The sequence below is a fragment of the Thunnus maccoyii genome, chromosome 6 (genome assembly GCF_910596095.1).
Source record: "Thunnus maccoyii chromosome 6, fThuMac1.1, whole genome shotgun sequence".
Lineage (NCBI taxonomy): Eukaryota > Metazoa > Chordata > Actinopteri > Scombriformes > Scombridae > Thunnus > Thunnus maccoyii.
Genome location: NC_056538.1, coordinates 6,514,951 through 6,659,129, shown reverse-complemented (window position 1 = coordinate 6,659,129; position 144,179 = coordinate 6,514,951). Strand labels below are relative to the sequence as shown.

The 144,179-nt window shown below is 41.7% G+C and overlaps 1 protein-coding gene and 2 long non-coding RNA genes across 5 annotated transcripts; 2 read left to right on the top strand and 1 right to left on the bottom strand.

Annotated features, from left to right (window-relative positions):
• The first annotated feature begins 36,905 nt into the window (after positions 1-36,905).
• LOC121899486 lies at positions 36,906-43,419 on the top strand. Its single transcript, XR_006096727.1, has 2 exons — positions 36,906-36,992; positions 40,950-43,419. It is a non-coding gene; the product is annotated as an uncharacterized LOC121899486 (long non-coding RNA).
• A 29,029-nt stretch (positions 43,420-72,448) lies between these two features.
• Positions 72,449-128,782, bottom strand: epha4l (eph receptor A4, like). Of its 3 annotated transcripts, none has more exons than XM_042413899.1 (18): positions 128,447-128,782; positions 126,588-126,655; positions 123,385-124,048; positions 104,429-104,584; positions 97,886-98,221; positions 91,966-92,090; positions 91,662-91,821; positions 90,170-90,281; positions 87,523-87,581; positions 86,919-87,032; positions 86,084-86,269; positions 82,517-82,578; positions 81,299-81,508; positions 81,038-81,187; positions 80,407-80,603; positions 78,213-78,371; positions 75,854-77,082; positions 72,449-74,054 (listed from the first exon to the last, which is right to left on the bottom strand). In XM_042413899.1, the coding sequence occupies exons 1-17, from the start codon at positions 128,541-128,543 to the stop codon at positions 76,968-76,970; spliced, it is 2,970 nt and encodes a 989-aa protein (XP_042269833.1). In that variant the 5' UTR covers positions 128,544-128,782; the 3' UTR covers positions 72,449-74,054; positions 75,854-76,967. The 3 variants fall into 3 exon arrangements, with proteins under 3 accessions (XP_042269833.1, XP_042269834.1, XP_042269835.1); XM_042413900.1 differs by having other exon boundaries at positions 87,523-87,578; XM_042413901.1 differs by lacking the exons at positions 72,449-74,054; positions 75,854-77,082; positions 78,213-78,371; ... (10 more) ...; positions 97,886-98,221; positions 104,429-104,584 and adding an exon at positions 118,290-118,359.
• A 79-nt stretch (positions 128,783-128,861) lies between these two features.
• LOC121899290 lies at positions 128,862-130,873 on the top strand. The gene is made up of 4 exons (XR_006096672.1): positions 128,862-128,951; positions 129,230-129,400; positions 129,744-130,112; positions 130,557-130,873. It is a non-coding gene; the product is annotated as an uncharacterized LOC121899290 (long non-coding RNA).
• Positions 130,874-144,179: the final 13,306 nt, after the last annotated feature.

Genomic DNA, 144,179 nt, shown 5'->3' with positions numbered 1-144,179 from the left:
GAGAGGTATGCGCGTTTTAAAAAACATCAGCACTGTTTTGCTTTTGCTGCATTAAGACCTGCTGCTTTGGCACAGCACACACACACTCACATAGACACACATGCTCAAACCTACTCACCCTGGTGTCTCCGCACTACGTATGGTTTGCATTGGTTCTGCTGCTGGCTTTTGTAAACAGCGCTAACTGGTTGTGTATGTCTGAGTCCTGCGTGTTCTCAGACTTCTGAATGAAAGGCCACCTCTATCTCACTCTCTGTCTCCCACTGTCTATGTCTCTCTCTGTCTCTTTGTTGCCCTTTGACCTTCTTTTTACTGCCGCAAGCGTGTGTTCTTGTCACACGTGTTTAGGTAAGTCTATGACATGTGATCCCAGCAGGCCAAGGGTTATACACATTCACTGTCGTCCACTACTGGTGACAGTAAGTCGGTTGAGGACAAAGCTTGGTTGTGTGTGAGCCCATTAAGTTTATTGACTTGGTAAACCAGGCAAATGACCAGGAATGTAAAAAGCCAAGGTTTACTCCATATCATTTGGGTTTCTGTCATTTGATTAATTGAAAAATTGTACCACTGAAGTACAATATCAATTATGACTTATGTCATCCATCTCCTATCTTGTGGTCCTGGTCTTTAAGAGGGACTCTGCATCAAAATCTATTTCTAAGACTTTAATTGTTTTAGTTTAAGTTGAGCTCATTTGTTGTCAAGTTGCGTTTTATCAAATTGCACACTAAACTACCAGGGCAAGGTAATATTATTCCATCATAGGATTACTGTAAGCTGCAACCAACAATTATTTTCATTATTAAAAGGACTGAGAATGATTTTCTTTAATAAGCAATTGATCATTCAGTGTAGAAGTAATAATGAAAAATGCAGATCATTATTCCCTGAAGCCTAAGTTAACATATTCAAATTACTTGTTTTGTCTGACTAACAGTCAAACCCCCAAAGATGTTGAGTTTATCATCAGGAACACTGTTAAAATGTGTAAAGTTCACATTTTCACAGGGGCTAGTTCCAGTGAATTTCTGGCATTTTGCTTAAAAATGACTTCTAAATTGTTGCAAATTGTTGGGTCAATAGGGACCCAACAACAAAGTTTTGCTCCATAGGAGGTTAATGTGGTCATGATAGTGTCCCTACCCTGAATGCATTACTTTGTGGAATTTTGTGACAAAAAGCTAAATCTTGGTCTTAAATTCAATCTACATAAAATCGGACTTTCTTTAGATTAATGATCATGTGAGCTGCAATTATTGTAAAATGTAAATTCCTGATTCCAGCCTGGGTCTTATTCTCATATATTTGTCCATTGCAACTTTTAGTTAAAGTAACAATTTACTCACCGTCTTAGTTGAATATACTTGGAAATGTACAGTAGACTCCAGCAGGAAGACCGATGATCAGGGCAAAGAGTGCGAGCTTCCCACAAACCCCCCCCCCCCCCCCACCAAAAAACTTCATTTCAACAGAAATAATCCCAAACATGGTCTTACTTTCAGAGTCCAGCCAACAGTAAATGCAGAAAGAAGTATCCTAAAAGCACAGCGCAGCCCAGTATCCCTTTGAATTATGTTCTGGACAATTCAAAAAGCCAACATTCGGTGCCAGTGCAGAAAGTAGTGTGCCCTTTGTATAGCAAGGTGGAAAATAAGGCTGCATAGCAGGAGACTGAAGTATGAGTCTGGTTTTAGTTGCCTAACCCTAACCACAACTTAACCATGATTTATTTGCTGTTTCCCTAACCTTAACAATATCATAGCTGCTTTGTGCAAACATTGCAGAAAGAATGAATTTTATAAACATTGCCTCTGAATGTTAAAAGTGTTGGCACTGAGTGTGGTCCAGGGTTTTGCAGAATTACACAGTACATACTGTATTAATATGGCGTTAGGGTTGCATGGTAGATACACTTTATGGTGGCGCCACAGCCTTACTTACAGCAAACGCAAGTGCATTGTTCAGGTCTGCAAGCTTCCAAACTACAAAAACAAAATGACAATTAGTTCTTCAGTGGCTACCATTATATGATAGAGAGAGACTGCAGTTGTTGCTTGACAAATTGTCAAGTATGAAGCAACTCCATCTGGCAGACTTTCATGTACGTAGCGAGCATTTGGTTGGATCAAGTGGGATCAAAAATACCAAAACACTTCTATCTGAGACGATGCAGTAGCTACAGTTAAAGGGATTTCCACTTTTTCTCTATGTTTAAGTGCAGCTGCATTTTCCTTTGTCCTCCTGCAAATGAGCGACAGAGCAGAACAACATTCACGTCATATTTGTTGCTTCTAAACAAATACTAAACACTTCCAGCTTGACTATTAATACTCAGTATGTGGTTGGAGTTGGGAAGGGAGGCAGTTCATGAACTTTAAGGAGTTTAAGTATTTTTATTCTTTTCTTTTTTTCTCCCTATAATTTGTTTTTTCATTTTTTTGTTTTGATAAATGTTGCTGTCACCCAAGTTTTCCTCATGGGGCAATAAAGACAGAATAACTGGAAGACGATGTGAATACGCTGGAAGCCAAATCGACACAAACACACACACACACACACACACACACACACACACACACACACACACACACACACACACACACACACCCAAAGGGAAAACAGATCCATGAAATGCTGATCATTTGTTCCAAATACTTTGACAGTGCTGTTCTTAATTCCGATAATTGAATGATCTGAACTGAAATTAATCGAATTGAACATAAATTTAAAATGCTATGCAAGACTTAACTGTGACTTACACACCCACACACACACACAAACACACCAACACGCAGATACACAAACACACACATCTTGTCCACATTAAGACAGTAACCCTACCCATGTCTACCCTTCGTCCCCAGTCACAGGAAGTGAGGTCAGCAGAGAGACAGTGTTTGTGTGTGTCTGTTTTGATGTGTCGCCCCCCCCCCCTCCCCTCGTGTTTCCTTTCTCTGGGAGATTAGGTTTCAGCCGTCACTGAGGCCTGCTAATTAATGTCACAACCTGCTAACCGTGTCAGCACCAATTTACTACACACACACACACATGCACACGGACACTCAGACCTATACACACCTTTGCACCTATAGACTCACATAGGGTGATTCACAAACACACAATAAAAGCACACACACACTTTCTCTCCTCACCTGTCACAATTAATGTTGCATTTTTGCTTCTGACTTTTCTTGCCTTTTCCTGCCTTCCTTCCCTCCGTGTCACTCTATCCGCACAGTCCGCTTCCTCTCCTCCACCATCTTTCTTTCTCTTTCTGCAGTCTCTACACCTCTGTCCTTTTTCACCTCGCTGTCACTACCAATTCTCCACCTCTTTCTTTCCCTCCTTATTCCTCGTCCCCTCTCTCCTTATCTCGCCCTGTCAGCGCCCCCTTCTCCCTCTGTTCTCTTTCTTTACATGTCTTTCTCCATATCCTGCTGGAAATAACGCACTCCATCTCCCTCTCATTCCTATTTCACTCATCACCACGTCTCTGTGCGTCCGTTTTTTCTGCAAATCTTAAGCTGATCCACTTGTAACTCCACACATAAAAAAAAGGGAAACAGAAGCCATATAACTGAGCAACCACCATAAAATGAAATCAGATTAACATATTCTAACTTTGATTGCTTTGTTTTATGAATTACATGAAATGCTTAGACTTTATTTTTTAGAGTTACACAGATGAAGTTCCCCCACGAGTAAACTGAAGCATTGCAGCTGCAAAAGCTTGTAAAGATTGTACAAAGAAAAACAGTTATAGAGCATAAAACAAGAAGAAAATTAAATGTTACTGATCATAATAAACTAGATAAAACAAACACATAAGTATACAATGTTAAAGTTTATGAGTGTAGTGACAAAAAACAAAATTTATTATTATTAGAGCTTTCAAGTTAAGGAACAGTCTTCCTAAGCGGATGGAGATAACTCAGTTGTCATCACATGAGCCAAGTAAAGGCTGGTAATTAAATCTTGGGTTATTTGTCAAGCTACTGTTTCTAAAGGTCAGAACACAAAACTCACGCTCAACTATTATAATGAAAAATATTTTCACATTTTTCAGTCCATACTAACAGAAATATGAAAACATACAGTATAATGAACTGCTTAGAAATATTAAAATACTAAACTATATATGATATATAGATATAAAGTATAGAATGTGAAGAGATATGACAAAAAAAAGTGAATTCACAGTATAGAAGATATGGGAAAAGCTGCTGTAGGTCTATATTCACATTGGTGAACTGACAGTAAGGCAATATACATATTTCTGTATTTCTTTTTATTTTCAGTTAAAGTTGTGATACAGGACTAACATAACCCACCACAACAATCACCACTGAGTAATAATATGTTCTTGACAGCTTTTTCCTATTTTTATCAGAGACATTTATCTTCTTTGACAGATGATTCAATCATTCAGTTCAACCCAAGTCATGTAAAAGGTGTTAGTTGAGATTTTTAACTCATAAACATTTGCATAATTTGACATTGCTTGCCAGTCGATGGAAACGTACTGTAGCTTGTGTCAGCTCCATGACCTCCCTAACGCAGGGTGCCCCCCGTGTGTCTGTCATGTTTATACGTGACCTCGTGTTTAACCACATCATTCCCTCCCGCCAGCAATCAATAAGTCCTCATTTGTCCAGCCAGTCGGACAGCCTCGCTCAACCTCTGATTATGTGTGGGTTATGTCTGCGTGCGTGTGTGTGTGTGTGTGTGTACATGCCGCTGTGTGCAAGTATGTTGATGTGTGCCTGTGTGTGCCCCTATCATTAACCCTAATGATTGACAATGTCCTCCCATTTCCACCTCCCCCTCCCTCCTCCCCTTCCTTCCCTTATTGACCCTCCTGTCAGCGGCCTGTCACTGTGACTTCCTCATGTCACCAATAGCAGGACTTTATCTAGATGGACAGTCACCCCCACTCATGTACCTAATGGCTTATCTGTGATACTGTATCTGGCAGGGAGGGAAATTGACTGCATCTGTATGAGTGCCTTCTTGTATTTCTCTCTTTAAAAGGTCAAAACGTCCTCACAGGTGCAAAAAAGGTGAAGAAAAAACATTTTGCTCCTCACTTCAAGGGGTTGGATTTCAGGCAGGGCTTTGGTTTTAAGTTTCAGAGAATAGTTCTTCCCAAAGTCAAAAGATTCAAATATTTACCAGATTTGTTAGATATTCAAAGCTGTAGTCCTACAGCAGTGATTGTTTGTCAGGATCTCTGAGGGTTCACAAGATTATTTAACCAGTGAGTAAGAAAATGTATTTTTCTATCACACAAAATTTCTGAATTTTCTCATTTTCTCTTTTCATTTGGAACACTCTCACCTCCTCAGGTCTCTAAAAGTTAAAAAAACAATCTGAGAAGGAAATGCAATTCACAACTCCTGTTTTGAGAAGACGGTAACCTGTGATGAGGACACTGCTTCCTAATATCCAACATCTGTTGTTAAAGGCACACTATGCAGGATTTGTTGATTGACATTTGTAAACACACAGCATTCAAAGTTGGCCCCTCTTCCCCGGCATGACACCAGAGGAAGCAAGAGAGGGAGAGAGAGCGGTGGTCGAGCGAGCTAGATAGTGAATGAAGAGAACGAGCAGTGCTGAAGAGAACAAAGCCGTGAATCAGATAAATAAAACCTCTTCTGATTGTTTCATGGCGGGTACATTCTACAGCACAAATAAACATGTCCACACAACCATGCGGTTGAGTTATTCGGAATACTGTAAATGGAGCTTTGTTTATGATACTCAATGGTTTAAAAAATTACATTTGAAAAAAAAAAATTCTAAATACAAAACCAGTATACTCTGTGTAATATATAGAAAACACTGGTTTTCATATGGGCTATTTCTTCAGTAGAAAGTAGTTCCACTGAAAACTGTTCACAGTCACAATCATGGGTATTGTTAGTTGAATTTTGTTTTTCTACTTACTTTTACAAATCATGGTAGAAAACCACAGATAAAGCCAGATCTTTATAGCTTTTCAAACTCATGTTTTGAAAAGCAAACGAAAGTCTGGTCTCATCGACAAAAGGCTGGAGGACCACAGCATCTCACTGTTGACCGTACTTTAATGACATCTTATGACATGCAGTGCAAAATCAAAGGGTGGATTACAGAGTTATAGGGAAAAATGCAGTTATTTCCTCACAAGCACAGTAATCCCAGTTCGTGTGTATGAGAGAGTCTGCGTGTCTGATGTCAAGAGTGTCAGATTTTGGGGTACTTTTCCGACAGTAGTTCTAAATTTCAGTGTTTGACATGAGCTCTGAGACTCTCTATCAACTCCCTTCCTCCCTCTTATCCCTTCATGTCTCTTTTATCTGGGTTTGGTTTCTTACCTCAGTGAAAAGAGAGTAAGAAAAGAGACGACGGTGGAGAAAGAGAGGAAAGGAATAGAAAGAGGGATGTAGGAAAGGTTAAGATGCATTACAAGGAGAAGGAGGGAGGAACGGAGGGAGAGAAAGTGAGAAAGGAGAGATAGGGGAGAATGACAGATGGGCCCAAAGAAGAGAGGGCTGCTGGGTTCAGCACTGCGGCAGAGCGGAGCATATGACAGCTTTACAGTGGGCTCTGTGTGTGCATGTGCGTGTGTGTGTGTGTTTGTGTGTGCTCATATGCGTGCATCCTGGCTCTACCTTTTGCACAAGTGTCTTTGTGTATATTGCGATGTGTGTGTGTGTGTGCATGTGTGTTTTTGTTCATGCACGTGCTCATGGTCGTGCCTTGGCATAGTGCCAGTGTTTACCTAGAGCATTTTCTGTGTGTTCAACGTAGCCAGACGGACCGCTCCTCCACCTGTCATCCTTCCATTCTTCTCTCTTTTCTCACCCGCTCCTGTCATCCATCTCTATATTGACTCAACAACCCTTGATTGTGTGTGTGTGTGTGTGCGTGTGCGTGTGTGTTGGAGTTACATGTTTGCTTTAGCTGTGGCACGTGTTAGTTTAGCGCTCAGGGAGGATTTCTCACCAATCTTAAATGCATTGAAATTTGTTTACATGTGTTGGCGCGCTCATTTGCTCTTCGCAGCTTGTTTTCCGATACATCACCCCTCTTGGTATGTGCAGGCTTTCCATGCTTTGACAAACATTGTACAATAAAATAGAGTGTGTGGGAGGGGGGGGGGATATGGTCGACGTAATTTGCACTATTTTTCTTCTTTATACTCTTCTTAGCTCCAGATGAAACCCTGTTCTGCCGCTCCCTCCTTCCCAGCAGTCGGTCGTTCCAGCTCCCTCTGATCGTCCTCCTCCTGCCAGTCGTAATTTCTGCACATCCTGTTTCTCTGGCTTTGGCTAGGATGTCTGGAGCCGAGGTGAGAGGTTGCAAGGACCAGGTGTGCTAGAGCTGGCTCTGACTGGTCCGTCTGCTCCACTACCTTTGTCTCTCCTGCTGTTAATCTGGCACGGTGTGAGCACATTTTGTGCTATTGTTCTCCCCATGAATTAGGTGTTATGCTAAGCTGCCTGGTCTGGCAGCCACAATTTTATGACATGATTTGGAGCAGGTTAGCAGTGTTTTGTGGTTCATAGACAGCACTTTATTGAGCTGAGGCCGTTTCAGATATAAAGCAAAGTTGGTAACACTTTCTAATACAGTAATTCACTCTTTATAAAGGGTTTATACATTTGCAGGTTGCTTTTTCCCTCCTCATTAATAAGGATTAATGGATGAAATGTTTTAATAAAAAGTTTTAATAGTATTTGTAGGGGGCAGATATTATGTTAGGGATTATTCTGTATATGGAGCAGACATTTCCCAAGTATTTTACACTCATTTTAGTTATGAGTTATTTTAGATGAGAATTAAAATTGTAAGACTGACAACTTTCTCCAACTCTAAGGAGACCTCTGTCCCCCTGTTCAGAATACTTAACATTGTTTCAGTATATGACATAAATATTCATTAGATATTTGTGTTTGTATTTAAATATACTGTTTGTTCTTGCCACTTTCTCTCCCATCATCTTTTAGTAACTTCAATTTAATTTCAATGTAATTATAGCTGTTTTTGAGAAGTTCAAAAATCAAATGATCTGTTAGGCTTCCTCTCGATGAATTAAAAAGCCAAAAAGAAAAAAAAATATATATAATGCTGTAGAAAGATAAACACCAGTCCTGCCAAAGAAAATTTTCACAACCTGGCAACCCCCAAACTTGGTCTTATTAATGACTTATGGTTTGTCTATAAAACATTAACAAATCAATTAGTTTCCATGCATAAACTAGTTTATAAAGCATGCCTTATTGCTGCAAAATTAATAAGTGTTTTTTTTATTTCACATCTCTGCTGTCTTTTAAATTCAGTACATCTGATAAGATCACAGGGCTGGTCCACTTTGAATACACATCACACATTCTTGTTGACTTAGCTAATCAACTTCAAACATTAAGTGAGAGTCAGAAAAGTATTTTAAACAAACATTTTCTATGCAACTCACTATATACAGTATCTTATAATGCAGGATGTTCCTGTTGTAGTACAACTGTTTTATAGCAGAAGCCTGGAATTAACATGTATCACACATTTTATGAATGCTTCCTGCCTAAATAAAGAATAGAAGATTATACACCGTGATAATTTAGTCAGTAAAGGAATAGGCATCATTTTAAGACTCCGTGGTGAGATATACTATCCCATCCTTTGTCCACATCCACTCAGTGCTGGCTACAGTCTTTTGTACCTGAACCTTGCCACATAAAACTTCCGTAACAGAGCCATGGGCTCGGTGTAACAGATGTCAGCGATTGTTTTTATTGCTGTAAGGTCAGGACTGTGCCTCTACTTTGGGATGAACCAGGGAGGGGAGACAGAGGCCAGCAGAGGAGCTGAGGCGATGCGGTACATCTAAATATGGAAGACCTGCGATCGTGACTGTCACACACCATTGATCATGAGTCAAGGGTGACGTTTACTTTCAAAAGCATGCACTGCGCAGTAGGGGTTAGCTCATGTGCATGCAGGACACACACATTCATAAACACATGCATCCTTTGTTTGCAACCTTGTTTCCAGTGTAGTAATCTCAAAACACAGCATTAATCCACAGCTGATTTAGCTGTGAAAAAGGACCAGAGCATTTAGGGTCTCTCGCTACTCTTTAAACTGCTGAGGTGGATCACAGTTAGAGTCGGGGGTGTAATGAGAGGCCAAGCAGAAGGGCCCCGTAAAGCCAGCCAGGGATTTAACAAGGGCTGTGGGAACTCTGGGGAAACATTGGATCAATGTCAGAGCAAAGTTGATTTAACGTTGCATGTGAGCTAGGGACACGTTGTTGATGTGTGGAAGGTTTTACAGGGTTTAGGGAGGGTCAGACACTCTGGTGGGAGGAGGTGGATGAAGATCAGGGAGGGAGGTGGAGGAGACAGGAAAAAAAAACAGAACCAGATATGGATGAACACAGACATAAAGATGAGAGGAAGAGAAAGAAATTTAAAAAAAAGATAGAGAGATGCTTCATATGAGACATTTGGGACTGGGACAGGAAGTCTGTCTGTGCTTGTGGCCTATGACATACCATTTGTCATAAATCTAGAATGACAGAGGGGGAGCAACAGTGAAAACCACAATGTGATCTCTTTTCTCCTTCATTTACTCTGGGCTGTCATCCTGTTTCTCTTCCCTCTGGTTCTAGTTTGTCTGTTTAGACGTTTTACGTGTGCATGATATGTGTGTGCGTGTTTGTGCATGTCAGCAGATGTGTTGGGGCTTACTGCATTTCCCTAGAGGTATCTATGGTGGCATACTTGAATGTGTGTGTGCTGTAACAAATGTGGAAGCTTTTATTTCCCTTGAGAAATATATAGTGGCACGTTTGCATGGGTGTGTAGGTGTGTTTTATAGTATGTGTGTGTGCATCTGTGTATTTCTGTACCTAGGACTGTGCCCCAGAGCACGTGCTGAACAGTATGTAAATGCCAGGCCATGCTGAGCCTAAGGGCAAACAGGCCACATAGGGGAGAGGAGAGTTTAGGAATGAGTTTTCTGCACGCTATTTCAGAACAAACTCCCCTAGTGTGCTGATGTCTAGGCCATCTCTCTAGGTAAACACACACAATACACACAATTTATTTTACCACCTTATTTGCAGTCTTAGTCTTTTGATGAAAATGCATATTAGATTTAATCAAATTTGGGTAATTTGATTTTAAAGTGGTCACGTCAATCTGCTCTGCACTGACAAAGCAAACTGAGTCTCCTTAGTAAATCCAGTCGTCATTTCCAGACTCTGACTGTGTGTTGAGACACAATGCAAAACAAATTTTAGACACGGCACAATTTCATGTGAAATCTATGCAAAGACGCGAGTAAACGTAAATTTGCCCGGGTACGCGTCCGCACGAGTTGAAAATGTTTCAATTTGAGTGAAAAATTTGTAACGTAACGCAGGGCTTTATGAATGTACTTCATAAACATACAGAGTTAGAGAGGAAAGAACAGAAACTGGAGGGAAATAACAGAGTTTAGACAGAGGCTGAACTAAACACAAAGACATAGAAACACTACCACAGACACAGTCAGTGCGTCCATTGCAAGCAATCGTACAGCTCACGTACACTGATATTTTGGCTGTTTCGGGCGAATAAACACAAACGGTCCAGCGCTCAAACTTGCGTGAGTGATGCAAGGTAAACATTTGCTTCGTGTTATGTGTGAACACACCTTGACTGTTTGAACAGGAGCGCTTGTCGTCTGTCGTTCCTGCTCACCTAGCTTTATCATTGCCACCTGTGCTCTCCACTGCAGGGCAATTGATCATTCATTCACCTGTTCACTAAAATACTGTTGGTCTTGGTTTCACTTAAGGAAAAGCTAACACATCAGATAACCTAGTGATATTTCTTTAGTGAATACCTAGAGGAAGATTTAGATGGTTGTTAATCCATAGTTTTAATTCATTATTCTGATAGCAATAGTGAGGATAGCTGACTGAAAGTCACATTGACATTACATTCACATCCACAGAACTTGATAATGTTACATTAGCCTACCTTTTTATACATGTTTTCGTAGTTTGTCCAGCTGTTTTGTTGCTTTGATTCATCTACATCCATACAGTCCTGACTGACATTTTTGACTATTTAACTCTTAATAAAATAATACTTGTTCAAAACAAGTGACTTTAACTGTCAATAGAAATACTTAAGATTTGAAACCACGTTTTCAGGAGCCTCAAGATAGACGAATATACTTTTTCTAGACTGTCCTAAAAATGTAAATATCCTTAATGTATGTAGAGATAATATAGTGAGAGTGAAACCTTTGAACAGTTATTTTAATCAATATTCTCAACAGAATGCAATAAAACAATGAACAAATAAATTAAACATCAAAATAATACAAAAGTCAACTTTTTCTTGTCTTGAAACCATTTCAAGAACGCCTCTTTAGGTACTGTTGAAATCTGACGTCTCATTCCCTCTACATTAACCACACACTATCAGCACCACCCTCTAACTCTGCAATCTTTAACTGCCTACGATGTTTCGCTCCCCTCTTCTACTTAACCCATCTCAATTAATCCAGGAAGTCCCACTGAGATAAAGGATCTGCCCTGTCTCGGCAGCCAATTGTCTCCCTCCTGACGAATCCACTCACCTGGTTGGCTAGATTGCAATCAGTGGGGGCTGATTGAAAGGCAAGGACACAAAAGGACACAGACAAAATCACTTAGGCAGCCTATTAGGCCTAGAATGGGGTGCCCATTCGCAACAATACAGTAGGCACTGATAATCAGCTGCTGATAAGGAGGAGGAAAAAAGTTTACAGGCCTCAGGGGGGCTGTCAAGTGATATGTGTGTGTGTGTGTGAGAGAGAGAGAGACAGAGAGAGAGAGAGAAAAAGAGTAGCATTATGCCATAGATAAGATGCATGTGTGCATGAATTTGCAAATTCTCCTGTATCTGTGTGTGTGTACAATGATTGCGTGCCTACACTCTCCTTGTCTAACTGTGGTGTTGGCCATTGTTTCATAGTCAGTGTGGCACTTGGATTACAGTAATACACTTCCTACCACCAGATTCCCATAGAGTACAATACAGTTTAGCCAAAACCTCAGTGAGCTTAAAGCTTAGAAGGCCTGAGTAGAAACCCTATAGAGGATTACAGTCCAGCCCTGAGGACCCTTATTTTAGAATAGAGGCCAGGAATGTTCTACATCACTAACACCCCTCTAATCCTACACTATACCGATCTACAGTATGTGTGTATGTGTATGTGTGTGTGTGTGTGTGTGTGTGAGGAGGAAAAAGAGGGCACAGTCGGTGGCTTGAGAATCTGTGGGCTTGTGTATGCATCAACAGTCAGGTGGAGGTCAACAGGGTCTGTTAACAGATGGATTGACGCAGGGATCAAAGGGTCACTCTGTGCATATGTGTCTGAGGGTGTGTGTGCATGGAGGAGGGGATATGTGTGTTTGGGGTGTCCACTGGCCTTTAACAAATGTTTTGCAAGTGATTTCTGGGTGAAGGTTAGAAAAATATGGGGAATAATGGATCTGTTCCAGCAGCTTCACAGCGCTTTGATGAAGAGAATCTGCCGTTAAGAAACACTCAAAATGCGATTTGCTTCCAAGCTATTGCAGTGAATTAGATTTTAAACCCAGTTTAAACACTCAGCATATGAGTTTATCCAATTTCCCCATGCAGATTGTTGATGTTTCACGGTGACGCTAGGAGACAGTATGTGAGTCATCTTTTTCATTACCAAAGATACAATATGTGTGGCATTCACATCTGCTGGCATTGATTTGTGTTCGAGGATATGCCTTTTGTGAAAGGTTAAATCCACGGCTGTCTAATGATGCTTTCATGCTGTCTGTCTCTTCATCTCCCTCAGTGTCTCTGCCTTTATTCTTGTCTCCCCTAATAAAGAGAATGGGGCAATATGCATCAGACATCAAACGACATCAAAGCCCACATACTGTTTAGCTCCGATGCTTCCTCTCCTTCATGCTCTCTCTCTCTCCTTTTTAGTGTTTTCTGCACACACATTACCTGTCTGCAGACACTGTTTGATGTGGAGCATCAGCAAACACTGTATGTGTTTGTGTCTATACACTAAGGCATTGTCCCTGTCTAATAGGCAAATCAATTCACAAGTCACCATTGCAAATGCATTTTCCACACTTGCGTTGCACATACAGTATATTATAATATCATAATATATATATTATAATATGTCTTTTTAATGTTACAATGATGAGAATGTTGTAGAGGTATTTCAGAGAGCAACATGCTCTACTTGGCCAGCTGACCACGATATATTTTAGGGGGATTCTTATGCTAGGTCTTTGCTATCGGCCACCATCAGGGTTACCACCAAACAGTCACAGAGACTTTTCCCTGTGTATCAGTCCACTTGTAGGCAAGCTAAACCAAATTTAAAAGATAAAGGTGGTTCATGTTGTTTGATCTTGCATTAGACTGGTCAGCCAGCTTCAAACATGTGTGTCTGGCAAGCAGGGTTATAAATGTATCACCTGTGATGTATCCATCTTTCTACCCTCTGCCAGATTTGCCCTGGGATATTCTGAATTTGTAACATGGCGCACAGAGATAGACTTATTATATTGTGCTTAAATGGTGTCAATCAACCAAATAATTGAATAATGCCTTCAGGTGCCATTTGGAAATACCAGAAACACCCACAAACAAGACTAACATGATGAGAGCTAGGATTTTCTACAACATATTCTAAAAAAGACAGCATCTCTATTATGCTGTTAGAAAAAGGCAGAGTATCTAGGGTCACTTTTAAAGTCCTAATTCACTACTGATACCAAGCTCTGTGAGGCTGAACTCAAGGGATCACCAAAGTCATTAGGATTCATCCTCTGGGAACCATGAATGTGTGTATGAAAATTTTAGCCGAACAATGGAATAGATGTTGAGATGTATTTCACATGGTGAGGTAACTTTGACCTGCTGATGAGACTGGAAAACTCAGATATCACTAAAATCATTAGCATTCATATTGGGACTATGAATGTGTGCACCAAATTTGATAGCAATTCATCCAGTGGTTGTTGAGGTATTTCATTCTGGACCAAAGTGGTGGACTGACCAACAACCAACAGACAGACCAACATTGCCATCCTTGGAACCACGTTGTTAGCTTAGGAAAAAAAAGAGAGCTTGAGAGAGGAGTTCAAATCCTGATACATTCTCACCTCCACACAACTGGCAAAAAACTGAGTAAGGCAAGTATGCTTGTCAGATTGTTGGTTTTGGAATGGTACAAAATGTGTCTGACATCAAAAAGCTGTGTGGGGGGGGGGGGGGGGGTTCAGATGTTCGACAATCTGAAAAGCATTTTAGTTGCAGCATACTGATGCATCTGCTCTGAATATTAGGTGTTGGTGTGTGGTGGGGTAAGGACATTTGGTAAATTTGGGTATCCCTGTGCATTTTCACAAAAGCAGGTGAATGGCATTTATGTGGTAATTGCATTTATATAGTGCTTTTATCCAAAACACTTTACAGTCTGCCTCACATTCACATACACACACTCACACACCGATGCCAGCGAGCTACCATGCAAGGCACTGGCCTGTCAGTTGGGAGCATTTGGGGTTCAGTATCTGGCCCAAGGACGCTTCCACATGTAGTCAGGAGGCGGCCAGGATCAAAGGAAATTTAATTGCTTCAAAGATTATGTTCACTGGCAACGTTTTCCCATCCACACTGTGTTATGTTCTTGCTCAGAGGTTGGAGGTAGGGTGTTGCGGTGGAGTCACTGTTGAGTTTTACAATATTTAACTAAGATGACAAACTTTCCCTAACCTTGAAGTTATTTTAGTTGCCTAAAGAGAGCCATATAAATGTTAATCTTTCTGTTGTTGCCATGAAAGAATACTACAAATGAAATAGATTTTCAGTTCAATTCAGTTGATACATTTTGTATAGTTATAGTTATAGTTATCATCCATTTCTTTCTTTTTTTCTTGCCAGGTAAACACAAACAGAAATTCACCTAATCCACTTAATACAATGTATCAATGCAGAAGTAGTGGGGTATGCTAGTGCATCATAGAAGACCTGAAAGACGTAGAACTATGGACTGAACACAGCTGTTCAAACCTGTAAATACATGTCTCCCTCCAGAGTCCGGAAAGCTCTTCTCCCACACTCAGAGGAACTAAAACCCCGAGTGTTGGGGGAAGTTTGAACAAAAAAACAAAAAAAGACCATGAAAGATTTGGTCAGCAGAGTGGCCATTAGCCTCCATGAGAAGGTAAAGACAATCATAGTTCTGGCTACGTGTTATCAAATAAACAAGTTTTTGTTGCAATTAATCAGAAGTATGTCAGATTATTTGTGGTTGTATGTGATTATATGCTAAACTGTAAAGACATACAGTACGTTGTATGATGAATTTCATTTATCTACATTCTATACTGTGTTGTCACCATGATTTATGCTAAAACAACGATATAACTAATATAAACACATAACATTTTCAACAACTTAGGGTCATTTAATCATCTCATACAGTCTATAACACGATAACAAGCACAGACTAAACAGAACTGTGGTATGTTTTTGCTGCAGTAAAGATCTCCACACTTGAGGTCACACATTCACTTGGTTCTTTATTCTTTTGCTCAATAAAAGCAGTAATAGTGAGTCTACCTTAACTTTTCTTCCATTTCTCTTAAACATCGGTTAAAGCACTTTTAGTGAGAAAATGACCGGAATCTAATGAATAAATGGACCAGAATCATTTATAACATTATAACATTATGATTAGCTTTACTTATATGCAATTTAGTGTTAAGTAGTCCTATAACAAAAGAGACACCCCTTGCTGCTTTTGTTTTGACTTACTAAGAGGAAGAGAAAGGCCGCTCTGCATGGAGGTCTTTCCATGAGAACTGTCCACCATTAACAATGATCTGCTCCACGGTGACATCCACTACCACAGGGTTTGTGTCAGCAACAGTCTTCACTGAAGTAGATATTTTGCTGCAGAGACCAGAGGCCCAGCTAAAGTCTCTGCCATCATGCCCAGTGAGAGGAAGAACAGACTCGCTGGGCGCAGCAAGATTCACCTCCCTAAACTTGATTTAGGAGAGGCTGCAAAGAGGAAAAATATGGAAGAGCAGACAAAGAAATGTGAAAATGAAAAAGACACTAAGAAAATGCAAAAATTAACAATGTTGCACAAGAGAAAATGTGAGCACAGATGCCACCAGAGGTGGAGCCCGAGCAGTATGGCAAAAAGAAATCCAGGATAAAAAACTTGAAGACCTTAAGGGTATCACAGTTCTGGTGGGTGAGGGAGTAGAAGAACCCAGGCTGCAGGAAAAAGATGAGAGCACTCAGAGAAGGACTGAACCAGAGCAAACAGGTGAATATCTGAAGGAACTTGACAGTCTACACCAAACATGGCAAAAGGCAACCCAGAGTGAAAAACTAGAAGGCTTCAAAGACAACGCATGTCTTGCCGATGACATAATAGAGGAAGCCCAGATACCGATAAAAGACGAGCATTCGTCAGAGAATTCTGAATTGACTCAATAAAGTAGTTCATGATCACTACTCAAAGTAGATCATCAAACAATACATCACAGAGATGGAGGAAGGAGATCAGTTTTATGAGAACACACACTATACAGTCTTCATCACTTTATTTCTTCAATTCCTTTTCAAAATGATTCAACTATGATGTAACCTTGTGATACACTGATACTGTGTTGTTCTAACTTCTTGTCTGGCCTATTTACTTGTGAAGATACCTTTTACTTTTGTCACTTAATGACCAGAGCTGAGAGAGAGCAGCAAAAGAGGGAGGATCTGCTCTGCCGTGACCACTACAGGTCTTTAAGACACTGACACTTTTTGGGAAGAGAGGAGATAGAAAAAAGAGGTACTGTGAGTAAAAGAAATGGAGCAACATGAAAAACAGCTGCTGAACACAACATGAGTGTTCCTGACTCTTCTCCAGGCCAGCCCTAGAAGAAAATGAGCATATGGGAGAAGAGATACTTAGGGTGAGTCAGTATAATACAAGTGTATGTGTATCTATTTGATACATGTCTAGATACATAGATCTAGATACTCAAAATGTTTATGAAGATTGTGTGTAAAACATTTTCATGACCAATATATAAATGATCTTAAAAAACAACTTCATAAATCTCCTCTGCTTTTCAGAATGAAAGAATTCTTCTACTTAAAGCAGGTGCCTCAAACAATGCTGTCCCCACCTGCCTGGTCCTGCGGAAAACTGGAATTACATGCATCATATCTCGACTTGAAACTGTGTGAACCTTAATCCTACAGAGACCCCAGACTCCAGAGGTATACTTGTGGTCATATCTGACAGGTGCTTTATTCTATCATTCCAGATGTTCATGACTTTGTTAATCAATTTGTTCCTCATGACTTCATACCATTGTCTTCTGTTTCTGTTATAATTAGTGCTTTTTAAAAAAATACCAATGTATTGATGTCCTGGGAGCAGCACCCAGTTCTAAGTGAACATTTTGCTATCATGGTTGTTTCTTACAGTAGTTTGTTATTGGGGTCCACAGGGACCCTCGTCGGTAGTCCTTGTATGTCAAATATTTTGGGAGGATGAGGGTTAAATATTCCTGTGTTGTCTCCACTGTATTACTCTATCCTCTCCTAGCATCTGCTGCCTCTTCCCACTATGTGAGTACTGTTTTTAAGTTTGGCCTCTTGATTTTTAAGTTTTTGTTAGTTTTATCCAAGGCGAGGGTGTAAAGATAGAGGGTTTTGTATATTGTATTTTGCATTAAGATTCATCCTCTTGGGACCATGAATGTACAATATCTGTGCTAAAAGCAGGGTCTGACCTTCTCTCGCAAGCTCTTTTTTCATTCTTAACACAACTATTTTTTCACTGCTCATATGTACAAACTAATACAGGACTACGAATGCTTTCCAGGAGAGACTCCTGAAAGTGTGTACCATTATCTCTATATTTAAACAATTAATTACATCTTTCCCCTTTCTATGACGGCTGGCTTTTCACCCTGCTTTTGAGTTTGGGTGTTTGGAACAACAATTTGACAATGGAACTGTTTAATCAAAACTACAAAGTTGACCAAAAAGTTTTACCAATTTTTACCATGACCAAAAAGTTTTACCAATACCTTTCTGTCATGGAGGCTATGGACAGGGGTTAGTCCAAGGTCAGTCAGTGGATAGAGATGTATTGATATGGATGTCCTAGGCCGACTGATGAGTGATTTTTGAGGTGTGCGTGGGATCAAAGAGTGTCAAGGGTGTTCTCAGGAGTTCAGCATTGACAAAGACGGTGTGTGCGTGTGACTGTGATGAAGTGAGGTGTCCTGTCCTCCTCCAAGGACCTGTAACTCAGGGTTTTCATCAATCACTCCCTCCCCTTTCTCCCTTTGCTGTCCTCTCACTCCTTTAATTCTCTCTCACCATGCTTCTGCCACATTCCTCAATCAAACTAGCTGTCTGTTGTTTTTTTGTACTTGTCTCTTCTCCCTCTATGCCCTCTAACGCTGTATCCTTATAAACTTTTTCATGTTTCTGACTGTCCTCCTTTGTCCTCGTCTTCCTTTTATCTTTGCCTCTGCATTTATATTTTTTCTCTCTTTATCTTTCCCTCCCTGTCTCTGCCATCACACTTGTCCTCATCACCCTATATACTTTAGCTCTAGGTGAGTCCCATTGTGCAGTTTAAACACTGTACACTGCCAAGGCATCTCCCCGTAGCTGTGATTTATGAGTGCTGTTACAGCAGGTATGTTTGCCTAACAGTCACCTATCAAGGAAAAATCCCTCATCCCAGCTCTTCATTTCCTTATGGACTTTTTACAGACCCCGACTGTCAACTCCAATGACCCCCTTTTACAGTCCAAATAACAGCTTGTAATACACCACTCACACTATTCATCCACTTGTGTTCCAAGCATCTCACAAATTCATTTATGTGACTGATTTGGGACACAAAACTTTGGGGTTTTTTTTGTGTGTTGCCCTGTTTGGAAAATTCCTGTCAACCTTGTTGTAAAGTTCTTGTTTTGTTCACCAGGGTGCTGATATTGCCCTCATATGCACATACATATGCTGTGTGATTTATGAGTAATAGGTAGACACAGGCGCCTGTTTTCTTATATACAGCTGAGAGGATGGCTGCCTGTTGTTTGTTATAGCTCCATGAAGCTTACATAGGGGGGCATTCAAACATAAATTCTGGCTTGTGTGTGTATGTGTATGCGAATAGATGCCATATCATCAGTCCTCCCTAGTATGTTCTTATTCATATTTGCATCTCTACCTCCGTTTGAACTGTTCACAAACACATATTCCGCCCATTACACTTAGCGAAAAACATATTGGTTTTCCCAAAAGCCTCAGCATGAGCTAACTACTGAGCATTAGTAAGGAAAGTTGTCCTGCTGAGTTCCCTTGCAAGCCTGGAACAAAATGCCGGCAGGGGGGGTTGAAAGAACCTCAGTGTAACGTTAGAACCGCCGAACAGGCTAGAACTGTTTTTCATTTGCATCCCTGTGTGAAGTACGAGGAGAGAGGGTGGACAGGAAAGGGAAGGATAAGGATGAGGAGTTGTTTTGAAGGATGTTGTTTGGAGGGAAAGAGATGTAAGGATATAGAGTTATCCTCCAGAGGGATGTTTGCTAGCTTTGAGGTATCCTTGGCTCTTGAAGAGCTGACAGACATGTGCTTCATAGCACATTTAGCAGTATGTTGATATAAGTCCAATCGCATGCACAGACTTCCAAACAGGTGGGGAGAGAAGGTGTTGTTTTTCAAAAAATGTAAGATTTGTTTGGATATAAGGTTTCAAACTGTCTTGCTATTTGCATTTGCAAATGTATGTTATGTCTAGGTGCATTCTGTCGGTGAATCCTTAGCATGTGTACTGAAATGTGCAGGCTGTATTCACACTGCAGGCCTTCATGTTCATTTCCACATGCTTCTTGTATCAGATTCTGATAACTGTTTATATCTATTTAGTTGTAACTTGTATCCCATTTCAGGACAAACTGACAGCAGTATGGAAAAGACATGCTTTAGCAACAATAACAAACGATATCACATCTGTTCTTACACATTTACATCTCCTGCACATTTCCAACATATTTCACTTGTGGTACAAGTATTTAAAATTCAACTAATCTACTTGGCATTCTTCCATTCTTCCAGGAAAAAAAACCAAGCTGCAGCCATGCTAGCAGCTTTGTGAGGCTTTCATCTCACCATTTTAGTTTTGAATGTTAGCATGCTAACATTTGCTAATTAGCACTAAACACAAAGCATAGCTGAGGCTGATGACAATGTCATTAGTTTTGCATGTATTTAGTCATAAATGCAAATATAATTAATTGGATAAATAACAATTTTCACCTAATTATGGTCCTAGAGGAAAGGTCGGGGAATCACCAAAGTTTTTACAATTCATCCTGAGGGGTGATGACAGTCTATCTCATAGTTACCAGGGAATTTCATTCAAAACCACAAATATGAACCTCATGTTAGCATTAGATGAAAAGTCAGGGGATCACTTCAAGTCATTAGGATACATCGTATAGGTACCATAAATGTCTGTACAGCATTTCATGGCAATCCATTTAATAGTTGTTGAGTAATTTCAGTCTAGAACAAAGTGGTGGACTGACAGACCGACCAACTGACATTGCCAACCCTAAAGCCACATTGCTAGCATTAAATACTAAGTCCAATAACTTGTTTGCTGTTAACACAGATTCTTAAACATCAGCTCTGTGTCACATCTGAATTTGGCTAGATTGATATGCACCATGACCAGTGTGTGTTCGTGGGTGGGGTGTGTTTATATGTGTACATGCATGAGTACACTGGGGTGTGGGTGAGCATTCGTGACCCCTTGTGTGTGGTCAGTATCTATGGGACTTATATCATGGTTGAAATCTTTCCCTTCCACCTTGCGGTGTCACCTGATATGCTCTTGTCCCTGCCCACTTGCCCCGAGGCTTCAAGTGTATGGGGCCATTTATTACCTGCCAATCACTGTGTCAATAGCTGTCAATCACATCACCCCGCCCCTTGACTATCTCTACCTTTCCTCTCCTTTCTTTGCCTTTTGACAGGCCCCCTTTTGTTTCAGCTTTTATGTTCTCTGATTACTGTTGTTTTTCAATTTCATGGCCATTTCTTCCCCATAATCAATTTGCACAACATGCCCATTACTTATTACTGTTTGCCTCAGTTGCAATTGTCTTGGAATTCAATAATCATTTTCGTTCTTTTCTGCTTGGTAATTGAGGCAGTGGAGTGTGTGAGTGTGTTTCTCCTCACAGTCTAGTCAACTCTATCTGTATGTCTCAAATTCTTCCTTCGCATTGTGTATGTGTGTGTGTGTGTGTGTGTGTGTGTGTGTATTTATTGTGTGACCACAGTGGTAAAACTGCACAGGAAGAGCATGGTAGCTAATGGAAGACCACATTAACTTGATAAAAGCATGACAAAGAGCCTCCACACATGCACACTCGTACATGGTAATATTCACATATACAGTACAGCCACACACACATACAAAAAAGGAAACACACACACAAGGACACATTCTCTCTGTCTCCCTCTCCAGCATTTTAATTAAAAGCCAGAACTCCCAAATGTTGTGAAAATAACACACACAGGCAGGGTGCCATGCCACTGGTCCGATGGCCAATTATTCCGAAACCCCAATAATTCAAAAAACTTCCCATTGGATCGAAAGCCCATTAGTCCTACGGCCCGTTATCCCGAAAACAAAAGCCCACAGCTCCGAACGCCCTTTGCTCTGAAAATACACACTCTCCCTGGAGTTTTTTGCCCTTAAAGTGGATATGAAGCCATCAATCAAGTTAACATGATTTACTTAATAGATTTCCACTCTAATCAACAATTATATGATAAACATGACGAATGTAAACATATAAAAGACAAAAGAAGCCCTGTTATATCTTTCATGGCAAGGGCGCCACCACCTTGCCGTTCCATAACCTGTAAGGTCACAGGGTTGGTTGGTTTGGCTGAGTTCGACAGATACAACAGTAGAGACAGCGAAAAATAGAGATAGTGAGAAGTGAAAGATGGAGACTGATGAGCCACAGGACTGAAGACAAAAGGGAGGCCACTACTGTATTGCTCTTGATTTTTACAGGGTTAAAGTCAAGGACAAAACAGTTTGATAAACTGCTGCTGAAACGGAGAACAGTACTGCTGCGCTGGCTAGTGGCACTGAAGAGAGAGAGCCCTCTGATGGGCACTGACTCCAGGGTTTGCAGTGAACATTTTTTGGAGGAGCTGTTCACTGATGTTAATATGCTATCATACACTGAACATTAGTGCAAGTCAGGTGGATATTGCTAATGTAGTAAGGTGCATGATTGTCCATGGATGTTAGAATTAACTACACATTGATACTTTTAATAGTCACAAAAGAATAATACATAGTACAACTCTATCATTCACCAGAGGAAAAAAAAGGCATTAGTGAGAAAAGAACAGACGTCGGGTCAGTGAGGAAAAAACTAGTGACATCTGCAGATATGATTCTGGCTGCTACATTCTGTACCCTGGCTTCTACAAGAAATGTGATATTAACATCATAATTTTGTTAATTTTGTTCGATGTTCCTCAGAAGCACAACAAACATCCCCAGTGTTTACACATATTAAGTGACTAACTGATGAAATCATTCACTCAAGGTTCCTATACATTCTCAAAAATTAAATTCCATGATTAGATATCAGAATTAATTTTGAGAAAAAAAAGGTTTGAATTCAGAGTTCTGTGGATTTCCATGACTGTAGGAACCCTGCAGCCCTTTTTTTTGATTTAACATACTATTATTATTGTTGGGATCATTTGGATTTTAGGATTCTGTTTAGAGATTCTAATCCAGCCTCTATCCTCTGTTTACTGTTCAAATCACCTATGTATGTATGTGATATATTATGTAGTTCAGTTTCTCGATCCCACCTGGAATAGGTCTTCCTTGGAGAAAGTATTGATGAGTGTGAATTTCCCCTAATTTAATCAGTTACAATATTTGCGTAAGTCTGAGCTCAGTTCAGTGTCAGAGAAGCTCTTTTCATTAAACCACTATGCTTAAAAATATGATAGTAAACTTTCAAATGTGTATTAGGGAGGGAAAAACAGCCCTGATGGAGTTGACAACACAGGCTGGAATCAGGATCCAGTTTTTCTTCCCCAAATGCCCCCTGGCCCAAAGGGTGAACTGCCTGTATGCAGTCAACCTAAAGAGACTGATGAAAAAGACATTTATTGGTTAGATTTATCACAACCACATGTATTCCTACATTTCCTCTCCGGAACTGTTTGCTGTTCATGCAGTCTCAAATGATTAAATTCATAAACTAGTTGTTTGTCTCTGGTAGTACATGACTCGTTTAATGTATTGTATTATTCTATATCTCCTGTAAATTCTAAAAGTGTGAATCATTTCTGTCAGATTCCAGAATACGCCTGTGTATCAGGGCCGTGCAGAGACCTTTAGAGGGGCAGGTGCTCAGAGTTAAAAAGGGGCAGATGGAAGATTTTTAAACACCATACAACAACATAATTTACAGCATAAACTGTTGAATTATAGCAACCCATATTCAAACAGAATGTAACATGGAATCTTACAACAAACCACATCATACTATATCATTGTCCCCCACCCAATGAAATGGGGGACTATAATTCGCTTTCTATTGTGTGGTTGTGTGTGTATGTGCTCTGTTGGCACCTATTAAACATCACACAGCCAAAGGCAACATTCTCTGCAGGCTGGATGAGGCAAACTGAGAGCTGAGAACCATAATGGCCACAGTATAGACCATAAACCGTGAGGACCGAGATTTTGTTATTGTAAGGATAAATGAATGGCAGGATTAGCCCAAGGCTTCAAGTATTTTTGTCTGAAGATGTCAGTTTATAATGTTTGACTGAATGGCATATAAAACAATTTGCTTTCAAAAACAAAAACCCCATGAGTGGTGAAACGGCTGCTCCTTTAAAGACATTTAACAAAAGATTATGCTTTTGATATGGTGACAATCTCTGAACCAGAGCATAACATGTAGCTCTTCAAATCCCATAATAACAAAGACATTTCAAAAACTACAAGGCATACAAAGACTGGGATGGAAATGGAGAATGTTTAAAGACTATAAAATACGGCTAAAAATAATGGAGAGGCAGAGTTCAAAAGTAGTGCAAGAGACAAGTTAGGCGCAAGCAGTACATGGCTGCCATATCATAATTTATTTTAATTTAGATCTTTTTTTTCTGCAAAAGAATGAAAACATTCTGAGATCTATACTTAACAGCTCCAAGCAACACAGTGGAAAAATATTTTTAAATCCTTGGACACCATTTGCTGAATTTCACAACATGTTTTGCCCGAAATACCTCATTGGATGTTGGATTTTGTCACTGAATAAAGACTCAGCTTTGTAGGATTCTTTAATATACATTTTCCCCAATCAAAATGAGAACAAAATGAATTGTGATTATTTGCCACTGGATTTTTTTCTGATATATGCAGTATTTTTCTGCTACTTCTACTTCTAGTCAGCATATCTTCAAGGTTTAAAACAATAAGAAACATCCACTGGAATGGGGAATGGGAAAAATATTCTCCAAAGTATTTAAATATTTACAGAGATTTAGTTTTAGTTTTTTTTTGTTTCAGGTTTTTTTTCCCAGCGTCTCACCTACAAACATCATGTCATGTGTGAGTTGTGTGTTAGTATCTGTATTAAAAGATCTGTAAATCCTTTTATAGAAGGTTTCAGTGTTGTGCTTTGACTTTTGTTAGTAGAGATGCCCTTTAGTTTACATTTGGATCATAGATTGTGCTTTTACAAATGTTTAAAGAACAGTAAATCATCTAGATACAGGTGTGAGTTTCTTACCAGTTTTCCTGCTTTGAATATTTTCATGTCCATCACCTGACACCTGGGCTGCTTCTGTGTGTTTCTCTTTCCTCCTTAAACTTTTTCTCTCAATCTTGAATCAGTTCCATCTTACTTTCTCCCTGTTTTCCATTCAACAGCATTACATCCTGCAATTCTTCCTCACTTCTGTCTCCTGTCTCCTGATTCCTTCACTCACTCTGGAAATGTAAAAAAACCTTCCTTTTAAAAATCTGACAGAGCACGAAACAGAACTTTAACTTGTATGGTGTTAATTACAGTAATTGTGGACAAACGACACAGTGGGAATGCATCAGCAGTCAAGCTATCCAAACTATCAAGCTACATTAACATTACTGTCATATAAAGCAGCAGCACTAGATAAACTGGATGGTTAAAACAACATAATTGTCAATTTAACAAACTTTGGCTTTATGGAAGTGTTTTTGCTAGCCACTTACTTTGTTGTCTTTCATCTAACAGATTATTATTTGATGGCACATGTCAGTTAATGTCATATATCATCCTCTGAACACTGATTCATTCATCTGTCCCATGAAAATTTCTCCAATCTGCCTGTTAGTTTCAGTGCAGAGGGTTTGTTTGTTTTAAACATCCATGTAGCAGGAGTGGGTGGTGATTTGCTGGTCGCTCCTTGTTAACAGTAACAGCTGTCTCCACGTCTCATACAAGGATACAGTGTTCAAACGGAAAACAAAACAAGCACTCCTAGAAACTGTGATGGACAGTCTGTGTAAAGCTAAACATAAAATACGCCTTGAGAAAAGGGTACTTTGGACATCAAGGGGCAAAGGGACAGGTGCTCGGGCACCCTCAGCCCCTCCTGACGTGCCAGCTGTGTATTGATGATCTCACTCAGAAGTTATTGAGGATGACCCTGGCTGAATGTCTGAATATCTAACATCAAAGTGTCTACACCAGGGTGTTTTGACCGCAGTATCCCAAACGTTGGCTTCATAATGTGATGTGCAACGCCTCATGTGGCGTCATGTCAGACCTCTCAGATATGTTTTGCATTACACTGGCTCTTTCACCAGAAGCATGTAACCTAGTTGGCTATGTGAACCAGCAAACAACCATCATTGGGTACCGTCATTGTCAGCTAACAGCTGTTAGCATCAACTAGCTAACGCTAGGCTGTAGCTAGTAATTAGTACCTATGGAGCGATATAAACAAAAATGTGTCGGTCAGAAAACAACTATATGTAAACAAAATGCACATGAAAACACTGTTCACACTGTATGCCATCATATTCCTGTCTCTGGCCAACACCAGTAGTGTGTATTTGTTTTATTTACTGCATTAGGTTAATGTTATTTCATCATTCATCGGTTATAGCCAGCTTGACTTACCTGCTATTGACAGGACGCTCCAGTGTTTCAGCTTGGACATTTTTCAGTGAAGCATTGCCACCTCCAACACATCCAACTCCTGGCATAGTATGCTGAATGTGCGCACCATGGTGATGCAGGAGTGACCAGCCTCCTGACAGCAGGTGGACTGACATGGAGGGCATCGCTTTACAACAGCCACACACTGACACCAGGTAACGTTGCCAACCTGCTCTTCACCCCAAACCACCGGCTCCACAACTTCTTCCACCTGTACGATTGCCCAGTTCCCACGATGTATCAACTTGAATGCATACACAATGGGACTTATCACAGGCTCAACAAGTCTTTCAAGTTAATTCTCCTCCGTTTCAACACATAGGCAATGACATCACTCCAAAATGGCGGCTCGCTAGCTAGATAGCTAGGTGGATATTACGAAAATAAATTTGTCATATCTGTGGTTTTGACAACTTTTTAAAATCAGATTTTAGGCAAGGTGGTATATATGTATGGGCTCTACCAGTGCCAAAACATGCACGTTTCATGTCCCCTTTATTATGTTAGGGAGGCTTTTTTGATGTGCAAGTGATAATTTTTACCCAAACCATGATCTTTCCCTGACCCTAACCAAGTGGTTTTTGTGCCTAAACCTAACCAGACCTTACACCACAGTGTTGTCACATAATTATTTTTTAACAAGCACATCAAAATATACTAAGATATTAAAGGCAAAAAATGACAGAGAAGTAGCCTAATCAGAACACCTAACCATAAATAATGGCAGTGCGTCATTATTGGTTATCAGACACTGAAAATGTTTATTATCTGGCAAAACAGACTTTTTATATATTACTGAAGTCTTCTGCTAAATTCAGCTTCATGTGGATTAGCAGTTATAAAAATGTGTAAACTGCATCATTAAGACAGATGAGCATTATCTGGGAAACATCACGTTTTAAAAATTGCTTGGACATGCTGACTGGCATCATTTCAGAATGTCAAACAGTAACATTACATATCTTACTTTAGTTTATCTAACTTAGCTCACAGAAGAGCTGTTAGTCTTTTGTTAGGACTCACACAAAGTCATATGTTATAATTTAGGAGTAGGCTATCTGTGTAACGGGGAGCCTAGATCCATTAAATTAAGCAATATGTTAACCGAGTCTTAAAATTAGTAACACCGGCAGTTACTGAACTCCAACAACCCCAATGTGTAATTTCGTAGCAACAGGCCTTCGGAGCAATGGGCGTTTGTTTTCAGGATAAGGGGCCATTGGACTAATGGGCTTTTGGTCCAATGAGACATTTTTTGAACTATTGAGGTTTCGGGAATAATGGGCTTTCGGATCAATGGGCAGTTCCCACAGGCAGCCCCTGTATTTACAATCCGATGAATTACATTTTCATACTGAAAAAACAACACTAATAAATCATACTTTTCACATTTAATGCAAGATCCGGTGACAAAATATGACAAATTTTTATGCTGGGTTTTCATTTCCTAATGGTTTCGGCCTTACCTCTCGCATTCATTCTTTTTTTTCCCTTTCTTGTCAGCTTCCATCACTGTCCTCATCTATCCTGTGCTCCTTTCTCCTGCCTGCACCTCCTGAATTTCCTGCCAACCTTACTTCTTCTACCTCTTTTTCTTCTTTCTTTCTTTCTCCTGCACCCCCACACACTCTCCTCATTGGGAATAGGAGGTAATTTAGAGCGATGTAGGTTAATGACAGTGGAGACTTGCATCGGCCACAGTGGCCTGGTGTCTGGAAACACGCCTGGAATCCAGACTAGGACATCTGACATCCTCTTCCTCTTACTGTATACACTGATGAGCTCTGAGCAACTCCAACCTCATAATATCCTTTTTTAAGTGAGATAAACCTGGAGCAAATGCTTCTAAGTGCCCTATTTTCTCAGCAGCTAGGAAATGCTGTGGTTAAAAAAGCTGCATGAAGGCTTACAAGTTCACATACCTTCTCCTGCTGCCCACCTGATACCAAAACAGAGCATGTCAAGCCCTCAAGCCTAAAATATTCAGACTTTTTCTATAGGTGACTCCAGCCCAAACCCCTCTCAGCAGGCCTGTCGAGACTACCCAGCCCATCTGTTGGTACAGTGTATGAGAAGGCATTAATCAGACAGCTCTTGACCATAACAGACCCCCTCTCAGCCACCTCAAACATCCCTAAGTTCCCACACAGTTGTTTGTCAATGTCCAGCCCGCTCTGCAGAGACGGCACAAAACCCTCCTTTGTCTAATTGGCTCTTTAAGACGCCCCGACGATTAAAAATCTCCCTGGTGGCAGTAGAGGAGGCAATGGCTATAGGATCTCCCGCTGAGCTGTGACAGGCTACTGTTTACCAAAACTCTCCCTCTGTTCTCCCCCCTCCGACATCTTTGTTTTCTTTCCCTGTGATTCTCCTACACAAAGGGAGGCTGCTCGGAGTGAGGGGGAAGCCCTAAGGCTAACAGGCCCAGACAGCAGGACAGAGGGCCATTGATGGCTAGCATATTGACAGAGATGCTGAAAGACACCTCCAATGGACAGAAAGAAACAGAAAGAGATAGATAAAGGAAATGCTGCACAGGCATCAATTCACTAAATCCTGACAGAAGGTGAAGTGCCCGTAGTTACTATTTTGATGCCACCAAAACTTGCAGCACATTTACATACAGACTAATTTTCTGGGAACAAAGTGATCATCAGTTTAGGGAGAACATTAGTGCTAAATTTAGCCTTGCAGAACCAGCCTAAATCTCACAAGCTCAGTTTCCTCTATAAGATATTAGTCTGGAAGAAACAAACATCCACTGTGAACGGATTGAGCCCAGAAGCTGGAAAGCAACCAATCAGCAAAGTATGGGGAGTAGTTTACTGACTATAGATACAGAATAAAGAATTGGGATGTATTCTCACCTCAAATTTATTGAAAGGGCTAGGCCCTATTCAGACCAAAAGTAGTGGTACATTAAAAAATTATGTTGGACTTGTTCCTACAGGCACCTGTGAGAAGATGGAGTTTGAATAATACATCTGTGAGTTTGAAGGCTTATCAGAGGGCAAACGCCATACAGCAGTTTGTAATACGGTGTGGCAGGTTTTCTCCAACAGACAGCAATAGTTTTTTTCCTCCATTTAGACATTTGGAAGGTAAACAGTGGAATACACCTACATACTAAAGGTATTCTACCTGGAATGACAGGTACATTTGCAATACAGTTCTGAATGAAGTTACATTGCATTGTGACAAAGTTGAGCCATGTTCAACTTTTTTGTTAACAACTCAGCCTTTTTTACCAAGTAGTTGTTGCTTCTTGTTGCTTCTGCACCAGATAACAAGGTGCCGAAGTAACAATGAAGAGCAGACTCTTCCAGTGAGACAGCTAAGTTTTTTCATTTCACTGAGATCCCTGCTGGGCCAACGTATTACTGTCATTGAAATGAATGAAGGCTGAAGCTGCTTCAGTTTCGGGATCCTTGTATTGGACATGTTGGCCAAGTGTCACATTGTCACAGCTTTCTGGGACTCTTGAATAGAACAGAGTGTTATTCATGTTATGAGTAACACCTATGCTTTTCCTACTGTGACAAGTAAAGATGTTTACTGTGAAAAAGCCAATCAGGTGTAGGAGAGGCTTTTGTTAGTATTACAGTAAAAAAGACTTATTCTAAATACAGTATAACAGGCATGAAATAATGCCTGCTCCAAGCAAAATACATCTTGAACTTTGCTGAGTACAATCAGTACAGTAAAAATTGTAGGCCAGTGCTTAATGCTTCCTGATGTGAACGATCTATGGAAATGTTTCACACAAATATCTTCCAATTTTTTTCGTTGTAAACTTGTAACTTGTAGGTTGTAACTTCGTTGTAATGCTTAAATTTGTGACTCGCTTCGGTTGAGCTGTGACAGGTGCCAACACCAGTAAATGTCCATGTTGAACTGGGTGGTTGGAAGGTTGGAAGGCAGAGGGGTAATTTATAGCAAATATCAAGGCACCATTTCCTGTAGTTTGATGGTTTTCACAAAGTGCATATCTGCTATTTCACTGTTTTTGCCTGAGGCAAATTTGAGACTTATTATCTGTTCAGCGATTAGCAGGCAATCTGCTCATTATCAAGCCAATTATCCTGCACTAATAGCATGCTTAATCAATCTCATTTTATCAATTATTACTGTTTAAGGAGGTGAGTGCCAGATAATGACGCAGTAATTTGAAGTCAGAAAGAGTTGAAGAGATAAGAACTAAGTTGTTTAGACCGTGAAGATGGTGTGTGTTCTGTGATTGAGAGCACGTGTGTGTGTTTATGGGCTGTGTGTTCTCATGGTACTTTGTGCGAATGTGTGTGCACATTTCCGTGAATGTAGAAACCTGTGTGTGTCTGCATGTCTGTGTGAAGTTGAGCGTGTGGAGACGAATGGGAGCCTGTGAAGCGGCAGGAGTGTGTGTGTGAGGTGGTGTGTGTTGGGCTTGTGGCGGCAGCTGCTCTGAGTGCAACATTGTCCTCTGGAGATAAGAGGACGGGGCCGCGGTCACAACAGTAAGACTTATCAAAAGGGACCACGCACCATTACACAGCTATTCTGACAGCCTAAAACCCACCATTACACACTCCACACACACACACACACACACACATACACACACACACACACACAAAGCATATAGACTCTCACATAGCCCATATGGATGCATGCTTCAATAGATTTGCTTTGGAATATACAAAGACAAATTCTGTACGCATACACAACCCATATGGACATAAGCATGAACAGACACATTTGCACATACATGAACACACACTCTCACAAGAATACACTCAGTAATAGCAGACACCCTGTTCTCCTTTCCAAGCCATTTCTACAATAACCCCCTCATGCAAGTAATATTTGTGTTTTCCCAGGAACACACACTCACATGGTTTCCTTGCCATTGCCCATGGATGCCCAGGTGGGATGCCCTGAAGGGGGCACAGAGGACAGGGTATCATTTTCAGAGGGGACTCATTGGCCCGTGTAGCCCTCGCCCCACAGGGCAGGGTATGTGTGTGTGTCATGATGAGGAGGAGAGGGTGGGGTCTGGGGGGCATTAATTACCTGTGTGCTTCTCCTGCTGTGGGAGGCACAAAGGTCGCCCCCGCCGAGGGGCTAATTATTAGGAAAAGAGCTTTTTAATTTACCGCTGTCTGCTGCCATTCCAGAGAGGAAGAGAACCATGTCATTCAGCACCGCTGCATGTGGGTGTGCATGTGTGTGTTGGGGCTAAGCACTAAAATGGCACACCCAGCCCGCACAGGTGGCCGTCGATCTGACCCCGTGACCCCAGAGGACATACACACTTCATCTGGAGCCCTATTGTTTCCTCAATGCCCACAGCTGTCAATCACCTGTGGTGGACTGAAGGTAGATGGAGTAACTGAGGCCTGCTGTCAGGTCAGATGATGCTGAAAGACCTTGTATCACATTGATACAGCTGCAACATTAGATTGATGTACACATTATTGCATAAATAATTATAATCCAATAATATAATAATCTTATTCTGAAAAGGGGCATTCTGCATAATGAGTACTTTTAGTTTTGGTAGTTTAAGTATATTTTGATGCTAATACTTACGTACTTTTAAGTAACATTTTGAATGCATGACTTACTTGTACACAGCATTTCACTGTGGTTTTGTTACTTTTTCTGAAGTAAAGATCTGAGCACTTCTTCCACCACTAATTAAGAAAGCAGTTAATATGTCGACTCATAGATATTTGGGATCTACATAATTATACCTTTCTAATGTAATATCTGGATATATGTGGAAGTCTGTTCACAAGTAACATATATTACTGTATCTACATTTAGAGATATTTAGAAACACTTTATTAGTGATTCATTAAGTTGGTGGTGATGAGCAAATCAGTTAGTTCTGATTTGTTCAACACTCTTTCCTTGGTTTCCTTGGTAACTACTCAACTTTGGTATACTGTGTATATATATATGTATGTGTGTGTGTGTTAGATGTTAGATGATTGTGGAGACTTCGAAATACAGTGAAAGAACCTCAGGGCAATACTGTAAGCTGGAGCACTGCCATGTAGTGCTTTGTAGGTAATACAAAGTATCCTGAAAACAGTTTTAAAACATACTGAGAGTGTAAAGAGATTTATATAGGAGTGATATGAGCAGATATGCAGTCTGGCTCCCGAATTTTGAGCAAGCTGAAGATGGTTCAAAGAAGACTGGGTCACAAACGCATAAGAGGAGAACTTCAGTTATATAAATGAGAAACTTCCTCAGTATTCTGAAAACAGAGGACAGATTTTTGTTATATTTCTAAGATTAGATGGAATCAAATCAAAAATTCTTTGGGCACTACACAATAACATAAATAACCCAACGAGCAATATAGTCAATGGTAAGTTATAAATTATGTTTGTCATGTTGTTGTTTCCTCTCCTGAGAATGATTGTGAAAAATAAATTGATGTCCAATGTTCTTTTTCTTTTTGCTTAATAAATAGAATGGAGTGGTTTTTTACCAAAAGAGAGCGAAGTCTTCTGAGCACAATGCAAGAGAAAAGAGATGAGCAGTAGAGGTTATAGGTTTTGGACCACTTAGCTCTAGCTTGATATTAGAGGCAATGTAAACCAAGGCCACAACTCATTTTTATTTTTTGAAACTAGTAGTTAGTAAACTGAGTTAAATGTATTTTCTGAGATTGAGTACTTTCTTTAAGTGAAGAAAGTTCTGCTATTACTGATACTGAGTCCGTTACCATCCAACACTGGTGCTGTGAGCTCATGTAGGCACACGCAGACCATACACACACACGCACACACACAAACACACACCTCACATTCCACCTAAACTCACCCCATCCCAGCCCAATTCTTCGCCAGTCTTTTAACATGCGCCGCCACAGCTGCACCCACACAGCAGGGGTTTGGGGGGGAATCTGTGGATTTTTCAATCAGCGCTGGCTCAATGAGCTTCTCCTCTGTTTTAGATATTCTGTCAGGTTGCTCCCTCCCAGCGCTGCCTTCCTGCAGTCTGTCAGATCCTGCTTCGTCTGTCTCCCTGCTTCGTCTGCAAATCAGTGAGCCCAACCACTCACCCACACCCCTACCCTCAATGCACCCCCTGGCTGGAAAGACAGCATGGGGTCCCAGTTTCCTGACACACAATGATCTCTCAATTTGAGGGGAAGTAATCCATTTAGCTTGTGCACGCGGCCTCCATTTTGGTGCCTTTATCACACAGCAATCCCCCCCCTCATCCGCTCCCCCTCCTGCCTGCCCTCATTGCAGTGTCTCATGATTTTGCAGCCATGGGTTTAAGAGGCGTCAGGGCTGAACTGATCAGTGCACGCCTGGTTTAGTCTTTTCAGTCAGGCTCTTGAATAAGCCAGGTCAATTTCTGTTACATGCTCCAACATCTGCTGGATTGGACTGTTATTCTTAGGGTGTGTGTATAATATCCAAATATGATATTCAAATTAGGTATTGTTGTTGCATGATCACAGTACTGATTTTTCATTTGCCTTCTACTCCACATGCCTCTGTTCCGATATCTGTGTGACTCGTTTTAAATATGTCTTCTTCATTGTTTGTCATTAGATGAATAACACACAACATTGCCTTCCAAAATGCGTATGAGTAGTACAGAAATGACTCTTATGACTATAGTTAAGCTTTGGTTAGACTTGCACAAAAAACTACTTGCTTAAGGTTAGGGAAAGATTGTGGTGATGGTTAAAAGAAACCAATGTTGACTGTAGGAAATGAACTGCGCAACCAGTGCTGTCAGTTTTATTGTGAAGACATTTTGTGAACACTGTATAAAACTATTATTTATTTCCAACTAAGGTAATGAGAGATTTGGTCTACAGCCAATGTATTAAAGCTTTTACACTTACTAATCAAAACGCTTGGTGTTTACTGGATATTTGAGTCATAAAATAATTGGTGCACAGCAAGTGATGACTTTACCATTTTTCCTTTGTTTGAAAAAAACAAAACAAAAGAACTGATTGGTTGGCATGAGCAGTGATATTCCACCACAACACAACAAATTACACGTTTTTACTAATATTTTTGCATTGAAATGTATCACAAATGTTCAATATCCCAACATTTTCACACATGATCCTTTTGTGAATGTATTGTGTGTTATTGGCATGTGAATTTCATGTAGGTGATAAATTAGTCATACTGCAACTGTTCATCTATCCATTCTTCCATCCATCGGTCGATCCATGCAGTCATGCATTTATAGTATATATTCAGTATATACGATATCTTTTTTCACTATCTATATAGCTTGTAGTCATGCTTGTCAGGTCTAATACATGATCCGATGCCAGTCCATACCTTTTGATCTCAGATATCTGACAGGTATAATTAAAAGTGATAGTTGTAAGTCCTGGTAGTAAGTACAAAGTATTTCAGAGTAGACATCAGAGTTCAGCAGTGTGGAAGCAAGTGGAAGTAATGTTTAACGTCGAAGAAGAGAACAACAGCAAAATCTCCTCTGAAATGAGAGCGACTGGTCGGCCCCAGCCTCTGCAGCGAAACTAACCGGCTAAAGGTGTCAAGCTAAGAGGTCACGACTCATACACACACACACACACAGTACAATAAGACATCCCCACACGCACATGCACACAATCCAGAGATGGGCCACTGTTGCCATCGAAACAACCTGCCAAATCCTGCGAGTGAGACGTATTTAAATGGAAATCTATCTGCCAAACCTCCCCCCCGTCCTCCGCAGAAATCCAGATTAATTTCAGACACCCCCGTTAGTCTCTCCTCGCCCCATTCTCCCTTGTCTTCGTGCGTTTGGCCATGGTTGGTCGCACTGCAAAGACAGCAGAACCCAGAGGTTTTTAAGCAGATTATCGAACCCGCAGCGAAACTGGTGGGGCTGGGGTGTGCAGAAACTAATAAACACAAAGAGAACACCCAACAAAGACATTAGAAGAACAGGAGGGAAAATGGGAGGAGGCCTGGTGATGATTTAATTCAAATTGTCATGTTCCTGCTTGAAATGGAGACAGACTAATTCTAGCTTTAATATGGATTTACAAAATGATACTGAGCCATTTGGGGAGGGAGCTGGGCGTGAACAACGGTGCAAGGGGAAAAAGTTGAGGCTTGAGGATTTGGCTGAGGATATGTGACACAGCCTAAGTGGCAAATTAAGGTTGAAGTTTTTCCTCTTCATTTCTTCTGTTGAAGTCAGTGTGCCATAAAGATTTAGGCCTGGTGTTCAGGGAATAACCTTAGGAAGAAAACTGCACACAACACTATGTTCCTCCTTGCTGAAAAAAAAGCAACATTTGGCCTAAACTAAAACTTTCACCTGCTGTTGATCCAGCTGTGTGGATGTAAGAGGGTGTGCATTTCATACATTTGTTTAAGTTTGTTCTCCACCTGTACTATCCCACCTGGCCAGGGCTGAATTACCAACAAAGAAAAGTAGTCAAATGGCCTGTTCAGTGTGTGGCAATTTGTTTGGCACTGTGTGGGTGTGATTTGATCACATTTGATTGACAGTGGCCTGGCAACATATGCAACCACCCCACAAATATTGTGAATTTGTAATTCAAGTGTTGCCAAATCCTGATTATAGCATGGAAGTATGTGACATCGCCTTTGTCCAAATCAGCCCTACCCAATTCAAACCAGTGAGCAGAAGAAGAAGAAGAAGAAGAAGAAATCAAAACTACAGAAACTCTTTTTTGTGATCATGTTGGGTCTTATTACTTGTAGAAAGAAACTGATTGAGAAATTTGTTTTTGGTTTTTATATCCTCCATTATTATTACCAAACCTTTATATCCTGTTTAGTAGAGGGTAAGTTTTAAGAACTTCATTATTATTATAATATAATGGTGCCTTCCTAAATATGTTTGTGTTAATAACTGAAAAAGTGCATCTGGGCACAGTAGATGTCCCACCACAGGAGTATTGATTGGTTTCTGAGTCCCTGGGCAAAATATATTGAAAGTCCATGTGTAGTCTGCAGTCTGCATTGTACCTGATGGGTGCTTAAACACAACAGGATACATGACGGGATGTTAATGCAATATGTAAATATTTGCAAAAAAGAATTGTGTCAGAATGAGACCTGATCAGTCAGACCATATATGGAGGTAGCCTAGTTTGCTCTGTGATTGAATAACAACAAAGTGTAAATGCAACCTGCACAGTTTCGCTATGTGTGAAAGAAATCCACCTAACAAGTTGAATGGCCACCTATTTATTGCTCTGCTTCCTGCTATCTCAAGCAAGCCTGGCAAAACAGCGATGTCTTCTTTAGCAGCATTGCTTCTCTTGAACTAGGACACACCATGTTCATTGATACATCTGCCAGTTTTGACTCCCCAATTTACATACTGAGATCCAATCACAATGTGGTTAGAAATGAGATACCAAAAATGTGTATTAATACCAGGTGTACATATAAATGAAGTGTTCAGTTGTCATCATCCATATAATGCATCCACATACAGGTTGCATGTCAGTACCAGGTGTAGGTGGGGTCAGAGAGCAGACCAAGGGGTGAGGAGATGGCTCATGTTTTCCCTGAGGCCTCACTAGTCCGTTAATCTAGCCCTGCACCTGGTCCAGGGATTTGTGCCAACAATGTTCCAGCCCCCTATCTAATCTCAAAGCTCCTGCTGCCCCAGACGTGTGTCACTGGTATGTTGCTAAGTGTGGTGTGTGTGTGTGAATATGTATTTACTACATATGTACAGAACATTATTGCATGCCTCTTAATACCCTCAGTAGTAGTGTTAGCCTTGAGTAGACACTGATAAGTTGGCCCATTAACGTTAGCCTCGACCGGGTTCCTCAGGGAGTACACAGTGTGGAGGATGATTCTTCTTGTTCTAAAAGTGCTGCCGCCCACAGCCTCACTCTTTAGTGTTTACCTATATATTTTACTCTGACAGAAGGAACAAATTAATCAGCAAGTCCTCTCTTTAGCACAGTGCAAATGTGCTGTTTGTAACTAATGATAGTTTGAGGTTAATTTGTACACCTCCAAATGTGTCTCCTGTGTGTGTATGTGTTGATGTGGGTGCGCATACACACACTTGCTTATGTTACATTTACTGCACTCCCCTGGGCTAAGAAAGTGCCATTCCTATGGTCATATTAATGAATCACTTAGCTAGCAGTTACAGCTGCTTTAACCCATATAAATAGATACTCAAGCCTGTTTTACATTTTAATATATCATTTAGCCTTCTTTTACCTACCACACACATGAAAGCACATAAGGGCCCTTATCCCTCTGTGTTAGGTGTTAAGTCTTAAGGATAAAGCATCTTTTTAGATATAAGATTCAACATGTGTGTATATAGTGTGTTTAGTGTTTCAGAAAAAGTGCCTTGCATGTTGATTAAATGACTATGTGGAAATGTCACTCAATTTATTTCACACATTTCAGACAGTCAAAGGATAAAAGACAAGACGGGAAAATATATATAAAAAATACATATTTACAGATAATGATATATAGACAGAGATTTACAAACTTAAAAAAACTGTGATTAGTTTGACAGTGATATATGCTCATACACTTTCTTGCCAAGAGTTAGAGTTAGTATCTCATGTAAGGACAATCCACAGTTTTATGAGGGCTTTTGTCCAGGACTATTTCTTGGCTGGGACTAGTTGGCTATCAACATAAAAAGTTACTGCTTCTGGCCAAGAAATAGTCCAGCACATAACACAAGTCCTGATTTTGCCAAGTAGTTGTTGTCCTGAGACCATTTTGTATGATATAGCCCTGGGACAACTTCCTTGGCTAATCAAAAAAATGCCTGTGCAAAGAGGTGCAAATTACAAGGTGAGACCAACATGAAAGTTTTCAAATGTACTTATTAGTTTACACAAGACCTCTACTACAGCTTTATCATTATTAGGATATTAAAATGCATATTTGCTTTTTAGATTAGCATTTTGCCCACATGAAAGTAAGCTAACATTAGCTTGCAAAGGTGAGCTAACAGTTAGCCAGGTTGCTACCAGCCAAAACTGATGAGCATTGCTATCTTTCTGGCTCAAATTGAAACAATCTGAAAGTAATATTGAGATGTTGATGTTTTTATAGTATGCCCAGCTAAAAAAGCTAAAACTTGCAAACATGAGCAAGTTAGCAAGCCACAAAGCCAATGCTAACTAAACTTTTAAAGTGTACTGAAAATATTAATAGTATTTGACTCAAAAAGACATTTGATTTATTTTCATATTTAAAGGGCACTAGCAAAATATCTAGCTTTAGCTAACAAAGCATAAACTTCCCTCCATTATTGATGTTGGTGGGGCTTAGGGTAGTGATACATTCAGAAGTGTTATGGTCAGTGCTGCAGGCAACAAGCAACAATGAGAGCTAGGGTCAAAAATCTATCCAATATGCTCAGACAACTCCTAGGTTACTGTTTAACATCAGAAATTGCCCATAGTATTGCTTTGTCAATCACTATTTTTGGGCAAAAATTGTTAAGGTAACATTACCTTACTTCCATGGTGGAAAAATGCTAATCTAAAAGAAAATATGCGTTTTAATATCATAATAATAATAAAGCTGTAATAGCAGACTAGTGTAAACTAATAAGTTCATTTTTCAAACTTTCATGTTGGACATAGCACCTTGTAATTTGCGCCTCTTTGCACAGCCATTTTATCCTCCTTTATTTTTGTAGGCATATGGGCAGCGAGGCTCTCTGTGATGACATCACAAACTTTGATTGGCTGAGGCAGTTGTAGTCCCAGGCTGAGCTAAGCTAACAGACTGGCTGAAGCTACATATTTACTATGTACACATTAGAGTGGTGTCAGTTGTCTCATCTAATGCTCAACAAGAAAGCACATGTCCATATTTCCAAAAATGTCACACTGTTCCTTTAAAACTGCATTCTTATTTACTGTTAATGTATGTATGAGTTTTTGTATTTTAATATGCAGGGTGGGGTTGAAAGCACCAGCATTACATCACTCTTCTTGAAAGAGATGTGGCACTGTGGTTTGCAGTTGAGACTAGATTTATGATGGCAGATACTGGCACCAAGTGTGACACACCGCTGAGCTCATTATGTAGGCGAACCCCCATTTAATAAGCATAAATCTGCATATGAGTTAAAGGAACTTTAGCTTGTATGACCTCATTGTATATTACCTTTCCTGGAGCGTCTGACTAGATTTAGTCAGCTGAATGACATGTGTGCCTTTGTAATTGTCAGTGTAAAACGCTCATCATTATGTCATTTGATCTTGAATGGTACCATGGGACAGTGTTAAAAGTTCTTAGGTGTCTTAGTGCAGGCCATTGACGTAGTGCTACTGTACCAAAAAGTAATGCTGAGTGCATCTGTTGCAGAATTTAAGTAGATCAAGGGGAATGGCAGAGAGAGACAGAATGACAGACAAGTAAACATCTAAGCCACTTATTTTCACAGACAAAGGAAAGACATTCAAGAAATGATACTTGAATGATTTTATTTTCCCCCTGAACAATTCCAACCCAGCTTCCTGAAACTAACCAGAAGAAAATAAAGTGGTCTCGCAGTTGTCTCAGATACATTTCCCACAGCTTTGTTGTCTTTCCAGACGTTTTCCCCCAAAATGATTTTCCCCATTATAACGCACCCCTGGGTTCTGCTGTGGATTCAGTGCGTAAGATGTTTTCATGTGTCCCCTGCCAAACGCTGCGTAAGATGTTTTCATGTGTCCCTTGCCAAACGCTTGCTCTCCATGGAGCATGTTAACGACCACCCCAGATGGACTGCGTCACTTCCTCTGAGAGCAGCCTGTGACTGCTCAAAGTGAGAGAAAAAGACGGGGAGACAGACAGACAGAGAGAGAGCAGTGCTTGCCAAGGAAAGGAAGAGAAAAGGGGAAGAGAAGAGCGCTGGATAGTTTTCCATTTAACATCACAACCCTGTAGGCTTTTGACAAATAGTGATATGTGGGAGGTGGCCAAGTTAAACATCAGTCCCCCAAAAAAGTTTCACAACATTATGGAATTAACACATATAGCCAAACACTAAAACTAAAAGTGGAAACTGATGTCTTAAAGTATAATTCTGGTTTAACAAAACTTATTTATGTAGTTTTGGTGATCACAGTGTTACAAAGTGATAGTTAATTGCTGAGATCTGGGAATGAGGTGATTGTGTTAAAAAAAAAAAAGTCCAACACTGGGTAAAAGACCCGAGCCTTCAGGCAGTGAGACTGAGGTTTTTATCATTGCCCTGTGTTAGTCAAACTTATTTGGAAGAGAAAATCGATGCAAACGAAGGGAGAATCTTGATGGACCACTACGACCTACAAGGCAGAGGTCATGTTGGCAAAGCTATCACTACCACTGGCAAGATATTTTGCTAGCATGTTTACTGCCCGCTGACCTCTAAAGTGGTTCAGATCATCTACAGCTAGTGTGTTGGATTGTTTACTTCATGATCTCAGCAATTAGTTTTCCCAACTATTGGAATGATGGCTAAAACTATGAAAATAAGTTCTAAAAGTTGTCATTTTTCTACTATATATACAGTATATAGAACCTTAAAAAATTGATATGAAAGCATCCAAATACAAGTGTCACATACCTTATATATACACACACACTTGCCAACTGTTCTCCCTCTACAGAATCCCTGGCACTGAAAGGCAACAGCGTGGGACACGGGCCTTCTTCGAACTTTCGTCACTTCACCTCCACCTCCACCTCCAGAAAACCCCCACTGTTCCCAGCTGTTAGGCCCAAAGGGACACACCCGACATTGGCCATGTGTACTCAGGAAACCTTCAGGCCCGAGTCCTGGCCTTTGGGCTTCCAACCTTACTTTTCACTCTGAACTCCAAGCCAAGATGCAGTTGGATAGATTTCAAGGTGGAGGAAGGCCAGCCTCCAACTCCCTGTTCCTCTCCTGTCCAAGGAACTTGCTGGATGGATATCAGCTCCCAAACAACTCCCTCCCTCATCCTCCCTTTCTCTACCTCCTTCACCGTATCCTCATATTTCACCACTCACATGTGGGAAATCCCTCCACCTCTCCACCTCTCACTCAGAACACACATCTCTCTACGACTTGCTCTCTCCTGTTAGTGCTGTGGTGTTTGTGGTCCATTTTGTCTAAATCAATATGTGCAAAATGGAGAATAGATTGGATCATTTTGACATTTGGATCTCAATGTATTTGTGCTTTTTCAGATGGCTCAGAAGGTCAGAGGCAGATGTGGTTTCATATTTAGTTTGGATCCACTCTGACAGTGATTTGCTCGGCTTCTGCTAAATCTCACATTGTTGTAGTGTAATGGGATGTGAGCCGCAAGGTCAGTTTGTTAGCGTGTGTGTGTGTTTTTATTTTGCGTATTTCCTATATTGTGTATTTTTTTTAGTCTGCCTATACTTTTTATGCGTTTATGTGCATCTTTTCATTGCTTTCTCACTTTGTCTCCCTATCCCTGTGTGCTTGTTTGTGTGTTTACGCACTTTTGTTTGTGTGTGGTTAGTTGAGGTTGATGAGAAGCCCAGAGTTTGGCAGGGGAGTCATTGTGGCCAGTGCTCTGTTTATACAAGTTTCTGGCATGGTCTTTGTGAAAAGTATTCTGTCCTCCTCTGGCCTTACAAACAGGAGCATAAACACACACACACAGTCACTCCTCTGTAGCTTTCATCTTCACATCATTCACTATTGTAAAAATCTGCTTTAAAACTGAGTTAAAAGCCAGTCGGATCAGGGTGAAGGAATTAGAATTAATCAATCTTGTAAAACCGCTTATGCTTCACACAGCCGCAGGCCTTAGTCAGCGAATGAGTCACTCTGTTGCTTGTTTGATTCCACACAAGCTGTACTGATGGAGTGGAGCAGAAAAACTATTTAACATCTGCTACATAATAAATTATAGTATTGTACCTAACTAATTAAGTAATGGTCAAGTTTGAGTTTCTTAAGAATCAGCGTGACTCACAAGTCAAGATTTTACAGACCCAGTCTGACTTATAGAAGAGGGCGTAGGTTTGTTTTTCAGAAATTGTCATGGGTTTGCAAAAGAAACAAAAAAAATCCTGAAAGATGCTACGCTAACCAATAACATATGAAATAGGATGTTATGCTTTTCATAAAAATGATCGCTGTGTTTTACATAATAATGTTAGTCCAAAAAAAAGAAAGAAAAAATTGTTTTAATGCACTAACCTTAAGCAAAATTATTTTTTGTTTCATTGATAGAGGAGTGGTAGGAGAGGTTTGAGATTTTGGGAAGCACACTTAAGAACAATGTCCCCTACTGCCAATTGTCCATCTATTGATCATATTATAATTACATGTGGTCAACTGTAAACAATGTTCCAGAAAAACATGAAAAGGAGGTTGACAAAGTTTTTTCAGGCCTAGGTAGCATCTACAATTGTTCCTCTCCACCAATCAGAGTCCTGCATGTAGCCTGAAAGGTGAATCCCAGGAAGGGTGATGATGAACCTCTGGATTATAACGACTAGACAGTAAGAAAACACTATTTACTATAGGGACTACATTAAACTGCATTGTTCTTTCTCTGTATTGTAGATATTAAACTGTAATATGCTACTTTCATACTGTATGTCTGTATTGACTGAACTCTTGCTCCTGATTCAGAACACTTGAGGTTTCTTCTTGAGAATTGGCCTCTCTATCTGTTATGAACATATGTCTTGTACTGTGCCTGGACAATGTCTTGTTAGGCTGAGTAACACTTCACTTGACATTCAAATCTGCCTCCAACATAGTCAAACTGGATTTTTTACTTCCGTTGCCAAAAACTAGATTGCTGTTTATGTCTTTTTCTCTCCTAATATTTACATGCTGTAAAAGCGCCAGTAAACACCTTGTCTTGATTGTGGCATTATCCCAACAATCCGTTACTGACTAAGATGTTAGTTATACTTAGTAAGATGTCTGTCACCTGGCTGGATCCACACAATAAAGCTTATTTCCATTTCCATGACACCAAATGCGCTAATGTCCTCTTTGACGCCTGATTTTATTGATGAGACGTTACCCATCTTGAGTGTAGTTACATCTGGATTTCATGTCGTGTTTGTCTTTTCTGAATGCAAAATAAACAGTTTTTCCTTTCATCGGCAGTAAATGACTAATTTCCATGCTGGGGTTGCCAAGAGAAACACACTATACATCTTATTGGCAATTTGGCCACCACAGCTCATTTTCTAGATTAAACAGAGCTAGTGCTAGTTTGGAACAGTTGCATTAGACATTTGAAAGCACTGATGTAAAAAAAAAAAAGAAATGTAATTGATTTGTACAATTCCTGACGTCTCTGTGCAGTGAGCTGTTCACTGACTTAAATCTTGACAGTAACCAGCAACAGCCAATGAGACTTCACCCTATGGAAAAAGAGAAGAAGTGAAGAATGAGAGATGCTTTTTTGTCTATTATACCAACATAAAGACTGGTGTTTTCACTTTTCCTCATCGATACTTGTAGAGAATGCTCTTCCAGAGTTGTTTAAAGAGGATAAATTTGTCTTGAGCAAAAAAACAGGGAAGATATCTTCACTGCACGGATTGTAAATCCATGTATTATTTTGAGCCATTTTTTAGATGTAATGAATCATTCTTGGGGGGCCCTGACTCTCACTTAATCAAACAGCCAACATGTGTTTTGTTTTTTGATGATTTGTAGTTTGAAACTCTTGGCTCTACTTTACATCACAGCAGAGGTTAGGCTTACACTAATGTAATGTGCAGGATTTGTTCAAATGGAAGGGTCTGTTGTGATTGAGCTATAAGTAACAGTGCCTATTCTCCTGTATGTCAGTGTCTGTCAGTGTTAGTTTAGGTTCATGTGTTTAAATGTATTTTAGTTTTAGTCTTTAACAAAAATGTGTAATTATTGTTCTTTTTAGTCTGGTTTTAGGAAAAAACAAGAAAGGCATATCAGTGAGGTTTTCATCATGTCATTTTTGTTATGTATCTTCTAAGCACTAACGTAAGAATGCAGCTGTTAGCGTCTTTGTTGTGTACACTCACTGTGGTGGTCCTTTCTATGTTCTGTCGCAAGATTAGTTTATTCAGCAGACTCATGTGAAACAGATTATTATGTGAATGTAGAATATGTACAGTGTTAGTGTTTGGCTTCTAGGTTCTGACCTCATCACACCCCCACATGAGAACACCAAGCTCAGCACAGCAGTAACCTCAGAGCCTAGAGGCGGATGCTGGGGTGGTGGTACTGTAGGGCTTTTGAAATGCTGTATGTACAGCAGCAGCAAATGACAACATAGTTTTCAGGTGAGCAGTGTGGCAGCAGACATGCAGCAAAACTCAGACACATATGTTGCAGTAAGAGTTGCCAAGTGAGTTTAGCAGCGGACTTGAGTTGAATGCCTGGACAAACAGAAAGCAGACTTTGCTTTATCTACGGGAAAAGGCCTTGCTCTCTGTTTTTTTTTTTTTTTTTTTGTTGTTGTTGTTGTTGCTTTTTACATCTGGTATAATTCTCTGTGGGTTTTTAGATTTGTTCAAAAATGTTACGTTTTCTTCCAAGAACTGCTAAAGATGAGTAATGTTACTGGAAAAAGACAAAACAAGACAAAACCTTACTCAAATGCAAAATGCCCCTCATCATTAGTACAACAGGTTGGTAGTCATGTAAGTAGGTAACTAACTTGTTAGCACTGGTGTCTATTAATATTTTTCAAATGTCACCAACCCAAAAAGAAACAAAAGACAGAAATAAAGACAGAATATGAAGCTTCACCAGTCTGAGTTAATCAAGTAAAGTGGCTATCTTCCAAAGTTAAAGTCTGTTTTAGTAGGAAATTTCATCTTTTTGTTATTATCCCTCCACTGCAGCTCAGCACGGAAACACTGGGCAAAAACACAAAAAGAGAATGTTTTTTACAAGGAAAAGACTAACTTTGGAAGACACCCTCTTGATTTGATGAACTCCTGCTGAAGCCTCATATTAACTTCAGATAAACCTTGGAATGTATTTTTGCACAGAACAAAGACCGTACATTTTGCCCTCCATCACTTACACCGTAAGCATGTTAGGAAGGGATCTTTTGAGGGCCAGTATAAAGACAAGAAATTATTACAGCAAGCTAAAACTGTTGAAAAAAATGTAAACCTGTCCTTTAAATTAGGCCTTTATCACACTTGAATGAAAGCAGAAGTTACTGCTGTAGCTGGACTGGCGTACGTCCAAGCTGGCTTTGTAAAAAAGAAATAAGCAGAACTTATTAAAATGACTCAGTTCACTTCATGAAACCCCCTCGTGTGTTCAGTCATGTAACAACTCCCCAGCCTCAGAAGCTCCTGCTCCCTTTTTAGAAAGTCACCTTTCCTGCCTGCGCTGCTGACACACCTGTTTGTAATTGACTCTGATTAGGGGAGTAATGTTTTGCACCTGTGCCGCTCGGCAACACTCAGTCATTCGGCCAATCAGGAGCAAAAGTTGTAAAAGTCAGCCTATGAGGGACAAGGCTTGTAAAAGTCGATTAGACATGAAAGAGGAGCTGGGATTGATCCCGGCCCTTCAGGGAAGGATTTTGGTTAAAGTCTCACAGCACAGAACAGCTTGGATTTATTCCAGCGGTGAAAAAGATCTGCAAGATGGGACTGATAAGTGTTTTGTCAGATGGATGTTGCTGAAAACACGATACTTAGCTGATATAATATTTCATATCAGATAGTTCATGTTTATTTCTTTCTTTCTCTGCAAGTAACTTTGAAATACTGGAGGCTTCTGTGTCTGTTCTCCTTTCTTCTACTGTCACTTTTGAGTGTGTGTGTGTGCGTGTGTGTGTTCAATAAGGGATTAGCAGGTCTGAAGGAATGACAACTCAGTGACAAGACACAGTTTGACTCATTTAACTAGCTCTGTGGGCATTACAGTATTACACACATACACACACACACACCGTACTGATACTTTATCGTCATACTTCAATGGACTTTCATCCACACAGATAAAAAAGGGAATGTCCCACACACACACACACTCTGTCTCTCCAGCAGATATAGGCAAAACGATCTGACCGTGCAGAGTTCTGACTCTTTCCCCTCCTCTCCTTCTGACTTTTCTCGTCTCTCCTCCGTCTTTCATTTCTCCTCCCTCTTTCCCTATCTTCCCCCACAAGACAGGTTCAGGGTAAGGGCAGCTGAGACAGGGAGAGGATGGAAAGATGGAGGACATGAAGGTGTAGAAGGAGGTGCAGCAGCAGCAGCAGCAGAAGCAGCTGTCCACTAATGAGGTGCCTGGCTCCCACTGTAAACCACAACCGACAGATATAGCTAGAGGACGGCCACGCTGTGTGTGTGTTACTGTGTATGCTTTCATTGATGTGTGTATGGCCACATGGATGGATAAATCAATGGACCGATAGAGCAGTAAAAATGTAGCAACAAGATGGCCAAATTGTATGAGTTAAAGGGACACATGTGTTGCCATTTAAGTATTTTTGCCCAAATGATGTTGAGTGTGAAAGTTTTTCCTGACTGTGGAAATAATACTCAGGTTCACTTATTAACTTTTGACAGAGCTTTCAACCACATCTCACTGTCTTGATCGACAGACAGTTTGTCACTGAATATACGAAATTAGAAAACCTTAGTAGACCAAAAGACATGCTTGAGGTTAGAAATATTTTAATTTATTTTACATTTGTAGAATGTAGAAGAAATTACAGGATACACAGCTTTGGGAGCACATTAAAAAGTGGAAAAATGTATTTAACTCAGGGCCACTACTATTACTTCTAACCCTGACCCTAACCCTAAACCCACTCACTGAAAAAGGAATTATGTCTAATATACCCTCACATACATACTTATAGTTGTTAAAGCAAACATCATGGTTGTGCAATTTTTAATTGAATTGAATTGGTCATCCTTTTTTTTTATCAGTGCAGAACAAACTAATATAAAAAAAAGAAAAAAAAGATGAAATCTAAAATAAAAACTTTTGTGAAAGTTGAGTTTGAGTATGACTTACTGTAGTGTTCTGATGTATGTATGAAATCATAAAATGTGGCCAGTATTTATTGAGACTGGAAAACTGCATTTTGCTAACTGATAGATTGAAAGACTGAATATTTATGTGGATGTGTTGTTTATTTGCATTAAACCTGCTGGTGGGATCTTAAAATTTCCCAGACAGTTCGATAGCAAAACGTTGGCCAAGAATTACCCTGTGAACAGCGGTGTACTGGCCATCAGGCATACGAGGACAAATCCCGGTGGGCCATCGCATCGTTGGCCAGTGGACCGTCAAAAAATCCATAAAGTTTTTACCGGCCTTGTCTGTCTCTGTACCAGCCCTCTCTGTGTGCCTGTCATTCGGGGTGCACATGAGAGCGTGGTCCCTGAAGCATACCGTCAGGGCTTTCGGTCCTGAGAACAGGGAGATAAGCAAAGTGCTGTTAAATTTGCTCAGAACTTGTCTCCTTTCAATCATTGGTGTTCTGCTTCAGAAGTGACCTCTCTTAAAGGTCTTTGTGATCTGATCATTGTGTAACAATTTAAGAATTCCACCCCCTTGCACATTGCTACATATTTGAATGAGCATATAGTTACTAATGTTTTGGAAGCAGCAGCTTTGGCTGACAATTACGTCTTGACATATAAAGGCGATTTTGGAGATGCGCACCCCTTTGATGACAGGGGGAATTCTGATGAGTGCCAGTGTCGGCATCAAAAGTCCCAGTCCAATCCCAAGTCCAGGGCTGAATAGCTTTCCCAGTACACCCCCGCCTGTAAAGCAGAGGGGAGTGTACTGAAATCATTATCTAACTAACAGTGAACAGATGCAGAGACAGAAGATACAAGGGCAGAGTGCAGAGGCACTGTTCCTACATCTATGATTTCAGTTCTTATCATATTCTGGCAAAATTGTAGGCTAATAGAATACGGCTTGAAACAAAACATTTGGACCACTTGAAGTGCGTTTGATGTGACTTGCCAGATGCCTCAACGGGCCTCCAAAGTGGACCCATGATTTGAAAGATATAGATAGATAAGATTTGTTCTTCTTGTGTGTTCAAGAATTAAATAGATTCATTTTCCCAGGCCTGTTCCTGATCAGGGGAATAGGGGAAAAAAGTCTCAACGGAGACAAAAAATGAAGAACTAAATTTAATTTCAAGTTTTTACACAATTGATGTTTTTAAAACTGCTCCAATGAGGGAAAGGTCAGATTTTCCTGACTGCATAGCTATGAAGAAATCCCTATTTCCCTCCAAAGAGTAGAAAAAATAATAAAAAGATTATCTGCTCCTGTGTAAATAAAGAGAAACACAGGAGCTGATTCTACACATTTCTCCCTCAAAAAGTGAAGAAAAGGACCCAGAAGGGAGGTGATGGAAGGCGGAGATGGCGAGCGGGGCAGACTGAGTCACAGACTGAAGTCACAGAGCAATGGAGGGGTGTATCTCACAGTGCTAGGTGCATTTGAAATTTACGGCATGTGGTCCTTTGCTCTAAACGCAGATATTAAAATCATTACCGCTGTGTGTTAGCATAAGCTTTCCTCCACCAGAGCCAAAGGGCTGTGTTTTATGGCTCTTTTATTTAGTAATCCACAGTGGTTTCTATGAGGCACAGTTTCCCCTCTCAGCCTCCCACTCTGACTGCACTCCTCTTATCAAAGAAGGCCATTGTGTACTTATTATTGAGCCTATAATCCAGTTATCAATCCTGGCAGCAGAAAAAAAGTACATACAGTTAGTTCTGAAGGTCGACTCACAGGCGAATTGATTTAGAGACAATAGCATACCAAAAGACAAAAAATAAAGATTGAGGAAAATATTTTCAGTAACGGGAGCAAAGTCGCAGTTATAAACTGTATATACAGTGCAAAAATATACCCATACACATACACACACACACACGCCCAAGACACCTTGTCCTCAGTTTAACAGCCTTGTAAAGATTATAAATAAAATGTGATGAATTTAAAAGCTCTTATTGGTATGTGTGTGTGTGTGTTGGTGTGAGATGGCGGTCATCCGATATAAGCAGCAGCGCAGCCTTGGGGAGAGAGCGGCTCCATGTATCTGGCATTCCACTGCAGAGTAAACACTGAGTCAATGCTATGTTTTATGTCAGGCCAGAGAAATTCATTACATCTTATCACACATTCAGGTTTCGGGGTCAGTAACAGAGCATAAACCCACACATGTACTCAATGTTTATTATTGTGCACTTACATATTATTACACTCCTACATTTTCATAACTCGCGTTTAGGGCAAAGGCCCGGACTGAAATTCAGTGTTTATTAAATGGGTTGCTATGCAGGAGTCTGCATGGAAAACTCATTGCCGACATTCTTGGTGCATAAATAGAAGTAAAGTCACAGAGCAGAGAGAGAAGAACCAAAAGTAGTAAAAATTTAAAGGGTTGTTTAACTCAAGTTCAACAAAAACAAATCTTACATGTAGCAGTATCTAGCCATGCAGACAGGTTTGGTTTAATTTTCCTGGCTACTTTCTACTGTTAAATAGCAAAGCATTCTGTGGGTTTTCCAGATTAAGAAGAACTAGAATTCTGCACAGGCCTACAACCCAAACCTGGCCCGTCATTTAGACCCTGACCTGGCTGAACCTGACAGGTACAAGTCTTCCAAATTAAACGACAAATTTTGTTGATTGTAATTGCCCTCCAGAACAACACCTATAAGCATTTTCTGATCTAACGACCCTATCAGCAGGACAGCATAATTTGTCACTGCCTTCCAATCACTGTTGCAAAAATAAATCTGATCTGACACCACTGTAATTAAAGGTGCCCTGCTGAATATTTTTCTGAACAAAGTTATGTTACATTCAGTGTTAAATACCAAAACGCATTTGTGTATCCTTGAGACCTGACAAAAGCCTGATGAATGCTTTTCCTTCCCCATGAAACAGCTGAAGAAGTGATTTTTTTACACATTCTAAATCCTGCATTGTTTACATCCGTATTTGCTAGTTTGGCAATCTTCTCCTTCATTGACTTTGTTAGCACATTGCTGTTTCTTGTAGCGTGCTACCGCTGCCAACCATTCATCAGTGGAATTGTGTAAAAGCAGCAGCAGGAGGCACAATACAAACAAATTAAACAGGCACCCATTCATTATAACATTGCTCTATGGCAATGCTACCGGTGGTCAAACAAGGTTACGTTTAAGGTTTGGTTTGGTTTAGACACAAAAACAGGATTGTGGTTTGGGTTGAAAAAACCCCCCAGCTTGGATAAGGTGGTCAACCATCCAACCACCCTGACTTGCTGGCTAGACAACATCCCATTACTTCCTCCTATGCTCCCTGACAATAGGAGTCACAGTTCCTTTGGTCACTAGAGGGTTTTGTCACGTGAACGTAAACATATATCAGTTTTGACCTGATGCTTTGTCGGGACCTTTCAGGTTTGAATCAGATAGCAGATCTCTAACAGGCACACTAAGGGTTAAAGTGATGTTGCTGCTGAATTCTTAAATGTAAGATTACATCATATTTCATTTCATTTTTTTTAATTCTGTAAGCCGCAAAAATGAAGCTGCATTCACCTCCACTGCATTGCAGTAGAGACACATGGATATCTTAAAACCTGAGATAAGTGAGAAAATGTAATGTAATGTGATTTTGTTATTTGGGTGAACTGACCCTTTAAGGGTTAAAGAATAGGGATGAGAGATGATGAGAAATAGAAGGAGGTAGTCTGCTGCCTGTAAATGGTATGCTTTTGATAGAGAAACATCCAAGGTTACGGCAAATAAAACAAAACACAAACTACTTTTCCTCCTTCCTCTTGGCCTTAGCTTTTTTTATTTACCTTGATGATCAAAGGATGCTTCGAAGTTTCCTGGCCAGCTGGTTTAGCGCAACCTTGTTTTTTGTGGGTCGGGATACATTTGAGATATTTTGCATTGGTGTAATAGATTCAGGCCTTGGAGTTTGAAGGCCAAAGACAAGTCTCGTAGATTCAGATATACTACATTATTTGTTTTGACTGGCTGTTGCATGAGCTAATTACCCCTCAAACCACACATAACAAGACCTCTCCACCATCACACAAACTCACCCTTTATTGATTTAAACCCCTGTACATGTCTCATAATCTTAACTCTATTATGTCTACCTGCTCACATGCTAACCCTCTCTGAGTCTCTTTCAGTTGCACACATCGATAACTTTCTTGGCCTAGAAATTAGTTTGCTCTTCTGTGGATAGAGACTCCCTTGTGTACTGGATGGCTTTTCATCTGACTGTAGCAGATACCCTTGGCCCAGTTCATCCGCAGCTCATCACATGCACGCCAAAATGTTCATGTGCTGTTGAGCATTACAGGCTACATCATTCACCGGGTAGCAAGAAAAAAGCCCTACGTGTCAGACTGTTAGATCAGCCAGTAGTGTTTAAAGAAAAGGGTTACAACCTGTATGTGTCGTCTACCGCTGCTAAGTTCCTTGATGTATTTGTTAGCTGCTAATTAGCCATTATGTGTTTTACTCTGCAGTGCATCAGTTACTGGAAGAGCTGAGTGTTAGGGGGAGTAGAGTTGGCAGAGATCTGAAGCTGCAGATGAAGAGAGGGAAAGAGGGAGAGGGAGTATTTGTGTGAGTGTGCATGAATGCGCTGTGTTAAAGCTGCATTCTGCGGTTTGCAGCTCCAGTGACTGATGTCCCGTCCTTCCTGTCTGCCGGTGTGGATTGATGTGCCCGAATGCACCGCACTCAAGGCCAACAGCACTCTCCCCAACCCCTCACTCAGCCTGGCTCAGGTCTCATTAACCCAAGCTGACCCTCCCCGGCCCTGGTTGGCCCTCAACAGCCTGGCTTGGCTCTCCTCAGCCAAACCCATCGCTCCTGTGCCCAGCGTGACCCAGCACAGTACAGCAGCTTGCCTGGACCCAGCGGCTCCAATAGGAAGGGAGAGGAGAGGGCTGAACCTTGGGGCCAGCAGATATATGAGCCCTAACTGCTTTTTCATTAAGCTGACTGTCATTATGAAAAAGCCCTTTCTTCTACCTTGTTTTCCTTCTCCTGCTCTGTCCTCCTCCTCCTCCTCCTCTTCCTCCTCCTCCTCCTTCTCCTCCTACGCCTCGTCTGTCTCTCTAATACTTTTGCGTTCAAGGACGGAGCAATCGTTTGGTGCTTTACGGTGGAGAGGAGCCAGGCTGAAATGAAGGTTTGTTCTACTTTGTGTGTGTGTGTGTGTGTGTGTGTGTTTGCGTGAGAAGGTTCGCTTCAGGGGGGTGGGAGTCACAAAGCTTGAGGAGATAGATGACGAGAGAGGGATGGCCGTTGTGAGGTGATGACCTCAGTAGTGTGGAGATTTAGTGGAGCGTATAAGGGCAACTTGCTCTTTTGACAAATGGAATGGTGTGTATTTCAAGTCATTAGACAGCACCCGTTCCACCACTACAGAGGCAAACAGAGTGTGTATTGTGTTGGAAAGGGAGTCCTCGTTTCAAACTTTGCTGTTTTTGCAAGTTTGCACAAGCAAAGCCTCACTTCAGTTTCAGTAACTCCATCTCCTGCATTTCCCCCTCCAATGAAGTTGTTGATCATTTTCAGCACAGATATTTGATTTGTGCGTATGCCTCGCATTTGCTTGATTTATTCAGAGGTTTAATTGGACGTAATGACGGTTTGATGAAAACCGCACACGTGTAGCAAACACACATGTGCTCACACACACTTGTGTACCTCTTCCCCGGTCAGCCCCCTCTAAATTCACCACACATGCGAGGCAGACAATCCGCCTTGACATCTCTGACATGGCGCGGCTGTATAGCATTTTTATTTTTCTTCTGTCCCAAACAAAGCACATAACTCAGGCACCCTTTCCACTCCAGATCGTAAAGGCGGGGTGGAAGGAATGAAAGGCAAGTGGCTGTTTTACGGCGAGGAGTGGGATGTAAATCCTCAGGGTCGTCAAAGCAGGGGCGGCTGGGCTGAAGAAGGCCTCCGCCACTCTGGGGTATAACTCCAAACAAAAGCCTTCTCCAGGAGCCATGAAGGACCCCCTCTGCAGCTCTAGCGTCATTAAAGTGCAGATCACACTTGCTTATGGCGCATGATCACACATCTGCACTGAATGTGAATGTATACAACCTAATGGAGACTGAGCCGGAACATTATATCATTCTAATTCTTGCTTCAAGTGCATCTGCTCTTCCTCTTCATCCCCGCGTTTCCCACTTCCTCTGCTAACTAGCCGTGTTGGGTGACCATAAGTGCTGAGAGTGTGCTGTGCTGACGAGCGGAGTGACTGTATTTATGGCTCTTTCATAGGTCCTGCATGAATTATGCATGAGGTCTCATTGTGGCGACGCAGAGGAGTGCTGGATGTAAATCGATAGGTGTTCACTTCGACTGACACAAATGATATCTCCCCTAAGCAGCTCCCTCATCTCTCTCTCTCTCTTTCTTGCTGTCATTTTACACCTCGTCCTGGGATAATGATGTTTACCAATGCAACATCACTCGCGCTTACAAAAACACATGTGAGCAAAACACAGGATTAGGCTGGCTTTGATGAATGTATTCATGTGTCGGCTCTGAACGGATAAACAGATGAATAAGTAAATTCTATTCATTGCCTGAAAGGAAAAGAAGGGAACATGCATTGACTGGAGCTCTTTTTTTTTTATCTTTCTCTATGAAAGTGGAGAGTCTCCTCTGAAAGGGGAGAAACTGATGTAATAGCATGTAACAGCGGCACAATCTCAGGACTACAACAAAGGCTAAAAGGTGTAATTTAGACACTAATGACTTTTTTCGGCCTCTTCGCATTCATGTGATGGTTGTCAGTGTTGAGATAGAGACAGGAGAAAAGGGGAGAGAGAGAGAGATGAATGACATGCAACAAGGGTCCCCAGCTGGAAATGAACTGAGCGTGTTCCAGTTGGTATGTGTTACACTTTAAGCATTAGGCTACCACAGCACCACAGCACCCCAACTCTAATTACTGTTAATCAAACACCCACCATTTTTAAAAACATTTTTGAAGTATTCGTCTTTTATTTGTTTATTTCTATTATTCTTGAAAAGTCATAGCAGCTCTTACCAGAACCTGAGAGTTGCTGGACGTCCTCTCTTTCATCCATAGTCCCTCATGAACTTTTACTCTTACATTTTTACAGAAGAATAGAAATTTGAATGATGTGATGCCATCAAAAGCTCCAGCACAGGATCTTGTGGTGAGATTGTTTTGTCAACTTTTACACTTGCTTGAAATCTTTTGACTTATAACAATATCATCTTTCATTCTTTCATTGTTCCGGTGGTGTAATAGTGTTATTCTACCAGCTTTGTAAGGATGCTGCTCTTAGTTATTTTCTGTTTTCTGCAGTATTTTGTAGCATTGCCAATTTGTAGTTCTTGGCTTTTTGACATACTGTAATGCTGCCTGTTACTTCTTTTCTACTCTGTAAGTGCTACATTCTGCACATCCTGGAAGAGGAATCCCTATTCTGTTGTTCTTCCTCCCATTTTTATCCTTATAATCTGAATTTCGGTGTCATGTGTTGTACAGATTGTAAAACCTGGAGAGACAAACTGGTGATTTTAGTCTAGTCTGTGTGTCTGCATGCATATCTTTGGTTGCGGTGTTCCGTTTCCTTCCTGTGGCGTGTTTTTTTTTTTTTTGCCATAGTGATTTATGTTTGTTATGCATGTGTTGCTTTTTATGTCTGTGCATTGTATGCCTGTGTGTTTCAATTTAATAATGTGACACAATGATGTCTGTTGTTTAGTACATATTTCTATGAACATTAGTATTTTTCCTAATTTTATCCCTGTGCATGCTTTCTATTGTGTGCTTCTGTGTGGCATGTTTTAATTAATACCTGACAATGTAGCATAATGATGTCCTACATGATATCATTATGAACTTTAATAATATGTTTTTATTATTGCCCAGCATGCTTATTAAGTATTTAAAAAGCAGTTTGAATTTTAATGTCTTTTTTAAATTTTATTTTATTTAGCTTGACTATGTAATATGTCTAGGACTACAGGTACAGATGAAAATGAACAGTTTGAATGACTCTGGCACATTGAATACAGTGTTTATTAATGTGCAATGTGACAGTTAAATAAACCAATAAAAGAAGTATGAATACAACTGACTGGATCCCTGATTGTTGTTTTGATCCTTGACATGTTGCTGTTTATTCATTATACTGTTAATGAGCAAGGACTTTGGTATTTTATCACTCTGAATAAAGAATGTACAAATCGCTGGTTGGAATATACTGAAAATGTATTTTTTTCAATTTCACAATTGTTTGCCACAAAGAGGCATAATCATGTCAGCATTTTTCCCAGCATCTTTATTTGATGATGGAAGCAAGAGGAAATGTTCACTAAGCATTCTACATTATATCCTGTTTTTTGTTTTTGGAGGTCAGAAAGGTCATGAACTATGAGGGGGCAGAGGATGTTTGTATCTTTGAGCTTAGTGCTTCAAACCAACCCTCAGCCCCAACAGTTTAGTGTTTTTTGGGTTTACTTTTTCCCTGTATAAATGGACACATTTTATTTTTTACACATTTTATATCCCGTACAGTGCCGGTGGTTTGCTTTCTTTATTTTGCTTTCTTCAGTTTAAGGTGGCATTTTATGCCTTTGCTTTTGTGGTGTATTTCTGTTCTCTTAAAAACACACACACACACTCACACACAGAATTGCATTGTTACACATGTGAGGATCTTCTTTTATTCCCTATCACCCTCTCTATTATGCTGAGGCCTTAAACCAATTCAAACCAGTTCTAATGTGAAACCCACGTCCTAAACCCAAGTCCTTGTGAGAGCATTTTGGTCCTCATAAGTACAGAGATGCAAGAACATGCACAGACACACACACACAGACACACACTCACACATGCTTTCTTAAGCCCACTTTGAGCATTCTCACAGAGGCGAGTTGTCCTAATCCACCTGGCTTTGGCTCTCAACTTCCCAAATGCCGACATGAGAGCTGGTCATAATTCATCACACACACACACTTTCTCACACACACACACATGCCCACAGCTCACACACATACCCAGAGTCACACAGCGGCCGCTACTCCAGAGGCTTTCTTCAGTGAGCTATTGGCGCCGTATTACATTAAAGGTCAGTTACTGAGTTTCCATCTTAGCTTCGCCTTCCGCCGGTAGCACGCTGTGAGCCAAATAAATTGGAGGATTGTCTGTCAGGCCGACTGTTTGATTTCCTCGGATGGCTGGAAGTGTGTGGCTTGGAGGTAACCACCTCTTATTGAAGTAACATTTTAGCGCCTGGCATGGGGAAAGTGTCATTATGTACGGCAGCTTAGCTCTTAAGTGTGATCGTGTCAATGAGTCAATGAGAATGTGAGGAGTGAACTAGACCATTAGACGCAGTGCTGGTTACAAATAAGACATCACTGAGTTAGCACTGTCTACGTCTTATATGATGGATACTGTGAACTTATTGAAAATTCAGCATTAACTTGAATTTACTGTATTTCAACAGCATATTTTATGGGATTAGACTTTAAACAAGAGCTAGCAGTTCTGCAATGCTGTACTTGAGTACAGTTGTGCTTTGAACTTGTGAGCTTGTCAGTATACTAACATGCTCACAATGACAATGCTAACATGCTGATGTTTAGCATATGTAATGTTTCCATGTTCATAATCTTAGATAATTAGCGCTAAACACAAAGTACAGTCGATGCAAATGTCATTAGCTCTGCTGTAATGTTTTGAAAGAGCATGTTATCTTTTTATTAGACAGCAGATAGTAGAGATTACAGGAAACAAGGAGAGAGATGTTGAACAGCATGCAACAAACAACACTTTGCAGTTTGGTGCCTAACCTCTAAGCAACCAGGATGCCCAGATTTACAGGTATTTGAACACATTAAAATTATGACCCAATGATGGCACTAGAGGAAATTTAAGGAATCACTAAAGTTGTCCTCCTGAGGGTGGTATTAATGTCCCTGCCCAATTTCATGGCAATACATCCACTGCTCTGCTTGTTGAGACATTTCACTTAAAACCACAAATGACAACCCCATGGCAGTGCTAGTGCGAGAGGTAAAGTCAGTGGATCACCAAATGAATGACTGAAGTCATTAGGATTCATCCTCTGGGGACTGTGCATGTCTTCAACAAATTTAATGGCAATCCATCCAATAGTTGTTATAGATATTTCAGTCTGGACCAAAGTGATGGACTGACACGTACACATACGTTCACAGAGGCACTCTCTGCTATGACTTGAGTGGCTAAGATTAGTCTGAAAATATAAAAAAAGAAAAAAAAGACAGAAAAAAGAAAAGTTAATATTCTAACAAAACAATTAGTCAATCTACAGAAAAGTGTATACTGATAATCAACTGCTTAATTTTTTAGTAATATTTAAAGCAATGGTCAAACCATGAGGATTTACTGCTTTCTAGTTTGGGACTTTTTGTTGGACAAAATAAGCTATTTTAAAACATCACTTTGGACTCATAGAATAACCAATTAATTGATTAATCAAAAAAATAATAATTGAATAATCTACAATGACAATAATCTTTAGCTGCAGTCCTAAACAAAATTTAAGCGTCAGTTTGCAGTTTTGCTGTTAGGATACTATTCTTTAACTACAGGGCCGTTGTGCCCCTCAACTAAAAATGCTGAGAGAAAAGCCAGGGGTCTATTTTTAAGTGAACTAAATTCCACACAGTGAGCACACTTTCTTCTTCTCTTTCTCCCCAATGGACACCGTTAATCTCCTCTGTTTCAGGGGCTGAGTTACCCCTGCAGACACTTTATTTAGACTAGAGAGAGAGAGAAGTTGGAGAGGGGAGAATATGGGTGAGGGGAGTGAAAGGAAATATGACATGTAAAAAAAAAAAAAAAAGACTTAAGACTGACCTCAAATGGTAGCTTGAAATTCATCACACTGTTAAAAAAATGTTAACATGCCAGGTTTTCAACAACTTCAGAAAAACATGCTTGTTTTAGACAAGTGTATCCAATGTGGGGTTTGAAAGTGTTTCATCAGCTCAAGGGTCATGGACTGTTCTTGACCCACAGAGGAGCCACGTAATCCTTCAAATGAAGTGAAAACCTGAAAATCACCAGAACCTCACTTACAAGGTTTTCCCAGGACAACAGAAATATACATGAACTCACTTGGTGGTGAAACAGCCTGCAGAGTGCTGAGTGTGTGTTTGTGTGTGTGTGCATTTGAGTGTGCTTCTGTTTGAGGTAAGACAGCAGCTGAGTATCTATAGTGGCTTCCAACAATTCCCACATTCAGTGAGTGGGGTTGATGACATGCAATCCAAGCAATACGCTGTGAATCCAAAGTCAACAAAGGTGTTTTATTAAGAAAAAGATTTCAACAAAGATATTCTTCAACTGACTTTCAGAAATAACAAAACTTAATCAATAATTCAGTGGTATACTTTCTATAATTTGCGCTTGAAAAACTGTTCCGCTCCTCCGTCTCACCAGGTGTTGTCTTTTCCAGGTGTCATTAATCCCTTAAATAATTAAATAAACAATGCACATGCAGTAGCAGTACTGACCCAAGGGAAGAGCAAGGCATAAGCACACAGAAATCATTCAACATTAATATTTAACCATACTGTATTTAACATAGCATGTTTGTATACCGCTTTATATAAATCATTTTACTTTCATACATTTAACTCCCTTCTTCCCAAGTTTTAACCATGACTTAACTCATAGTTCATTATGGCTCCAACACACGGGCGCCTAATTGTCGTCGCCATAGCAAAACAATAACCTAGTTACACTTCAATGGAGCCAAAAAAACAAACGCAACTACACAAGATTTACATGACTCATTGATATAAAAACATTTTCATAGGCCATCTAGTCCATGTTATCCTTTGAATATAGGATTGTAAGTTCAGAGTTCCGAAGTATGTGTGAGGCATGTATGTATGATGTATGAGTTCAGTAGTCATGGGGAATGTGTGCAGGTGTGTATGTGATTCTGGGAGTCAGAGTCAACCAGAACATGACTCCCTTATGTTCAATCCACTGCTTCCGAGAGCAGGCAGAGCTTGTCAATGGGTCACTGTAAGATGCTACTTTTAATTTTGACCAAGACACTCCAGACAAGTCCTTTGGGCCCTGGCAGTGTCTTTACCACATGGCCCATGAGCCAAGAGTTCCTTGGGCAAGATCGTTGGGGCAAGGGTTCTGGTTTGGATTGTGCCATTTACTCCATTGCTGCATGATTGGGAGATATTCGCTATCCATGTCTGCCAGAAGAGATCTGCAAGGTATTGTGCCTGTCTCCATCTCCTCCGAGAGTACAGGTTTTCCTTTTGGAAGAGTCCTGGTGCTAAGACCAGTTTGGTCTCAGTTGAAGGAGGTGGTTTTGGGTGAGGGGTTCAAGATCATTAGGAACACTTGACACTGTAGTTACTGGTCTGTCGTTCATGATGGCCACAACTTCACATAATGCTGTCTGTAAAGTCTCATCATCCAATATTTGTTCTTTTAGGACAGAATACAGAATTTACAGAATTTAAAGTCTGATCAGCCGTGCCCAGTTCTCAGGTTTCATCAGGTTCCAGCTCTGCCATTGCTTGTAAAATTCTTCTGAGATAATTTCATCCCATCCACACTTTACTTTGCAAAGTCCTTGGAGGATTCGCTTGGCTTTCAGGATGAATGGGGAAAGGAATCCTAATGGATTGTAGATTGAGCTAACTGTAGAGAGGATACTTCTTCTGGTAGGGGCTCTGTTCTTGATAGTGACTTTGAAGGTGAAAGAGTAACTTTCAGTATTCTGTTGGATCCCAAGTACCCTTTTGTTGATGGTAAACACCGTGGTGAGGTATGTAACATACCTGTCTGTCTTTCCAATGAAGTTGCTCTGGTGGCACTTTCTCTGCCTAACCTTTTTTGAGCACATCATCCATAAAGTCTTTATATTCTACAATATATCCTGCATCCCTCTTAAACTTCTTAAGAAAATTTAGAGTACATTGTTCCTTCATTGTATTGTTGTCAGGCATAACTCCGTCTTTATTGTGAAAAGACAAGGGTAGTTGGTAGTGTCCATCTTTGAGAACTACGGAGATTGATGCTATCTCCATCTTTGTCTTCATCTGACATTTCCCTCTTCTCTTCATACTCCTTTTCAGAGAAGTCCTGATTATATTGCATGATGAGGAGATCTTTCAGATTAGCAACTGATCCGATTGACCATTGCCACCACAGGTCCAGATACCACAGCAGTACAAGAATAGAGTGGACCATTTACCACCCATCCAAACAATATCTTGACTGCATGTGGTCCATTTCCTTGGCTGTTAATTATGTCCCAGGGCTCCATTGCCTTAGGGACATCAATTCCTATCAGAAGTTCAATGTCAGCATCAATTTCATTCAACTGTATTACATAAGGCTAGATCCTTTTGGGCAGGTATGTTTTCTTGAGACAGGAGTCGTACTTTGTCTAAACACCGTTGGTAGGTCAAAGTATGTGGTGCCCTCTAAGTTGCCTATCTCCAATCCTGTGAATTCATAATTCTTTACAGGTCTTTCCTGACCCATTGTTTGTAGGAGAACTGTTGTTTTACATGCTTTAGGATTCAGCTGCTTCATTAGATTCACCATGCAAAATGACACTGAGCAGGTGGGATCAAGGAATACATAGGTCGAGGTGAACTTATTTCCTTTATTAACTTTTACTTGGACTGGCACTATGGCCTGTGCACATGTGTCATATGGTCACTTCACCTGATGAAATGAGTGCACTGCTGACTGATATTTCTTTAGTTTCAGTGGGGCTAGGCTTTTGTTGAAGTTCTTGGTTTGTGGTTTCCATATTCTCTATGTGTAGTATGGTTGGGTGACTCCTTTGACACTTTTGAGATGTCAGCTTATTTTTGCAGTTCTTGCTCAGATTACCCTTAATTGAATATCCAAAACAATGACCATTTATTTTCAGAAAATCAACCTTTTTCTAGTGTGGATGGGTTTCAAACTGTGTGCAATCAGTTAGCACATGCTTCCCTTTACAGAAACTGTATGAAGAGGCAGGGCCACTACCTATTGGCTGTTGTTTGAATGTGCAATGTTGTGCCGTATTTGAAAGTGCAGTGTTGCCTTCTCCATCATTTGCTAATGCCACTATAGTGGTGAAGCTCCTGCCTTTACTCTTTGGTGTTCTAAAATTCACTGTTTGGTTCTTTGTGACCATCCTTTTGATTGAGAAGTGATGGTCTTGTATATCCACTAACAATGGGTCCAGGAGTATTTTGGCTTGCTTTTCCATGAATTATTTTGGTAACATGTCATAGGCTGCCTTTCACCATTTTTCCTGCAGCTTGTAAGGAAGTTTAGATGCCACTGACATCAAATTGGAGGGAATATCAAGTTCATCCATGTACAGTAAATCCTGCATAGCATTACAGAATCCTCCTAAGTACATTGCATAAGCATGAAGTGCTTTTCCATCGTCAGCTTTAATGTCTGTCCAGTTCAATGCCTTTTCCAAATAATGAGTTACTTTGATTTTGTCCCCAAAGTGCTCCTTTAATAGTTGCTTGGCTTCTGCAGAACCTCTGTGTGCATCCATGTGTGGACAGCTGCAGACAAGGTTTCTGGGTTGGCTGGAGGTGTACTGCTCAAGAAAGTAGAGCCTGTCCTTACTGTTCTTGGATTTATCCTCAATTAGGTGTTTAAATGCCTGCATAAAAGATTGATATGTCAGTGGATCACCATCAAATACTGTAATCTCCCTAGCCAGTAGTAAGGCTAGTTTTCGCTGCATGACGATAAGGTCAGCAATGTCTCTCTGTCTTTGTACAACAGTGCTGAGGTTATCATGAGTATCATGGCTGTGGGCTGAATTATCCATACAGTGCATTCTGGAAGGCTTAGACTGTTTTATTGGTTGCTAAGGGCTGCATTGGTCCAGAACAGTTTTCTGAAGTGGTGTTTTGGGCACCGCACTCATTTGCATAAACTCCACAATTGAGACCAAAACATCTATGTTCTTTTGTCTGCTGGCCTCCAAATAAGCATTCATTCCATCTTCTTGAGTTTGATCATCCATTTCAAGGCTTTGGAGAACTTTTATTTTAGCAGCCGATGCTGCAACTTCTGTGTCCAGCTCCATTCATTCTAATTTTGTTTTTAGTTTCACTTCTTGAAGTTGCAGTGCATGTTTATCCTTTAATGCAGCAGCTCGGGCTAGCAGGACAGCATTTCCAGCAGCTGCTTTTTTTACATGCTGAAGAGATTGAGGAGGAGGCCTCTGATCCTTTTGATTTTCGTGACACATTAGAAATGGTATCCTGGGGGTCAATCCTTGACTGTGCAATTTGTTCTCTTTTCTATACTTCAACCTCTTTCACAAAATATTTGAAATTAAGTATTCTTGGCTCATACAAGTCCACATGATCCTCCTCTCTCTCCTCCTCTGATAAGAGCTTTTGCACAAACTGATTAACATTATTGAAATCATTGACAGTTTGATTAAATGCTTCCCCCCCTTCACTGACATGATCAACATTTCCACCATCTACCAGCAAAGCTTTTATTTCATTCATTTTTCTAGTGCATAGTTTTCCCCTGCCGGTTGCTTTGACTGATTTTAACAACACTTCTGCCTCAGCAGAGGTCTCAGTGTTGTCAGTCATGTTTATAATCTTTATAATGACCGTATGTTTTTAAGCTGTGTGTTTCAGACGTTTTTGTGCTCCACTCCTTTAATGTGTTTCTTACAGCACAGTCAAAAATATCCTTAATCACTGTCAACTTTGCTGCACAAAGACGTTCATTTTCGCAGCCTGGCTCAGATCGCCAGATATTTAAATTCCATTCTCCAGTTTTCCAACCACTGTTGTAATTTTACAAGTTCATGTTCATCAAACATCCCAACATTCCATTAATAGCATAGTATGCAGATTCATTCATTTACTCACGACTGGCCCAATCTGTCTGCTCTGGTGTGTCCCTTTTTTCCAATGCAAACAGTGTGTGTTTCTTTCCAGTCCCGGCAGAGTTTTTTGACTTAATATAGTGGCTTCCAACAATTCCCACATTCAGTAAGCCACTGTTTGAGCAAGGTTGACAACATGCAATCCAAACAATAAGCCACTATGGATTCTTGGCATTTTATTCACAAAAATTTTTAACAAAGATCATTTTCAACTGACTTTCAAAAATAACAAAACTTAATCAATAATTCAGCGGTATACTTTGTATGATGAGAGCAGACCCAAGGGCAGAGCAAGGCATAAGCACACAGAAATCATCCAACATTCATATTGAACCATACTGTATTTAACATAGCATGTTTGTATACCGCTTCATATAGATCATTTTAGTTTCATATATTTAACTCCCCTTTTCCCAAGTTTTAACTATAATCATAACTCATAATTCATTATGGCTCCAACAGTATCAGACAGGCTGTATGAAGTGAAGGTCCTCCGGACTGGATCGATGCTGTTTCTGACTCCCATTATGAACAGCATGCTCTAGTTAATCTCTGTTCAGTAATAAGGAATGAAACACACAGCTTTTCTATTTTTCAACTACTCATTGAAACCCAAACCTTGTCCTCTCATTTCACTGCAGAGCTGCACTTATTAACTTGGCTGTTCTTTTTAATAATATTACAAATACACATGAGACCGAATAAGGGAATTTAAGTTATAGAACCTCCATGATTAGTTAAGAAAGGTTTCTTGACCCAGTGTAATTGCCAATTCATAAGCGGTAAGACTTTAGTTTCCATGGTGATAGTCTAGCCATAAGTTTCCTTGATAGGTACATTGACCTGCAGTAATGATGGTGAATATACAGCATTGATAGTTATTAATAGGTGCAGACTCTCTGGGTTAACAAGGACGGAATACAGAGCTTAAAATAAAGGTTACCCTCCTGATAACCAAACTTTTGAATCTTAAGGGAATTTCATTGTATTTCATATTTGTGCTTTTATATTTCCAGGTAAATCTCTTTTTGTATCTCTTGTTGCCCCATGCTCTTGTTGACCCATGCCTTGTTTGCTATTGGCACTTTATAGCTACTTAATGGACTGTACGATTAGTGTCATGGGTTCAAAAAGCACTAGCAGGCTAACCAGTGAACCAAAGCACGAACCACTTCATTCAATTAGCCTAACTGTAACCTTATTATGACCGAGCCCTGACTCCATCAGTATGAGCTGTGTGGTCCCACAGAATTTAAGTCAACCACTCAAATTTATAAGTAGAAACACACACGCGCACATATTCCCACACCAAAGAGCCCATGTAATGTACATGTACTGTCGGGATTTGAGGGCAAACATGAAAGTGAAAAAAGCAATGCTGTGTTAAGCCTTACAAAAACACACACTCAAAAGAAACACCCACTCCCCCCAAACACAGCACACACCTTAACTACTAAAAAGGCTGCCATTTTAAATTTTTATACCTGCAAGCACATTTTCTCACAAACATACACAAACACACTCTGCCTCATTCCTGCATACATATTTTTACTGGGTCTCCTGGGCTGATTATATATGCACACACACAAAGATACATACACACACGCTGCAGCCAACTAGCCAGTCAGTCTTAGTTGTTTTTGGACTCGGGAGTCTAGTTAGTAAAGGGTAGTATCAATCATTTAGCTGATGGAGAGCAGCTCAGTCGATGAGGTCGTGTATGGGTGAAGGGCCCGGTTCAGCCCCAGAATCTCTCACTCTGAGGGGGGTGGAGGAGCCAGGGCGGTGGGAGCTGGAGTTCAAAGATTGAATGATGTCTTGAATAGGATGTAAGGGGGCAAGCTGTGCAGGGCTGGATAAAAGGGCCACAAATAAATATGAAGGCAAATACCAGCCTGCTACTCACTTTGCTTATTACACAGCTTTATTGAGCACTCAATTTTCACTGTCCAAAGAATGCATGCTGAGCTTTGTTATTTTTGAAAGAAACACACTCCTGCTTCCCATCTTATTATATTACTCCATGTGATGTCCTGTCAAGTTGTTTTCATTGATTTCTTATCAACAAAAAAGGTGCAAAACATGGCAGAATATGCCAAGTCATTAAGTCATTCCATCTCAGTGATTCCTTATGCTAATACAGGATCACTGAAGAACTGGAGCCACTTCCAGCATATATCAGGCTTTAGGAATAGAAACACCAATGATAGGTCATACTGTGCCTCTGTTTAGAGTGTTTAGTAGGTATACCTGTTTTTTTGTTTGTTTGTTTTTTTTTTTTTTAATTGGGAAATGCCAGTAAAATGGAGTAGTTCCATTAAAACACAAGACCAAGGCATCTCCCTCAGGTAAAGGTTTTGCCATAAGGATGACCAGCAGTTGCACAGCTAGGCCTAACACATAATCATTTCATATGAGGAGAAAAAATGCTAATAGGCTGATCTGATTAACATGTGGAAAAGCTCACCCTGCTCTCAACAGGAAATGCATTTTTATTTAGTATATAACACATTTCATATACAGTACACAAGGGTAATTCAAAGTATTTTACATAATGATAGGTGCTTAAGGTTAAAAGCAATGGAGATCAGAAAGGTTTTTAACCTGATGCTAATATATGATGATCTTTCCATCTCCTACAAGGTTTTTTCTAGCTCTGTGTGGCATATTAATTCACTTGTTCATGTTTAGTTTTTACTCCATGGGAACACTTAGCAAGCTGCTACAATTTGACCTGATGGGAGAGGAGGTCATATAGCAGAGAAGAATCAGTAATGTATGTATTTAGTGGACAAGCAGTAGTATTTCTGAACTGTTTTCCACAAAGAAAGTCAGGGCAGAAACCTTAGACTGGTGTGATGTGCTCTGTTTTCATCAACTTTTTTAGGATTCTAGCATGATCATAAGAGTAGACAAGTCTCTATTCTGTGATTCTTGCTATGGTTTTAGGATTTTAGCAAAAATATTTTCGGAAGATAATTAGCACCTTATTACTTATTTGCATTTTTAAGTCTGCATTAAGGCAGTTTCATGTCACCTTGACATGTCTCCTCCGTGTCAGGACATGGGACTCCTCTGGTAATAAAGCCTCAGGTTTCTCACAGAAATAGGACAGACTGCTGACCTGGATTTATTTATTACACTCATTGATTGCTTCTGTTTTATTACAGATTTATCTAGTAATCTTTCCGATACTGTCTGTTCTTTTACACTTTTCACACCCTCTAGATGACTATTTGTGTATACACAGGTGCACATACATAGTACTTTACTTTTATACAGAGTACTGTACACTGTATATATACATAATTCTATATTAATATCCAAAGACAATCCTGTACTTTACTGAACTGCACTACTGAAGTAGAGTACATTACTGGACACTATGTACAATGTTTATTATTATTATTATTATTATTATTATTATTATTATTATTATTATTATTATTATTATTATTATTATTATTGTTGTTGTAGGAGGAGGAGTAGAAATTTCAGGGAGATTATGATTGTTGAGGTTGTGTTAACTTTATTATATTATTTATTTTAATTAAATGCATAACATTTTGTTTATGTTTTATTTTTAATATATTACATTATTTTATTTAAAATTGTTGTCATCATGTGTCATGGTCCAATGCTCTACTGAGCCTTTTTTTCTTTATCTGTGTTTATTTTTTATGTACTGTAAACATCTTAGCAAGTGTGTTATGTGTTTATTGTTTTATGACACAATAAAGCCAAACCAATGAAGTATTGGTATTTGTATTAGCACGATAGTATGAGTGGTAATACATTATTAATGTGAAATACAAGACCACGTTATCTTAAATCACGCAAACAGACATATCCCTTGTTAACAAAAAGCAGCCTGACATGAAAGAAATCTTACGAGCAGAAGAGCTGAGCTGTTTCATACTGTATTCCTCTATTCTCGATCTTATCACAAAATGTTGTAGCACAATCCCCTGGCATGGGTGGTATTTTAATTCTATTCTCCAACTTGCTGAAAAGTGAGGATTAAGACCGTGTGGCTCGTGTGTGCATGTATATGCCCACATGTTTGGGTGTGTGTGGCTTGCATGTATTGTAGCCCACATGTGAACAGTGATACGAATCTCATTGCTGTCATCAGTCCAAAGGGCAAAGCTGCGCCGAACAGAGTAAATCCCCGAGCCCGACTTTCTCAGCAGTGTTACTGAGCTCTCTGTCTCCTTTAATCTACACTCCTTTTTCTCACCGTTGGTCTCAAACCAGCAAATGATAGATGGCTGCTGTGACACAAGGTGCCTTTTCTTTCTTTCTTTCACTCTATCATTCCCTGTTTTTTCTTTGTTCCAACTTTTTAAATAAAATAAGGTTAAAAAGAGAAGTTTGGGGGGGCAATTGCAAGGAATTGAATCACCTGGCTGTCTCCCAACTTCTCCTTTCATCTACAGGTTTCTTTTTCGTTTCTCTTTTCCAATTTTCTCCCTCTGTCTTTCTATATATACATAGCTGTCTGTCCATGTCAGTCTATCAGGCAGTTATCAGGGGGATTTTCAACATTGCTTTCACTGTGATAACCAGTTTCTGCTTGAGCTGATAGCCTGCTGGACCTTCATCAGGCTGCCGTCCAGACACAGAGGGGGAGGAGGAAGGGGGGGGGTGGGGGGTGGGGGAGGGTCACTTGATTAGTCATCATCTTGCCAGCAGAGTTGGAAGCCAAATCCACATCACCCACTCGCATGTGTACTTTCCCTCCTTAACCTTCGAGCTACTGCTCCGAGGAGTCCTAGACAAGAGACTTGGAGGCTTGAGAAAGTGCTTTGCTCTAGAGATTAGCATGTTTGTGTGTGTATTTGGCTGTACGTAGATGTGTGTGTTCAGTAAGGTCAAAGGTCAGCCTATCAGGTGGAGCCAGCAGTGTGGCCAGTGGATCTGGATAAGGAGCAATTGAGTGGTCAAGTAGGTGACCTGCCTTCGCCTTCATTTGGGAACAGCAACCCGCGGGCACCCTTTGGCCCGAAGGTGAGATTAGTCTGGTGGGGCTGATAAAGCTCCACATTCTCCCAACAGACCAACAATCACTGAGGATTATGCTCCTGGAGAGAGTCGCCTTTCCCACACAAAGCAGGTGGGGAGAGATGCAAAGGCTCCTGACTTTAAGGCTACTCCTGTTGTTAGTTCGGTGTCTGTAGCCTTGAGCGAAAACATACATATTTAGGTTTGCTGCAGCCGTCAATGTCAAACAATAGATTTTATTTTCACAGAGAAACAGCTGCAGTAGTCGTTGAGTGGTTGGGTGTTAAGCTAGCCGCATAGTTTGGCTTTGCAGTGAATATGTCTCTCGGTTTTGTCCTCTGAACCTTTAGACAGATGTTTGGGGGCCATGACATATTTGAACACAGCCATGTGTTATGAGGTGCTGAATAAAGAGTTCATAAACAGAGAAAAATCTCTGCCTCTTCATCCAGATCCCCCCCTAAATCCCTTTATCATCCCTCCATGTCACATAGCACTAAACTCCTGGATGTAGAAGTACCAGTAACTATTTCATCTTATTTATCCAAAGTGCCCTTGCAAAAGAAAGCAGAAATGTCCTCTTTTTTCCATGTGAAAATGAAGATATTTTCATTAAGACATCTGTTAGGTATATATACATATATATTATGTATATATATATGTATATTAATCAACCTTGACTAAATGTTCTCAGATCTGTTGCCAATTACTCGTAAATTCTTGACTCAAAGACGTCCTAGGCTGTCTCTGAAGTTGTCACCCATCAGTCTTCACTCACTTCCCTCTCCCCTTTCTTTCTTTGTCGCGCCAACTCACATCTCTGTTTTCCCATGTTTGTTTTTTTTCTCAGACTCTCATTCATCTCCCGTTCATTTCCATTACTCACAGGAGACTCTGGGGGAAAAAAAAGCTGCCTTTAGGCCGGGTTTGAACCAAGAGAGGGTTCTTCTCCCGTAAGTGTTTTTTCATGTTGTCGGGTGTTTGTCTGCGATAGTTTCTGCCTCTGGTGTCTGCCAAACCAGAGCTGCTGTTTGACGGCTACACAGACAGCATTGGACTGTGAACTGGGAGATTTCAGCTAAATTAAGACACATTCTGTCTCACTGCCAGAATTTGCTCCTACTTTGTTCCGACCTTGGCATGGTTTTTGGCCCTGCATGGTTATCGCTGCGTATGTCAAAGTCCTCACAAGCAATACCTCACAGACCAGACACAAGGTCAACTCTATGCTGGAAGCCTCTCGATCAATATGCTCAGACGTTTGAGAGGCTCTACCCAGATATTTTCCCACTGAAGCTTTCAGCCCTTCTTGTTTTCTTCCCCTCACTTTTCATTTTTGCTTTTGCTGTCAGATATTTCCACGTACGTCATAACAGCACTCAGTTTCCCTCTTAAATCGTCCTTCACTACAACAAGAACACCAACCAATCACCTGGAGAGTTGAGAAAAGAAAACTCTTGACTCGAAATTGGGTGAAGCAGCTGGGGATTAACGTTGAAACGTTTGGATTATGGATTATAATATTGTGCGGATTTAAGGACGTACTTAGGAATGACAACACAAAGGACAGAGTAATCATGATGTCAGTGTGAAGTGTGGCGCCCCACTGTGATTAACTTAAAGGACGGGCCAGGAGGGATTTTATCTTTCAAATCAGGACATTGAATTATGAAACAAAGTGACCCAATGAACAGGGCTGCAGCGACAGTATGGAGCTGCTGGGGTTAAGCCAGTTTGAGGGGCTAGCACTTCACCTACAGGTTCCCTAATTGGATTGGCTGACAAAAGCATCAAGGTTTCTAGCATTGTGTGTGTTTGTGTGTAAAAGAGGATCTGAAGGGGTAAGTTTCCTATCTCTTCACTCAGTCTACATATAAGCCCCTTTATTTGGATTTAAGTGTGAGAGGGTTTATACAATTGTGACTTGATTGAGCTATCAGAGCTGAGACAGGTTTTAAAGTGACAAAAGAAATACAAATCCCAAAGTTTGTTCATGTCTATGAGTAATGTGTGTAAAGCAACCCTATTGCCAGACAAAACAAGGCTAGATTACATTCTAGGCCAGTGTGTTCCAAATTTACGCTTTCTACAATGTTTGTACAGTCTCAGTCAAGCTACAACTTGAAAATGAGATAAGATAGAGCTTAATTCACCCTGAAAGAAACACACATAGTTACATTTAATACATGCAGCAGAAGATAAGCATTGTTGATTAAATGTGTTTGACACAATGAAATAACAACTGTAGCCTACTGTATTTTTCATGAACTACTTGATCCAAATACTGACAGTCTTGGCTCATACTATTAAATTGATCAGCTTTTTTTATTTCTATTTTTATTATTGATATGGTTTGAATGAAAGTTTACCTGGGAGAATGTGGCTGACATTGACATGACGTGATCAATTAATGGTTTTACTGCAGAAGACCTATCACTCTGTTGATGTTGTTGGAACTACAAAAACAAATTTGTTAGCATTGGTGCTAGTGAATTAGTGTGTTTTTCCAGCCCGTCAGTCTCAGTCAGTCTCTCGCACCAGTGCGGCCAAATAATTTTTTCACGTTTGCTACACTCTAGTCTTCACTTTCACATAAGGAGTAAAAATAAGAAAGAAGAGCAGCATCGTAGTACTAGCTGGCTGACGTGGACATGACACAGCAGAGTGCATTAAAGAAAGCATCTGCATTTGATCGGGTTTATTTTAGCTGTTACTGATCCATTTAAATTTGACCCTGATGATCCTCAGGATCAGCAGGTGACATTCCTTGGATTATGGAAGGATTGTGGCTATAGTTAATAAAAAGTTTAATGTTTATTGTAGTAGTAGATACACTTAAAACAATCCAAGTAAAGGATGGTCTTTTATTCCCACCATCTGTGTTGTCCCTCCTATAAAAAAAGATCATGGGCTGGAATATCTGGAAGATCATTTTCTTGGGCCGGCTCCCTGAGCATCCAAGGCTTTACTGACAGAGGTGTTGGATTGTGCTCGTTTTGTTCTAGCATTGGAGAGACAGGCAGCGTTGCAGCCAAATCATGGCCACAACCTGAACTTTCAACATGACTTGGCTTACTCTGGTTAGCAGACAGCCAGCTTTTCCTTTCCATGTGACCTGCACTAACTCTGCCTGTCTGGGTTTCTTCCTCTCACTTTGTTTTTTTTCTGTTCTCCTTCTTGCTCGCATTCAGGGCTGCACTTACTGCCTTCCTTCATCTGCCTTGTTGAGCAGCACACCCCCTCTTCTTTTTGTCAACATTATTGGGCCAGGATTATAGCAAAAAAAAATCCTTGTGTACACATACATATTATATGTATGTGTATTCGTGTGGGTTATGTTTTTTAAAAAAAAAAAAAAAAAAATCAAATTCTGTTCCGGTTGTCAACATTTTAAATATAAACATTCTCGGTTTAGGGCAAATTTATCAAGCTCAGCCTCACTAATCTTCCTCCGTCTTCCCCTCGAAGCTTGTCAACAATCTGCGAAGGAGGCACACTTTCCCTCAGAGGCCGATAAAAATCTCCCACTGCAAACTTCAGAGCTTTAATGTATGCATGCGTTGCACTGGTGATTTCTCAGGAAATGTGTAAAACGCCATTTGGCTCAACGTTCGCCTGAGCTCCGTTTCTAAAACTGTCCTCTCTCCCCCCCCCTCACACCCCCTCTCTCCCGGGCCCTTATCAAAGACTCAGGACAATCAGCGGTTTATCGCTGCTGGAAATGAGCACAGGAAGCAGATGTTATTCTGATTAAACACGCATACACACACATGCACTGCGCCAAGTGAGTGGCGCTCGCTGCTGCCTCAAGGCCTGAGAGGAGTTGAGGGCCAAGTCTTCAAGTCCAGAGTCATGATATCTGCTGAACATGTGCTGCAGAGAGGACACACTGCCAACAGACTGGCCAGTTTTTTTTTTCTTTCAGTGTGTGTGTTTATGTTACGCAGAGCGACAGTGAAAAATAGAAAGCACAAATGAGGCCAAGAAACTGCTTGATGTGCTACCTTGGCCTGTTACATAATCCCTCCATTATATGCAATCATATAATGCAGTAATCAATGCATGATAGTAAGATAATCAGCTCTACTCTACGGACATAATGACCATAATAACTGATGAAAATGCTGACGGTCTTCGCTTTAGACAATGCAGCGTATGTGTGTGTGTGTGAATGAGAGGCAGGGAGATCGTCATATGGTTTCTACTTTAATAAGAATGCGCTTTGGCACCCCTTTATTTTCTTCACTTTAGGCTATTATTTTACAAACTAGATATAAAAGGACATAAATAAATGACATAAGTTACATGTACCTAGAGCTCCTTGACAAAAAAAAACAAAAAAACAAAAAAACAAGGCCAAAAAAACCCAAAACAAAACAAAAAAAAAATCATGATCATGTCAAAAAAGGTACAAAAACAAAAGATTGAGAGAATGTTAGATCTACATGGCTAGATCATATGGCATCGGAAGGCATACAATGACAAACATTAACTCTTGCGTTTTTGTTAATTTTTTTTCTTTTTGTGTTTTTCAAATCGTCCAACATTTAAGTAAAGGAAAAAAGTATTTTACAGTACATTCTGGTTTCCTTCTCCTTCCCAACATGTCTTGCATATTTCCAAACAGGTCCTTTTTTGACAGATAAAACCCAAAAATAACACATTGCCAAAAGGAAAGAGCAGTAGAGCTGTATTAAGGACGGAGGTGTTCTTGTATTATCTGAAGCGTCACTTACAAGTTTAAAAACATTCACATAAGTATAGTTTAAAGAGATAAAGGAACAAAATGAATATAGTCCATTGGGTTAAACCTGTAGCTGTATGATGTGCTCTGGAAAAAATAAAAATAACCAACAGTTTCCCCTTCTTTATCACTTTTTTCCTCACTTCTCTGATCCTTTGTTGTGTACAGATGCTTCATTTTAAACTGCTCCCTGTTCCCATATTGAGAGAGACTTTTCCAACATTTTCTCCTTGACTTGTCATGAGCTCGGAGAGTCCAAACTCTAGTCTGTGTCCGCTGCGTTTCTACGGACAAGAGGCTTCGAGTTGCACTTGTCTGTGTCTCTGCGTGTCCATTTGCAAGCCGGCTTCACTGCAAAAGCAGAAATGGGTTGCATTCCACAAAGCTGTTTAATAAATGCTGTTGCTGAGTAGAGTTTGCACGACGGGAGCAACACACCTTACATCGTTTTTTAGACGACACGAAAGCAAAAAAAAAAAAAGTCCACGGTTTTTCTTTATATCAAAAACAATACAACTCTTGTTATCTCCTCCTCCTCCACAGTGGCATGAAAACAGACAAAATTACTGATAGTACTTCTGAGACGTCACTCATACATCTAGACACGCACACTCGTGCACACACACACACACTTCGAGACTCATTCGCACGCTCAAATCAAACGCTTGTTACTTTACATGCAAACAAAGAACAAAACAACACAACAAAAAAAATCACAAAATAAAATGAAACTTTCAACAAAAAAAAAAGTACATTATCCGCTGGAGCAGGGCTTCTCGATTATATTACATTCTTCTTATTGTCTCTTTTTTATGCTGTTAAATCATTCATAGTAATTCCAGTACTTTGCTGGATGGCCACAAGCACATGGCGGCTAGTTTGTCAAGTTGACGTGTTGTGACGGCGGACGTCTCGGAAACGTGGGGATGGATTTGTCATCTCGATGTCAGAGGAGACTCCAAGGAGAGGAAGGGAGCGCAGGAGGAGGAAGACGAGGAGGAATTCTAGTCATGGCGAGCGAGGCCGGGATCCTGTTTTATGATGGACGGCAGCAGCTGAGGAGAAAGAGAGAGAGAGACTGCATCAGTCATGGTGGTTTTGAATATAAACAATTTCTGCTTGGCATCCAGTCCTGACCAACAATACTCCTTTCTAGCTTCAGCTCCGTGGAACATTCGACTCATCTGCTAAACAAAATCGAGAGCCAAAGCCAGAGCATCCAGAGACGGCGAGCAGCCGCCCTGTAGGGGGAGAATATGGATTTCGTGGCAACAATGTATTAACTTGTGTGCACCATATGCTGTTGTATGCACATAATGCATGAAACGTGTCCTTGACTGATTGGTACGCATCAAACGCAGGCCAATACACATTTAACGAGTGTGTATATTAGAATACTAGATGTATAAATTGAAGCCAGTGCAACTACACAATGCTTTTTTTATAATACTGACTGAAATGATTCCTTTGTAAAATTTTTAACATCCCTGAAGAAGGAATACTGATTAAATATGGAACATTCATTCTCATTATTATACGTACTGGATGTTCAAAAAAAGCTCTGTACAGCAATTTTCAAAATTAGTTTTATTTTTGTTCACAAGAAGTAAACGCTGTTATACTGAGAGGTGTTTTTCTAATATTTAGTCTACCCACATATATATATAAATGGGGTGACACTTTGCAGTTTAATTAAATATAATTCAACAGTAGAGCTGAAACAATTAGTCGGTCGACAGGAAATTAATCAGCAAACATTTGGATAATTGCTTCATCATTTCAGTCATTTTTTCGAGCAAAATTTCTAGACATTCGCTGGTTTGAGCTTCTCAAATGTGATGATTTGAAGCTTTACTTTCTCAGATAGTAAATCTAATGTCTCCAGGTTTTGGACTCTCGGTCAGATAAAACAAACAAATCTGAATGCATCGCCTTGGGCTCTGAGAAATTATAACAAGCATTTTTCATGATTTTTAATCAATAATGAAAATAATTATTAGTTGCAGCTCCACAAACTGCACCTCTAACATGACCACCGAATTGAAACAAACACTTCTCTGAAACAGTTGCAATGAAAACTGATAACTTTCATGGAGGTACATTTTTATTGCAAGGGCTATTGTATTAGTTAGATGAAGCTAATAAACTGGAAACTAAGTGTATAAAAATAAATCAAATAAATCAACGCCGTCACATAATTTAAACTAATTATGTAAGTGGGCGAGGTCAGTCTTGAACCTGCTGAGTAATCCAAATCCATTCTTTATTAACTTGGGGGTATGTGTTAATTTGTGCGCATAAATTATGATCTACTTAGAAAGTCAAAAAATGGAAATCTGGGCAAGGATTAACCAAAAGGGGGAACGAATTAGTGTTATTTGATATATAAAAATGAAAGCATAAAGCCTTGCTGCTACCATGACAACATATTTGTTTGTCGGTCGCCCCAGAATCACCTTCTCCTCAATCCTGAAAGTGTTAGTGAGCTCTGAAGGGCTTTGTTTGGCTGACTGGGAGTCAGCCGCTGATTAATTCTTCTCATTAACATGCCAGCCACATCAGGTCCGCAGACTGATCACAGACCAGCGGCTATTGATCTGCTCTGGCTGCCTACGATGGCGCGACCCGCTTGTTAATTAACACTGTTTCTGGTGCTGAGGGGCCAATGATGAGAGAAACAGGGGGTTCTAATGAATTTTATAGGCTCTTGGTGACTAGACATACTTGATAATTAGAGGCATATTGCAACAATAAGGGGAGGTATAATCCAATAACTTTATATGTTTTGTTTTACGAGGGATTTTTTTAGTGCTGTGCAAAGGTAAAAACAAAAAAAAGTACTATTGATTCTCACCTTGATATCTGTTTGAGTAATCCCCAGTGTATTTTCTTATTTATTGTCTTGGCAATTTTGATGCTAATGATTCTGATTCATTCTGCATCCATACTGCCTTTGTTGCATCCTTTTGTCCGAATAAATCCTGCCAATAAATTCCGTCATCTTGCATCCAATTTATTAAGCCAATTTAGCTGGTCCAAACAGCTGTCCATCAAAAGTGGTGAGGAAGAGGTGGTAGGTCCTGCAGGAGGGTGGGCGGGGGCTTTGATTCTGATAGGGAAATGAATGGAAGAATCCAAATTGTGTGTTTATCAGAGGTGTGGGAAGGCATTTTTGGGAAGACAGGGGAGTGGGAAGGCTCCTCTGGAAGATCAAAGACATTCTCAGCAACGTCCTGAGGGCAACAAAATACAGCGTTCTGGGAAAAAAAACAAGGCCAGAACAGAGCAAAAATACAACAAGAAGCTCCTCAAAATAAGCCCTCCCTGCACCGCCATCTCCCCGCGGAATCCAACCCTCAACCTCTCAGAGATTCACTGTTTATATCTGACGGTTAGGATCCTCCATTTTGTCTGTGAGATATCAAACAGATCCAGCTGAGAGAGAACAATGGTGGCCGGGGCGGCCTGCGTGTCCCACAGAAACAATTCATGTACAATAAACACAGTCACAGGAAATCAAAAAAATCTGCTCCGCGGACTATTCCAGAAAGAAAGTTCCAGAAACAACACTCTGCCCAAGAGGAGGAAGAAAGGTATTCCCTCCTCCCTCGCTTTTCCTTCCAGACCATTAAAGGCACTCCAGATTGGCCTCTCGGAAGCACTTTTCCAGCCGTCCCTCCATCTATCCATAAATGCTGCAGACAGAAGTGTCCCATTCTCCAAAACAACAAAAAAAGGGCAAGGTAAAGGTCTGATTTTAAAAAAGTGCCATTTTCACCACTTTTTTTCTTCTTCATCAACGTCTTCTTTTCTTTTAGATCCAATTTAAAGTGCATGGATGAGGTAAACTATTTCTTCATAGTTTATTTGTCTCTTTTTTTTTAATATTTAATCTTTTTTGTTATTTTTTTTTTTCATAAGAAATGAAGTCGCTTTGCTCCCTTTTCCTTTTTCTTTGTTTAAATCTCTCAGACGGGAACCATTCTGCCTTGCATCTGTTGCATTTGAGACAGCATTCCCTGGACGCTGGTCAGGATCTTGTTCTGGTGTGCTGCCGAGGAGATGCCTATGCGGGCCATGTCTCTGGAAGGATTGGGAAAAGCAGACATTTAGGACTGAGGACAACAATAACAAACACACGAAAGCCTGATCCACATGATGGATTTTACACCCTTCCAGTGGAAACTGACTTGACAGTTTAACTGCTGTATAAGGAATTTCACTTGCCAACACAGCAATCCTAATCCTGTAATCTTAATGGGTGAAAAATGAAAATATTAGGCCTACAGACCAGTGACAGAGACACATTTAACACATGTACACTTTTCAAAAGATGTCACGGATTTTGGGTCATACATGTACATTTATTTGCCTTCTTGCCAGTAGTTTACAAGAAGATTGACACCACTCATGTATGTATGCTAAATATGAAACTAGAGCCAACAGGCAAGTAGCTTAGCTTAGTTTAGCATAAAGTTTGGAAGCTGGGAGAAAAAGCTAGCTAGGTTACGTGCTGGAAGTATTTCTAATATGTAACTGTAAAAACACAAGATGCACAATGTGCTATTTTTACACTTCTGTCTGTAATTAAACAAATAGGATATGTGTCATTTGGTAAAATGTGGAGGTGCTGGTAGAGCCAGGCTAGCTCTAGGTTATGCTAAGCTAAACTATCACTTCCTGGCTCTAGCTTTGTATTTAGCATACAAACATGGAAGTGACATCAATGTTCTTCTTCAAATGAGCATATTTCCCAAAATGTTGAGGTATACCTTTAATAAGATTAATTTTGTTTCAATTATATAATTAGAATTTTCAATTCATTTCAAAATAGTCTTCAAAATAATAATCAAAGTATTCAAAAAAATAAGATTTAAATAAGATTTGATTGATTGTTTTCGAGAATATTTCTTAGTAGTCATGAAAGTGAAATTTACTGAGCACATAAGTATTTTCAAGTAAAACCAATGTTTTTAAGTGGTAAACCAGTCCAAATTCACACATAAATCATCTTTTACTTCTTTAAATATTCTTTTTTTTTAAATAATGAAGTGATCTGTGTAAAAAGTGGGACCACAGTTCCACTGCATTTACAGACTTGGCTTGCTGTAAGAAAAGTTAAGTTTTTTGCTGTGTTGACTGGCTTGTATCTTCTCTATCCCTTTTTCTTTCCTTCTTCCCTTCTTCTCCCATTTTTTCCCCCTCATACTCACTCCTGTGTCATGTGGACCACAGCCTCGGGAGTGGTGTAGCCAGCAGCGGTAAAGTTATCGCTGTATCTCTCCATACCGATGGCCTGCAGCCAGTCCTCCACTGTGCCTACGGCCGAGGACGCTTCGGGGCTGCCTGGCTCCAGCAGGGTGGTGTTGGGCCTGGTGGGTGGAGGAGAGGAAGGAAGGAAGAGGAAAAGTGGAAAATTAATGAAATTATCTTAAGTTTTGTAGGTTCTAACTTCTCCAAGTAGCAGCCACAGTCAGTGTTTGATGCTGCTGCAGTTCAGTCCAGCACACATGAAAGCTTTAGCCCCAAACCATCATGTGTGCAACCGTCTGTGCAAATAGATAATAAAAGTTACAGTCTGATTAAGTGCTTTTGACGTGAAAAGCAATGATCCGCTTTGTTACACAGTCTGGAACACCGCTGATTCATGACAACTACGGCAATGACTGCATTACGGGAATTAGACTTTCCTCACACCAGACTGTGATGCTCCACCCTAGTATCAAAAGAGCATGACACATACACCTTGTGCAACGACAAAAAAGCCACAGCTGTAAAATGCACCATGCTACATTTCCTTGTGCCCCTGTTATCTGGGTCCTACCAGAAACGGAGCCAAGTCAAACACAGTTCCTCCTGGGTGTGACCGACACAGTTAGTTAATCCTTATTTTACAGAAAACACACAACCCGGGCATACTTCACTGAACTTAACTGCACGGTGGAGTTCCTTCTCAAATCCAGATATTCATCAACAGAATTACCTCCTTCTTTTTTCCACTTCTTTTTTCACATCTTTCCCTTTCTCCGCCAGCCAAGAAACATTCACATGCAGGGGCCGGCGAGTCTGTAGCGGTGGCAGTCTCGTCATGCTTTGATGACTCTCTCACTCTCATACACTCTTTATCGTTCTCTCTTTTTAAAAAGGATGTTGAGTTGAAGTGTGAGAACAGGATGTCAGACTCTTCACTGAGTCGTCACTTGTCAGTAGGTGGAAAAGATTATACCCCGCCTCACACACACACACACACACTCTACTTTCCCCTTTCCTCTTGTACCTTCAAAAGCTGCATTTACTGTATAGGACTCGGTTCTGCAAATTACTCCATAAGGACTCCGCTCTCGCCGTGTCCCATTAGGCGAGTGTGTGCGTGCGCAGGTGTGTCCCGCTCGCGTGTGCTCACAAACTCGTTAAACTCAAACAGACTCCCGCTGGCCCGCGTTGAGTCTGTAAACACACGTAGGTCATTCTTAACACGTTTAGCTGCTCGAGAGTAATGGTGTCGGAGCTGTAGGGTCATGTTTGTTTTTAACTCGGCGTTACATCGTAATTCTCCCCCCCTTTTAGAGTGGCTGCATTCCTGAGTGTATAGCACCATTAAAGCTAGTTTGCAGAGAAATCCATTATGGAGGGTGTTTGTGCTGAAAAGAGCCACATGTTGCTGGTAGATAATGTTTAATGGTGAATGTAAATGCGGGAGAGAGAATAGGGGTGTGTGTGTGTGTGTTTGTGTTGGTGTGAGAGGTACATAATACATTTTGTAGCAACTAGACTGCATACAGTGCGGGCTAGTGGGTAAAGCTGATGACTAAATGTGTGTTTATGCGCATTAGCTTCCAAAACAACATATTTGTGGATTGTGAAATTATAATTTTCGGTACTTGCTCCTGAATCCATATTGCTCTGTTTTTTTTTTCTAGATTCATTTGGAATATAGATCAACTAAAATAACATCATTTAATGTAAGGAATCCATGAAACAAGTTGTGACCCATCACCAAAGTGGTGTGTATTTCCAGATTTTTATTTGAGGAATTCCTATAAATTTCTCTGATTTACTGCTAAAATTTCTACTACTTACAATTCCATTATATTCCCGGAATTCTATCACCAGTAAAAGCGTTGGTGTGTGAGTTTATGTGTTTTCAGATCATGTTCTGAATGCCTAGAAAGTAGTTCCAATGAAAACTCTTCAAAGTGTGCTCTGGGACATTTAAGAATGTCATTTTTCAGTGCTCTGAGCACTCCAAATGTTCCTTTCTCCTTCACACGGAGCTGGAGGCAGAAATCTCAGAGCTAGATATCTGAAAACCTGGTCAAATACAAACAAAACTATCTGCATGGCTAGATACAACTAGAGATGAGTGAAAACATGTTTTTTGTAATTTGGGTGGACCTCCTCTCTCACCTGACAGCGGTCTCTCCCCCGGTCCTCTTCAGAGTGTTGGGGTTACGAATCAGCTTGTCCAGCATGTTGACGATCTGTCCAAACTTTGGCCGGTCGGCCCTCTCTCTCTGCCAGCAGTCCAGCATGAGCTGGTGGAGCGCCACAGGGCAATCCATGGGCGGGGGCAGCCGATAGCCTTCATCAATAGCCTTGATCACCTAGGAGGTAGATTAATTCTGTGGTGAGTCACTGTGTTTCTGTGTTTGTCTGGGAAGGATTTGACTGTAATAAAAACTGTAGGCAGTTTGATTACAGCTATGTTGTTTTTTTCCCACTTAATTTTATACCCATCGCTTAATTTTTAATCATCTTACTTTGGGCACCTACGCAACACATTTGGCATAAATTAAATTCTTTATCATCATTAGTGACACTAGAAATTTGAATTCAATGTGTAATGAGAAAAGGAAATATACTGCTGGTGTTTATCATCCCTGCAGGCATTTTATTATATATCCAAGTTAATATGATCTTTTAAAAATATTTGACGGTACACATGCAACTGGGAATTATTGTTGAGCTTTAATACTGCACCCTGATTCAAGCTGTCTATTATTTATGAATGTCTGCATATAATTACATTTTGACTTACATCTTGGTTACTCATGTCCCAATATGGTCGCTCGCCATATGACATCACCTCCCACATGACGATGCCATAGCTCCACACGTCGCTGGCCGAGGTGAACTTCCTGTAAGCGATGGCCTCCGGGGCCGTCCAGCGGATTGGGATCTTCCCGCCCTGTAATTGACAGATGGTCTGATGAATAAAATCTGACAAAGCAGACAAGTAAGGTGACACGCAGACAGACCAGTGACTCAGTCGGACATATGCTCGCTTACACACACTCACCCTGGTGGTGTACGCAGCCTCTGGGTCGTCCTCCAACACTCGGGACATGCCGAAGTCAGACACCTTGCACACCAGGTTGCTATTGACTAAGATGTTGCGAGCTGCCAGGTCGCGGTGAACATAGCTCATGTCTGATAGGTACTTCATGCCTGACGCGATTCCGCGCAGGATGCCGACCAACTGGATCACTGTGAAGCGACCGTCGTTCTTCTGCAGAAAAGAAAAAGAAAAAATGTTTATTCATACAGTATAATCTTACTGGTATATTAGATGTTAAAAAAAGTATAAATCATTATTTCTACCATGAAACGCTCAATAGTGGATTTTTAAAAATGGTAATACTTTAAGTATTTTAACATTTATAAGTATAAAAACAAAAAATAAATAAGTGGTTTATAATATAATGTAGCTGCATAAAGATATAAGGATATTTTTCAGCTCAGATTATTTTTGATATATACATTTTAAAGTGTTTATTATTGTATTTGGCAATGCTTGATAACACAGTATAATGCATCTGTATGATTGCACACATGAACAAACTGTTACATGCATTTTTTTGATAATAAAAAATGGTTATTAATGAAATAATCCTGACATTAGACTAAGTTATAAAGAATTTATTAACTATTTATACACATTCACAATTTTACAACTGCTTATAAATGTGCTCAACACTCATTAAGACATATCATTTTATATAATTACAACTATTATTATTATTGTAGTTAATTAAGCATTCATGAACTGTTTGTATACCAATTATAGATGCATCATAAAAGGAGTTATGGTGGTTGATAACAAAATACTTAAAAACATCCTTATATCTGTGTATAACTAATGCTGTGCAACAAGTGGTTGTAATTTTCTTACATTTACCTTAAAGCTGTGTACATTTACAGGATAAAGTAGCTAATCGTCATCTAAATCCTAAAGTTCAGTGAACCCTGAAAAAACAGAGGTGAAACCTGCGCCAACCTCCTTGTCGGAAAAACGGTCGATCAAGGAGAGGATAAAGATTAGGGCGAATGTTTGTGAACGAACGCTTGTAATTTCGGCAGATGACATTACAGAGATAAGATGGGATAAGCAAGGTACAGCTGTATCGCACACACACACACACACACACACACACATACACACACACACACACACACACACACACACACTTACACACACACATACACACGTGTGTGCAGACAGAAACGCATGACTGACCCTCAGGAATGCATCCAGTGATCCGTTTTCCATGTACTCTGTGATAATCATCACTGGCTTACCTAGAGAGAGAGAGAGTGAAAGAGTGAGAGAATGAAAGGCAGATGATTATGGAGGTAAACGATGCACATCACAGCCCGACACAGCAGGGGAGGTTCTCGAGGGAATGTGGGTATGTGTGTGTGTGTGTGTGTGTGTGTGTTAGGCCATCCATCTCTGTCCCATAGTGATTTAATTAGCTCAGTGTAACGGTTGCCCTGACGTCCCCCTTCTTTCGCTGCACATGCAAAGGCATCTCCACTGAAACAAAACACCAGCAGACACACACGCACACACACACACACGCATGCACACAAACACACACCATCTTGTGTTTATGCAAATATGAACTGACGTTGGGTGCATTATCCAAAGTATCATCACAGCCACTCACCCAGAATCCCTCTGACTCACTATTTATGTCACTCACTGTCCCTTTGCCCTCTTTCTCCTCTGCCAACTTTCCACGCATCTGTCACTCTCCTGCTAGTTCCTATTGCTTTCTTTTTCTCCTCCCTCACTCATACTCTTTCCCACTCTCTTTTACCCCTGATCCCTGCCACTCCTCTCTGGCCTTTTTCACCCCATCCCTCTGTCTTCCACTCTCTGTCTCTCTTGGGGGAGCGTCTGTGTCTTTATCTGAGTCGGGGCAGGCGGCAGGGAGGGTGGACATTCCCTGGTGGGTCTCTGTCTGTCTTTGTCTCCCCTAGGATGAGGCGGGATAGCGGGCATGAAGAGAGAGAGCAAGAGAGAGAGACGAAAAAAAAAAAGAGGAGGAAGGGAGGGTGGCTTGTTTTTGTCCCAAAACGCCAGCAAGCTGGTGCCTAACCAGCCATGGCAACAACACATGCCGAAAAGTGCTGCCACAAATTCCTCCGAGGACAGCGCGGTTCTTTGCGTTCCATTTCAAGTGGCACAGTTAAGGTGGACTTAAAAGCTTATTGCATTTAAGAGAAGTGCTGAGTTAAGCCTACGGCCTTGAGAGGAGGTTGTGTGAAATCTCTTGTGCGCTCCAGCAGAATGCCTAAAGCAGCAGAGAGCCGAGTGGTTGGCAGCTGAGGTCTAGAAGGTGAAGTTCCTCCACTCCACATCAGGCCTCTCGCCATGCCAAGAGGCCGTCAGTCACCGCCTTACCCGCCGCGTGATTGGCACTCCATTAATTATGGGGCGCTCCGGCGATGCCCCAAAAAGAGGAAGTGGAGTTAAAGCTGAGCGAGAGCGGGGGCCCTCTTTGTCAGCCATCTTTGTTCCCTTTGTTGTGCGTCTCTGCCCCAGGGCCGCCGGTGATTGACAGCTCCCCAATCAAGTCTGGGGAGCGTCTGACCTGCGACCTTAAACTCTCGCCTTCCCAGCCCCGCCCTCTTCCTCCCAGCCCATTTGCATGCTAATTCCTTGTTTACTGAATACGCCCTGCCGCCTTTGGCAATGAACTCTGGGCAAGGGCCCCGCCAGTGGGCCGATTATCACCTGCCAACAAAACAGGGGAAGGGGAAAGACGCAACAGGGGGACAATATTGGGGGAACGTTGGGCAAACGCTCCTCAGAGGCCCTTGCATTCGCAACAAACAAAGATCTGGCTTTTAAAAGCAGATCTTTCTTAAATTAGCACGCTTTTGCTTTATGTAAATGAGCCGTTAAAAATATCACGTCTGATTTTGAGCTCTAACGGAGGCTGGATTTTAATTACACACTAGCGTGATAGAAATATAAAGTCTATACGGGTTTCAAGATGGTGGACTACAGCCAGGCAGTCCTCAGTGTGAGATTTTTGCACATTTATGTATTTTAGTGCCTATTTGGAGTTCCTCCATAATTAATAAGCCTTAATTGGCTCTGTTGGACATGCCAGCAAACTGAGGCCAGATTGAGAATTCCTTTTAACTTGATTGTAATGGAGAGCGGAGTGCTATTCAAATAATGGATTTTTAATAGATTCCGCTGACACACTCAAGTGTGAAGGACTAATTTGCCCAAACCTTGTGTCAAGCTCTCAAAAGTGGAAGGAGGTGGAGTGGGAGTTATCGGATGCCCTCCTTGCTTTGGCTCACCATCCTTTCATGTCGGCTCCTGTCACTACTTCGCAGGTCATCTTCTTCTGCTTCATCTCTCCCTCTGTCTTGCTCCATCTTTTTTCTTTTTCAGCCTACAGTTCAGTAGCTCTCCCACCCTCTGCTTTCTCCCTCTGTCGTCCCCGCTGTTGTTCTCCGTCTTTCCTCTAATCCATCAGCCCCTGACCGCCTCCCTGTCTCTTTCTGTCCGCGTCTCTATTTGCACCTTCCCTGGCTGCCGCTTGTCTCCGATTTCTTCTCCTTCCGCCTGTCCATCTGTCCGCCTTCCCTCTGTCTTTCTCACTCCGTCTCTCCGAGGTCTAAGAGGTCATTCCCCATGGTGAGAGGTGGGATAGGTGATAAGCAATTCTGCCTGTGCTGCTGTTCACTTTCAGCTCCAGCTGGGCTAAGTGTGTGTGTGTGTGCATCTGTCTGAGTGTGTGTATGGTGTGTACAAGAGTGAGAGAGACAGTGTTATCTAGCACAGATAGGGCCAGGCTGTAGTGTCACGACACATTAAGGCACTTCATCCATCTAACCCGAGCCGAGACCAGCTATCAGCTATGGTAACACTCACATACACATGCATAAAATCAAAGGCACAGACGCCGACATGTGTTGACAAGATATTCACACACACACACACACACACACACACGCATACATACATATACACTTCTATCCTACCAAATAGCATTGGGGGAAGGTGTAAAAGGTAGAGAGAAACAGAGAGGAGAGAGTGCCAAGGGCAGAGGGAGGGAGATTTGGCCGGTGTTTTGTGGCCATGCAGCAGCAGATAGAGGAGGGATAGGGTATCACTCCCTAACCCCAAACACATTTACAGCTGACACCATGATTAATGAGCCTGGTGCCGCACTACAGGGCCTGTTCCTGGACCCATTAGACCCCCTCCCAACTGCCCACCTAGATCTAACTCCACCTCCCCCTCCCCACCGATGCTGGACCCTTTCCATCTGGACAAAATCCACCTGGGGATACCCCAAGTGGGACATCCGGACAACACACACACACGCACACACAATGCCAGGATGGAACATAAGTGTTTGGATATCTTTAGATACTGTAGGTAAAAGGCATGAAAACACACAGCACCCAAACACACACCTTCAGCTAGTAAAGATAAGTCTGTCCCTGCACTCACCTTTCTCCAAAGTCACCCAAAACCGCAGACGTAGTTTGAAATGATTTATTGTTACGATTTTTTTTTAAGGGAGAGAGGGGGCAGCAGAAATGAATGTCTGTGTTATTATAATGTAATAGTCATTGTGTATGAAAATGGGATTGTGTGTGTTTGTGTATGTGTGTGTGGGAGCAATTTCCTGTAGCAATTTCATGTCCCCCAAATAGTTTCCAAAGGTTTCCTGAATAGCAAAGGAATTATGCACCAAATTATCTTCTATCTTTTTTGTTTTTATTTGACACCTTTCTGTAAATGAAATGTAAACAAAGTCAGACATACATTTGGTGACCACGCCTTCTAGGTGAATGATGTTCGGGTGGTCGAACTGGCCCATGATGCTGGCCTCGGACAGGAAGTCCCTCCTCTGCTTGTCGGTGTAGCCGGCCTTCAGCGTCTTGATGGCCACGCAGATCTCTCTCTTGCCCGGCATCTTCAGTCGGCCGCTGCACACCTCCCCGAACTCCCCTGAAACACACGGCCGTCGGGTTGAAAAAGCGGAATGATCACACAAGCACTTGATACGACAGTACACGGACTATAAATCAAATCAAGAAGGCAGTAGATGAAGGTTTGCGCCTGTGTGTGTTTGTGTGCGCGTGCAGGTTAGAAGGGGTCCACTTTAAACATTGATCAGGGTCTCTAATCCCTCACCCCCCCCCCCCCTCACCCACTGGAGCAGAGAGAGGGAGGAAATGGATATTGATTCTTTCTCTTTATTATTTTGTCATTGGATGACTTTTCTCTGGCCACAGGAATAGCACGGACAACATATTTAGCCTCTCCTGAATTCTTTTTTTTTTTTTTAACTCGTTGACCTCTCTGGAGGCAGACCAAATGTTATTGTCAGAGAAAACGATGGTTTTTATTCTGAGTGCACATGAGTGCATACACAGCCACACACAGGCATGAATCACCCAGAAACAAATGCTGGCAGCAAAATATTAGCATGAAACGAATACCAAATATGCTATGATTCCATTAGGTGGATGCTTTTATCCAAAGTATGCCAGAATACGTCCAACTGCAAATGCTCCACAAAACACTGCATTTATTATAATTGATGAAAAATGGGTGAATCCACTGAAATGACTGAAAACAAAACATAGCTCCTCACCGATGCCGATGACTTTTTCGATCTTGATGCAGGAGGCATCTATCTCTTTGGCAAACTCACGGACGGCTTGGTTTGGGTCCTCGTAGGTAAAGGGGTCAACGTATATCCTCACTCCTAGGAAAGAAGTTTGGAAAGAAAGGAAGGAAGGAAGGGAGCAAAACAGAAAGAGAGAAGGGAGTGAAAAATGAAGGTTAATTCATTCCGGCAAGTACTCTCCATCTGTTCTTTATTTCATCGTGCTGCAGGCTACACCGCCTTCCTTTGCGGAACCTCTCCTCCTCCTCTTCCTCCTCCTTTCTTCTCTCCATACATCCATTTACACCGACTCTAATGCTTTTCATGTCACCATGGCTGACTTCGATGAAGATGGAGCTCATTAACTTGAAATTTTTGTGGGACCCAAATAACAATGCTGATGGCTTGATAATGAGGTGTTTGGGGCATGTTGGGATGCAAGTACATTAACTTCAAAATAGTTTTGTTTTTTTCCCCCCCATTTTATGGGCCTCATTTGCGGTTTAGAGTGCATGCACATGAGCACACCTGACAGCACTAATGTTTTTCAATTATAGAGTGTGTAGGTGTAGCGTTAACTATGAGTTACCTTGATGTAAGTGCTTCTCTTCGTCAGAGTCCTGCTTGGCCTTGCTGTACTTACTCCTTCTGGGGGCAAAAACAGTAGGGCGGTCAGTTGGAGTCACAACAGCAAATGCAAATTTTCAAGTTTCAAATGTCAAGGAGTGTGTGTCAGAATAAAAAGCATCTGCATCAACAAAACAAAATGGAACACAAGTGTCAATTCAGTAAAGCTTAATTAAAACATAAACAAAGATTCCTAAACCCACTTATACATCAATTAATTAACGCGAAGAGGCAACAAAATGACTGATTACTGATGAGACACTGATATTCTTGTTTGATATCATTATTTATTAGTCGGAGCTCATTACACAGACAGAATGCATTCTATATAATAAGCTGACGACATACCTATTGTAATTTTTAGATATGGAATATTGATATTTGCTCTTAGTTATGTAGATAAAAGCTTAGGAATAGAACACAATTTAAGGAAATACACCTACTCGCTTTCATGCTAAGAGTTAGATGAGAAGCTTGATACAACTCTAATGACGGTACGTTAAAAATTAAGCTAAAGCCACGAGACTGTTAGCTTAGCTTATCACAAAGACTAGAAACAAGGGGAAACAGCTAGCCTGGCTCTGTCCACAGGTGAAAAAAAATCCTCTACCAGCAAATCTGAAGTTCTCTAATTAGCACATTAAATCTGAAACTGAAATTTAAAAATGTATTTGCTAGAATGTTGAACTATTCCATTAATGATGTATTATGGACTCACTGAAAGTTCACCACACTGAACTGATCCCACCGAAGGGTCAACTCCCATGCTACCTTTGCATTATTAACATTTTTCAGTGCATTCATCACTTCATTAAAAGATTTTTTAGGAATGTTTACTACCAGATGCCAAAAATCACAAAAAAGACTCAAGTTTTCTGGTTGTGGAAAGTAACAGAGTACATTTAGTCAAGTACTGTACTTAAGTCCAATTTTATGGTCCTTTACACTGACTTCATAAGGCAATATTAATATTATAAGTTCAGTTTCATGTGTATTTATTTAACAGTTACAGTTACTAGTTGATTTATAGATTCTATAACATTCATAACATGCTTGTAAAATATGTTGCATTTTGAGAGAACCATCTACCAAACTAAAAGTAGCTTAAATTAGATCCTTTTTGACCAACTTCCATCTTAATGCATCAGTATTAATATTCCAGAGTCTGAAAGGGGCCATTCTGCATAATGAGTACTTTTACTTTCTATACTTTAAATACAATTTGCCAATAATTATTCTGTATTTTTCTATTTTTAGTCGAGTAAAACATCTACCAGCACTGAGGGTTTCTGAAGGGCACTGAGCGTACAGCAAGAACATGGAGTAAAGGGGCCATGCGGGTATAAAAGCTATAAATCAATCCTAGTGAAGATGCACTTAAATCCCTCCGAATCCCTCAGGCAGCCTGACACCTGTGCTTATATTGATGTGTTGGGTCGGTGGTGGAAATGACCAGATGTGAGAGACATTGTCCTCCTCTATGGTTGTGTAATGATGGTAAACGGCTACGTGATTACAGTCCCTCCCCACAATCACAGGATGGCCGCGGCAGCACAATGACAGTGGCCGTCACATGCATATAAAAAAGGCAGAGACAACCACCTGCTTGGCTGAGGAGAGAGGCAATCACATGGAAAGCGAGGACACACACACACACACACACACACACACAATCAACAGCCCCCTTCACTCCCTATCATTCTCAACACCAATACACACATGCAAACAATGATTTGGTTTCCATATAAAGAAGCACACGCACACGCATAACGGGATCAACAAATGCTCACAAAAGGCTCGCACACACATGCAAATGTGTCAACACACAAACCATTAACACTCCCCCTCCCCCAGTGCTACCACACACATGAAAACAATACTTTTTTTTTTTTTTTTACATAAGGATATGCACACAGATAGACACACACACACACACACACACACACAGGAGGAGTGTGGTTAACACCCTGAGGTGAGGCAGCCCCATCTGCATGTAATCCCATCTGTGTGGCAGTGCTTTGTCCTGCTCGCTGGTTAACACTCTGAGATTGGGTCACTGAAAATCCACCTGATGCCTTTCTGTCTCACTCTCTCTCTCTCTATTCTATCTCCATACTTTTTCATTGCCCGCTTATCTCATTGTCCATCCTCCTATCTCTCTTCCTCTTTTTCTCTTTTTTTCCTCTCTCTCTCTCTCTCATTCTCTTCACGGCGGTCAGCACGGCGCAGCGGGAGAAAATAACCAGTGGCCGGGATAACAGCCGCTAGCTGAGAGATAGAGGGAGAGGGATGGAGGGATGCGAGGAGCGAGGATGGATGCAGAGGACAGGGAGCGAAGGGTCGCTGATTGCATCTCTTCAGCTGTCGGGGCTGTCAATCACGTCTCCGGTGTGGCGAGTCATCACTCATCCGACGTGAGTGAGTTGCACTAGCTGTCTGGCTCGGTGTGTGTGTGTGTGTGTGTGTGTGTGTTTGTGTGTTTTTCCGAGTGACGTCCATCTCCTGACAGCTACTTTTCCTGCTGCTAAGCAAGACATCCCTCATCTCACAGGAAAGAGGGGGAGACAGAAAGCAGAAGGGACAGAGGGATGAAGAGGGATGAAGCTCACCTTCGGCTGATGACAAAAGCGCTGATGAGGATGAGGAGGAGGACCACGCTGCCCACCACGGACACCAGTAACACCGTGGAGTTGGCCCCATCACCGATAATGGGAGCTGGCACTGTGGAAGGGGGAAGGAGGAGGAGGGAGAGTAGAGAAAAGAGAAAGAGAAGAAGGTTGAAGAGAGAAAAAAGAGCAAAGTCAATATCATCGCACATGAAAGAGCCAGTGTACATTTTGTGTTTGTCAGTCATTGACCTCCCTCCCACTTCCTCCCCATGTCTCTCTTTCTCCTCCACTCTCTCCACACACACACACACACACACACACGGACACACACACACACAATGTTTGTCCTTGTTCCCTATGCCTCCATTTTACGATTCCCCTCCTATAAAGTCTGTCACATGCTTCATTGATGGACAATGACAGCCCATTAGGATGTGTGCTTGACCGTGTCATTACCATGCGCCGCTGTCTCTATCTGCATGATAAAGGGGACACCTGTGCTTACAGGGCATCTCCGTAACCCTCTACGTCACAATCTGCCACGACCTGTTCATATCATTTGGCAGAATATTTACTGAGATAAAGCAGAGATGTTAAGAAAAAGTAAGAAGTTAAGCTTAGGTTGGTCAGTCAGTGCCGACCACTAATGATATGATAGACCTGATGCAGTCTGTTTGACTACAATTTGATGAACACCAAAGTGTTTGCCTCGGTCCTTCATGTGAATTAATTCTAACTCCTGATAATGCCAGTTTCCCTCTTTTGTTTCCCTTCTAAATCATCTTATTCAACTCTGTCTGACAGTATCAGCTCATCCAAAGACCTTGTGTGTTTCTATGGCTGCACCATTCCATCAAATAGAAATTTTCTAGATGTCTGTGCATCATTTAATATGCATTTCCCCAAACCTCAGTCTGACATATTTGGCATCTTTGAAAACTTTGGGATCTCCACTAGAATTTAAACTAAGATTCTGTGGGTTTGAACATTTGTCGGCTGCACAGCATGAGTCTGAAACAACTGATTTGAAATGGAGTCCGCCCATATAGGCACTGTTACTGTTGTTATGTTAGAGTTTCAGAGTCTGGTGGAAACACTGAATACTTTAATATGATCATATTTAAGGCCACTGCAAGGAGCAAAAAGTAGCCATCAGCAGCTTCCAACTAAGACTATCATAAATGGTATCATTCTTCAAAAACTCATAAAGGTTGAACCGTCGCTGGCACATCCACTGAGACTCATTGCAACTTGAATAATGGAAACTCCTCAAGTTGCTAGTCAGGTTCTGGAGCACCAATATCATTTATCTTTTATAGACGACAGCTATTTTGATTAATGATTCTACAATGAAAGAGACAAACTCATAAAAGATGCTATCATTGCAGGATTTTGAAACAGGGACGATAGAGCTGGCATCAAGCCTCTCTGGCTCTGCAGTGCAATGATGTCATCCATGCGAGGCGAGCAAAAGTGGTGTGGCTGAACTTACCGGAGTTGGTCATGAACTCAAAGGGGCCGCTGAATTCCCCGTAGCCAGCAGCCGTGCGAGCGCGCACATGAAATACGTAGGAGGTGATGGGGGTGAGACCCTTGATGTCAGTATTCCTGGATGAGGTTTTTATGATTCTGTAGCTTCTTTCATTCTGGTCCTGGGGAAGAAATACAATGCGACAGAGAAATCAGATATGGTTTTATTGGCTGATTCAAAAGCTGTTTTTGCAATAAATATACTTGCTGTCAAATTATATTGCTGTTTAGTCAGAAGAACCTACATCTCCCGTAAAACCGCTCACCTTCTCGTAGTACTTGACCTCATACTCCAGGATGACCCCGTTGGCTCTATCTGGAGGCTGCCAGGCCAGTGAGATGGTGTGTCTTGTGATGTCCTTTGCCTGGATGGACGTCACTGGAGAGGGAGCTAGCAAGATTAATAAAAACAAGAGAAGAAACAATTTTAGCCCGCTGTTTTCTCCCAGTCCACCATGTTGTTTTCAGCCTTGGAAACACCAAGTCTGTTTTTTATTGCTCTCCTAAATCCCCCTCTCTTTGCTCCTGCTGAGAAAGTCAAACAGTGGTCCAGGCCACAAGGCAATCACTTCCATTTGTCTTTGAACTTGGCTTCGATTCAAAATCAGAGGTATTACAGAGCTGTATGGCCACACAGCTGAGAGTATGGCAATACTCTGTTTCTGAACTCAAGGTTGGCATCCATAAAACTGATCCAATTTCCCTTCGGCTGACGCTAGCGTCTCAGCCACTTTTTCTACAAGCTGGCAAAATAATGTCTAAGTTCATTTTCCAGGTCACCCTGGGAAACCTTACGTTGCTACAAAGTCCGCCTCGGAGAACTCGAAATGAGCTCAACGCCATTGCCTTTTTTTGTCTTCAAGAGAGCAAATCAATTGGTTTTCATTAAAGCTTCAGTGAGCGATCTTATCTCGAGCCCTTTCTGCTGCAGCTGATAATGAGGCCATATTTCAAGCAGCTGTGCTATCTGCGTTCAGCCGCCTTTAACATGTGAAGGTTAAAGCACAGATAATGGCTTGCACTCGTCCCCTCCCACCAGTGTGTCACCGCTGCACAAATCAAACCTTTATCTTCAGGGAATGTGACAACACTAAAATTGGGTCATACACACTCTAGCCACTACAAAGAGAAAACCATAGGCATAGAGAGAGATAGTGTTATAAACAGAGATACACTCATGTACAGATTGAGTTTTGAGCAGGCAAGAAGACATACAGTGAGACAGATGGAGTTATACACCAAGGAACAAAAAAGTACAGGAATGAACATACAACCCAGAGACAAAAAGACAACACAAACACACACTTCGAGCATCGGGAAAGTCCCTGTAGGAGCTCGAACATCCGCCCTCACACACACACAGGTGACCACAACCAAACAAACAACTACAAACGCCTCTCTTCTTCTCAGAGCCACAACAAAGCTACACTCAAAAAACATTTCCACTGAAACCAAGGCAGTGTTTCTTTACAGCGTCTGCTCTTACAAGTTCTCAAGAAGTGAATCTTTGACCTCTGCTCCTCAGTGATACTGTAACCTTACTGGTTTCAGACCATCTGCCTTTTAAAAAATTACAGTGGGATGATTAATGAGGGGTTCGTGGTCCACCGATTATTATTGGATTATCTATGACATTATATACATTCTCATCACTTTGACTAGGGACTCCAGGGAGCCTAGCCTCCAAGCTAATGCTAACAAAGCCCTACTTTTAGCTGGGGATTGAGTTCAAACAGGCCTGGAATCTAAGCACCAGCCATGGATTGAGTTTCAGTGGGGTGAAGAAGCAGCAGGAGGGGGCAGTGGGTTTGTAACTGGTGGGGGTTGAGATGGAGATGGAGAGGGATGGGATTGCAGACATCTCTTAGTAAATAGATTAACTCAAGGTTGTGTCATCCTGTTGGCCTAATGTGTTGCGTCTCTGTTAAACAATTAGATGGCGGCCATTTGTATCCCTCCGATCAATCTTATCCAGCAGCAAGAGGCAATTTGAAGGCCCCCATGGGGCCGACCGAGGACACTCGGCTCGGAAAGAAAAACCCCAGAGGGGTCACAGGCCTTCGTTCCCCCAAGGTAATCCACACATCCATCTTTCCTCCAAAGATGACAGATATGGCGATTTAATCGTGTTCTGCTCTTCTTGTTGCGTTTTTATTTTTCCCTCGGCTAATGTGAGGATAAAGATGAGTGATTTTCTGAGTGGTCCCTTCTGAGGTTCACTACATGAGTCGGCAAGGTTAAAAACAGCACAGACACCAAATAAGTGATCCATCAAGGCCAAGTTTTATGACTTGAAAAGATAAATTGGTCAGAGGAATGCCTAAAAAGCAAACTGATACGAAGAGAAATTTGAAATATTGTCGAACAATGTGTGCACAGAACTGATGTAAGACTAACCCTGACATCTCTATCCTGAATAGAGAAAAGCTTCACCTGAGGCTGCGATTTGGACAGACCATGATAGACTAGCTGGCACCTCTGTAGAGAAAATATGTGGAGCAGATCTGTAATTTCTTACTGCCTCCTGAACGTGTGGGCTAAAAATGTTGGTGGAATAATAAGTGTTAGACGCAATGAATATTCAGATCTCATTTCAGAATTGTGCGCTCCAAAAAAACTCTTTCACAGCCTGCAACATTTGCACACACACACACACACACAGAACACCACAAAGGACCTCATTACACAAACAGACAGATAGAAATTCACACAGAAAAACATACACCTTCTGCCATTATCTCACACAGGCAGTAAAAAGACTCAATCACAGCACCTATGCATACATTATGACGAGTAAAAAAAAAACTAGCAGAGACGCAGAGAGATGCAGAGTTCTGGGTTTAGTTTGAAAAATCACCCTCCCAGGAGAATAGTGGGGCTTGAGCGGCGATTTTTCTGCAGACGTTTGTGAGGTTTTGCCTCAGCGTGGGACACGGTTTGTTGAGTGAGCGAGTTTGTCTTTGCGAGCATGTTCATCACAAAGTATTTGTGCTGCAAGGAGCAGCTGTGGTCGGCGCGAGCAGTTGCACGAATATGCGGTCGATTACAGTTTGACATTAAAAGAGACAGAGGCTGGGGTGCACATGTGGTTGCCAGATTGGAGCCCAGTTGCCAGATTGGAGTCACTCGTTTTTGCTGCCGCCAAGGAAAAATAGCCGAGGAGGGAGCCGTTTTTCAGGGTGTCGGGAAAATGGCTCCTGCGTACAAGATCCTTCCCTCCCGCCTATAAAGCCTGCCTCCATCTCCCCGAACACATTTCCACATGTACGTCTGTCCGATTTGCCAGAGAGATGGAAACTCACACACATGTGCGCTGACAGACGTGCCCACACACACTCTCATGCACTAATTCACTTTTAGTCACCTAAGCCTGCCAAGTATTTTGTATCGAGACATAAACACCTCTCTCTCTCTCTCACTCTCTCTTCCCCTCTTTCTCACACATACACGCACACAAAGTGCTTGACCCCATAAAATGGGAAAAAACATCCATTTACAGCCAGGGGTCAGTTCAAAGCTTGGACATCTCCCCTCTTTCCCCTCCCTCTCCTCATGCAGACTGGGTGAAAGGGTTACATCCCGGCTGATTTACGACGGCGGAATTGTTCACGGCGAGACACGGAATCTGACCTCTTCGTGCACGCACACAAATGCATGCCTGCTCACAGATGCATGCGCATGCAATCAAAAACACTCATGTCTTCATTTTTTTTTGTCTCCTGGAGCGCGCTGCAGCTTCATCCATTTTTCCTCTCACACAAAAATACATAAGCGCTCCTCCCTTCCAACCTGCCTACTTCACTTCTTCCTCTCTAGCCGAAATTTGAACTTTTATGAGAAGGCAGCAGCGGCGGCGAGGGGTGTCTTTTCCACAGCACTTATAAATCCTAATAAATCTATCATAATAAATGTGTAATCCACGGTGTCTGGATGAGGGGAGGCGATACAGAGAGAGGGACAGCCACAGATGACTGGCTGGATTACCAGCGACTGAAACCAGAGCTTCCAAAGCCCCTACCGAGCATTAGCAGGAAGAAATCCAATCAGTCTGGAGCTATTCTCTTTAACACGCACACACACACACACATATGCGCACAAATTAGAAGAGACACGCACCACCCAGAGACACATAGAGGACATTGTTTGAGAGTCTCTCTCCACCAGCGTACAAACACTCTGTGTAACACATTTTCTCACTTTTAGCCAAGCATGCAGTCAGTCCTGCACATGTGCAAACACACACACACACACACACTAATAGAGCTTCCAGCTGCAAGCTTCATATAACTAATCCTGGGGAACAGTTGTGAAACATGCACCAGTGACGAGCCAAAGGCAACATCATCTATATCTTACAACTCGAAGTCAGCAGATTAGCCTCGAGCAACCACAGGGGAAGATCGCCGTGTGTGTGTGTGTGTGTGTGTGCGTGTGTTACTATGTCTTTGTATGAATCCATGTGTGAGAGTGTGCACTTTGGAGTTTTTTTTTGCGCAACCGCACGCCAGTGTGACCGTCCTGACATGCTATTACGAGCCCTCAGCCTGGACTCTTGGGTGTGCTCCATTACAGCTCATGCCTGTTTGGCAGCGCTCGTAGCTCTCCCACAGGCAGCGCATCCATTCATCTCTATCTTCCTGACCCCAGCTGATAAATCAAGCCACTGTTTCCTTACATTGCCAGTCCATGCCCCATTCAAGATATTCGCTTTTCCCAGGGATGGAAATTAGCGATATAAAAACGACACAAAAAGGCACTTAGCTTGCCACCCAAGAGCAGAGCTGTAAAGAAGACCAAGGTAATGATCGGCTATAAGCGGAGGAGAGAAGAGAGGGATGAAGAGAAAAGGCCAGGGTTGTAAAATCCATTTGCACAACAACCAGTTACAAAATGGCTAAATGACAAAACAACGGGAGGCTTTGGACGCACCCCCGGGCTTAGAGGGCTCTTCTCCAGCACTGGAGGAGAGGCTGTATTCATGGGTGTGTTCTACTCAAATAATTACAGACACAAACACACACACACACACAATCCAGCGGCATTTGTAATGAAGCCTCCGCAAGATCAATACGACTCCTCTAATTCATTAGTTTGAGAGCTAAATATAGCACGTTGCCCCTATCTTCATCCTAGGCTTCTCGTGCCTAATTATGCAAAACTCAAGTGAAATATTGCAGAAAATCATTTCCCACAGCAGAGAAATTCATCATCCTCCTCAGTAATCATCCAGCCTTCGCCCAAATTATTCACAGCTTTAATAAACATGTTCTGACACGTAGATTGCCTCGCCAAAAAAGTACTTCAAGCATTAAGTGTAACAAACCTGTGCTCTGAATCATACATAAGCCTACACACACAACTGCAAAGCTTCTCTACAACATACGCTCCTTCCTTCACACGCACATACAGACGAGTTTAGGAACCGTTCTGGAGCTTTTGATCGTATCACATAATCCTCCTCGGCAGATAGCGAGGAGTACAAATGAAAATATGAACATCTATGATTTCATGACAAGCGGGCGACTCCAGCTCCTGAGGAAAATCATGTGAAATGATCGAAAACAAGGACCTTGCCATGAGACTGGAATTTTCAACTGCTTTTTCCAAGTCGAGAAGGAACTTTCAATCTGAAAGGTTAATCTGTGGTTAGGCTTTTATGTCCCTTACAAGTTGTGACTAGTAACATGGCATTAGGTAACCATAGTTACAACAGTTACCTATAGTTTAATATACCTTATGTACTGATTTAAACTATTTTTATCATTCTTGGCCAAAACTTGCATAAAAAGATCACTGAATCTTTCTGGTCAGTAGAGTGGAAAAATATATTAGTATGTCAATAAATCAGGCCAATCAGTGCTGCAGAAATCCAGTCTGATTGACAAACATTTACTTACTGCTGACTTAATCAGTGCTATACTGGTTGCCTATGTGAAGCCTTCTAACCTCCACCAATTTACATTTTGACTGCCCAGTGAATTCTTGTAAGAAACATTAGCTAACTGAAGCTGCACTCGAGTTGAAAGATGTCCAAAGCATCGCCCTTCAAAAGCCCATATCAGTCAATCCCTGATGGCTACTGGCAAGTTGTCACATTATCTTTCTTGGCAATGGCTTCCTTTAATACAACTGTTGGAACTAAACACTTCCACATGAACTCACTCCAAGCACGTCTGATCATCTTACCGGCTTGGTTGGTGGTGACGGTCACCGACACGGCTTGTTCCGGCCCGGGGCTCTGAGGCGAGACTCCGTTCACCGCCCACACCTCGAAGGTGTAGTTAGTGTGGGCCTGCAGCTCATTGATGGACACCCTGGTTCCCTTCAGGCTCAGCTGCTGGGGGCTGAAGTGGATACCGTTACCGCAGGCTTGACAGCGCCGGCCATCGGGCCCGCAGCGCTTACACATCACGTTGTACGTCAGGTCCTGGCGTCCTCCTGAGCTCCGGGGCGGGCTCCACTCCAGGTTTACAGAGGTCTCGTTCACATTGGAGATGAGGTGGAGCGGCGCCGTCGGAGGGCCTACATAGAGGTGGAAGGAAAAAGGAAAGAGTTGGTGCTGTTACCAGTGGTGGTTAGAATAAACAGCACTGAGCCAAATGCTAAGCAGGTACAGAGTTACACTCATGTTTACTTGTGGTTACTGTTGAAAATGTAAGGAGGGAGACATTATTTCTGTGACCACATAGAACAGTTTTAAGAACAAGAATAGAACAAATTTGTGATTGCATTATTAAAAATACTACTAGCTTTTGGCGACTGCTTCAATGGGTCTGGTAATTGATTCTTTCCATACATACATATAACAAAGATGTGAACGTGTAATTGACTGGGTTGTCCCTTTATTGAGAGCTGAGGCTACTTGAATTTCCTTTTAATGTCCTGTCCATTACAGCCAGGGAGGATCCAATTTCACCTCAATTAATTCAGCACGTTAAGTGAAATCCAATAGTCCAGCAGATTTCTTTCCCATTCATATGTCGAATCAGCTGGAGGTGGCAGAGCGCCCAAGCCTGCTGCTAACAGCGGGGCTTTATGGCACCCACTCAATAACTTTAGACAAAGTTTGCTTTGGACCCTGTTATTAAGGTCTTGCTTTGATGTAAGGCCTACCCACTGTAGCTTTATATGGGAGCGGCTCCGCAGATATGTGACACAAACTCCCCTGCTCATCAATCCCAATTTACATGTCAGCTCTTTTGTAATTAATGTGTTTTTTTTTCCGTTGCTTTCAAACATAAGCGGCGGTAATTGACTTAACTCTCCCTCTCTCTCTCCCTGTCTCTGTTTCCCCTGTCTCGCCCGCTCTCTCTCTGACTAATGAAGCGCACGCGAGTGGGCTGGGGTGTTGGGGGGGGGGGGGGGGGGATCGATGCAGGGTGAAATATGAAAGCTAGTCAGTCCACAGACGAATCATCTCACAACGGAAATTAATTATCAGTGTTATTTTTGGAGGAGCAGAGTGGCAATGAGTGATTTCACAGAGACACAGAGAGCAGCAGAGGGGACAGCGTGTAGGAGTGTGTGCGCATGGTCGCCCTGAGGAGAAATAAGTGAGCTTTTGTGCATGAGTGGAAGCGCAATTTTACCCATGATGCGTGCGTTCTTACAAGACGTTCGTATGTGTGTGTGGACCGGACTCGTGTTTGCCAGCGTTTGTAGTCGGGCAAACGCCGAGGGGAAACTGAGGCTGAGATGAGGGAGATGGAGAGGAGAGGAGAAGGACAAACACCGTCTGCTCATCCAGAAAGCAGAAAGCTCCTGATTAGTATGGAAGGAGCAAGTCTGGATGGAGGGAGGGGACAGAAAAGGACGGTGGCGGGTGAGGAGGGCTGCCTCTTTAACTGAAAATGACCTAAAGGGTCACTAACAGCCCGTGACACAATCTGTGTGTGAAACGGTGAGATGAAAGGATGCAGAGTACACTGTGTTAATATTAGCATCACTCAGCTTCCTCTACCATTCGCAGCCTTCGATGAAAACCTATTAATAAAGTCTCATTAAAAATGATGATAAAGCGCTGACTCCCTATTCCCCCCCCACACACACACATTTTCTCCTCCTCACCCACTTTTCCTCTCTCGCTCTTTCACCTCATTCTCTCCGTCCGCTTCTCAGACAATGGGAACAAGTTACAGATGGGGTTTCTAAATTAAGGTGCCAACACCCAACCGTCATTGTAATAGGGCCTTTGTCAGTGTGTTAGGTTCAACCAACCTCTACTCTCTTTCTATACTCAATAGTGTGCTGTCTGAGACACACAGTTAAAAGCTATTACAAGGCTGTTATCTGGACTTCAAGTCATAAACCAAACAGGACAAAGGTAATATTAATGTTTCAGGTCAGCGTCTGAGAATGTGTGTGTTCTCGTTCTTCTGTTCTTGTCCTTACAAGAATAGAAAGATGAAAAAACTCCCACTCACAGGCCTGGGGTCATATGTGTGTAACAAGTGTGTGTATGAACACCTCAGTAAGATTATTTTTGTTTGTTTGTTGCTATGACGAGCGCTGCCACAGCGCTATCTTTATGACTGTATAAAGTCTTAAACACATTCCGCCACGTGTCAGTATTTCTCCTGACATTCCACACACACACGCAAACTACCTTTGGTTGTACCTGTCGCTCTCCCAGAATGCACCGGTGGGAGCAAGGGAGCGTGGGAGAGCCGTCGGCTGTGACTGACACCCGGTAATTAATCCTGAGAGAGAGAGAGAGAGAGAGAGTGTGGCGGGGGGAGACGGGAGCGCGACGCTCACACAACCTTTGTACAACGTTAGCTCAACATAGCCGTAAAATTCGCACTCCTTACGGGTGGAATCCAAAGGGAGACAAAGTTTCTCCTGAAGAAAGTTTCAGCTTAAAGACGTTATTTTTTTTCTGCCCCTCCTCTCCTTTCCGTTCGTTTATGGCCTTGCAATTTGCTCAGAGCCTTAATTCTTTCTTTCCTGTTGCTCCTTCGCTTCCATCTTGCCTGCTTTAATCTGTCTTTCTCATTTTTACTCCGCTCCCATTCTCCATCTTTCCCCTCCGCATGCCGCCACCCTCTCCTCCTCCTTCTCCACCTTCTCTCCTCCTTTATCCCTCTTTCTTCCTGTCTCTTTCCATCAGTAATTGTTAGGCGAGTGTTATGCAGGGCCGAGGTGGAGAGCAAGCTAAATTGGCCGGTGCATCGACCCCGCTATTACCATCCGGCTGGGATTTATTCAATGCCCCCTCGAGTCCTCTCCGCTCTGCGTTCATTCCTCCCTCCATCCCTCCCGCTTCCTCTTTACTAAACCACTGCTAAGAAAACTGGGGAAAATCTGAGAAACACATCAAGGGCCAACAGAAACCCCAAAATGGAGAACACTCCTGCTTATAACCTGAACATAGTGGAGCAACCAGCTCCCATGGGTGCATGTCCCTGGTCCTCATTACCGCCCTGTGCATGGTGTATGTGTATGTATTTTTATACACCCATGTGTATGCATACCTACTATTGCATATTTTATCCAGAACATATTTGGTTATTTATGAGATGTCTTCTACCTGTTTCTGAAATTTCTGGAAAATACATATATGTTGTAATTAATGTAAATACCTGTCTATAAACTATATGGACTGTATAGAAAAAAGTCTACAGCTGCCTGTGGAGGCATAAAAATCTTGACAAAAATGAAGATGAATAAAGAGAAATCTTTGTCTTTGGGGCATTTTTCAAAGCACACTTAATAAATTTCTTTAGAAGGAAGTTGAAAAAACAACAAAACAGTGAGAAGCAAGCCAGGGAACACAAAAGCATGACAAGAAACATGAAAATAAACCACTAAAAGTTGTTTTTTTTTAAAGATGTAAGTCATTTATCCTGCCATGTTCCTCAGGCAGGTCAATCTAAAGTGTGGGAAACAAACATTTGGATCTCTTGTGTTTAATCTGGAGTGCGAGTAGTCCGATCAAATGTAGCACACATTACCCGCCGATCAAAAGAACAAAGCGAAGATGCAGGAAAAGGCGCTGACAGATAGGAAACAGGAGCAGAAACAGGCCTGCACACAAACAGTCGCACATTGACAAAATTACACAACATCCAGTTTTAATCATTATCTTGCATCAGTAAACCCCGAGCTAAGAGGGGGAAAAAGCGTTTTCAATTACCCATACACACACACACACACACACACACACACACACACACACACACACACACACATAGACATGTACCCCAATTACCAGAGATGCTGGCTCTTTCCCAGCCTGACCTTCAGCAAGGCAAACTGGGAAATGACTTTAAGAGGTTTTTTTCATTTGCTCTGTTCATGACTCTGAGTGGGTTTTGAGAGAGAGAGAGAGAGAGAGAGAGAGAGAGAGAGAGAGAGAGGGAGAAAACAAAAATGTGGATGAGGAGGGATGCGTGAGTGACAGCTGTAATTACAGAGCTCTAACATGTGGGTGAGAATTGAAAAAAAAAAAAAAAAAAGTTGCACGAGGAAGGAAAACAGCAGACGACAGACGGGGTGAGAGTTCAGAGATCAAATGTTGACCGACTGACGAGGTGGGGCAAGGGTCGGTGAGAGAGTCCCGCTAATGTTGAGTTCCTAACCGTGGAGTTGGGAACGTAGCAGAGATTGCAATGCAAGATCCTATAAAACCAGCCAAGTAATGAGCTTTGACAGCTGTTGCTTGCAGCAGCCGTAGTCGAATGCCATACCGACTAACAAGACAATGGGGACGATATCCCAGCTCATCCATTAAAAGAGGGCTGGTGACTCAGTATATAAGTGCTGTGACAAAGCAGTAAGAGGTGCAGAGGGTGACTTAGTAATAGGGCTCATGTTTTAATAAAAAAAAGTTTTAATGGAATTATTTTTAGGGATTCATAATCAGCAGCTCATTTGTGTTTTTTTTTTCCTCTTTAATTTCTATTACAGTGAGCATTGTCTGAGCTAAACACCCAGGAGGACCTTGTTTGCTGAAAACAATGCTGAAAAATGTCCTCCTGCAGCAAGAAAAACACTTTATACACCAGTCTGATCCTTTAAAAAAAAATCAGGCATACAATATTTGCAGTGTACTTACTTGCAGATGTTTTAATAATGAAAAGCCCTGTTTAGTGGTTAAGAAGACCATGAATTTGTTAATCTGCAGATTATTTTTCTTGATTAACTGATTAATTGTTGTGTTTGTAAAATATCAGAAAACTGTGAAATATGTCCATTACAATTTCCCAGAGCCTAAGAGTAATGCTATCAAATGTCATTACAGTGTAAGACAAGAAAAATCAGAAAATTACAAGATTTGAAAAGCTGGAACCATCAAATATTCTGCTGATTAATTTTGGATCGACTAATCGATTAATCAACTGGTTGTATATTGCTACTGTTCCATCATCTTCCTGGACATTATCACATAAACAAACTCCCCGTTTTGCTACTTTCTATTGTTAGTTTATATGACACAAGTCCAATAGCTTCTAGCGGTTTCTTAAAAGCTTTTCTATTTACAGGAAACAAAGTCCAAGCAAACTCTTTAGTGACACCAAGGAAAGCAGTGTGAAAGTAAATCTGCAATCAGCACTTCGCACCAAAGATTACAATATTGCTCAAGTGGAACATTTACTCATTTATTTTATTGTGGTAATATTTCACAATAGAGCACTGTTTATAATCTCACATAGATACCATAAACCAGGGGAATAATTAGAGGTCGCTCAGTTTTGCTGCTTAAGTATGAGGCTGGGGGCGTTCGGCTGCTCGTCTGATTCAATAAAGTGTTTAGTTGAGTGATGAATCCACAGGAACTTGACAGATCATTTGGGCCAAATGGTGAGCCAACTATGAGCTCAGCAGCTTAACAGATGTTTTGGTTGTTAAAATTGCTTTATGACACATACTCACTCATACACAAACGTCTGTCATATGAAAGTATGATTACTTTTATTTCCTGGGAAATGAGTGCAGCACTTTTTTGTGTTGTGTGGGTTTTTCTTTTTGTTCTCTGTTTGTAGATATTTCTACCGGTGCGAACTCCCAATGCTGTGACTCAGAGGGAATGAGGAGTAAAAATGGGAGAGGTATCATTAGGCAGCAGGATTGTTAATGATATTTGTTATGATAGTCATGGTGAGTCAGGAGGGAGGATTGGAAGAACCAGATTCACCAGAGTTTGACCCATACAACTGTAGGGAGGAAAGTGGAGACACACACTGAGAATAAAACACTGAATATCTTCCTTTAGCTCAATGCATTCCTGTGTTTCATTCTTTTCCTCCTGCTTTCCACTTTAACCCTCTTTCTCTATCACTGCATCTTAATCATCCTCTGCATACATCTGCAGCTTTCCACCTACTCTTGTTTTTCCACCTTTTTCTTCACCTCACCGCGTCTCCACTAACATTTTATCTCCATTTGTCGCCCTCCTCTGCTGTTTTGCAGTCTCTCTATGGAAGGCTGAATCTAAGATGTAGCAGTTTATACCCTCATTAGTTCTCTGTCACCATGACTGATCACTAAGTACCACCTGGAATCAAAACACACCTATTAAACCAGCACATACCTGCTTTATGTGTGTGCGGAGAAGACTTTCTCTGTGTGCGAGGGGGTAATTGAGGTTGACAATATATGAGAGAGAGAGAATCCATGGCCGTGTTAAGGCGAAGGCAATTACTTGTGTGTGTTAGGGTTAGTGATGTGTATTTTGTGTATTCCTATGCATTACTACATACTGTGTGTGCTACATATGGGTGTACTTACGGGTGCAGGGCATGGATGCTGGGTCCGTTTCAGATCGGAAATATCCCTTATCGCAGGCGCAGGAGGTGGAGCCCTCCCTAACAGAGTAGCTGTGGAGTGGACACTTGGAACAGGCGCCATCGGTGGCCAAAGCACGGTAGTAACCAATCTTACAGGCTGAAAGAAAACAAGCACACAGAGGGGGGAAAGTTTGGTTAGATGCAACGTCATCATGAAAAGCAGTTTTATACTAAAATGATCCTAAGATGGATCTACAGCAAGGCTATATACTTAAGCACAGCGATGCTTTGAGCTAAATTCTAACATCAGCATGCTAACATGCTCGCACAGACGATGCCGATGTTTAGCAGGTGTAATGGTTGCAGCGTTTACCATCTTTGTTTAGCATATTAGCATGCTAACATATGCTAATTAGCACTAAACAAATAGTACGCCTGAGACTGATGGGAATCTAATTAGTTTTGCAAGTATTGCAAGTGTTGGACGAGTCAAAACCTGATAATGGAGCTAGATGGAAATTTCATGGCAATCCATCCAATAACATTGACATTTCCATCCATGACATTTCACTCTGAAACAAAAATGGAGAGGAGGGAAAGAGGAAAAGTGAGGGGATCACCAATGTGAGTAGGATTCAAACAACATGAACGTCTGATGACCATTCATTCAACTGTTGCGATATTTCTGTCTTGACCAAAGTGGTTTACAGACTGACCGCACTGACAGACTAACAATGCCATCCGTAGAGCCAAGCTGCTAGTGTAGCTAAAAATCCCCAAAAATCTATTTGAAAGATTTATATGGCCATAGTGTATCACAAATGGAGTTTATACAAGTGGCTGTCTAACATTTAGCAATGAGTAGACGTTGCCATAGCATTGTACTTGACATCAAATATTTATTTTCCCATGGAAGAGAGGAAGAAAATGCTGTGATCTTGCCCATTTTCCCCCAATTAACAACAGGAAAACAATATGTTGCCCAGAGGCTTCTACTTCTCTTCCCATTGCTTCCTCCCTTTGTCTTCATTTTCCATCTTCAATGCTTTCTACCCTTTCTACTTTCTCACGAACCTGCGTTCCATTATCAAAAACAACAGAACAGGAGTAAAGGGCACTATTTCCTCTGACTAAAAGAGAAGATCAAATAACTACCTCTTGTCTTTCTCACAAATTTAAGCTATGCTCTATTGGCAAGAGTTGGGGCCACATTGAAACCAGAACTGTTGGCATTTCGGACCATTTAACAAACAAATGCCACCACCCTTGGCACACCAGGAGCTCAGTAACTCTCACAAGCCTGTTTTCACTCTAACTAACACACACACACATACACACACACACCTACACACACACCTCAGTCTGAAATGGTAACCTAAGTGACACTTTTCTTACTTTTGGCGACAGCGCTCGCCTTTCTCTTGAGTGACAGTTTGATTGGAAGGCTCGTCTTTCAAGGAGTTTCTCCCTCGTCTATCCGTTTCTATAATGGCCGGGGAAACCTAGCGGGGTTATATTTCACCTCCTGTGCGCTGAACCAGAAGAGGAGGACAAAAGAACAATTCTCTAAGAGGTGCGGCGTAGACAGTCGCGACACCGATTGGCCAAATAACCTGTCAATCAGTGAGGCTGCCGTGTGCTTGGCAGTGGGCGGCAAATGGTATTGAGGCCGGAGGGTCGTGGTTTTGAGTGGGTGTGTGTCTGTCTGAGTGTGTGAGTGTGTGTGTGTGTCTGTCTGTCTTGTTATGATGTAAAAAGACCCACTGGAGACAGATGGATAAATTCATACCCAATATAAATCAGATAATTACACACTTAGCCTGCAAGGGTAAAGCAATCCCCCCCTGCACACACACACACACACACACACACACACACACACACACACACACACACACACACACATAAAGGCTTGCTGTCCTCACCAGCGCATACACAACCCAGATCTAAAAAAGCATGGATTGCAATGCCACAGTCATAAATACATCAGGGATTCCTACATACAAAAGACAGTCACATAAACAAACTCCCACATGTGTTCACCACACCAGAAATCAAATCAGTGCCTATCCACATACACCACAGTGAAGAGGAAGTCCATTCTCCAACAAAAACACATATTCCACCAACCGTCCGACATGCTCACATGTACAAACAGCAGAGGAAATCCACAAACTCCCTAGAATACCGGGAAATCCCTCTCTTGGAGGCGTAATAAAGTCAGGCTCTTTGCCCCTCAGCCTCTCCTCTCCAGCAGCTGGATTAGCGTAGCGTGGCGTTAACCGAGCCGGGCTAGCTGCTACCTGCTGAGCCATTCTTTGCCTGTTCCCACTCAGTCAATCAGGGCTAAATCCCTGCCGCTTCACTCGCTAACGCTAAGCTAAGGACCTCTTTGATTGTAGCCTGCAGGGGTGCGTGAAGCCTCCGTTTCTTTTCTTCACAGTTGCAGAAAAAGAGGAGAGATTAGTCGGGAGGCACTTTGTGTTATCTCTCTATCTTTAAAGCAATCTTTCATCATCTTTCAGCCTCCTCACTAGAGACAGAAGGACACTGGGATTTGTGGGTATTGTTTAAGGGGTTGTGACTGCTTCAGGTGACAAAACACAAGGTCACCGTTAGGGTTTGTACATGTGCGATGACCGGGAAAGTGTCCAGAGTTGAGAATGGGGTCAACCAGCTGTTTGAGAAGATGCCTCTTTGGTAAAAGCTGGAGGGAGAGTTAATTGAGTCCCATGCTTCACAGCCTTTGGGCCTGAGCCTCTTTAAAGAGACACAGTTTAAGAGCAGGCTACCTCAAACTGTGCACAGTTGATGAGTTTTTCACTCATCAATTATTAAGCCGTCCCAAGGCTGACCCCAAAGCCCCCACAGGCCATCCCAGAATTCTTTGCACAACTTCAAATCCCTGTTTGCCATCCAACATGCTCTGGCATATTCATCTGTGGTTTGAAACTCTGCATTTCAGAAATTGCGTTTGAAAATGTGATGTCAACATACGAAGGCTTGTTTACAGCAGCGACTGCCCTGCAGAAAGGAACAGTCGAGGGAAGAGAGAGGTCGATATCCAAGTAAAGCTGGGGAATTTGCTTCCTATTAGGAGTGTGAGTGTGTGTGTGAGTGTGTGTGTGTGTGTGAGAGGAAAGAGACCGCAGTTGTGGGTGGTCCAAGAGACCGTGGCTTCAGAGAGGAATCTCCCTTAAGACTCACTGGATTTATCACTGTCCGGGCCAGCCGTGGCAAACCCACAAACAGACGCAAATACAGACACACATGAACACACATGTATTTAGTTTTTATGGGATCTGAGCTGAGAAGCCCTCATCGTATCCTCTCATAGCTCTCAAAAGTCTAACCCAATTTTTCCACACCATCTTTTTTATACTGTCTCTGTGTTTTTTGCCCGGTCGCTCTCTAACACTCTGATATTATTTTTTTGCCCTCTATCTCTGTCTCCCACTCTGCTAGGCTTTCTCTCTGCAGGCCTCCTTTCAGACAGAGAGGGGTTTGTCAGGTGCCAAATCCCTGAGCTGAGAGATCAAAGGCAGACAAAGAGACTGGTGACTTACTGTTCTATTCTGGAAAGGCAAAAAATGGAATCCCTCATAGACCGGGACATCGCATTCTTCCCCCTTTTCTCCCCCAGCAGCTCTTTCACTCATTCAATCCTCCTCTCTAGCTTTAGTCTTTATTCCCTTTTGTCAGCCTTTCCCCCGCCCCATCCCCATCCCTGTTGTCTCTAAGCTAAAGCACGTTTGGAGGAAAAGGGGCAAAGAGGGTGGAGGGAGACGGTTGTGAGAGTTAATGAGTAGTTTTGTCCGTGTGGTGGGGATTCTGCTGGCTGAATTGGTTGCACTGCGTGAGGGGAGGGGAAAACGGGAACCTCTGTTCAAGACAAAACCGTGGACGCAGCCATCTGCAAAAAATAGGAGCGTACAAAAGCTAATGATACAATGATAGCTACCCACACACGAGCCATCTAAAACCCAGCTAAGTTTTCCTCTGAGTAGCAGCGATCCACGCACCAGGCTTTGAACAGCCATAGATGCTCTCTACACTGCCGCCAAATAAAACCACATCTACCCACACACCCACCCACTGCAGCCCACCTTGACTGACCTGCATGCAAAGCCTGATAGGCAAGCTATTCTGCAGCCCACACAACAAAGTATCCAATACACCGGGGACTGAAAGCATCAGAGCAAACATGTGCTACAATAGCCTTCCAAAAACCTCAGGAATATAACACCCAGCACACGGCACACAATAACTAGGCCTGCCCTGGCAGAACAATTGCCTCTCTTATAATCAAAAAAAGACAATTATGTTCAAACTACAGCATTTTCCCTCCTTTCAAGGCTGCGCTTTATCTTCTTTGGGTGATGAAAACTCGGTCACTCTTTTTAGTCATAACAGACAGTGAGCGCTCTTCAGAAGAGCAGTCAGAGGCATCCTCACAAAGCCGCTCTTTCAAAAAATAGAGCGATCGGCTTTCAGTACCTGAGGGCAAGGAGAGTCTCTCCTGCTCCTGCGCCTTGAGGAGTCAGCGCTCTCTATTCAACCAGCCTTTCTGCCATAACCCTCTTCCATTGTGTCTCTTCTATCCCTTTTTTCTCCTTTTCGCCTTGTGGAAAGCAGTCTGTTGCTCAGGTGAGACTCCTGCTAGAAATGATTAGTATTCCAAGAGCGCTTGTTTACCCCCTGGCTGCTGCCCCTAGCTGGATTTAAAAAAATACATAAGAAGTCTTGGATGTGCTGGATATTCCCACACAGATACACACATGGATAATAAAAGATCATCCACATCCGTACACCTGAGCCACTGGCATATTAGTAGGGATAACTAGCTGTTGACCGTTAGCATCTGTCAGTGTAACAGCAGGAGAGTGGAGCAGGTTAACTCATTAATTCCGTCACTGAGGGTTATTAATTACCTCCGGCCCTGACGGCGACATGCAGCCACACGGCCAGCGAAACCCATCAGCGTGATGGATGAGGGACACACGGCCACCGAAACTGATCACCATGATTGATGACATACACTCGACACACATCTTGACCTTGACCTGGTGGGGGAAAAGGTCCCATGCTAGTGGTACCATCCTTTAAGATGCAAAACCAAACAAGTCAGGTAGTGACATCTGGGCTGACATCCTTACTAGTGTTAATGAAGGCTAAGAACAAAAGGCAGTGAGACTAACGATGTTAATAACGCGTAAGCCAACCTTGCTGACAATCACTGCAGCTTTGCTAATGGTGGCCAGTGCCAGGGGGTGCAAGAGTTGCCAGCAGTTTGTCTGTCAAATGCTGGGTGATTTATAACTGTATTTTCAGCAGCACTGATCCATCACATGAGCCACCCAAGATGCTGCCCTAATTAAAATGTCTGTACCTGACAGATAGGAACACAAGCCAAAGAACCAGATGAGCAAAACAGTGAAAAAGTATTATATTCAGTAACATTTTTAAAGCACTGTAAAGACCACAAACTGTTCTTTTATACTCATTTCTTCTATTTTGATCAAAACGTAACACCACAGTGCTACCTACAATGTGTTAATTTGCAGAATTTCACACATTCAAAACAGATTTCTACAAGCATCTATGCACAATCTGAGCTTGACACTGCACCTTTATGAAAGTTTCTGCTGATATACAAGCCTGACAAACCATTTCCTGCTCCAATATAGAGCCATTTTTGTTCAGAGTGCACTTTGGTGCCACCTATATTGTTATTGTTTGGATTGCATAACTGAAAAAAACTGAAATATTGTTCTGTAGGCTTCCTGCGTACCAAGGTCTCCACGTTCTTATTGACACGTAGGCCTCAACTTCCTCCCCAATTCCTCTAGCCTGGCCTTAAGAAGGAATATTAGTACAATGGTTATATCGCAAAAATCTTAAGTATTCCACCCTGCCGCTTCAGAATGGACAAGACCACTCCTTAAAAACTGAGAAACAGGGTATTGAAAGTGAATGTAAGGAAAAGTAACGGACACAAAATGAATGCTACAGATATTTTTACACATTTTTGGAAGGCACACTGCACTAAGAGGAGAATAAGTTGGGGCTTCAGAACGGAAAGAGGAGAGCAGACAGAGATAGACAGAACAAGGAGCGGTGCAGGCAAACAGATCCATCTTTGTTTGGTGAAACACTATTTGACTTGGCCACAGTAGGTGGAGGCAACTCAGATTCCACTTTTGCACCCATGCCAGGTCCGCAAGGGTGTTACCACCCAAAGCCGGGAATCATGCCAACACACTAAGGACCTTTTGTGACCTAAAATTTACACAGCAGGTGGGTAATGGACTTTAATTCAAAGCAAACAAGGCAGGGATATATACACAAACAGTGGCTTACACACCTCTGCACACCTGCACACTCTCAGGTATGCATGCAAAGCCCTTCAAAGGCCCTTTTGACTAAACAGATGCACTTTGCAATACATGCATGCAAACACACACAAAGACACCAAACAGGCTTTGTGTAAGCATGGAAAGCACAGGGACAGGAGCACAGCAGGGACGATGCGAGGTAAACAAGGTATTGTCTTGGTCCAATTTCCCCAAGGTCCCCAGGGGCTCAAGTATCATGTTGGTCATGTGTGTGTGTCAGCATGTGTGTGTTTGAGCAGGCAGTATATCTAGCATGCTTTCCTGACATTGTTTACAATGAAAAGAGCTGCATTTCAATTCAATTATGAAAAAAAGAGGCAGGGAGGTGGGAGATGGGGGAGTATGCTAATATTGCTGTGCAAGGGGACACTCACATCGGCACACACCACAAAACAATCAAGGGAGCTAAACTATTCTACTCACGGCGAGTCAAGGAGAATGGGGCAGGAAAAGGGAGGATGTGTGAGGAGAACACATACAAACATACACTAAGAATAGGTGAGGAGGAAGAGGAAGCGATAGGGAAGCAGTCTCAATGGGGCCTCATATCCATTTCTGTAAACAAGTGTAAACCACGTGTTGGGCTGTAGCATAAATACATCACTGCAATCCCTGCAATGCAACACGTCAAGTTAATATACAGTCATATACATTTAATCAAATATTAATGATCCAGTAAAACTTAAATCCATCATACTGACATTTAACTCACAAGAGCCAATGTTGGACCAACCAAGTATGAAGCTGGAAAATATGACCTAAAATCTATGATTGATTGATTAATCTGTGGATTATTTTTTCCATTAATTGATTAGTTATTTAGTCAACAAAATGTTGTAAATGGTGAAAAATCACATCAGAATTTTCTAACACCAAACAACACCCTAAAACCTAAAAATATTCAGTTAATTATCAAATAAGACAAAGACAAGTAGCCAATTCTCAAAACTGAGTGGTTGTAAATAGGGAATGTTTGGCATTTTACTCAAAAAATTACTTTAACAATAATCATGTATATCAATTAAGTTATTAATCATTTCAGCTCTAATCAAATGTTCAGTATTAACTATAACAGTATTGTTATACATACATTTTTTATGCATCATACTGGGCGGTTTGGAAGTAGAGGGAAGAGTACATTTGGGTCGATTCATGATGTCTATAAGTTAATAAATGCAGTTTATTCTCCAGCCTTAATAATCCTCTCAATATTTCCATCCTCTCTGATCTGCTTTGCACAGGTGTATAACCTCAGGTGGCTACGATAGTACTGTAAAATGGTATGAATATGACATCATTACCACCACAGAGTCATATCACATATTGTATACCTTAAAGCACAAATAAATCCTTACTTTCATATCCAGATAAATATGGAAACAAGATGGGGGGAAAAAAATAGCCTGCAGTTGGGGATTATCAAAAGACAAACAACCCTAAATGAAAATCAGTTGCGTTTCAAGGGGGAAACTTTGATTTAATCCTTAGGAAAACGGGCTCTAACCAACTACTCCTATGTACCTACTGTTATACGGCAACTTGGATATGATCATATAATAGGGCATCATATATTAGTGCCTATATAATTATGAATTTACCATTTGAATATTTCCATCAACATAAAAAAGTTTGTCACAGTGAGTTTAGATTGCACTGCTAGTAAATCAAACACTGTCAAACACACCTTATATACACATATGTGACTTATGTCGAATATGTCGAATCAGAATGCGCACACATCTGTCAACAAGTGTGCGCAAACACTCATGCAAAACTTTAATTACCTAGCTGTCTGCAGTCTCAGGGGCGAGTTTAACATCAACCTTGTCGGTTTCTCAGAGGCGGCTCGGTGGGTTATGAGGAGGGGTAAGAAAGGGTCGACTTATGGGTGAAAGGGAAGGTATTTTTAGGTTGTTTGTTTAGGTAATCTACTTGTAGCTCCCAGACGACAGCCTGTCTGGGGCCTCAAAACACCTTCTATTGTGCATGTGTGTGTGTGCGTGAGGGTGTGTGTCCCTGAGAACATTGTGTCTGCATTGTGTGTGTCCACATGCAGTTATATGAACTGTGTGAGTGTGTGTGTCCTTCAGTCAGTGTACATAAAAACTTTCCTGGGTCACTAGCTCTTCAACAGCTCACGTCAGCCTGATGACGGTCTGCTGGTCTCCGCTGTGGCTGTCACTGCTTTAACCTTTGACCTCTCTTGGTGTCACTCAGGCCTCACTTGCTCTAGACCACTTTCTCCCTCTCTCTCTTTCTCTGTCTCTCTCTCTCTCTCGCTCTTAAAACAGGATCGAGGTCACTGCTGTTGTGGAAGCGATACGCCCTCCGACTTGAAATGGTGTCAGCTCCTGTTCGCATGGTATAGCTTTGCATGACGTGTGTGTGAGCATTCCAAAGTTAGCAGCGCATGTGTGTGTGTTCCCAAACTTTGCCTGTGGGTGTATGTGTTGCCCTGCCTAACCTCAGGCTAGTTGAACCTGGCCTTGCGGGGGGATGAGGGTGGGGGATGGGGGGGTGCTGCAGAGTGTGTAACAGGAGCCTGGGGTTAATGGCTGCTGCTTAGACAGGGTTACTCTGCTAATGTGTAACGTTTTAGCTCTTAGCTTTGATGTGAGGACAGACACACAGGGATGGTGATGATGGGAAGGGCCAAACAAAAAAAGGCTGAGAGATTCAAATGCACAGCAAGCTTTGAAGTAAGTGTGCGGGAGCACTGGAAGAGGGCCAGTCGAGTTTCTGGGTTATCTTTTGTATTTTTTGGACTCAACACCTTTTTTCACTCCAACTATGTATACTGCTCTCTTTCTGCCTTTCCTGTTATCTCTCTTTATCTTTATGTTTTTTTTCTCACCACTTAGGATGATGCTCAACACTTGGCTAGCAGAGCTGCCAAAAATTTGAACATGACTTCTTTATTCTCTCTCTTAACATCGCCAATATTGGATCTCTATATTTCAGACACAAAGGACCAATATATTGTACCAACATATGGTTATTTTTGCCCTGGAGAGGAGAAAAGTCATATATAAATTGCTTGAGTTGACTCACCCCAAATTACGAAAAACATACAGCATCTCCTCACTCTAGTGGTATCTAGCCATCCAGAGAGTTTTAGTTTCATTTGTCCATGTTTTGAGATATCTTTAGGAAATTTCACCCCAATACAAAGGCAATGAATGAAATTTCAGTTGTGCTACTCACAACACTGAAAATGACATTTTAAAAATTCAACAGCAGCATCTCTTTCCAGAAAATTGTCCCTGGTACTTTGGGTAATCTACAGAAAAGACTGTCAACAGTTTTCACTGGGGCTATTTCTTCAGTAGAAAGTAGTTCCATAAAAACAGTTCAAAGTGAGGAGAACCTGCTCTATGATAGCGATATTGATGGTAATATCAACCGCAGCTGCCGGAGGTCGTGACACAACCACACTAGGCTTGTTCAAAGAGCGATCAGCGTCTGTACCCATAACCCCCCACTTCACCTTTCACATCTCCTGCCGTTTATCAGGCTCGCTAGACAGGAGTCAATTCATCTTTCCTTCTCCTTACACACACACACACACAGAGACACACACACACTCCCTCTGTCACACACATTCACTCATCACCGCTCTACTTGGATATATGTGTGCCCCCGTTTCATTTCAATCACTTCCTTTTCTCTCGATCTTTATCCTATCTGTCTTTCTCTGTTTTTCTCTCTCCTCTTCTTTCTTCTTCTCCTCACATTCCTCCGTGGCGTGAGCCTTCAAGGGATTGCGTCTTTTTTTTTTTCTCTTCCCCTTCCAGCAGTATTTGACAGCTTGCTGCGGATAAGGAAGGATCAAGGTTTCTAATCCCAGAGACGTGCCCTAGCATGGACACACCTCTGCCTTTGGCTGGAGATCTGCAGCTTTGGATCCCTGGTGCTGCGAGACCTCCACATCCCCAAATTACATTTCAGCTTTCCCACAGAGAGGTTACACCTCACCGGCAACCCAGAGGTGTGTTTGATACACATGTGCTTTGCATGTCGCTGTGCATACACATGTATTCGCAGCAAGAGGTCAGCCACCTGATCTCTAAGTTGGCTTTCAACCAAGGCTGTGTGTATGTATGTGTGTCAGAGTTGACCTAAAATGGCAAAAGAGTTTCAAAGTGGTTCCTATAGTAAATTCCCATTTCGAGAGTTACATGAGAAGATCAATACCTATCTCTTGTCTCTATGTTAAATGTGAAGTTACAGCCAGCAGCCAGTTAGCTTAGCTTAGCATGAAGACTGGGAGCAGGGGGGAAACAGCTTGCCTGGCTCTCTACAAAAGTTTTAAAAAATCCCCTACCAGCACTTCTAAAGCTCACTAATTAACACGTTACATCTTAATCGTTTGATCCACACAGAACTGTGTAGAAACGACAAGTTGTGGTTGACTTCCTGCAATAATATTCTCCATATTCTTCAAAGTAGAACTACCTTTACAGTTTAACAAAAGCCAATCAAAGACGCGAATGAGAGCAGTAGCAAATTTGCAATGCTTTGTTGCTGTAATTGGGAGCAAAACACTGCATTAGTTACTGAATTCATTCAAAACTTATCCAGAATCAGAAAGAGAACTGATTATAACTGCTGAATGTTTTATCAGGTTTTCAAACCATGTAAAATTTAGCTTCCACTCACTACTGGCAGCACTCATAGCCACATTTTAACCTCAGTGACTGGATATTTCCTACCAAAATACACTTTGGGAGTCATAATTGATTTCTCTCCTTACGTCAAAGGCTTTCTACCTGTGACTCTTTGTCAAAGAAAAAGCTGTTTTTTAATGTGCTTCCTAATCTTTTGTACTGATGATTCAACTAGGTGAGATTTATATACAGCCAAGCCTCCAACAGTCAGTCGGCTAACATTGCCTCTGAAGAAAATGAGCAGGATATTTACTTCTGAAACCTTGCACTACAATGTAACTCCCAGCTCACTTCACAACTATATCACATTGACAGATTTTTGTCTGACCATGGAACAACCTGCATGTATTCCTTATTCTTCTTCCTACATACAAATCACACATTCTGAGTGTGTGTGTGTTTTTCCAGGGAGAATGAACCAGTGTGCCATTTCCTCCACCACCATGATTATAAAAGGGGGATCTCAGCTCATTAAAATGGGCACTGCGTCCAGTCTCAGGGCCCATCAGATTACAGAGCAGCCCTTTATTGCAAGGCTTTTTGTCATAACCCCTAACTGATTGCCACGGAGCAGCCTTTGATTTGGCCACTGAACTCTGCGCCCTGGAGAAAAAGGATGACAACGAAAGAGAAGAAAAGACCACCTACTATCACCCCGGCAGGATGGAGGGAGCTTAAGATAGAAATCAGCAGGGGAAAGAGAGAGAGAAAGATAAAACATTTTCAAGGTGTTTGCAATCAGTCTCCCATTGTCAGATACTGAGGGAGAGTTGGCCGTCCATCTGAAGCGCTGCTGTGCTGCTTTGTCTCCGGGCTCAGATCACAGAATGCGATTGGAACGTTAATAGAAGTTTATGATACAGCATGTGATATGCCTGCCGCGACAGATGCACAGAATAAATATAGGACAGATAATGGCTCAGACACACACATACTCTCTGTCTGTCTACACACATACACCCAGTCCTCGCGATCAGTAACACATTGCCCAGGATCAAAGGGATTTCCGTGCAATGGTGAACCGACGGATGAAGTGTAGAAAAAGCACGGTTGCCAGACTGGAACTAAATCTCTTTCCACTTCACTTCCTCCCGTGTTTTTTGTTTCTTTTTCTCTCTCTACCTCCCTCCCAGCCTCCTCATCTCCATCTCCTCCACTCTTCTTGGCGAGAAAGGTCTGTTCTGCCTCTCTTTCAGCACAAAGAAGGTGGCAGAGGCCCTCTTTCTCTTTCATAACCTCTCTCCCTGAAATAGTCCATGCCCACTTGATGGCTGTCCACTTCTCTCTCTCTCTGTCCGTCTTTCTCTGCCTATACATCCGTCCAACTCTCCTTACAAACCCCCCTCTCTACTCTCCGTCTGTCAGCTGAGGGAGAAAACAGGGGTTTGGAGGAAGAGGGGGAAGAAAAATTTAAAGTGAGCTAAAGAGAAAGAGAGGGGCAAGAGAGCAAGAGGGAGAGTGTGCAGGAGTGCGGGAGAAAATGGAAGGAGAAGAAGGGAAACAGCCGGAGGAATGGGGGAACGACAGGGAAGGATAGAGGGAGAGAGAGGGGGGGTGAAAGGACTACAGGGTTGTGTTGGTAGAGAGCTGGGGTATTGATTCAGGGCCTTTTGACATGCTAATTTGCTAGCTGACTGCTTTAATCGCTCCCTCTTCCCATCGTGGGCTTCAAAGAGGGGATGCTTTTCAAAAAGATGAGGGAAAGGAGGAGAGGAGAGTAGAGGAGAGGAGAGGAGAGGAGAAGAAGATAAATTGTATCATCCTTTTAACCCCCCTTTGACATTTTCACAGCATATACAGTATGTTGCTGATGCCAGCTGACAACCATGTTAGCTGCTCTGTTAAAGCATCCATCTTAACACATCATGTAAATTGTCCTAATTCCACTTTATGTGCTAATAGTAGGCCATTGATATATACACTATATACTAATTTGCATATACTTTGCGTATACTGTTTCGGCAGTTAGTGTATTTAACTAGCAGGAAATAATACAAGAACATTCGCCAACGGATGACATTCAGACCGCAACTTTAAAATGCTCTGCTTTATGAGGTCGTCAGAATTTGATCAATATTTTTCACTTGTTTTGTTTTAATTGTTTTCATTTTTTTAGTGCATTGCACTGGAGGACGACACTGGCCATCAACAGCACAACCAAAGATCTACACTGACATCTTTGAGTATACTTTGTCACTTTTCGGACATGAATAAACTAAATAAATATAAGCTGCTATGTAGAAAAGAGCTTGACTTGAATGTTTTTTAAAGTTTGTTTTTTAAAGAATGATGTCTACTATTCAGTTTAGGATAATTCCACCTATTAACTATGTAAACCAGCCTGTTTCAAGACATTTAATGACACCTGTTGCTATTTAACTTAAAAACAAAACAAATCCTGAGCATAAGAAGACCATATTTGCACTAAAGCTCAGAGTAAAGCAATACCATATTTGCTCTACACGCTGTGTCTGCTACGATAGCATTTTAGTGGGCAGTTTTGGCAATTTTGCATCCTAACATACCATTAAGTCTCATATCAAGTATTAAAATCATATTTTCCACAAGACAATTGAGGCTAAGAAAATCCCACTTGTTTCAAATGTAATCTGTCATGCTTCTGGCACTTTCTTTAAATCCACTGTCAGTTCGTTGAAATGAGGTAGGAGAAAGCACATCTATCCAGAAAATTCCTAAAAAGGAACATGATTTCCTTAGGAAAAAAATTAGCTTTTAGAACTCAATAGGGGCTAAATGACTTAAAGATGGATATTCGTGGCAGCGTTCATACACACTGCGGTGTAGCTGGCGCTGTGCGAGCACTATGGCCATCAGTCCGGGTCATGCTCGATCACCGGTGGCTTTCTGCCCTAAATAGGACACCGCGAAGAGAAAGAGAGAGGGGTGATGAGTGTCAAGAACTGCAAAATGAACAAACGCTGGGGCAGGACGGCAGCCCAAACAGGAAAAACATTTCAGCACCTCAGCTAATGATGGCTGAATTACCACCACCAACCCACCCCCCTCCTCCCCTCCTCCGACCAGGCAAGGGAAGATTTGTGTGTGTTGGGAGGCCTTTTTTTTCCTCCATCATTTGAGGAGCTAAACAAGAACAGAATTTTAAAAATGCTTTAAGCAATTATTTCAGCAGGAAGGGGAGGGTGGCGGAGGATTGCTCATTTTGTCCTGTCTTTCTGTATCTGTTGTTCTTTCCTGCTATCCGTTGGTAATAGATTCCTCGTCTCTATTCAGGAGCACAAAATGAGCCTCTCTGGTGGCAGGGAGAGTGATGAGTACATTCACCTCCATTCTGCTGCGCTCTGCTCTGCTCTGCTCTGAGTGTGTGTCTGTGTGTGCTAACGCATACTAAAGCTTGTGTGTGTGCTTCTGCTGTACATATTTATGAATGTGTGTCTGAGTATGATTTCTTAACATTTCCTTTTGCCTGAATCCATTGCCTTAATTTTTGTGTTAGTTTGTATAAACTGTATGAGCATGAATGCATGAGTGTGCATGTGTGCGCGCATACTGGTGAGTGTCACTTCAGACATTCTTTCCTGCGTGTGCCTGGATTTTTGTCATTCGGGCTTGTGTGCACACTCGCACACTCTCTGTATGTGTGTTTGTGGGAACAATGACGAGTGATGATGTTCCATGTGCTGCTCCTAGCTGCCTTCCTCCCTCCCAACAGTGAAGGTAATCTCATTATTCAGCCCACTTCCTGCTGCTGCCACCAGAGACAGGGTGATGAACACTAACCACCTCGATGGCTGGGGGGGGGGGGGTAAAAAAGAGTGTGAATGGGTGAAAATTACTAACAGACTCAGCAATAAAAATGAAGGGAGATTAGAGGGGAGAAAGAGATGAAAAGAGAAAAAAAGAGCTCATAAAGAGCTATTAAAGCAACAGGAGAGAGAACCTTGAATCTAGAAAAGACAGATACACAAAAAATGAGCAATCAAGCCGGCCAAGAACATAAGTAAGTATGCAAATACTTAATTTGTGTGTATACAGGAGAGAGGAAGGAGGAGGAAGAAAACAGGAGAGGAAGAGCGAAGGACTGAGTCTGTGTATTTAAAGCCATCGGGGACCGGCGGGCTAAATAGAATTACGTGGTGAATTTAGAATGATGCTCCCAAGCGCATATTTAACACTGTCAACAGGGGGAGAGAGAGAATGGGAGACCTAGATATGCACACACACAATGAGTGGAGCACAGGAGAGAAACTTCATCCTTAAAACCTCTTAATCCAATATAAATGAGAGTTTCCAGCTCAGCAAAGACTGCTGGGAATAGTGAGGGAGTGGATCAGGGGGTTGTGGGGGGGGGGGGGTCTCAGGTGAGAAAATGCTCGGATCACACGCTGACATCACAGTCGGGGCCCTAAGCTGTTATGCACACACATACGCTCACATGCAAACAGGTTGTGAGGATATACAGAGCTTGTGGGAAATTAAGTTAAAAGTGAATTCTATTTCTGTTAGCTACTCTCAAGACATGAACAAAGAATAAGGAAAATAGAAAATTTAAAAATCCCAAAGAAGTGAATCTGAATCTAGAAAAAGGAAAACAAAAACTGTAAAATAATATATATATATATATATCTTTCTGATTTTGAGGAAATGTTAATGAGTGTATGTGTGTATTGATCTGTGGTGGTGATGATAGGTTGTGGGGGCCAGCTCAACCGTCAACTAGCATCCTGCGGTGTCAAAAGTGCCTGTAAATTTCACGCCTCAACCAAGCTATATCTTCAACAAACACACACGCCAACAAACACGACTTGAAGACACAACAAAAAAATCTTCTGATTTTCCTGAAAACACACATCACTGCTCTGCAGAAGCCACATTGCTGCCAGAGCCTTTTGTCTTTCAAATGTTTCTCTGACTCACTGACGGGACAAATTGTGATTATTGTTTCCCTGTAATGACATACGTAGTTCTCACTAATCCCCCCCCCAGCTCATCAACACTCCCACCCTTCCCCTCCAACAGTAGGGAACCCCTCACCAGATGAGGAGCGAGAGGACACCCTGACCCCCACCCTTCCCCAACAGAGGTTTGGGGGAGGTGGTTAACAGGGAAAGGGATCCCAAATGCAAACAGACAGAGCCCCCTCTTTAGGATCTGGGGCCCCTTGGCCCTCAGTGCCCTGGCTGTCCCGCTCGCCTTAGCCCAGGGTGTACACCCTGGCCACCCTTGGCCCACCTTAAGTACAGACACACATACACACACACCCTCCACAGCTGTCAAAACCCTGACGTCTTAATCAATCCTGGATCCACGACCCTGTCAGATGCAGCAGTAAGATGGATGCAGAAGGGGATGACCCCTGACCCCTGCCAGGGGTGGAGAATACAACTCCTACGTGCCCCATAAGCCCCCCTCTCCCCATACTTCTTTTTCCCCCGAAACATCGCAAGCCCCAGTCAGCTCCGCTGCTGCCCCAAACAATGATAGAGGAGAGCCCATTCATCCTGGGCTGGGAACCAGGGGCCAAGGTGCCCTTGTAACCCCACACGTACACAAACAAGCACAGACACACAAGTTTGTGAACCCACACACTCGCAGACACACAATTGGGCTTGTGTGCACCATAGAAAACCTTTAAAAAGGAAGGTTTTTCACCAAATCAAGCCACATAGTGTAAGCATAGGCTGACACACTCTCATAGACTTGTTAAAAGTCAGAAAAAAACTATTAACAAACACAACTTACCCCACAACTATCCCTAGATATCTCCCCTTCCCCCTCCTGAAAACCAGCTCCTGTCGAAGTCCCTTGGTCAACACAGTCATAGAGCAGTGGAGCTCCTCACTCATAAAGCCTGTCCCACGGGGGAATATTAACCAGCTCATCGGCGCACTTGAAGACTGACAGTGGCCAGCACCTTTTAACCCTTCAGTCACTGGAGCTGACCCACACCGACGCCTCAGGCAGCTATGCAGCGTCAAACCCTATCCGCGTTAACCAGAGTTCATTTGAAGTGAAATGTCATGAAACTTTTTGAGAAATGTGTTTGAAGCTAAAAGTGAATGGAGTGGATGTGTTGGCACTGTAAACTTAAACAAACTAAAGCAGATGCAATGATATGTGAACTAAATGGATACATTGGCTTGAAAAGCAATACTGCCAGCTCAGAGGCTGGCAGACACTTCAAGACTGCATTAGTCATATAAAATCAAGGTTTCCAAATCCTTTGTTGCCTTCTTTGGAGGGTAACAGCTATTTATCTCAAGTGAAATTAAAGAGGAGAGATAAGGAGTCTGTTTCAATATTGCAGGCAAAGCAAAGTTACGATACACAGTATGAGATCAGGGTTCTCATTCTGATTTGAAATAAGAGTCTATTATAGTAAATTGCAAGATAGAAAGCCAATTCAGATGAGATTTACCTAAAGTCTGTAACTAACTACCCTCTGGTCTCCTTCCCTCAACCCTGCATTTCTCTCTGCTTCTTTGAAGCCAACCCTGGGGACAGAAACCTGGCCTGAGCCATCTGAACCCGGCGACAGGGGCGATGGGCAACATTCCAAGGGAACTCTTACAGCTCAAATGATACTTTTTTTTTTTTGGGACAAATACACACACAAGTGCACACACAAAACCATCTGTGACCACTTGTACCTCTTTGCCTCTCCTTCCCCAAGCAGCCAGTGGTACCTCTAAATCACCAGTCCTGTTTGTCATGCAATTAGTCGTCTAAGATAAAGGCTCCCTCATAAATTAGGAGAGGTGCAGTGGTCCGTCCCCCTGTTAATCACCCGTGCCCAGCCTCTGACCCCTAACTGCTGCGGCCCCCTGCTTTTTGTGTGTGATGGTAGTGGGTGGCGGGTGGGGTGTACCAATAAACCATGGTGGCAGAATTGGCATCCACTCGTCTGGCCAGCTGACAGCTTCGCCTTGGCTTGGCAAAATGCTGAACATAATCCACAAAACAGCTGCTGAATACAACTAGATGCTATCCACTATACAGCACTTGTACATCATATATAACAACCTAAAGTGTGCAGTGAAACAAGCAAGTTAAATGAATGTGGAGTCTGTGTAGATGCCAAAACACCATCAGAAATTGTAAAGCTGAAAGCATCGATTTGTTGGTTGTTTCATGAGCATTGCTAGTCCATTTTTTGAATTCACCAGCATGCTGACAGTTCTATCATTTTCCTGATTTAAAAAATCTGGAAGGGGGCACTATGCACTGACCTTAAAACCTCATCAAATAGCCTGGTACAGGATCACGGCGAACAGGGACTAGAATAATCGTCCACAAAGGGCTATTCCCCCCTACCAAATAGCACTATTTCAACCCCATCTCACAGCTGTGTATTTTCACTTCTCTCATACCTGCTTGGAATGATAAACTCTTTCTCTCTCCTTCCCTTCCTCTAAAGCTGTCTATCTCTTTTTCCCAGCTTCAGGCCTCATCGGGACTAAGACAAAGAGCAGGTGGGGGTGAAAGACACTGTGGTAGTGCAAACCAGTTGGAGCTCTAGCCTCCTCCTGGTGTCACCAATTCCTCTGGGATGCATCCCATTGCACAACACCTCCCAGTGGGCCTGCTAATTACTCCATTTACAATCATCATTGCTTCTATCACCCAACCAGACACTGGAAAGAAGAACGCAGAGAGTGGGAGAGCGAGAGGGAAAAAATATCCAACAGAGTGAGAGGTGGGTGAATCGAGGGAGGGAGGAGAGGGAAGGACAAAGAGAGCGAAACATGGGGGATAAAGACAAAGAGACAGAGCACAAGGAAGGGGGGAAATTAAAGAGGTAGGATACTGTACGGAAAGGCGAAGCTTGAAGGGAGAGAATGATCTATAAATAGAGAGAGAGGCAAAAAAATAGGAAGTCAGCACCCAAAAACACAAGACAAATCTCAGTTCTTTACCTTGGCATTCTGCATTGCGCTCCTCGTATCCAGGGTTGCACAGGCAGTTCCCAATGGGCACCAGCCACTCTCCGTCAGCTCCACAGTACATCTTGGGAACCTCCTTCTCCTCTGAATTATCCACGCATGAGCCTCGAACTTCCACAAGCGAGGAGGTATCGGCTCCAGTGATGGTATCAGGAAACTGGGCCAAGTTACGCACCGCTAAAGGACATTTCTTGTAGAAGACCCTGACGGACACCAGCGCAATGCATGCTCCAACATCCTGGAAGGCCAAATAGAAGCCCTTACGGGTCAAGGCGCCCACATCCCGCACCTCCGTGTTCAGCTTCATGATGCGATCACCGATGTCCACCTGAGTGAAGCTCTCGTCTGCAGCGATGGTATCGATCTTGCCGAACTGGTTCTCACGAATGTAGCGCTCTTTGTCATTGTTGGACTCGTAGTAGTAAAGATTGAAGGTTTCCTTGCAGGTTCCCATGACCCCCGGGAGGCTGTTGCAGTCTCGGAGGGTGAACTTGATCTCAATGTAGACACGCTGGGCACCTCCACGGGGGATCCAGTCAGTGCGGAGCCAGTTGTTCTGGTTTGGCTCCATGACATTACACACCTGGTATGTCCGGATGGGGATATTCTTCTCATCCATAATGCTTACTTCCTCCCACTGGGGAAAGGACACAACCATTAAAATGTTAATAAGGTATTCTTAAACCTCTTGGTTTTATTCTGCAATCTGCAAAAGAATTACCTATTTTTGACCTACAGTATATTGAGTTCCAAACCATATTTAAGGAAGATTAGATCAGGGAAAATGCTATAACAGTGTTATGGCAGAGTTACTAAAGGTTTATTAGGATCATCAGAGAAATATCTGATCTTAATTATCTCCTAATGAAAATGGACTTTACAAGTATCACACATAACAGTGAACCCTTCTATGCCAAGAACAAGAGATACTGTGCAAAAGAGCATCCGTGAATGATTAGTCAATATTTGAGTCTCAGCAGAGCAATTAATTGATGGCTAAACTTAATGCATATTTTATGAATGGCACCTAATAGACTTGTTGGGTCCTAATATAGAATCATAAAGATATTAATATTCATTGCTTCTCCTCAACTGTGAGAATGGAAAATTGTAATTAGTTCTATGCCTCAGTAATGCCTACAGTTCAATTACTTGGGGAGTGGTTTACAAAACCCTCTTCACACACACACACTGAGAGACCTGGATGGCTCAGAGGAGAAGGGAAAGAATGAAAAACAGGGGATTATGGGGCTGCAGAAACCAAAGGTCTCTGAATCAATGCTAATGATCTAATGTGTGCCTGCTTTACGTCTGCATACGTGATGGGGACCGGGAGACAGATGCACACATGTTCGCTGCTGTTGTTAGTATGAACTCATAGGAGGGGGTGGAGGGCGCTGACGTGGGGCGCATGGATTAAGTTATCCAGCACGGCCTGGCTTATTTTTGCTGAGAGGGAATGTTTGTTTTACTTATGATAAAGTTCCCCTCTCGACAGAGCACTGTTGAGCAAATACAAGCATGTCTTGAGAGGCTGTGTTCCCTTAAGTTTTTCACCGTGTGTTTTAAATAGAGTCTTTGACTGAGCTGGGCTGTAAACAAGAGCAGACAGGCCTTTGGCTGCCGTAGCTTCAACCATTTAGAAAACTGTATGAAAAAAATAATAACGGAACAGTGAGAATATGGGTTGTGCTGCCAGATTTGATTTGACGCCTTATCATAAACAATCTGGTTTAAAGACTTATTTCCCTGGAGGAGGGCGGGATAATGCTAAACATAGCTGCCGCTGTATGATTTGAGAAAATGTCTATCATTCCCTGCTGTTCCATTCCACTCTGCTCTCTTCCTTTCGCCCCTCTTTTGTTGTGAAAATCAAGAGGCACTAAGATAAGGCCGCACCTTTCCCCGATAGCAAGGAAGAGGGAGAATAAGGCCAATTGGTCGTAATGAGAGGGTGAATGCAGGCTTGCTGGGGCTGCCAGGACCCTGTCGATCACTTGTTTGTGATAAAATGGCCGTGGGGAGGACCTGAGCACAGCACTGGCCAAGTTCATAGAAAAAAGCTCACAAGCAGAGCCTGCAACAGCTGCACAAGGTGATATTCTGGTCCCCTGGGTTCATATTCATTAGCTGACTTGATTGTTACTAATTTGTGTTAATTTTCATAAAACATTAAAAAGCTCACTTGTGCTCATCATAATTTATATGAGTGGGACAAATGGAGAAGTGACTGCTGACTGATAAAAATACTGATATTTGTTTAATGTAGGAAATGTGTAATTTAGGTTATCACTGATTTTCAAAATAATGGCATTCAAATAGATTGTTGGCCATTTCTTTATGATCAGATTTAGACTCGGCCCTATCCGTCTACTGCCCCTGGTAGGGCTGTGGCCCTTAGTGTGTCCCCTATTCTTCCTCTTATCAGAGCCACTGTAGGTATCCCAATTAGACCGAGGGATCATGCATTTGGTTGACCCTATTCCCTGTTGCTTTATAGCCTGATTCAGTCCTCCTGCGGCAAGAGCTGAACCCCACTGCACTTTCCCCCTTATTCATCCATTCCAGAGGACCCTCTCTCAGCTGCCAAGTTCCTCTCTCTCTCTCTCTTCCCCCCTCTCTCTCTCTCGCTCTTCAACTCAATGGTGGAAAGGGATATAAAGTTTCTCCACAAAGGCCGATTCAATCCACCGTCTATTCAGGAAACCTGACGCCCGCTGCAGTATCGGCCCCTGCATCTGACCATTACAGAGTGGTTAGAGAGAAGGAGAGCGAGGAGAAAGGGGAGCAGGGGTTGCGGGTAAGGGGGGGTGCCTGTAGACCGGTGGTTCTCAAAGTGGATTCCGAGGACCCCATGGGGCCCTGGAGGGTGTTCCAGAGGGTCTCTGTACAGCTAAATGGTGAATTAGAATTTTTTTCATATTTTACTGTAAGATACTAGAAATTGTGCCTTGATCTCACCCTGAGCCCAGTACAGGCAGCTGAACAATTCAATAAATCATCAACAAAGATATTCCCATAAAGGGCTCACCACGACAACATCCTATCAAAGAGGGCAGTGTATCTATTTGGCGGTCCATTCCAGAGCTCCTGCCAATAATGGATTATATCTCTCCATTTTTGCTCAATAGGGGACCATGCGTCCTAACAAGGGGACACTTCTTTGCAGTACTTACCCCTCCTTCTGTCGGGTTGGCGACCCATCCCAGCTCCCCCTGTACGGATCTGGAGTCCAATAACGTGACTGGAAAACAAGAATGGGAGAAGTGAGCATGTAGTCTCAGTCCGTCCACATACAACATCAGCACTGGCATGTATAATCCACTTATGTCTAACACACCGAGGAGAGAAAAGGGTTCCCATTTCCTTCCAAAAAAGGCTTAATGAATACAAATAACTGTTAAAACGATTTATCAAATAGAAAAATATACTATATGGATGCCAGCGCAGAGAGAGAATAAAGAATAGACTAAAGAGCGTAAAAGTGATAAACTTGTAATGTTTTTTTGTGCGCAATTCCCTGCTGTGTTTCACGCACGTCGTTTAGATTGATTTCCGTTAAGAAAAATATTTTCTACAAATGACAAATGCGTTCTCCCCCGTGTCTTTAAAATAATGATTTTTCAGTTTGCTCAGCATCAGTTCAAAGCATGTTTGATGTGGTCAGAATCAATTACGGAGCCGACTGCTTAAACGTGCTCGTTGAAGAACAAATGCATTTAAAATGCCCAAGACAGACAGGCTGACACAATAGTTCTACATTTCTCTAGAAAGACTAAAAGGTTGGGTCTGTGAGGTAAATTAAAAATGTTTTCGATTTAATTAATTGGTATAGATAGACCTAGGCTATTTCTATTTTTACGCTTGTTTTGAATTCGGCGTGGTTGAAATACTTAATGAACTGCTCAGTAAAAATTAATGAATAAGCCCGTCATAGTATAAATTATTACAATTACAATTAATACTGATCCATTTTATATTTAAAACACTTGTTTCATATTTAAATAAACGGAGCCCACGATGCATCATTTTGAACTTGTTGAGTCGAACAGCTTTGCTCTGCCGAGCAGGACAAATATAGAAAACACGGATCTACAGGACACAGACTCGAAGCAGGAGTCTGGGATTGTTTCGAATAATATCAACTATTTAATTTATTAGTGTTTGCACTGGGAAGTAGGCTGTAGTCTGTACTGGGCCTAACATTTTGGAACTGGGTACACTGCGCCCCCGGGACCCCGAGCAGGCAGCAGAGAACTCCAGTCCCGAAACCTTCCGAGCTCTGGGTATGGCACACCGTGCTCAGTTTATACATCTGCCATTTAAATGATTGGTTGCTTTTCAGAGAACGTGCACCTGATAGAGCATAACCGAATATGTTTTGTGGATCTCTGGGAACCATTCTTTAAATCGGCGTATATCTAATGCACTGCGCAGCCCTTGATTCAATAACATTTCAACTTTTAGTTTTGGTTTTCCTGTCATTCTCGGAATCACCTTCCACCAAAACACTCCCTGACAGCGAGAGCGATCACTGTGAAGAATACTGAAATTGATAAATTAAGAGCTGCTTGGTCAGTTGGATGTTGCCGGATTTGCGAGTCTCCCACTGATTCGTAAAAGCACTTCATTTATGTTCTACAAGACGTGTCCGTTTAGGGAGATGCTATACGCAGCATTAAATTGCTTTTTGGATTGACTACGGCTTGACCTTCCCTCTTGACAGAGACAACAGCCCGTATCGGGGCTACAAGTATTCCTGCTCAGGCTTTCGGCAGCTGGCACGATCCAAGTCCCAAACAGCCGATGCCCATTTTGGAAAGCCACTTCTCATTTCAGCTTCGTTTTAATAAAACCTCGCAAAAGTCGCTGCGTAAAGGTGATCGTCTGTGTTTTCTACCATTCAACTCTTTGCGGCTCCACGCACCCGCAACTGGGGGCCACGAAGTAGGGCTCCGCAGCGCAAACACACACGGAGACGGAGCAGGGATGAAGTCAGAAGTCCGCGGCAGTTATGTTCTCCCAACAACCTTACCTTCATTTGGGGGGTATATCCGTGCCGTAGAAACCAATGTAGAAATCCCAGAAACAAGAAAGGTAGCCGTGAACAAAATCCCTGCCATGAGTGCCATTTGTGTGGTTGTTCCGTTTTTCTCTCCTCTTTTTCTCTCGTTGCTCTTCTCCCAGGTCCTGCTCTCTCTCTCTCTCACTCCCTCTCTCTCCCCCTCTCTCTCTTTCCCAGTGGAATATGGGATTGAAGCGGACACGGGGAGAGAGACGCACCGAGCGCACCACAGCCAGGAGGCGGGTCTACTCCGTGCGCTCTGACGCGGACCCCGTCAAACCATATAGGAAGAATAGTGGACAGGGGATTGGAATAGGGGGGGCAAATAATCATTAACTACCCCCTCACCCCCACCCCCCAACCCCCACGCACACCCCAAACAACTCACTCTCTCATTTACCAGTGGGCACTAGACGGAGACACGGAGAAACATGGTGATGGTGTGAGATGGCATTTCTCCATATTTGCCATGCAGGTACAAGGGCGATGTAAAACTCTCCGTGACCCTGTGAGTCACCGATTGACATTACAAGAATAAACTACGGGGGGATATGAAAAGTGAAGATGCACAGGAGGTGTGTGCGCGCTGCACATGCATCCATAGTTTATAAGGCACTGAGGTTGATCAAGGAAAAAAAATCTGCAGAAATCACAACTCCCTTAATGCATGAAAACAGAAACTGCTCCTAAACTAGCTATATATTTTAACGGCTAAAATGCAATGCGTCAGTTTTTGTCCTCTGTGTTTCTCAGCAGTCACACTGTGCTGATCCTGCATGTAGTCTGGCTCCAGTCAAGCGCAGCGCTGTCCAAGGTGAACCGCATCAGACCAAGGTCGCCACCTAGCGGAGATATTGACGCCTGTTCTGCCACCAAAATTGGATTAAAGAACAAGCATGAGCATGACCTCCTTAACATTACATGGTATTGCACTTTGTGAAATTGACAATGCCCGTTTTGTGATCGGTGTCGAGCCTGTATTGGATTATTGTCACTTGCTATTATTCTAATATTATCAAGGCTTTATGGGTATTTATGATGAAACGTGCACACAGATCCATCCCTCAGTATACAGGTTAGAACAGGCCTGGTGTTGTGAAGCTGCAGAAGTGAATGATGTGCAGGAATTGATGGGGAAATGATGTTACTTGTGCAGTTTTTCTTCAAACAAAGGCTGCATTGTTCGTCTTTGAGAAAGCCATGCAGCTGTGTCCAGGTTTGGGGTTTTGCCCAGGGTGCTCTCACTCTTTTATGTCCTCCTACACAGGTCTTCTATTGCTCCCGTGAGATGTGCCCATTGCAGCGGGAGGCAGGCAACCTTTCAATGATCTTCAGAGGTTATTGTCACTGAGTGGGCAGGTTAGGTCGTTCTGCATCACCACACACTGCTGCCAGTGACTACAGATAGGTTTGCACATCCACAACCAGCACATTTTTTAATATCTGGTCCTGTATTGTGACTCATTTAGAGGGGAATTTGGCCTTTACAGATTACAGAGACAGTTATTCAGCTGGGAAAGATTCACCCTGCTGAAGTGTCCTTGGGCAAGTCATTGGATCCCCATCAGCTCTAGGACTGCTGATCCTTTCTGAGGGTGGGAAGCCAAAACAGAATTTCATCACATGAATCAAAAAAGTATGTCAACATTGTTCTTTCTGTTGTATGAAACCGACTATCTTTAAACTTGAAATGAAATGCGTTTTTTAAGTTTTGGCATCTTCATCTGTGTTTGTGATGGTGAGACAGTGCAGCCTATAGCTATAAGAAGATAACCCTGCACTCTCAGCAGGTGTCTGAATACCTTTTTTTCATCATACATGTATGAATGTGTCTTTGTGCAGAAATGTTGTCTATAGCCTCTAGCATCCACGTTTGGCAGATCCCAAGTGTTCCATTTCCCATGCCTCTTTGTAGCTGTCACACCAACCTCAGGCTTCCAAGATTTGGCTACAATATATTTATTTCTGCCCATACAAGGAAACATCTAGGAGTTTTCTCATATGGATGATCTCACTGCGAATAGACCTGTCTTTGTCTCAAACACTCTGGCAGACAGTGTGGCTTTGTTTCCCTTCACAGATGCCACTCAAATGAAGAGGGAGAGTAGTGTTTTTATACATTACAGATCGAGAGAGGACAGCTATGGAGTTAGTAAGAATTTGGCTGATTTGGAAATGGAGAGGAGAGGTGTGTGTAGGGTGTTTATGAGGGTCTCTTGGTGTGCCATACTGTGCTTTTGTGGGGTTATGGTCTCTCCTGCAAAAGCATCTCGTCCAGCGTAATGACACAGACAAAGCATCTGGTGCTCCAATGAAATTGGCCAATTTACCCCCGAACATCGATTGTCCAAAACTACATCCCCAGATGAAAGGCACTTTCCCCTGTTCTCCCCTGACTACAAGCCTTGCAACCTTAAAAAGCCAGAGGGGGACCGAGCAAGGACGCTTTTGATCTTTTCGACCAATGACGGCAAAGTTTCATGTACCGACAACGACGGAGGTCTGCTGGTGCACAGGCGGAGCCATGGTGGTGGTCGGGACAGGGTGCGAGGGGCCGGGTTGTGTCTCTTGTCTTCCTTTATTTGTGTCACAGTGTTTTTGATTGATTACACTCCCATCGTTTCCTTTATCTTCCTGTCAAACCAGCGCCTTTTTTTTCGGGAGTAGGGGGTGGTGGAGTGGTGGAGCACCCCCCCCTTTCCCTCCCTCTACCAGCCCACTCCGCTTTCTCCAGATGGCATCTGCTGCCCACACATCTGCATTGTGTGCCAATCATGCACACCGACTCCAAATCCTTTTCTCGAGCGGACACACACACACACACACAGCTCACTCAAATAAACTCATATGTTATACGTGTATGCTGTGTTACAACATGTGTTATAGACCAATTTCCTGATATATTTGACTGATATCAGCTTTGTTCAAATTGGATATCAGTCGTGTCCAGCTCTAACATTATGGAAGTTATAATTTACTCAGGATGTTAGTTTTTTCAGAGCTTTTCCATCATGTCCTGTTTCATGTTGTTTTTTTGCCCTGCGTGGTGAAACCAAAGATAATTTTCCGCAGTGTGGACAATCAAGTTCCTTCATTCCTTCCTACCTTCCTTCCTAATTAGAAAAAAGGTATTGGGCAACACAGTAATTTCAAAATATCCACTTTATGTTTCCCAGCAACAAGGAACCGCTCCACTCTAGAGGTGGGGATGTGTGGTTGGCATCTGCTGCATGTGACCACCTTGCACCTGCATTTTGGCAAATATTTGACCAGTTTTATACTATAAGGCATAACGTTAAAGACCACCATAGCTGGAGGAATCTTTCACAGCAGCGGTTTTTTAAACATATCAACCACCATTTGCAATTGCAGCAGTGCTAATTAGATCAGTACTCCTGCAAAGAGATACACTGTTAGCTAGTTACAATAGTTAACAGTAATGGTGACCAGTCAGAATTCATTAGTATTTGTGTTTTTCTAATCAATCAACAATCAGACTGGCAAATCAACTAGTTTAGCTGCATCAACAATTAACCCCAGCTGACTGCATGTTGAGCTGACTCATTTTCAGTCACGTGTTCGTATAAGCACTTTAATGCAACAAAAGTTAATAACTTAATAACACATATCATTATACTGATAAGTTAAGCATCAGTGCTCTTAAAATCTTTCATTATCAAAACATCAAACTCCTGCTTTAACACAAAGTAAGCTAGCTGAAAATAACACTGTATAGGTACCTGCACAAGGGATCATTTTAATCCCATATCGAAAAACCAAAGTTAACACCCAGGTCATTATCAGTACAAATTATGAGCTACCAGCACTCATCAGAAAAATCCAATGCACAGCAACCTTGCCCAATCATTCACATCTCTACAGAAAGTGCATCACACCTTTATTGTCAACCAAGCAAAATCCTCCAACCCACCCTCCCCCTGTTCATCTTCTCCCACCTCCCTGACTACAGTTTGGGCCATTGTTTCAACTAAAGCCCTTAAGTCCCTCCTGCTGGCCCGTGACCCCCCAGGCTACAGGCCCTGCCCACCGCCTTCGGATCCCCAGCCTCACGCGGTGTTCCTCGGGCCCGCAGTTAGAGAGACAGTCCCCGGAGGTCAGAGCGAGTGGGAGTCTTAGGAGACCAGAGGAGAAAGGGAAGAAGAGATCAAAGAGCAGCAGGAGAGCAGCTCTGAACCAGAATGTCAGAGATGAGATGAAACTCACTGGACTGGAAATATATATATTGCTCACACAAACACATGAAAACACACATGCACACAACCTTTATACACTTGTTTTGTGTATTATGACAGAGTGAAACTTGTTTTTATCTTTGCCTATGATCATCCAAATCTCCTTAGGTCACTCTACACTCACATAAATCTCCTGATAATTCTGCCAAGTCATTTTAAGACCATATGATAACATGAATTTTTGATGATCCATTTCGAACTTGTAAACCTGTCATATAAATTACTATATTATCCCCAGTGCTTTCTATATCTTCTTCTCTGCTGCAGCAATAAGATAAAGTAATCCATTGAGGTGCAGTGATTAAATTGTAACATGTGGCCTAAAATACAGATGATATAGATTACATTTCAACACAAATACATTTTAAGCCAGACTCTCTTCTCCAATACATATCCAACATTTCTTTGAAGCTGTTTCTCTCTCTCAATTGTTTCACAGTTACAGCACTTACATTGCCCATCCAATGTTTACTCTTTATCTCTTCAGGACAGCTTTTGGAAGTGTTTGCAGAACATAATGTTTGACTCACATCATGTCTGTGTTTATCTACCGAACTGCCTCTTGACCAGTCACTTTCCTTTTATATTTATGTTTACGTTTAAATGTAAGGCATTTGGTGGACGCTGTCACCTGGAGAGATGAACAAACCTGCTTACTATTCACGATTAAGACAACACCATCATTTTCAACTAGCAATCAGACCGACTGCTCTCTTTGCTGTCCTTGTTGTATTTGGATTTAAAAAGATAAAAAAAGTATGACTCACTTTTGTTTGCAGTGCTGTCAACCTGAAGTCTCTTCCTTTGGCATTTCTAAACAAAGTGATGTAAGCATAACTGTCTGAGTTGCACACACCAGCTGATGATCCATGTAGAAGACAGAAATGAAGTACTACAGTGTAGAGCTAGTTACTCTTAGTACCTCAGTGCAAAATGATAGACAAAAATGTAAATAAAATGTTATTCATTCTAACATATCCTTTTGATTTTCTAGATGTAGTATACCATTATGCTTTCATTTTTGTATTTTCAAACAATGTGCTTTACTTTTACAATGTAGCTCTATCTAACAGAAGTTTAGCTGAGGCTGCTGGAATGTAAACTTCCCCAAACTAAATAAAGAGCGGGACAGAGCTGCTAAAGATTGGGTCCCATGCAGTGGATGTTCCAGTCCTGAACAGGTATTTTTCATAACTTATGAAACTTAATATAACTTGTCTAATAACATGGCCTTTGCCCTTGCCTTTGTAAATAATGCTAGGTTTCCACTGTATGTAATGAGCTACAGTGGTGCCCTGGGCCTCCAAGGCCTCATGAGACATGAGCTTAAAAAACAAAAAACACAGCAGCTGTTGAAAATACCAAGAGAACACGTAGGTGTTCTTGCAAATTCGTTATTAGTTTTACTTTAATTACAAGTTTGTCAGATATTTTTTGTCTTACTAAGCTTGTAATTGAAACTGTGTCTCCAGCAAGAAGCATTCACCTTTCTTAAAGTTAGTTTGTGTGTGTTTTATGAAGGATTTGACATAACTGTCAGTAGAAAATGTCACCCAACCACTAACCCGCTTTGACTATGGATGTCATTATAAGATCTTATTATACATTCATGGCTTTGATACTTTAGAATCAAATGTTGTGGGAGCTGTAATAGATCACATGGCCAGTGTGAAAATGTTTAGGCTACCATCCACCATGGAATATCAGTCAGTCAGATGACCTATATTTAATACATAATTTGTCAAACTACATTATTATGTTATCAACCTCTTTTATATGCTCCATTAAGGCAACAGTGTAACATTTGCAACTTAAGCTAGAGCAGATAAACACATGGTTTAATCCATTCTCTACACTTCTGTTCTTGTGATTTCGGTTTTGGAAACCACGCTCCAAATTTGAAAATAGTTTTTAGCTAATGATCAGCTGGCACTCTGAACAATTTCTCCATTTACAGATGCAATACTGTGGTTTTACATGAAGACACCATATGAGCACATTTCTGTCAGTGTGATACAACTGAAAAAAAGATCACCACCCCTCACAAAGAAAAGCATTTTTATGGCAAAGCCATATTAACTCTGAAACCATCTACAAGCCGTCCACCATGCAGCATCCATCCCCATGGCCCATGCCACGTTACTGGCTGTTATCTGACCTATTCCTGCCCCTGCCACCCAGCTCTTTACCCCCTGACGGCAGTGTGTCAGTCGATAAGCATCACGGCAGGTCCAGCAGTAGAGCCCAGCATGTGCGAGCTCTCTCTGTGCTTGTGGAACAGCAACCGAGCGGCAAGAGATCCTTTGTGTCATTTCAGAATTACCTGAGGGCTTTCAAAGTGGACCGTTGTTGTGTCTGCCCTGTTGTTTATCGCCCTTCATTTTCCAGTCCTGAGTTGTTGTTCTGGGAAATGCCACTGGTTTGAGACTTGACAGCAGGTGGTGTGTGCTCACACTGAGAGTTTCTCTAATGCCACGCTGTAGTATAACTTCCCTGATCAAGACATATCAAGGTTACATGCCTTTCTCTGGCAAGTCTGATAAAAAATAAACAGAAAGTGCATGGAAGCAACAGAAATGCACATTTTATGGAAGGTTTATTTCTTAGGTTGTAACTGAGGTATATGATTTTGAAGTAGCCGTGTCTTGTTTTACGAGGTGTAAAGGTAGCAAAGTTGTATCAAAGTCACAAATTACTCTTTGTAACCCCATGAAAACCCACTTATCCCACTGTTTTGCTGTAGAAACATCATTTTTGGTTTATAGTAGGCTGGGTAACGATCCAGCAAAGTCTCATCTGGCTGCCAGACTAAGCTGCTGCCGTTAGATGCATTTAGATGTCTGTGGCGGCACAGTCACTCAACGCTTAAAGCATCAACACAAGCTACAAATCAACTAGAACTCTAGGCAGCTTTAGAATTTTCATGTAAAAGATTACACACAAAAGACATTTGGCAGCCGCAAAAGGGAATAAACACTCAAGGGGAGATGATTTAAGGTGTCTCTAAGTTATTTTATGGTGTGGTGTCAGGCGCTTCAGAGCACCTCCTAATCATCATACTTAGACTGAGACAAGGAGGTGGAGCAGTGACAGCAAAGCTATGTATGTGGAAGTTATGGAAGGTATGTGCCTCCATAAGGGACATTTCCCTAAGCCTTGGCATGTTAGTAACAGCGTGTACAAATGTATGCATGGATTATTTATACGCTTATACATGCATAGATTCCAGTCACATTGCATTAATAAAACTCATGTAGAGAACTTCTCTCTCTCTCTCTCTCTCAGTCTAAGATTTTTTAATTGTGAGTTTACAGCAAGCACAGATGCAAGACACAAGCGTAACACTAACACACAACCTGACACTTGGCTGAACCATCAGACTCAGCAGTGTGATTCGGTGACGGCGTTTGTGTTCCAACTGATGTCTTCTCCTAACTTAGTGGGACTCAAGAGCAGGCACAGAAGGTAGTGGGAGGTTTTAAGCGCACAATGAGCATTTGGTCTTTCAGCTGTTACTCTGAGACTAACTGGTACAAATGAGAGGTGCTAAGTGAGGAACTGTGGTGCTATTATATAATGACTGTAAACAAATCAGATCGCTGTCACCCGGTAGCTTTTATCTCATGCCAGCGGTATTACTGATGTTAAACTAATGATTTACAAAATTAAGACCATATTATCCTTATCCACAAAGATTGTTGCTAACCAAAACACTTTATCTCCATGGGCGGAGGAAGAACAGCCCCCTCTTCCTGTTTTCAACCATAAAACAATTAAATTTTACTGCCCACTAGAACCCAGTGTCACAACACGTAACATGCAGAACTGGCAAGAGGCCAGTAAACTAACGTAGTGATGATTTATTGGTGTTAAATGGCTGCACATACTCTGCTGTCTTAAACTGATTGGATGAGTCAATAAATCTGCTTATTTATGACATAGATTGATGTGAATGATGGATAAAAATTAAAGACAGTTGATATATGTAACAACATTATGAAGCATTATAATACATTGGGATTGATACAACTGATGGTTTAATTTTTTAAGTTGTATGAAAAAAGCCCCTTTTTGTTTAGTTGTAATGTCTGAATGTTTATCTTTTACTACAACAATGTTGTAATTGTGATTAATAACATTTATCTAGGTCGTTGTTCTGGCAGTTGTGTTGTATGTTTAGCAGCTGTGTTTTGATTTAGTGTAGCATTTAGCATTTAAGCAAGTCATGAACTGACAAAAAAAGGAAATAAATATGCAGTTCACTTTGGCTACACTATAGGTATTACATCACTAATATGTAATACCTGTGTGGTGGAGTATCTTTAATATGCAATCTGCATGTAGATCATCTTTGAATGGTTTGTCAGGTGGCGTCTGTCCTTGCTGACAGTAAAGACTGTTCAAAACCATGCCGGCACACTTAAGAGATCGCTACATTTCACACCATGTCTGGATTTCAAAGCAACAAAATGAAGCATAAACCAAGTAGTATCACGCATCACTAACTGGGTAATTTTCCAGATATTGTCATGGCTGATTCAGATGAAGGATGACCTTTCACACAAGTATTTGCTGTCAACCTGTTGCTGCTGTGAAGAGTGGCACATAGTGGAAAGTTACAGATTTCAGCTTTAATAGGTTTGCACAATGTGAAGCTGCACACAAGCTGCTGGTGAGCAGTCAGAGACCTTCATACTCAATAATTCATCCACTAGAAAAACCTGTATGTGATTTTCAACAGATCATCTACACCCTGCACTTAATGTTGTGTGCCTGCTCATTGAGAAATTTTACATGCAGAGCTTAAAGGATAAGTCTGGTGATAATCTCCATCTTTCTTATTGAAAGCAGGTAGTCAACAAATGTTACTCAAACATGTGCAGATTTGGTGCTCGAGAGAATATTTATGCAGGCAAGACAGCATCTGTGATTGACTCAAAATAAGCGTGGCCTATTCATGGTAATGAGGAAAAGTCATACAGTGCAACAGTGTGGTTCAATGATGTGTTTTTAATCATTTTTGGACAACAATGGAGCACTGTGGCACTGAGGAATAAGATATATCAGGCTTTGGCTACACAGACGGTGCGCGGTGGTAATCAGTGTTGGTTTTGTTCTTCTCACTTCATACTGTTAGTGTTGGTACATGATTATGTTTTAATGAACTGCCAGATGGGCCAAAAACAGTTTTCTACTTTTGTGGACAATAAAGTTATATTCTATTCTATTCTACAGTACTGCATAATCTTTGTTATATTCAAAATAGTTACGTCTGAGCTACTATCCAAAATTCAGATGTCATTCTCTGATATAAGCCATGTGAACTTCATCAACTGGTCGACTCCAATCTGATTCCTGCGCTGTGCAGGCTCAGTGAGGATGCAAAGCATATACACTTGAACAGTATTTAGTTCACCTATCCTCCAGTGAAAGCAGAAGAAACACACAATCTGACGATATCTGCAAAAACCACAATGTGGGAGTCTGTCTAATCTGCAGAGATGGAGAGACATTATGGTAAAATATTTTGTTCAGACCAGCTATTCTTTTCCTCTCCTTGTCTCTCCCCTTCTTCCTCCTCCTCCTCCTCTTCCTGCTCCCGGGGGCGGGTTGTATTTGCACCATGGGTGTTGATGGAGGAGGTGGGTGAGGTAGGGTTGAGCATGGTAATCACCTAAGGTGGGCTGGTTGCTATGGCGTCCCGCTGCTGCACAGTGACAGCAGTGAGAGCTTATTGAGTTGCACAGAGGAGGAGAGAGCCGTCGAGCTGTCGAGAGCACTGAGGATTACACACACACACACACACACACACACACACACACACACACACACACACACACACACACACACACAACACAGTTTGCCTTACTATACCTGTGAAGACCTTCTACTAGCTGTATTAAACCTCTGACATGACTCTTCACCTTAATCTCAGCCTAAATCTAATCTTAAATTTTATCATAACCTACTGCTAAATTAGTCCTGTGAAAAGAGAGGAGATGGCCAGAAAAAAAAAACGATCTTACAAGTTTTATCTTTTCTTAAAAATGTCTAAAATAAAAACGGCTCTCATAAGAACAGAAATACTAAACCACACTTGTCTGCATACACACACTCACTGCACTAAGCACGGACACACTAATGGTGAAGTAGACACACAGACTCCATGCTCAAAAATACATGCAGAGACAAAAACAAACTCATTCAAAATAAAACCTATTCACTGAGAAACAGTCATCCAGGACAACTGACAGCTGCCCACATATTTGCTTGAAATATTCAAACACACACACACACACACACACAGATGAGGAGAAAGAGCAAATGAACAAGCGAGGGAGTGAGTGAGATGCAGTCACACCAACCATCTAAAACACACAGCAGCACACTTGCAGTGCGGGACAATATGTGCTGATAACAAACTGCGCCAGCCCGACACCAAATATCAAGCTGTGGGCTACAGATGCAGCCTGCTGTCTCCCACCGGACCTTAACTAACACAAACAGTCATCTAGACATGTGCAGAAAATAAAAAAAAGAAGAAGAGGTTCATTCTGTCATAAACCAAACATGCACGTTTACTCACATGCACACATAAATCCCTAATAAATCCGTTACTCTTGCTTTGATTCTCATTCAGATGAGCCCTCCTTGCACATACACACAGTCAGACGTAAGCACAGGTAGCACCTCTGTGCCAAAATAGCAATTACCCATTCTGTGCTGTGAGATAGGAGCTGCTGGCCCCCGGAGCAGCCGCCTGTTATTACTTATGTAAATATCGCAAGGCAGTGTCTCTATCCAATTTGGGAAAGAATGGCAGTGTGTGTGTGTGTGTGTGTGTGTGCCGGGATAGTTCATCTGCATAGGGATGAAAGTAAGAGTAGAGTGTGTATTTATGTGTTGTGTGTGCTGTGTGCACTTGTGAAGACAGACGGTATTTCAAGTCATTTCATAGTGGAATTGGCAGGCAGAAAGACAGACAAGATGTGATGAAGAGATCATGCTAGAGAGGGATGGAAGAGAAATCCATACATTTACAAGAGAAATTGGTTTTGTCATTGAGAAAATTACATTCTGAAAAGGTGCTTCTAAAACTATCAGGTAGGACTGGCTTTGGGAAATAAAGAGAAAGTGAGGAAAGAGTTTATTCCGAGATGAGATCTCCAACATCTGAAAATTATTAGAAAGTGCAAAATTAAAACAACACCAAGAAATATTTTTACAGACATATACTGGTGAAGTGAAATTGTGGAAATGTATGAATTTTAGGTTATGATAGACACAGTGAAAAGACAACTAAAGGAGCCATCCACCCAGCAAACAACATTAATATGTCACACAGTTACTGGATAGCATTAACTACAAGCAACAAAAGTTCCCAATAAAATCTGATTTCCAGAACCTTCCCCACTTTTAATACATGTCAACAGAAGCCAGCTGATACTTGACCGGCTCGTGTTTGTCTCAGCTCAGACGGGTGGATGATTGTCTCAGCCGTGACCCCGTGACTTTTCTCATGTGACCACCGTCACCATGTACTGCATTAACAAATCATGTGACTGACATCACTGAGTGAGCCTAACACATTTCTACAATGACATTTGATTTATCAATTAGCTTGATGATTAGCTAGTTCTACACAGATGTGGAAATGAACTGTTGTTCAAGAAAAATGACATTTTAACCCATAATCTCACTATCCTACAGTGACTGAAAGAGAGGCATTTCACTCAAGATGTAAACTGCTGTATAAAAAGGTTGCATCTAGTTATCATACTGTCATCATTCTTCAAAAAACTAAATATATAGTGCTGTAAGACAACCTAAAAAAGTAATAACTATATTAAGGAAGAATATTATATATAAAAGTTGTACTTGACACCATACAGCATGCATGAGGGTGAACTTTCTTTTAGAAACCAAGTATATTAATGATTTATGAATTACACTAATGTATGCAAATTAAATTTATGTTATTTGTTTACTACATGACTTGACAGTTGCAGATGTAGGACAAAGTTATTGTTTTGCAAGTCTTAAGTCTTGGCTATGAGGTAACTAAGTGCCAAAGTCCCAAGTCCAAGTCCTAAAGTTTGTTTCAAGTCCTGCACTCAAGTCATAATGTCATTTTAAATTTGAACAGGTTAACTGTTGGTATGGTAAATTCAAAGAAATAATGAATGCTTTTTACAATTTTCATTTATTACGCTCAAATACACTTTATAACATTTAAAATCAAAATTATCTTGCATGCTTTATCTTGAGCCAAATGTTTTGCATGTTATCGTCCATTTTTCGTTGGCCACAGTTGAGTCTTTAATCCAAACGTGACAATCTGAGATATCATCTGTTGTCTGTCTGCTGGGCTGCACTGACAGTGCACTTTCCCTTCCGCTCGTGGAAAATGTATGTATGATTGATTCATCCATCATCAGGAAAATGAAGCGTTGATTCTTGGACATTTTAACATAACTGAATCATAAAAGTCCAATTAAAGTCACAAGTCATTGATATCTTTATTTTTTCAAGTCTACAGCATTGAGGTCTAATGTCATCACATTCATCACTTGGGTCTGACTTGAGTCCAAGTCATGTGAATAAAGTCCAAACCTGTGAATAGTTGTACTTGAAAAGGTGTATATGATCTTCAACAGTTTTAAAACTTAAAGCTGACAAACATTTTATATAAAAGTGAGAAGAAACTTGCACTATGCACTGTAAAGCAATAGGTTGTGATGGTGGAGGTAGATGTGTTTTACCATAAAGTTCAAGTTTGTAATGATCTTAATGAATCAACTTCTGTTACATCCTGGCCATCTGGCTGTCACTCCAACATTTACACTCATATTTTGGAATAAAGGTTTAACACCCCAGTCCTATTTTTAGCATCCTTGTCTGTGTACACAGTCCTGCAGTCTCTCTTTACACAACAGTGAGTAAGCCCTGCATTAGGCCACTTCAACCACACTGAATCCACTTACAGCTAAAAGCAGGTGGCCTTCTATCCATCCCTACACTATATGTACAGATATACCTTTGGAGTGGAGTCCCCTGTGTCCCCCTTGCAACCTAACCTCCGCAATAACCCCCCCCCCCCCCGTCCTCCTCTCCAGTTCCTCCTCAAAGGTTGCAGGTAAATGGGGTAATCTCCTGGCCCATCGCCCCCTCTCTCTGGATGGATGAAACTCAAGCCCCCCCCACCGTAGCGTTTAGACCCCCATCCTGCTCACTCCCAACAAGGCCCACCTCTCTCTCTCTCTTTCGCTCTCCTTCTCTCTCTCTCCCTCTCCTCCTATCTAATCACAGTCCATTAGCCGCCCCATTAAAATTCTTTTGTCCAATTTGGGAGGAATGCTACCCTCGTGGAAAAACAGAATGAAGCCACAATAGGGCCTTTTCAAATCGCGCTCGACTTTTATTACTGAGAGTCGCTGAGGAGTGCCACCCACCTCCAAGCACCACTATGTCTTCCAGCCTGCTTCTGTTTGCTCTCCGTGTGTGTATGTGTGTGTGTGTGTGTGTGTGAGTGCATGTATGTCCCTGTATGTCCCTGTATTACGATTTGGGTTTGAGAGAGAGGAGAACAGAGTAAGAGTTCGCACTCATTGCTACTCATTACATAAGGGATACTGCACAGAAGTCAGTATAGTATGTTCAAAAAACTACCCCAGTCACATGCAATGCATGATGGTAGATGTTTGCTACTTTTTATGTTGCATTGTGGGATAATGTGATACATAAAATAGTGATAAATAGTGGACAATTCTCCCTTTTTGACCAAATAGGTACTAGGAAGCAACACAAACTAAAATCAGGAACAAAAAGTCCCTTTTGTGCATTTCTGTTTATGTCTCCAGTGCAGCTGAAAAACAGTTGGAAAAACAGCAGCAAAAGGAGACTGAAAAATCCAGATTATTGTCTTCAAAGCAGATGATCTGCTGATGATTTATTTTAGCTTCAAAACGTAACCTCATTGAACCAAAGAGTAAATAAAGTCTTGTTTCTCTTGATTACACACCAGCTCTCAATCAGTGTTCCCTCATTCTTCCATTTGCTTATGCTCTCATTTGTTCACAGAGAAAGTCTTTCTTTTTCTTGTCATGAAGTCAAAACTGTGTGAGCTGTACACAAGTAGGGGCAGCCAAAAGGTTTGTATTGGCCAAGTGAGTGACATTCAGCACTGCAAACCCCACCCAATAGTTCCTGGACCATCAGAAAGCACTACCTCAAGAGCAGAGACTATTGGGCTGGCCCCCAAGAACTATGCCCTATTGACATATAGAACCATTTAGCTGCCTTTCCAACGCAGGAACTTTTCCTAGAGACTAAGAACCTCAGTTCCTCTACCTGCATTACCACTGGGGGGACAAGGGTCTAAATGAAGGGCAAAAGAATCGTTTTACCCCTCAAAAAGTCCTCGCTGGGGGTAATAATCTCCAGAGGTATTTTGGGGTTGGGTTTTGCAGTTATGACCATCGATGATTGGTCAAACCTTCATCTCAGTTTCACAGGTTATCAATGTGGGTGATAGAGGCACTGGTATTCTGTTGTGTTATTATTCAGCTAATGTTTCATGGATTTTCAAGGTATATTTCATTTGATTTGTATGTTAATTCAATAAGTTATTTATATGCAAGCTGCGTTAATGTTATGCTAGATTTATGCATATGTGATTGAGGATAGTAACAGAGTAATGTTAGTAAGTTATAATACCATAACTAAATGAACTCTGGGCCCATTAGCTGACATTATGTAACGTAATATACAGTTTTTGATGTTGTGACCAGGTGGACAGCAGGGCACCAGACCAATGGGATTACAGCCCAGGTGTTGATTTTATCACGGGCGGGATTGCTTCATTGATAATTATGATGCATTATTATATAATCATCTTTGGATGTTATTTTGAGAACACATAACGAATGCACACATTTGTAAAAATCAGTCAGTATTCTCTGAAGTGTGTTCTTTCATTTGGTAGAAGCATTTCTTCATCAAAGGTCATACGACGTAGATATGTTGGGTTTTAGTGTGCTTTTCCATGCATCTCCCATGGGCTTCAATAGAACTGGCACCAAAGTCTGGCACCAAGCGGAGCATTAGAACATTGGTTTCATGCTGTAATGACCCTCCCTTCTTTTATAGTTTCCTTGTGGTTCCAGAGTAGCTGGAACTTTTGGTTGAAACTGCCTCATCACCTTAAAACTGACTCCTCGCTGTATTTCAGTGACACAGAATTAACATCAAAAAGCATGCTGCCCAAAATCAGTCGTTACCATGCACTATAAGAATGTGCAGTTTGAATTGTTGGGCTTTATTTCATGCTAAGTTATGCCATCAAACACTACACTGAAGTGATAGGTCATGGTTTAGTGACACTGATTCAACAATTTCTACATACCGAGTGTTCATCTTACAATGTGTCTTTGTGCTATAATTTATAAGCC

Bases quoted from the DNA above. Each gene is read 5' to 3' on its own strand.
- epha4l (XM_042413899.1), bottom strand. From the start codon at position 128,543: ATGGCACTCATGGCAGGGATTTTGTTCACGGCTACCTTTCTTGTTTCT. The intron at 87,582-90,169 runs GTGAGCTTCATC...TTTTGCCCCCAG, and splicing joins GCTTTTGTCATCAGCCGAAG to AAGGAGTAAGTACAGCAAGG. The intron at 86,270-86,918 runs GTGAGGAGCTAT...CGTGTGTTTCAG, and splicing joins CGAAAAAGTCATCGGCATCG to GGGAGTTCGGGGAGGTGTGC.